The 141,293-nt window shown below is 45.1% G+C and overlaps 5 protein-coding genes across 18 annotated transcripts; 2 read left to right on the top strand and 3 right to left on the bottom strand.

Moving 5' to 3' along the window:
- Positions 1–6,922: 6,922 nt before the first annotated feature.
- On the bottom strand, positions 6,923–21,407 carry ADGRG4 (adhesion G protein-coupled receptor G4). The gene is made up of 16 exons (XM_065729437.1): positions 21,349–21,407; positions 20,489–20,621; positions 19,433–19,551; positions 18,397–18,607; positions 17,012–17,177; positions 16,750–16,899; positions 15,799–15,921; positions 14,052–14,097; positions 13,078–13,181; positions 11,618–11,739; positions 10,818–11,086; positions 9,973–10,066; positions 8,832–9,121; positions 8,194–8,295; positions 7,712–7,870; positions 6,923–7,095 (listed from the first exon to the last, which is right to left on the bottom strand). Exons 4-16 carry the CDS (start codon positions 18,546–18,548, stop codon positions 6,968–6,970), a joined length of 1,905 nt encoding a protein of 634 aa, XP_065585509.1. The 5' UTR covers positions 18,549–18,607; positions 19,433–19,551; positions 20,489–20,621; positions 21,349–21,407; the 3' UTR covers positions 6,923–6,967.
- Positions 21,408–51,030: 29,623 nt separating this feature from the next.
- Positions 51,031–87,128, top strand: MAP7D3 (MAP7 domain containing 3). 12 transcript variants are annotated; one of them, XM_065729440.1, is made up of 21 exons: positions 51,031–51,195; positions 59,886–59,987; positions 60,810–60,890; positions 62,486–62,649; positions 65,400–65,514; positions 66,480–66,512; positions 71,283–71,384; positions 73,179–73,280; positions 73,673–73,771; positions 74,876–75,001; positions 77,002–77,147; positions 77,510–77,640; positions 77,734–77,978; positions 79,241–79,376; positions 80,383–80,563; positions 81,622–81,726; positions 81,997–82,050; positions 82,727–82,820; positions 83,261–83,459; positions 84,513–84,808; positions 86,183–87,128. In XM_065729440.1, the coding sequence occupies exons 1-21, from the start codon at positions 51,108–51,110 to the stop codon at positions 86,188–86,190; spliced, it is 2,607 nt and encodes an 868-aa protein (XP_065585512.1). In that variant the 5' UTR covers positions 51,031–51,107; the 3' UTR covers positions 86,191–87,128. The 12 variants fall into 12 exon arrangements, with proteins under 12 accessions (XP_065585512.1, XP_065585514.1, XP_065585515.1 ...); XM_065729442.1 differs by lacking the exon at positions 86,183–87,128 and having other exon boundaries at positions 66,480–66,500; positions 84,513–85,740; XM_065729443.1 differs by lacking the exon at positions 86,183–87,128 and having other exon boundaries at positions 77,026–77,147; positions 84,513–85,740.
- A 1,212-nt stretch (positions 87,129–88,340) lies between these two features.
- On the bottom strand, positions 88,341–111,228 carry FHL1 (four and a half LIM domains 1). 3 transcript variants are annotated; one of them, XM_065729436.1, is made up of 6 exons: positions 111,160–111,228; positions 92,200–92,381; positions 91,401–91,578; positions 90,814–90,983; positions 90,031–90,217; positions 88,341–89,336 (listed from the first exon to the last, which is right to left on the bottom strand). In XM_065729436.1, exons 2-6 carry the CDS (start codon positions 92,353–92,355, stop codon positions 89,179–89,181), a joined length of 849 nt encoding a protein of 282 aa, XP_065585508.1. In that variant the 5' UTR covers positions 92,356–92,381; positions 111,160–111,228; the 3' UTR covers positions 88,341–89,178. The 3 variants fall into 3 exon arrangements, with proteins under 3 accessions (XP_065585508.1, XP_065585506.1, XP_065585507.1); XM_065729434.1 differs by lacking the exon at positions 111,160–111,228 and adding an exon at positions 97,478–97,572; XM_065729435.1 differs by lacking the exon at positions 111,160–111,228 and adding an exon at positions 97,478–97,572 and having other exon boundaries at positions 88,341–89,333.
- Positions 111,229–120,857: 9,629 nt separating this feature from the next.
- On the bottom strand, positions 120,858–137,407 carry SLC9A6 (solute carrier family 9 member A6). The gene is made up of 17 exons (XM_065729811.1): positions 137,338–137,407; positions 136,857–137,243; positions 133,909–134,108; positions 133,495–133,572; positions 132,803–132,879; positions 131,922–132,034; positions 130,146–130,251; positions 128,085–128,231; positions 127,777–127,877; positions 127,485–127,573; positions 127,181–127,294; positions 125,565–125,676; positions 125,220–125,373; positions 125,083–125,113; positions 124,044–124,123; positions 123,451–123,556; positions 120,858–123,026 (listed from the first exon to the last, which is right to left on the bottom strand). Exons 1-17 carry the CDS (start codon positions 137,405–137,407, stop codon positions 122,751–122,753), a joined length of 2,241 nt encoding a protein of 746 aa, XP_065585883.1. The 3' UTR covers positions 120,858–122,750.
- A 59-nt stretch (positions 137,408–137,466) lies between these two features.
- Positions 137,467–140,123, top strand: MMGT1 (membrane magnesium transporter 1). Its single transcript, XM_065729433.1, has 4 exons — positions 137,467–137,574; positions 137,738–137,790; positions 138,609–138,712; positions 139,816–140,123. The coding sequence occupies exons 1-4, from the start codon at positions 137,493–137,495 to the stop codon at positions 139,976–139,978; spliced, it is 402 nt and encodes a 133-aa protein (XP_065585505.1). The 5' UTR covers positions 137,467–137,492; the 3' UTR covers positions 139,979–140,123.
- The last annotated feature ends 1,170 nt before the right edge of the window (positions 140,124–141,293 follow it).

Raw genomic sequence — 141,293 nt, 5'->3', positions numbered from 1 at the left:
TGGGGGTTAAAGATTCCAACTATGTTTTACAAGTGCTTTCAGAAGAGGAGTTCTTGTCACGATCAACCATGATATGTCCCTTCATACAGGCATAGCACGTAGGTTGCTCACAGATTTAGGTGCCTTTGAAGATGTCTGATTATGTTGTCCACCCACACCAGCATAGTACTGTGCATTATATTTAATATGGAGTTCAGCAACTAAAGCAGATTGTGACAGGTTAGTGTCAGATACTTACATAAAATGTTTAGGTTTCCTGTGTAGGTGAAGCAGATTATCAGCAAACATTGGGAGCTAATTGCTATCCACCAAGTGTTGAGCTCTCAAGGGCAGCATCCAAGTGAAACATCAGGTGTTCAGCTAAAGCTGGGATTGAGCTGAAAGAAGCTCCTCACTCGCCTTGATTTGCACGAGGTGTTGGTTGGTGTAGGAAAGCTCAGTTGGCAGCATAGATCGCAGCCTCAGGCAGTCCCAGAGCTCTCAGAAGCATCAGATTTGGGCTGAAAACATCTGAGGCTCAGTTGAATCTGTCCTTTCATTTTGTACAGAAAAGCAGCCCCAGAAAGGAGCAAGGGCTTAAAGTCCTGCTTACTGCTGGAACTCTGTGCACTGTTTATCCAGAACTGGACCTGAACTAACTATATGAACCTGAAAGCTCCCTCTGAAGCTTCACACTGCATGAGCCTGCACTGAGAGCACATTTTCCTTCTTTCTCTTTATCAGTGCACAGTGCCTATTTCTTACCATCTCCACAGCAGTGGGGAATTCTGCTTGGCTTTCCTTTCTATTGAAAGATTGTATTTTCCCCAACTTATTGCCTTCTTGATGGAATATGGCAGACAGAAGCTCTTTCTCACAGTTCTTCCTACAGAGCTGATAGCACTGTGAGATTTTGCTGGGGCCAGGTTCTTTTTATAGAGCGTGAGATATTTCTTGGTCGATTGTTAGGAGGTGCAAAATATTATTTTGAAACACACACAAAATAGCTTTCTTTGCACTGAAGGAAATCCGGGAAAATGGGAGGGTGGGTAGTGAGCATCAAAGACGCAGTTTGTGATGGGAGAATTTCAGCGTCTCTGTCATGAATTTCTATGTGCTTTCGTCGGTCCCATGGGTGCAGGCAGGGGAAACACACTGCAGGTTTTGCCCAGATTCTGATGGCTTTCAGATTTGAATACCCATCTAAGAAGAAAGAGAATGGCATCGTTGTTACAGCAGTAAACTCTTAAGGTGTTTCTTTAGTGCTCTGTCTTCTGGAGTTAAGAGAAAAGCAATTTGGTTAATTCCGATTGCGGTTTAAAGTACCTTCACTGGAAAGGATCGCTCCTTCTGAACTCCGAACTGCAAAAATGTGCGAATAAAGCACTCGGGAACGTCTCATTCAGCTGTACTTTTTAATGCTAATTTTCTGTTTTAATGCAGTGTGACTGCTGACTTCAGTCATTACCATGTGCTGTGTAGTGTCACCCACTCAGAAAATTCTTTCAGAGTCGTTTGCTCTGCACCAACCTAAAATATGGAGAACATGAAATCTTAACTCCTATTAAATAAATTGATTTGCTAACGTTGTAATTATCTCGTGCAGCACGTTCTCATTATTTCAGTGTGCACTGGTCGTGCAGAGTTGATTGTTATTTACTCAAATATGTCAAACTGCTTTGTAGCTGGAGCAGGAAGAATTCAGAATTGATACAGAGGGGACTAAATTTCCATCAGACAGCCTCTTCTTCTGGGGCTTATTTTAACTCGTGTTTTATTTGTGTCACTGCTGCTTAGACCTATTTAATTGTCTTAATTTTTCTTTTCTGTCTCAAACACATTTTTGACCCTTGTTTTAATGGTCTCTCCCAGCAGTGTTGCCATCTGTTTATTGCTGGCTGACATATCTTGCTGCCTATCCATGGAGCAAACTGGTGTTTATATTCTTGGGCTGTTAAGAGGAGATACTGAACAGCTTGTCTGTCCTGCCAGGTGGGCCCAGTCTTCAGTTTTGGTAAGACTCTATTGTGGCAACCTTCTTTAAAAAGGTGGATCTCAGATTAAGAGCTCTGCTCCAGGTGAGCCCAATTGACAGCCACTCACCCATCCTTAGCAGTCTGCCCAGCTCCATCCAAATCTTTCCCTCCAGTACACTGACTCTCAATAGCCTTTCTTGTCACTTGCCTGCTGTTGACACAAAGGTGAAAGAGTGTTTTTGGCAGCAGCTCCAGCAATGAAGCAGAATCTGCAGCTCTAACTAGAGTTATCTGAAATTTTTCTTCCATTGTGTTTTGCTGTTGCTTTCACAGAGAACCATGTCTGTCCAGCTGAAGAGCACTGCAGTACTTTTGTGACCTTAACTCCTCATTCTCCTGTTTTTGAGCATGACCTTTGTGTTGTGAAAGGAGCACCTGCTATAGGAACAGCAGACTGTCAGGGATAGGAGTGTGCCATTACTTTGTTTCTGAGTTGAACTTTTTGTTATCTTCTCTTTAAACTGAAATTGCCAATAGCATGCCACATAATGGCAAGATGAGGGGACAAAGGGTCTCGCAGCTGAGGTCAATAGTGAGAATGAAGCTTTTACCCAATAGTTATTCACAGGCTGTGTGACATGTGCGACTGCTCCAAGCCATTTTCAGGAAGGAGAGTATTAAATGGGAAAGAGTGAATGCACACTCAGATGAGCTGTGATGTCAAGAGACAGTAGTCCATGTTCAAAGCAAATTACCAGCAAAGCCAGGGCTGTTTCCAGTTGTGCTCTGCCTGGAACGAATTTCTGTGTGCTGCTGCATCTGAATCTCTCCTTAAACAGAGAGAACATTTTCTCCCCATTTCTTCTTGATTTCTGAGCTTCCAAGCATCAGGAAGTGGGGAGGAAGGCTGCAGAGGGCACTGCCTATGCTGTTTTTCTTCAGTTGTGAGCACAGGAGCTTGGTTTCAGCATCTGTCAGTCTGACATTATTCACCAACATGTGGGTCGTTGGCTTGTTCAGAATCCAGCAGGTCCTACATGAAGGATTGGTGGAGCTGTGCAGCACCCAGCTGCATCCTGTTCTTTTGGAACAAAGGTGAGTTACCCACTTACACTTCCAAAAACCACAAGACTGACCAGCATAGCTAGGAGCAAAAACAATGCCATCTTGTCCTGCAGTGCTTTGAGGACGAGGTGGAAGGACAGTTCTGATGAGCTGTCAGAAGCACAGTGATATCTTGTGTGTGAAAACCTAAGAAAATAGCTTCCAATTCTGTTACAAAGTCCAAATCCAGAGTCTTCAGCACAGTTAGTTGGACACAGCCTGCCTGTGATGGGATCTCACTGGTCAATGGTTCCAAACACCTTTTGTCCCATTCTCTCCACTCTTGCATCCCATTCCAAGAGTTTCCTTGGACAGCCTCAATGTGAGAGTGGTTAGTGAAATACTTCTGCTATTTCTCAAAAAGAAAAGAGAGAAAAATAAGCATTCAGATGTATCCTTGAATTTCTTTTGTCATGGGAACAATTCAAGAATGAAATAATATCACAAGTGTAATTCTGTTAGGCATCCTTGAAACAGTGATACATGTGATTTAAGACCATCAGAGTGCCAGTACACATGGAATACTCTCTGATAGGTGAAAGCACAGAGTGTTATGCAATGGGTAATTATCTTCCTGGTATTTTGACTTCTAATCTCAGTTCCTTTCCCACAGTGACATTTCTTTCAGTGTCCTAATAATAATAACTACCTTCTAAATTTAGAAAGCATTTTACATTTTGAGCGTAAATGTGCCTACATTGCCAACCATTACTGTATGTAGATTCATAAACTGCCAGAAGAAAGCTTAAACAAGTTCACTGACCTTCAACTGTCACCCTATGTAATATTTATCTGTCTGGTGCTTATCAGCATGCTGTAAATACAATGAGGTAGAGGGCAGCTTTGGGCACCTGTCCTTGGCTGGGTTGTAGAGTGGTAGGGTTTGGGGTTGTCTAAGCAGCAGTAAGGCGGTGGGGAGGTTTCTGGGGGGAAGTTTTCTGTCATTTTTTGTTTGCTTTGCCCACAGCAGCATTGTCTAACCATTGTTAACAACCCACTGAGATCTGAGATCAAATAATTACCTTTGTGGATATATTCACTTTTAGATATCTTCCTTTCATCAGCTTAAAATAGAGCAGGCGTTTTGCATCTTCTGGTGTATGTGTGGCTCAAAATAAGCAATTCAGGAATAACTGAGAATGACTTAGAAATGAAAGGAGCTTTCAGATTGTTGCTTTCCCACATAGTGACCAGAGGCCATAATGTCAGAACAGTAACACAGAGCACATTGGTAGCTCTGCTCCCAGCCAGAGCTGTGGGAGCTGTGGACCTGGGATCCTCAGGATGTGAATCAAAAGAGCAGAGCAATTTCTTATCAGATTTGTCTTTGTGTGTGTCCTCTCCCTGCAAAGAACATCAGCACACAATTCTGTGACAGAATGTCAGCATCGATACGTTGGAGGAGAGCGAATGTAACGGTGACAGCGCAGAAGATATTATTCAGACCAGCGAAAATTATACATCTACATCCTGGCTGACAACCTAAACAATGCCATGCTTGAAACATAAATGATATACTGTTTAGCTGGAAAAGCTATCAGGCACATGATGGAGAGTGGAAGTGAGCTGACCGCCTTCCTAGAACAGACAGCGCTTTGCATTTCTCATGAGCGAGCTGACAGGTTTTTAAAACTGCACTTCCAGATTTCACTTTTCAGATAGAAAAGAAAAAATCAGTGGTGCCAGTTGAGCTGTGCTCCTCTTCCCACCGGCACAGCTCTGCAGCAGGAAGCCCCACCAGCATTCCCAGCAACGTCCCAAGGACCCCAGCCCTTGTTTAGCACAAGCTTTAGAAAATCAAGCTGTGTTTCACGTTTTATAGGAATGAAAGAAAGCAATCGCAGTTCTGCAGACGAGGCCAGGCTCACATCACTTTCACGTTGTTTCTCTTTGGCTGCCATTTTGTTTGAAGTCAGAATAGCTGAAAGAAGAGTTAGCAGGATGTTCAGCAGCTCTTCCAGTCCATCCTTTGCTCTGAGGCGAATTCAGCCTTGCTTTCACCAGCTCTGGCAGATACTTGTCTTAGGACTGTACTGTATGTGCTTTTAAGACCTGCAATGATGGCAATTTCATGTGCTCTCTAAACCACTTATCCTGGAGTTACTGGTCCTTAAAATTTGAAATTATTACCTAATGTCTCATCCAAATTTAAGCCTATTTTGTTCTGTCCTATGAAGTATACACAAAAAGAACTAACTGCACGAAGGAGAGCAGTGAGGGTGGTAGAGAAAGAAACAGGGCCAGGCTTGGGGATATCACTGCAGAGGCATGTTGATGTGTAGGAGCTCAGGGGAGGGCTGAAGCTTCTGTTCCCCTGAGGTCCTCCCACCACAACCTCTGTCCTCACCTCACTGGTGGCACATGCACTGTGATCAGCAGCAGGTTGTGGAACAAAGTTTGCAGAGGATTATAGTTCAGGTGACCAACATCCTCAACTGTATTTCATTCTAATCTTCTTATATTTTTTCCTCATTGAAAACAATTTCAAGTGACAAACAAGTGGGTGCTAGGTGGAACTTATCTGCCTGTTTTTAATGCCAGTGTTTCTCCAGAAAGTCGAGGATCTGAAGGTGGTCTGTCTGATTTCAAGTGGGTTGGCTGTAGCTACTGTACATTGAAATATTCATCTTTTCCACTAATTGCTGTGTGGGAGCTATTCAAAGAATGAAAGAACCTTTTGTTTTTGCTGTCATACACACCAGCTCTAAGATGTTGTTCCATTATGTTTTTTCTTCTCTGCTACTGGTACCTGTTAGTATTTTACTATATTAGCAATTAATTATAAAAAATAAAATCTTTACTTGAATGATACAGAAGGGCATTCAAAACTGAGACTAGGATTTGGTTATGCAGGAAGTTACTGCTTTAGGCACACTCATTGAAATAAAGACCTTCAGCAAGAGGAGGGAGCCAAGGCTCCCAGTCCTCGGGATGGTGTATTTCCTCTTTCTGCTGCTGTGGTCAAATTCCACCTTTCATGACCCCAGACCTGGTCCATCTCCCACTGCAGTTACTTAAGGGACTCTGCAGAGGTGTCACAAACAAAGGCAGAAGCCAATACCAGCAGTTTTGTTCCAACCTGCAGTGCTGTACCATTGCAGTGTTATGAAATGGACCTCACCTCCTGCTGGATTCACAGCGAAGTACACTACTGCACAGAGAGCACAGGGTTGTATCTGCTGTTGTCTGGATTTCTTTTTTGCAGGAGAGGTAATTGGATACTTTTATCATGCACGTGAATACCCATTACAGGTGGGATTTTCAGCTGTTCTCAATTCCACATTCCATTTGAAGGTACATGGCAATGCTGTCAAACCTTTAAGCAGGCATCTAATCATCTTTAAGAGTTCTAAATCCCAGGTGGCAGTGCCAGCACAGCTGAAAACAAAGACATACAGTTGACAGGAACATCTTGGAAAACCAAGTCCAATTTCTTAATGCGGAAGTTGATCAAAGTCCATTTTGAAAAAGTAGGGAAAGATACTGCTTGAGGAACCTAACCATCTGTTCCAGAGACAGCCAGCTAACAGGCTCAAAAATATGACTTGAAACTCAATCTTATGGGTATTAGGTTCTGAGGATGAGTGCCAGATGAAGGGAGAAGAGGGATGATAGGATTGTGTACAACATAATACAAGAGGACAGGCCAGGAGAAGTGATAATGATGAGTAAAAGGAAACTGTCAGTGTCTGTATGGTGATGGCTAATCTCAGAAGCACAGGGGAACCAAACTCTTATGCAGTGCATAGTGCCATGCCACTGAACCCTACACAGTTGGATCATGGGAAGGTTTAGCTCTATAAATGTGTTCCGAGTGATTAAAAGTACACACATTAAGAGTAATTATTTAAATCACTGTTTATTTCTATGTGCCACCATCAGATGATCAGAAGAAAACAAATTCAACATCAGTGAAAAAATCCTGCTTTCTGTGAACGGCGCAGCTCTGCTCCCACGGGTGATATTCTTTGTGAATAAGGATGTTGGGATTCATCATCTTCTGGAGTTATGGCACTTGGGTTGTAATGTACTTCAGCTAGGGAAAATAATGGGGGAAGTTTTTCAATGATGATAATTTGGTTTCACTTATTCAGAAATAAACCTGACTGTGCAAACTAAATGAACATGCCCCTGTTTTAACTTTAGGAAAGTAACAGAAATCAGCATGTTTCTAAAGAATGGGAATGTTTGTTGAAAAGAGCAGAATTCCTATAAGGGAACCCTGTGTTCAGAATCTGACTCTGCATCAATGTCTCCATCTTGGAAGGCAAAATCTTCTGTTGGGATCCTTCTGGACTAAATAGGCTCTGTAATCCCCAATATCTTTGTTCTTTTGGGAATGCATGAGACAGAATAGATTACAGTAACTCCCTAACTGGAAACAGGTGTCATGGCAACAACAGCTAGCTGGCATAGGGTAGAGCATCTCTTAGGTGCCTCAGTTGGAAGCTAAGCTGAGTGTTCCCCTCCTTTTGGAGAAAAGCCATGCCAGGATCTTATGGGCTTTCTGAGTTTCCTTCCATATAGCAAAAGGCATTACTGACCTCGAATTGAAGTCTGGCATACACAAAGCAGTATTCCCATTTATTTCCACTGGTTGGGATTTGACAGTCACCATATGAGAACTATGGCATTTTAGTCTGTTTTCTTACCGATCCTAAAATTCCTATCCAGAGAAGTCCCAGGGAGGGTATCTGAACTGAAAGTCGAGCTTGTTCCATTAGAATTTGTATTCCACAAAGCTGGGGAAGGGGATCTGTGGTTTAAAGGTCGTGGTGTAGATGTAGGAGTCGTACCTGACCCATTCCAGCCTGGAACGAGAGATTAGAAAGCACAGGAATAAAATTCTGTATGGGAAATTCTTCCTGGCGTGTTACATCTCAAACCGCCAGAGAGGAAGAAGTTCATCTTGTACCTTCCTTGTACATAATTAGTGACTACACTGAAATCTTTTTCAGAAATGTACATTTTCAAATGCATACTAACACACTGTGATCATATCATGTAAGCAGTTCATGGAAGAGTATCCAATGCAACGCAGAAATAGTGGAAAACTATTGCAGAGAATCCCATGCTCCTTACTGTAGAACATCTGTGACACAATTCAAGCTGAAGGAAACCACTTAATGCTTACCAGAATAATTATTCTGTTGAAATCTCCTACAGCAAAAGTGTATTCGGCACTGCTTCACTACATCTTCCTTCATTAGGCAGTGAAACACAAAAATAAAGAACCCTAAAGAAGAAAGGTGATTAATCACAGGTTTGGGGCTCAATTCTCCACCCTGCTCTCCCTTTTCTGATGTATTTATGTACCACTGAGTACCAGCAAGTACCAGCCAGTGCCAGTGTCATGTTGGTCCAGAGTTGCACTGAAAGTCATTGGTTGTATATGAAAGGGTATCAGGAAGAGCTTCCTGCAGATTTGGTCTAAGAATCATCTGATGATCACTGGAGATTCTCAACGAGCATTTTTATGCCCAGACAAAAAGGACTGTGCCAGCTCCTGAAAATATGTGCTTATTGGGACCCACGTTTCAAATGTGTGCCTTCGTGTACCTGATGGCCATATCTGTCATAGCAGTTCCATCTAAACTACACTATCATTTCACTTCAGTTGAGCTTTCCTACTGAAATAGCAAAACAGTGTAACTCAAAATCTGTATGACCTCTCCACTTCCCCCATACTTTAATAATGTGATACTACAAATGTATTTCTATTCCACAGTCCCAAACTGTTGCATTTATGGCTGTACTCCAATCAGGAATCACCTTGCAAAGTGTTAAAAATGCTGAAGAGATACAGGAAAAATATCCTCACTGCTCCCCAGGCAAAAAAGGCAAAGCTCCAAGTTAAGCCCAAGAGGAACATCAAGCTGAAAGCACTTTTGAGGTCCTGCAGAAATAAACGTTTCCAGAATCTGGGTTTCTTTTGCGTCCTTGATTTCACAGAGTGGATTTGGAGGAGAACAGTGATGAACATGGCTGTGTTGGTCAAAAACACCAGGAAGATATAGGCCACAACTGAGATGTAAAACACCACATTATCTTGAATCCAGCAACTGCAAGAAAGGGAAATGTGATGAGGAGTTCTGTGGGCAGCAAAGCTAAAGAAGCCTGCTTTCCAAAATATTGCTCCCATGTGGTTCTTCTGTACCCAGCGATGGCACTCCCTAACACCCGTTGCTTTCCCCAGTACTGACACCTGCAGAATCTCTTTTTTTTTCTTCCCCTTTTTCATGGGTGTTACAGAAATGTAATATCTTGGAGACTTCTGTCAGATTCAGATAAATCTGATAATTGTTTCACGAATGAACAGTGCACACACACAATGATACACTGCCTTAGGAAAATCAATTTAAATATGACTTAATTAGGAGTCTGATAAACAGTTTTCTTTCTGAGGTGTCATGAGTGTGATGTCTCTCTGATATTCTAATATTTCAGTTAATTTTCACCAACAAGTGATCAGACTGTGCTAAATAGGAAGCAGGGGGGGGAAACAAAACAACCAACAAAAACTAAGAGATGCATTCCTTGCTATAATATCATCTTAGAAAGGGTGAAAGAAAAGAGTGTTTTTCCACTGGAGAAGACAGAATGTGCAGGGAGCATATACTGATGTCATATCAAACTGAGTTGGTGTTGTGTAAAGGAAAATCCAAGGAGGAAAAGCAGAGATGACACACACAGAGGGAAAAGAATGTTGGGCACAAAGCTACTACTAAGTGATAGTTACTCCATGCAGTCGTCATATGGTCCAAAAGGACCCATTAAACCAGAACCATTGAAAGGAGAGAGTTGAGATAGGGAAGGAAAGACAAAAGAAGAAAGCAGTTGTTGCCTTCTCATTATTTCTCCTATCTTTAAAATACTCTGAAGACCATCAAAAAGCTTGAAGTGTTGTACTTACAAATTGCTGAATGGATTGTTCTCACTTTGTGATCCATTGCCATAGAAATCTTTATTTATAATGAGCACGATAATAATCACAATTGCTGGTATTCCTAATGTGGAAAGCAAGAAAAGAAGAGAGATTTCAGTAGAAAAGATAAAATGAAGACTATGGGAAGATGTCATAATTTCAGATGACTAATTACTGCAGACACGTACTTCTTGAGATCAAATTGTACTCCCAAAGCTCCTTCTGAAATGAGTGCAATTAAATGTGTGGCATAGCAGGATTAATCTCCTTATTTATGTAAATTACAAATGAGTAGGCATAAAATATCTGTGTTTGCAAAATGTTTGTGAATGTTCAAACATCTCCAGAAGGGATCCAATCTGGTAAAATAAAACCAACTGATTATTACAAAAAGCAGTGTGTCAAAAGAGAAGCAGACTGCAGCATTTTGCATTAGGATCTGACAGAGACAGACATTTTGCAGCCAGTGTTTGATCAGTCTTCCCTCCCATTAATTCCCTATTTGCTCTATTTCTTCTGGCTTTTCTGTTCAGAACAACTGCTGCCAGCAGTGCCATTACATATGGTTGCCTTTGAGAGCAATTATATGCAACATTAAATCTAAGGATGGAGATGATTACATACTGCACTCTATTCAAAGATGTTCAGAAAGTGCTTTGAAGCAGACTCTAATGGCTACAAAAACAATGCATGCCAAACTGTTCTCTGGGTCACCACCTCTGATAACACCTTCTGTAACAACTGAGCCATCACATGGGGATCTGTGTGCACCACATTCCTGCTAGCTCCATCTTAGAGAAGAACAGAAGTCAAAAGGAAGTTTGCTTACTTACCCCACCCAGCAATGCAGCATTTTAGGATGTATTTTGGGATGTAAATGTTGAAAACTTTGACGAGAGCCAAGTAGAGGTGGACAGACTCCATGCACATCCAGGTGAAAGCTGCCAGCAGGAAATAGTGCAGGAGTGCAGCCACGGCAATGCAGAGAGCAGGCAGGTTGTAGGAGGACAGCCAGGGGTTGACCAAGAAGATCACGTTCAACATCAGCAATGCAGCACAGAGGTTCAGCAGGATTTTTGCAGGATTGTCTCTCCGCAGCTTTCTAAATAGGAGTGGAAAGTAACAAGGATGTCATTGCACAGATGGTGCTGGGTCCATTCTGCAGTTTCCTAAGCCTGGAGCCTCATTGTGCCAGGAGCTACTGGTACATCCAGCATGAAACTAAACCCTTCTGACAGCACAAACGCACCGGAGTGACCGACAGCAAGAGATCAGGAACATAAGCATCTCTATTTTACTGTTCATAGCATCCAACATGCAGTTTATATAGAGGGAATATTCTGTATTCTTGGCATGAAATCTTACCCATATCTATGAAATAACCCATTTATGAAATGGAAAAAAACTGAAGAAATCAGAAGTTACTGAACAATTCGATGCATGTCTCAAAGTGTAAGGATTTGAATCCCGATTTCACCACAGTCACAGGTCAAAGTAAAGCAGTACTCCTTCAGATCTCACTCCTGCCCCTTGTGCATGACATCAACTAATATTAGCAAACATTCTGCTGGTTTCTGAAATGTTTTTGTTGCAAAAGCATTAAAAGGTGATAGAAACAAAGGATCAGACTTACTCAAGGGCTAGGTATGTCACCAGTGTTATACCCAAAAAAAGGGAAGAAGCACCACATCCTGCATAGCTTATCAGAGTTAACACACGATCATTTGTGGCATCTATCTCTGCCCGGGACAAGTCCTAGATAGAAAGTAAAGAATCACAGCTGTTTGCCAGATGAAGATAATTGCTTTCCACATTTTCACATTGGTAAGAAAAATAATTTCTATTTTCACATGTTTCTTACTGCACAACCCTGCAGAATATTCACACTAGTGTGGCCAGTTCAGCATTCAGCATTTCAGATATCCAGCACTTGGTTGTGAAGTGGGCAATGCCGTACTACGGAAATCACAAATTCAGCAAGGATCATACCAAGGGTATTCAACTGGGAGCCTGCTTTGTAGGAGAAGCTCCAGTTTTAATGTTTCAGCAGCAGCTGCCATCCTGGGAACTGCACAGATTTGCTAAATGTCTTGGAGTGCACATCCAAAGTCACCCTGCAAACACCATGCGGGAGGACGGGCCCTGCTTCTCCCAGCTGCTGCCAGGAATGAGGCAGATGGGATTTTGGTTGTTTCCTGCCATGTTTTCTCTGTCGTTTGGTGAAACATTGAACACCAAACTAGTAACCTACACCTCTGGCGTACAGTGGACTTAGCGGTGTCAACTCCTTGCACCTATGCTTGTATCTTAGTGGAAGCACAAAAGAAGAGAGATCTTAAAACGAGACAGAATTCCAACTGCTTGAATGGAAACTTCAGCAAGGCGTCTAAAACCTGTCAGGTCTTCATTCCTTCCTGCAGAAGTCCCATTTTTGCGACCGGAGAGAGATTTAATGCCTCTCCTTGAGCAGGGCAATGCTGACCCCTAGGGGAGGCTGGGCAAGACCTAGAGGGGAGGGACAGCCTTGTTCCTCAGTGGTTGAGTTCTACTAGCAGCAGACAGTTCTGAGTTCAGTTCTTGCCCATCTCATTGCATTTGTTGCAGCCCATTCTCAGACAGCTATCTCTGCACTCTCATTTTTTGAGATTTGACTTTTAGAGGCAGTTTTCTGTGTATTAAAACACTAAGTGCCTTTTCTGCCAGGAGCTGATAGTTAATGATAACTCCTGTGTTGAATCTTACCTTCCTGTTGGAATGTGGGCAAAACTGTCAGGAAGATATTGAATTATTAGTTGCCAACTGGCAAGTAATAAATTAAACAGAATATTTCCAAGTAGGAAAACGGCACACGAACATTGATTAAGTCGTGTTGTAAATTACATCTATAAAATGAATTTGTCTTGAAGCAAGGAACATTTAGATAACTTCATGCCATGACAGTTATTATAACTGCTTTGTTGCTATTGATTTTGGCAAAATGGCAGATGTCTAACAGCTGGGATGGATGTGAATCTCCCATCTCTCTCCAAAACTATGTGATGACTTTATCTGGTGCCATGGGACTCTTCTGGAGGTGATTCATGGCGTACTTACCAGCAAGACTCCAAAATGGGTAAGATGGTTACAAAAACAGATTGTGTAATTCATATCTGTATATTCCGTTTCACACCCTGTTGTATTCCAACCACCCAGTCCATCTGTGTAATATAGAAAAAGAGATTTTTAAGCAGAGTTAGTCATGCTCAGTCATTTATAGCTCTGCAGCATACAGAATGTGTGAATATGAGCTCAAGTTAGTACAGATTGCAGGGTCATTTAGCAGCATACAAATGATATTTCACACAGGAACACATCTTAAACAGTTGCCTGAGAACCTCAAAACTTGGACGAAAGCCTTTGGTGGAAGGAAGAAATATTTAAAGTCATTTCCATGCCTGCACTAAGAGAAAAAAGAAGGTAAAGAAGAGTCAGCTTGACAAGGCTGCACTGCAGGGTGTGGAAATACAGAAGGAAAGAAATATTTACAGGGCAGAGGGACTGTTTAGAGAGCATGTAGCACTGGACAAGCCAGATCATATTTTTGACCCTATTTATGTGGCATGTATGGCATATTCAGAAGCTATACTTCAAATTTAAAAATAAATAAATAGACAAATAAATAAGTGAAATCTAATGTTAACATTAGAGAGGCAATCTCTCCCACATGGCCTTAATTAACCCAACTCGTGGTTATCTTTCTGCATCCATTTACTCTCTGAGCCATATTCAAAGCCTGACCACAGCAGAGTCCCCACTGACTTCCCTGGGGCAACTCTGAGACATCATCTGATGCTCCCCTGCATTTCTGCCTTTTTTCTTTGACTAACTCTTCTTATCCATGTGGATGCACTGTTGCACATTGCCAGGCATGTATCCCCAGAAGTAGCACCAGTTACTGAGATATCAGTGCCAGTGGAAAGCAGCAGAGCAGAAGGGGACAGATGCAAGGAGGTGGACTCCAAATTTCAAACACGATCCAAAGGCTCTGGTGACAGAGTGAGCACAGCAGCTCTGTACATCACACTTACTGTTCTTCAGAAAGTCCCAAAAGACACAGTGCACTGCTGCATCACCCTAAAAGCAGAGAAACAAAAAGAAGCTGTGACATTCATTCAGTACATCTGTGCACTGGCTTGCATCCTGCTTATACTTGGGATTTACAGCTATGGCATTTTGATTTAACTCCCCCTGTTCTGGAATGAGGAATGAGGGGAGCTTGGTCTCTGTGATTTTTGGCATTTTATGGCACTGAGGGTCTATTGGTTCCTGAAGATGGGGACAGTGGGACTGTTGGTCACAGGAAACCATCCGGGATGGCACTGCACTCATCCATGGCACCACAGCCAGCAAAGAGTCCCCATTCTGCCTTTCCCATTACCAAGTGAAATCCTGGGAGTCAGTGGTTTTCCCAGTTTTCCCAATTTCTTCATCTTTTGTTGTCTGCTTAGGCAGAAAAGCTGACAAGTTTTCCAGCTCGGATTGATCCCTATGTCTGATCTCATTGGCTTCACATGATATCTGAAGTGTCCCACCAAATTACTGGTGAAATGCTCAACTTATGACTAAGATCTACCATGAAAACGTAGATTTCAAATGACAACAACAAAAAATTAGTAAATCTCGCAATAAGAAAACCTTTATTCCAGAATTTCATCGTTTCTGTTCTTTCTCTGAAACAAGGTGGAGAAGAAACCTAGGAGAAAATAGAGCTGGCAAGTGTGCTACAAGCAGCTGAACAAACTTAAATGAGTATTTAATGCAGCGTTTGCTCTGGGGGACACTCGAGTTTATTACTCATAATGCTGCAGCAAACTTTCCCAAGGCACGGATTCATTTTCTTTTATTATTAATAAAGTTTGATAAGGTGCAGAGTTTACAGGAAGCAACCTAGCAGATAAGCCGTTAAAGACTTGTGATCTGCAGACTGTCAAATATAATTAGGCAGAGAGCCAAAGCTGTAGGTTAGGAGGACAAATCATTAAATATTTAATTAGGATATTTTTTAAAGGTCGACATAAAAATCCGAGAGGTGCCAGATGGCCTCGTGGAGTAAAAATGACAGAAGAGAAAGGATATGTGGATGAAATTTCTGGTTGTGTGTTATTTGCTAGAATTCTATGTATAGTCCATATTGCTGTAAAAGTGGCATTTTGAAGCTGTCGTTAACTGCAACCTTCATCAAATTCATCTTATTGAATATTTTGGTTTTGCCCTCATTTTGCTATGTGTTTGTGTGGAGAGTGGGCCATCAACATTTGCAACACGAAGAGGTAATGTAACCCAGTGAACAGTGAGTCGGAGCTGTGCCCACTGAGCAGAAAATGTAAAATAGATTTCAGTTCTGAAACATCGTTTGGGAAGAACACAAACCAAAGTAATTTTGCAAATCCCTATGCAGTGTTTTTGCATTTCTTGAAATTTGCCCCTCAGCGACCGAAGCGATTTGCAGAATTAGAGGCAACCACGGATTGCTGCAGTTAAACCCAAGCTGCCATTGTTTCAGCAAATAAATGATTTACTGAAAGAAACTGAGTGGATCAACACAGGGAAATGAGGAAAATGCCCCTTGCTTCTAAGCATGGGTTTACAGTGGAACGTGAGCTTTCCTGACCTGCAGGAGTGGACCCAACCACTGTCAGTCCTTTGGTTGATAGATGTTGGAGAGCTCAGTCAGCAAAATGTTCCAAACTTATCTGTCCCCTTGTCAGCTTATTTGAAGTGTAGGTGAGATCATCTTTATTTCAACACGTCTCTGAGTAAATGTACATATCCTACCTTATTTTTGTTGATGTGCTGAAGTGTTACATTCACAGGTTCGTTAAGGTTCTGAATCAGTGAATTTTCAATGCTGGCACTCACGACATACGTGTTCAGGCTCTCCTTCTGTAAGCTGTCATCCTGCAGTGGGAAAGTGCACACATGCAAACAATTCCAAGTCATTTGAGTTCCCAGCAATCCTGCCCCTCACTGCTTTTTCAAATTGTCTTTCTTAGAAATTGCAATCACCTTAACGCCACAGGATGCCCGATGTAATTTAACTGCTTGCTACTCAATCAGAACATGCAGTTAGCAGCCAATTCGGGGACAGTCTCCACATCAGCAGAAGCAGAACAGCTTCAGCTGCATCATCTGGATTGAGAAATCTGCATATCAAAACATCCAGTTGCGTATCATTTAGCTCATTATGCAGCAGACACACTTGTGGATGTTTCTTCTGTGTGGAAATCATTGCTCAGCACACTGTATGCTCCGTCGTACCAAAGGAAATGCCCCTTTTTAAACTACACTCGTGTCCCAGAGTAAAGAAAACACAGCAAATACCAGAACAGTTCTAAATGCTGCGTGTTGGTGCTGCTGTTGTTTTAATGGAGACAGAAATCTTGAAATTATTTTCATGATTATTGAAATGCGTTGCAGACATTGTTTAAGCAAAAGCTTACATTCAGAGCAGGATGGGGCACATTATATTTTTACAGAACAAAAGCAGCAGATTAACATCAGCCATAGAAAAGGAAGAAAACGTCTGCAGTCTCCAGACTCCTCTCAGAGCAGTGTCACTGCTGAGAAGGTTTTGCTGCTTGGATGCATTTTCCCTGCAGATGTCTTAGTGCTCTGTCAGCCTGATGCTAAATGTGCCCAGAGCAGATCACGCTGCTGGGATTGTGGTTCTGTGCACATTAAGAATGACCGAAGCGATGGTTTGCATTTGTTAGGAATGATAGTTACCACAAAGAGAGAAGTCGTGCCAAAAAAATTAAACTGGATCTTTGAATACATGTCTGGGTCAGCATGGTTGTCCCCTAAGAATGTCTTCAGTGATTTAGGCAAACGCACTGAGGCCAGGGCATTTTCAAATGGGCTTTCTTGCACACTGATCTGTAGGAAAGAAACAACGTGCTCAGAGCTGCCTTCCCCAGGTCGCACACATACCAGCAGCAGGAAAGGCCTGGATTAGCCAGAGGTCCCCGAGGTGGCAGTTAGTTCTCACCTTGATATCCCCTCTTTGGTCATACGAGGTGACACCAAAGGCCACTCCTTCAAACACGCTGGGATCCGGGCGCATCACCAACAAAGCGAAGGACGTGGTTACGACTGACGTGTTCCTTTCTGTGTGAGACAGCTTATAGCCTATCTCCTCTGTTGTCTTCAGGATACTTCACCAACAGCAACAGCAAGAAAAAAAGATATATCTCTTGAAATGTTCTCCTGGCTTCATAATAGCAGTCGGGATCTAATCAGCTAAACGCCTGTGCTCTGGTTATGACCACAAAGAGCATTCCCTAGGGCAGAATGGACTATGTTTGGGATAGATGGCATTTTGTTGGGTGCAGGGTCAGGTGGCTTCAAGCAATTGGGTTAGTGTAGAGTCACAGAATCCTAGAACCATTAGATTTCAACCCCAACCCACCTCTGCCATGTCCATAACCATGACCCTCAGTGCCACGTACAGAGTATGGAGTACGGAGGGATGATCACCTCCTGCTCCTGCTGGCCACACTATTGCTTATAGAAGCCAGGATGCCACTGGCCTTCTTGGCCACCTGGGCCAAGAGCCAACCTGGGTTGTTCAATGCATGTGTATTAAAAGAGTCAGACTTCTTGTTGGGCCATCCATAAGGCCATTCAGCATTATGCAAGTAGGGATAACAGCCTACTGGAAATGTGTGAGACAGCTGGCTTTGACAGACTGAAGGAAAACCTTCCTGTCTTTCCCAGACACAGCAGGACCCCTGAATCCCCACAGGATCCTTTTGACCCCAGAGCTGCAAAGTCTGCAGTTAAATTATCAGAGTACCCGAGGTCTAGAGTTGCTACTGAGACCTTATAGAAGCAAAGTCAGCTCTTGTTGGATGTCATGCCTAGCACATGCCAGGTATCATCAGAGTACTCATTCATATACCCAATATTCTCCTGTAAAAATATTTTCATTTTCATTACAAACTTTATATACCAACTCCATCTCCATAATGGGTCAGGAGTCCAGGGTATATATTAGCATTAGAATGTCCTCCTTGTCCCTGAAAGCTTACAGTGCATGGGAAGGTATTTGGGAGTAATGGGTATTGCACTTGAAAGAAAAGAGTGTATTTGCGAAGGCAAAGGTGTTCAGCAGCCATCACAGCCCCCACTCCACACACTGCAGTGCAATAGACCTTGAAGAGAGAGAACACAGCCAAAAGGACCATGATGCTGCCCAAGGCTTTCTGTCCAGCAGATTTTCTAATCTATTTTTGTCTGCTGATTCTCTTGGACTTCTGAGTTTGGAAAGGCAATGAATGCAGAGTTCTCCAGTACAAACAGCTGAGCTGCTGCACTCTGTGCCCCACCTGGAGCCTAAGGGGAAATCTACTTTTGTGCAGCTGTGTTACTTACCTGTTGGTCATTTGTCTAACATTCTGATCCTCTATTTCTTGAAGTAAAATATAGTCCAGTAAAGTCAATATAGCCTCTGCAAGAGTCACACTAAAATCTACAAACTTCACGACATCAGAAATTATATTTCCAATAACTTCTAGTTCTTCCATATCCAATGTTGCCTCCGGCAAGAGATATAAAATATGCTGAATGACATCTTGTGCATTTTCTGGGAAAGGGGAAAAAAAAGGGAGTACAGGTGATTTGTGTGGCTTCACATCTAGATATATAGCTACATGTATGTACATTAACTAGACTGCGCCTCTCCTTTTTCTATGTGGGCTTAATGCTTCTGATCTATTATGACCCCAAAAGTCAATAAACCCTCAACACGCCAACAAAACTGGCAAAAACTTCAAAGTAAAATCTGGGTATTTCAGGTGGTATTTTAAAGAAGGAAAACAATGTAGTTTTCATAAGAATATAATCTCTTGCTTTTGGCTTATAAAGATTACCTGTAAATACTGTTTAACTTTGATCATTTGTGAGTTCAAAATTAAACAAGCCTCTCCCTCTGCCAAATGCTGCTTAATTGGCATAGCAGAAAAGCAAATTATGAATGATGTAGTTTAAAAATTTGGTATTTGCCATTCATCATCTCATCATTCTGCTATAATTTTTAATAGTAAGAGAGCTTTACTGCTCCAAGTCAGAGAGACTGTATGTAACTGCAGATATATTTCAACGAGATCTGCAGAACATTAACTCCTTTTGATGATAGTACAGGCAGGCAAAATCTGTCACATTGTTTTCTGGCTAGTCACTTAGTTCTACATCTAAGTGTTGGATATGAGACAGTTCTTCAGAGCAATAGCTAGAGAATTTGAATCAATCACAAAAACCATCTACATTAAAAATATTTCAAGATGACCAAGTGAGTAGGGTACATATAATACAATGCTACAGCTTTGGTTTTTCTGCAGTCCAACACACACACTGTCTAAGTATTACTTTACTTTCATTCACTGTATCATGGAAGAATCCACTGACTTACCCTCTGTTATGTCGACATTATGAAGATCCAGGATATTACTTGGAAGCTCCTCTAGTAATTTACATTCAGTCACATTTGGTTGACTCCAGAAAGATTGCTCAAGATCAGTATTAATTGCACTGAAAAATGAAATGTTTTTTTTTTAAGTTACATGAAAAAAATATATATTAATTTATGTTCCCCATATTTAACTAACTAAAATCATAGCATCATAGAATCATTAATTTTGAAAAGACCAATAAGGTCCTTTAGTGCAACCATCAACCAAGGTTGATACTAGGATAGTAGATTATCAAGTTGGATATTAAGAAGCGTTCTTTTATGATAAAGAGAGGTGAGGCACTGGCACAGGCTGCCCAGGGAGGTGGTGGCATCACTGTTCCTGGAGGTGTTTAGGGACAGGGTGGATGTAGTACTTTGGGACATGGGATAGTGAGCAATACTGGTGGTGGGTTGATGGTTGGACTTGATGATCTTAGCGGTCTTTTCCAACCTTAATGGTTCTATGATTCTATGACTCAGTGCCTGTGACCACTCTAGACCATATCACGCAGTGTGTCATCTGTCCTTTTCTTGAACACCTCCAGGAACCACCACCTCCCTGGGCAGCCTGTTCCAATACTTCACCAATTAACCTAATTTTGAAAATTGATTGCGAGTCAAACCTGACTTAGCACTCATTTAGCACAGTAGGAACAGAGTGCAAATGCCAGAGTGATTTGAAATGCACCTGGAAGGAGTGATATTCTGCCAATGGAGGGCACAGTGCCATGAGTGGATGGCACAAATGCTACAGTGCATCTGTTTCCCTTCCCAGCTCAAGCAGACAGTCAGCTTCCTGCTAGGCTGGCTTGCACTTGCTGCAGGTGATGGGTATGACACAGTACTCCCTTTTCCTGCAGCCTGTATTCAGCTAGCCATGTATGCTTCCCATCCTTCCTGGCACGGCACTGCTATGTGGCATTATAGACATCCATCCGGACTCCATCACACAAAGCTTCGTGCTCCCTCCTGTTTGTTATTCAAGAACCAAAATGAGATGTCCTGCTCACTCACCAGCTCCTCCGAGCAGACTGCAGAGGGTTTTTCTTGCAGCTGACCTCTGCTGTGCCAGCTGGACTTGTTTGTGGCCAGGAATAGCTGCCCTTGTATTTGGTCTGTGAAACACTTTCTGGGCAATCTATTAGTACTGAAGACAAAAGACATAAAAGATCTTTTAAAAGATTTTAGTAGTCAGAAAGCAGACTTCCCCACCCTGGACTTCCGCTTCTGCTGGCACTGAGCTGTTGTTTTTACATCTTTTGTGAGCTGGATGGGAGTATTTCACAAGCTTACTGACTGCAAGAAAGCATTTTCCCGAAGTAAAAGTAAGGCTGTGCTTCTGAAACCTTTTCCTTCTTTTGTTTGACAAGGTCAGTTCTCAGGTAAAGTGTCAGCTTCACAGCATCACAAATCATGATTTAACAGCAATACATCCTGCAGGATTCTCTCATCTATCTGAAGCTGCTTTCACACTGGCCCTTATTATCCTGTCAGTGTCTTTTCCTCCAACCTTGAAGTTTTGTACTTGACCTTTTAAGTCTTTGATACAAAACGTGTTATTGAATTTCAGGTGCAGTCTGTTATCTCTTATCTCTGGCTTGCTTCTGTGTTTTAAGGACTGATAAAGATTGTTACCAAACCAAAAAGATTACTTGCAGTTTGAGAGTCAATCCAATCAGCACTGGCATTAAAAGGATGCCTGCAATGGGTTGGGTTTCATTGCAAAGGTGTCTTTGCATTGCATTCTATAGCTTGTGCATCAGATGGAGTCTCGCAGGGATACCTGTAGGGATGTTTTCTAATCCTAACCTCTCCACAGAGTTTCAATTTGATAAAAAACCTGCAGTCAGAATGAGGTTTTAATGAAGTATCACCTATTGGCCTCACAGCCACATCTTCGGGTTCCACTTCTAATGACAGCGGTCCGTCTTCGTAAGTGTCACTCAGCAACTGTTTTATCTTGAGACTCAGCACTTCTTGTGTTTCATGTGATGTGACCTTTATGATGGCCTTACAAACATAGCTACAGATACAACATGCACACAATCAATGCCATGATATTAATATCACTTCATTGTTACACCTCACAATGTTACTGTCTGCAAAAACAGAGAGTAACACAGGGAATTATATTGAATTGAATAATTTATGTATGCATTTTATTCACCATAAGTGTAATCCTACAGTAAATGTCACCAAATACCACTTCTTATCTACAGGAGTGCCTTATCACTTGAAATGCATTATGAAGTACGAATTACTGGGAATGCAGGTACAAGAACCTATTTATAGTTTCATGGAATTGCCTCAAAAGGTTTCCTAATCCTGTTATCTTAGCAAAGGAAAATCTCTGTGAAAGTAAGCATTCTTCAACTGCGTTTTAAAGTTCAGAGTGAGCTAGTCACTAAACAATGAGGTCCTTCAGTACTCGATGTCCAGAGAGGCAGCAGACACCAAGGCTCCCCGGAAAGCACAGATTTAACCAACTGCTCTCCAGTGGATTACAGTGTTTTCTCTTCAAAACAACAACGTTTGCTGACTTAAGGAGGTTTGGAAAGACCAAACCTTTCTTTTGAGTGCTTCAGACATGGCAGAAAGAACAAAGGAGTGGGACCTTTCAAGTGTTTCCAACTCCTGTTTCTGCAGTTGTTTCCCACTCAGCACGGCCCTTGGGGTAACCATTTACAGCCCTTTGAAGCTGATGGGAACTCAGCTCCCTCTGCTCTCCTGGCCTGAAGTCAGAAGGCAATTAGGATTTCCTGCAGAAGAGGTGCAGGATTCATCCTGGCAGACTTCTTGGGCACGGCCCAGCGATGCAGTTTGCCACTTGCTGTTCTGGTTTTGGTGAGGGGCATTGCTGGCAGCCAACAGCACAGCACAAACCTCCCAGATCGCCAAGGAACTATGTCAAAACTCCCAGGATATGGGGTACACCAGGGAAACCTTGGATGCTCAGATACATTTCTCCGAGTTAAGCATTACTGTGATTCTGATTCTGCACGTTTTTCTGGTTTATGCAACTAAATGTTCCCCACTTACTCTGAAACTAAAATATCTGAGATGGAGTATTTGTGAGCAGGCTCATAGCAGGAAGCAGGATTTTCTTATTAAATAGCAGGAACTAGGAAAACATAGTTTATAACCACAGGTCTTACCTTTGTGACATCTGCTTTGTCTTCATCTTCAGTTCACATAGGACACAAAAAGTTAGAAGTGGTTACAATCAGCAGGTGCAAGGGTGATTGGAACAGTAGAAACCCCAGGTGTTCATTAAAATAGAACCTAATGGCTTTAAATGGCATCAGGACCTGTCTGTCTAGTGTAGCCTTTGTGTCAGAGTGCTTCTGGGATACGGAGACAAAACAGAAGCTCACAGTGCATGGATGCTATCTCATGTGGAGAGCAGAGGAGATCTGTGTCTGGCATTGCTCAGTCCCTGTGCTCACCCAAAGGCTTCTCCAAGGCACACTGTTCACAAGGAGTGCTGGGCATGTCCTGCCTTCATCTTACAAAGATTCCAATGTCTATTCAGACACAGTGGCTCTCCAGCCCAGTTATTTACATGGGGTACATTATATTTACTACTTTCTACAGAACACAGTAGTATTAGCATTTAGACCACGTAACTACAATATCCTCAATGCATAGATAAGAAAAAGTATGTTCTTAAATCAGAAAATAACCAGCTACATACACGAGTCCTCTTGTACACACTGCTTTGTGGAGAGTTACCCCTGCAACGGAATAGAATAATTATTTGATATTAAGCATATACATATTACATGTCCCATTCTGCTACTGCCCCAAAAGATCTTGTGACCACAAGGCAGACTTTGCAGCAGAGAAGTCATCTGGAATTCAGCACAGGTATACATGCATAAATCTCTAAGTGCTATGGCAGGTAGGGATTAAGACAGAAAGCTCTGGAGGGATCTGGTTCAAGATCCTGTTTCCTATTCTGTAAGTGATTTACATCCTCACACTTTAAAAACATTTTCTCTGTTAATTTCTTGGAGCTATTTAAACATCTTTGTTTCTATAAGGCAGTGAAGATGCACAGGTAGCTCCGCCTTTAGCTAGTCTGCATTTCATTTTCTGTTTCTCTTCTTACAGTTTTCAGAATGAGATTCACCTCATGTAAATAATGCCATGTATTACTGAATTACTGCTGTTTGTAAAGCAGGCAGTGATGGATGACATCAGAGAAGAAAGTAGGGAAGCTGAATATGCATTAAAATGATAAAACGCAAAGTCTGTGCAAGTGATGCTTTTATGAATTCAACAGTTGCTAAATATCCCTCTTAGTTGCTCACAGTTTGGATACAAATGCAGCTGGACTGGTTTCAAAGGCACAAAATAGGTGTCTTGGGAAAAATAACTGGCTCTGCCCATGGCAGGGGGTTGGAAGTGGATGATCTTTAAGGTCCCTTCCCACAAAAAACGTTCTGTGGTTCTGTCATTCTATGATTTTAACACCACTGTTTCTGAGCAGGGTCTTGGAACTGCAATACCCTTTTGTTAGATAGGATAAGAACCACTGTGTGCCTGCTTGTATGATCCAGGCAGCCCGCAGAGGTCTGCAGCACAGTTTGCAATTAATATGGCCAAAGATGATTTCTCCATTTGTCGGCAGATATTTTCTTTGTATTGGGCAAGATATTTATCTACAGGTGAAGTGAGCCCAGTAAACCAAACTTGGGTGCTCCAAATGAGCAGTTATATACATTAGGGGACTGGTTTACACTGTTGCCATGGGACTGGTCATTAGTGAAATGGGTTTTTGGAATCTGACTCCAACTTCTCTCAAAGGACATAGTGTCAAGGTGACATCAGAGTACTGCTTACCTGACTTTAAAGTTTGTCACAACTAATTCTTCACCTGCAAATATGACACTGAACTGGAAAGAAAACAGCAACACTTGTTGTTAACCAACGTTTACCAATGCTTGTTCTAGAACTGCTCACAAATTTAAAATTGTCACTGCAATTCTAAATCCCAATGAAAAGGGCTAAAAATATTTGCCAAATGTCAATGCTTTCCCCTTCTTTCTGAATTTAATTTTATCCCTTTAAAAATGCGTTGGATAACATGGTTATGAAACGCTGCAATATTGTTACATGGAGGCTTATTTCTGTGCTGTCCCATAAGTTTGCATTCTTTACCAGCTGTCCTCATCATCTGATACCTTCTAGAAATAAATAAGGAGAAAAGAGTGCCACTCACCCAGTTTGCTATAAGCTTCCTTGCATCGTAGTAATCAGGAGCTCTCTCAGTTGTGTAGAAAAGTGAAAAGTTCACCTCAACACTATAGAAGCTGACTGCAGGGAGAGAGCACAGGGAGATGCATCCTGTAGTTGGCACAGATGGGTACCTGAGCTCTGTCCTCATCCCTCTCCTTAGCCATGGCCGTGTTTCCCATTCCCATAGTCACAGAGGATCTGTGGGAAATTCCACCTTCCACACATCTAGATCCAGATTACTGCCTCGTACATCTGAGGGCCCAAAGCCACGGCCAAGTTATCACAGTTTAACAAGCAAAGGACAGTGGTGCACCAACTTTGTTTTTCCCATGTGCTGAGAACACGTAGGAAGAGATAGCAAGATCTCCTGACAAACAGCACCTTGCTAAGCACAACAGCTGAAACATGTGACTGTCATGTGCACGGTGTCAGTCGGTGCCACTGATAATCAGGGCAACGTGTAGGACAGTCTCCTTCAGAGAGGCACTTACGTGCAGTGGGGACATTGGTACTGCTGTTTGTAGATGGTGGCGGTGTAGGAGCTGCTGTGGATGATGGTTCACTTGAACCTGCTGAAAAACAATTGAAAGGTCTGAGAACCCACACAGCACATAGTTCATAGGAGAGAGACAGTCCCTCAGCAGAGGTCACTGCCACAAAGAGCTGTTGCTGTTCCACTCAGAACAGACCTCTGCAGAGTGAAGGCAAAGGGGGAAATTACATCTGTGTGTTTGTTTGTTTTCTTTCTCCATTGCTTATGTTGAAGAGCAATTATCTCTCTGTTCCCTTCTTGTTTGCACGATCTGTGCCACCCTTCAGGAAGAGCCATGTGGCAAGCACAGGATGGCCTACAGTAACAAATGGGAAGCAGTGATGTTCATTGACTCTGATTGGAGATAACCACTGTAAATGCTGTCCGTCCTGCCTGTCATTTGCGAAGTAAAACACTCTGAGGATTTGTTCTTAGCTAATCTTCCTCGAAGTGAATCACCTTGTCAAACCAGGTAGGGCTTTTGCTCTTCACATGCAATCTGCCACCTCCTCAGGCAGACAGGGACAGCACGGTGGTGCTTGCTGCCAGGCACTACAGGAAACTGCAGTGAACCGGATCACTGTATAACATTACAGCTTTGGTGATGGAAGAAGAGCATGATCACAACGTTTTGCATAGAGATACAGATATCTTGCCCTGCTGATGATCTGTGCTTTTTCTTCATTCACACGACTATCAGACTTGACATGCTCTGACTACGAGAAATAAACTTAACACATGAATGCAAAGCTCCATATCTATGAATAAGGAATGTGCTCAGAAATAGGCAGGATAAAGCCATGCTTTGTCAGCCACTGGTTTCTCTGCTGTAGTTTGATGTAAGAAGAGTCACCCGTAACTAAAATAATAACAAGCTCGTCTCTGACCAGTTTAAATCAATAGCAACACGTCCATGGACAATAACAGGAACAAGGACTGTTTAAAATGCGAAGAAAGTTTCCTATTTTTTATCCCAAATGGCTTCAGATTATTTAGAAAGATTTATATTGGATGCAAGGAAGAATTATTTTATGATAAGGGCAGTGAGGAACTGGCACAGGTTGCCCAAAGAGGTGGTGGTGCCCCATCCCTGCAGACACCCAAGGTCAGGCTGGATGGGCTCTGAGCTCCTGAAAGAGCTGTGGCTGTTCCTGTTCAGTGCAGAGAATTAGATCAGATGGCCTTCAAGGGTCCCTCCCAACTGCAATGATTCTGTGTTTCTGTGATTCTTTTTTTTGAAGTTGAAAGGACACCTGAAGTCAAAACATCCTTCTGAAGAGGCACAAGACACAAGCCATCTTTTCCCATGACCCTTGATGAATCGTAGATTATAATTTGGGCAGCTCTTCTCTTTACTCAGGCCTCTTCCTTCTGAGATAGCACTGTGTGTTGAAAATAGGAGGATTAGTTTACCTCCCTTCATTCTTCCACTACAACTCAAGCCACTCCAGAAGCAAGCTGCCACACTGCCATTTCAAACCAGCAGCTTGTGGTTGTTCAGGAAGCTGATCTGACACCGTGGCTATCTGCTGGTACTTTGTTTGCAAAGATCCATGGGCTCAAATCATTGAGCTGCAAGACAGCCCGAGGTACTCAGTGCACAGCACTCCTTCCGATGGACATTAACACTGTTTGGCACTTGCAGAAAGCAAGAAACCAGAAATGTGTTCTGAAGTAACAACAAAACCCTGGAGATGAAGAAAAACCAAGCTCCAGCACAAAAGCCAAGGACCTGAAGCTGAAAATGTGTGCTTTGCCCTTCAGTTCCCACACACCCAGACCCCACCCCTACCCCCAGAGCACAGCAGCCAGGATCTGACCCCTGGGGCTGTGCAGAGCCTGGTCCTGCAGCATCCCTCATCCCTTTAACCCCACGACATAAGCTTCTGGTGGAAACGTGTGCCTTCCCACGATGTGAAGCTGCAAGCACAGGCTCTCTGGGCCCTGCTATGACACCCTGCACAATGAATCCGTGGTTTCAAGCTGTCAGAAACAGTGGAAGAAAGTGCATGTTTTGTTAGAAGCTTTTGTAATAATTCCCATTCAAAAGAAAGCGGGATGAGAATGCAGAAGGGCCAGTGCTGTGCAGATATGCCTTGCCATTGGAACAAATTAGTTTTGCTTTCCTACCAGGAATATAGACATGATATTAGACTATGATTAGCCAAGCCATAAGTCAAGCAATTTGTAAGCCTGGGGCTCAGCCTGTCCTCCTGGTTCTCTGCAGATAGGAGTCTGCATGCAGCCGTGACTGCAGGCTCCACTCCCTTCTTGTTGTTACAGTACAATGTTTCAAAACCCATTGCCTCAGGGGCGATGTATGATATCACCCAGTGTCAGCCAGGATGAATCAGAAAAATCTGCCAGGCTAAAACATACAGAAATGGCTGAACAAAATCCAAACCCATTCTAATCGGGAGTGCAGTTTTCATCTCCTGGCAAATGAAGCATAATTACAACTTCACAGGTTCCGATTTCTTTCTTTCTCTCTCATTATCACCTGAAGAAAAAAAATCTGTTTATTCTCCCATGTCAGGGACTATTGTCAGCAGGCACGTGTGGGACCAGCCACCTGCATCCTGGGGCCTCATTAATTAATGTGCTGTAATTCCCTTCACGAAATGGGGGCTAAGAAGTGACAACAGGAGGAGAACTAGAGCTAGAAAAATACTGTACCATAACGTTTTTAAAGTCCTGAGTTTCAATTTGAGAACTTAATAGATGGTTTATTTGGCATCCTGCAAACATGCTTGATTTCCTTTAGAAGAAGTGGTAAAATTTAGATCAACTACTAAGCAAACTGTAATAAATGTATTGCTATATTACCAGCAGTCATTTTCATACATTGAATATTCATCTCTCTCCCAGATTATTTAAAATCAAGAAGAGAATTAGAAATCAGTGTGTGGGTGAGGCAGGTGGAGGAGGAGATGAAGGCTGAGTCAGAGGATGAGAACATACAATTTTACTTCGACACCTTTAGCGGAGGCTCAGTTGAGCTGGGAAAGCAAAGGATCACTATCAAGAACACCAAGAAAAAAAAGCAAAGGCTGAACAATGACCTTACTTCTCTACCAAGCAAAGCAGCACGATGGCTGGTGTAATTACAGCACTCACACCATTCAGCAAACCATCATAAGGATGCTTCCTTCTGGATTCGTGTGAGCAGTTTCACTTGCTTTGCGTAAGCAAGGCCCAAATTAATGTGGGATTTCCAAAACCAAGCAGGTCACACAACTTTCCAGCACAACTGCATCAACTGTGTACTGCTGTGGAGAACCAAACCCTGCAGACTGAAGCGGTGCCCAGGTACATAAACACAAGAAGCAAACCTTGCAGCTAGTAATTGTCATAGGGCATCAGTAATGAGTTGTGTCTGTAGCATCAAAATGACTCTTCACCGTGACTTCTCATTGTGTGGCAACACTTTGGCACAACTATTGTACGCTTATTTCAGATGTTCTGATGTAGACTTAATACATACGGCCCCACGAGGACAACAAAAGGAGATCCTGCCTCTGTCTGACACACAGGACTGGATCGTGGTGTGTGTCTTATCACACTTAGGGACATGGTGCCTAAGGACATGGTTTAGTGGGCAATGCTGGTGTCAGGTGGATGGTTGGACTAGGTGATCTTAGAGGACTTTCCAATCTTAATGATTCTACAATCACTCACTGCTGTCTGTACCACTCCCTGTTACTGACATCTAGTTTATTGCCATTTTCTCCCTGTGCAGTTAATTAAAGTAAGCAGTAGATTTACAGTAGAAGCAAAGGTCTTGCTAAGATCTGACACATACCTCATACCTGATTAAATTGTATGTACATGGGATGTCACTATAGTCATCTCAGCTACTGCTTTTGGGAAAAATTCAGATCCCTTGTCCAGATGGGAGATCTCTATGCAGTAGTTTGTGGCACCAAGGACTACTGCGGTGCCTCATAGCTTAGCTCATCCCTTGTGAGACATGCAGCCCCTTGTCAGTGAAACCAGAACTGCTGGTGAGGTGAGGAGCCAAGAGGCAGATGGGAAGGTGATCTGCAGGTGTTATTGATGCCTCCTATCTTTGCTGCAGAACAAAGGAGTGTGTAAGGGGAGAGGTGGGTGAAATCCCTGTGAGCAAAGGTCTCAGAAGCAGTTATTTGTTTTCTGTTGGTCTTTGAATTTCCTTGGCTCTCACTTTGATGAATTTGGAGCAGGAGAAGCAGAAGTGCATGAGGAGCGGAGGGATGGTCCTCATGTGCTGCACTTGACTGCACTGTTGGATGGAAAGCTCCTTGGGTTCTCAAACAGGCACCAACACTGAGCAATTCCTTACAGCTGTGCCTCTGCCCTCCCTGTGAAACCATCATCTCACAGAGGGAGAGGAACGATTCATATACTGCTATTGTGGAGCACTGAAATATCATGGCATGCCATTACCTCGATTAGTCAACCTGTCAACAGTCAAACTCTGTGTGCATGATCCCCAGCAATGCACAAGCTCAAAGGAGAGAAAATATCAGAGAGACTCACCGCAGCGGAGGTGATGGCCAGCAGTGGGACGGATGTTGCTCAAGTCCCAGTACTCTTCCCTCCAGCTAACAACATTGCCCATGAGGCAGCCCAGCAGCTCCTGCTGACTCAACACGTGGTCCCACATTTGGAAGTAGTACAGGCTGCCAATGAAGCTGTTGCTCACTCGTACAATAACGCCATCCTTTCTTTTATGCAGGTGACCCAGCACCAGACTTCCATTGGGCTTCAGGCACTCAGTGCTGTTTATGGCTTCACTGTACACCAGATTACCATTACAATAGACTTCCAGCAGTTGCTTGCTGGTGTCCCACAAGCAGCACACGCTATACCATGTTAAAAGTGCTAAATCAATCTCAATGTCTCGGCTGGTGCCAAAAAGATACACTCTCAAATGCTTGTTTTCTCCAGAGAGTCCAAGCTCTAAGTCATTTATTTCAGTGGAATTGTTGTCAGTGTCATAGGAAAATGCTGTCCAGGAGCTGAGGTTGACCTTTCGGTTCAGATCGATGCACATCGTGAACTGACATAGCTGGGGGATGCTGTGGTTGACCAGAGACACATACTTATCAGTCCTTCCCAGTAAATACAGTATTTTTCCCTGCAGAGAACGTGTTTCTGTAAGGAAGAAAAAAGGTATTAAGTGAAGGAAGAAGTGTTTATTTCAAAGAAAAAAACCTGCAATGTGACCTCATCCAGAGACTTCCTTGGAAGACAATAAAAACATTTAAAGCTTATTCTTTTTCTGGTTTCTGCTGCCTTTGAAATTAAATTCTGAGACCACCTACACTACTAGCAAAGAGAAGATGAGTTTGATTCCGCAAAGGAAACGTTGAAGCCCTCAGGACATGCCCAATAGGAACCAGTACAGAACTCAGGTCCAGAGTCCACCTAGTCCAATTTGTGTATGGGTGTTCAGTGCAAAGGTCTTGGTTCAGCTCTGGGAAGAGTTCTTTGTAGGTTTGGCTCCCAGAGGCAAATGTGAGCCTGAGCTTTAGTTTAGGGTTTCTGCTAATATTACAAACAAGAAGGGCTGTCTTTTTTTCGAGCTTTGTAAAGTTTCTTTGGCAGCTTCTTCCTTTCCACCAGCTCCATCTTCACCCCAGCCACGTCCTTCTGTAGGGGCTCCATGTGCAGCACCAGGGTGGGGAGATTTGATCATACTCTATAACTCAGATCACTCCTGTGCAGGAGATCCGTGTCTTCAACTTGTCACTATGCCAGCACATGGACACATGCTTCACTACTGTAGGATGTACTTCCTCTAGATAAGAACTGCCATTACATTGAGCCTCTTACAATTCTATCTATGGGTTGTTTTTACAGCACTTTCCCCAAATGAGCTTAAGTCATTCCCAAACATCCCTGCCTGCCATGCAAACCAGCTACTGTCACCCCTGGCCAATAAATCCCAGAGACTGCTTGCACTTCTAATAAAGGTTAGGCATGTCCTAGGCTGCCAAAGTAGCTGAAAGTGGGAAATGACCCACACACAGCCTAGGCACCTGTAGGTAGTTATAAGTTGTGTACAGCTGTCCTGGTGTACCCTTGTGCCCTCAAAGAATAAAGAGGACTTTTCTCCTTACGCATAATAACACTACTGTCTTTCACATTTTTCTTACTTCCAAAATCAGCTCCACTGAGTGCATCAGTGTTCAGATGGAGCACACACCACCACCACATCCTGGTCTTGCTTCCATCTCTGCAATGCCAATAAGCTCTCTTTGTTTGCAGCCCTGACACATGAACTCACAAAGCACATCACCACTGCTGAGACCATAGGAGACCCACAGCAGTGCCTCAGGGGGTGCAATGTGGTGGCAGGCAGCTCCTCAAGCACAGCTGAAGCACTGAGAAATTCACCTGGGCTCAAGAAAACACAGCAACAATCTTCAGCTGCACTTTCCAGCAGCTGCAGAGCCCCAGAGGTTGAGGAACCAGATCCCCTGGGTTTGCCCAAGAGAAGGGCATTGCTCTGGGGTGTGAGGTGGCAGAGCTGGCACCAACAACTGACCAGAGGACCGCTGTCCCCTGGCTGACAAGTCAGACTTCCAGGGGTCAGCCCTGCTTCTGTCTGATAGCAGACACAATAGCGGCCTCTCCCCAAAGCTGAAAGTGGCACCGTTTTGCTAGCCCTGAACATTAATCCAGCTCCATACTATGGAGGTTTTACTTGGAAAGCAGTCATCTGCTCTTCGACTGCACCTTGTGCTGGGAGTGACCCCGGGGCAACATTTCAGAGCCATGAATTATCTCTATGCCCCTTATAACTCTTCAGGAAAAGTCAAAGAAAGAAATACAAGAACCAATATGGAGCTGATTACTGGTTTTATCTATGGTGGAGTGAAAGGGCACTGAGTGAGTTCGTAAAGCACAGCTGACTGTGGTTGACTCGGCAGCTGAATTATTACTGGGGAAATAAAACCAAAAAAAGGAAAAAAAGGAAATAAAAAAGAAAAGAAAAAGAAAAAGAAGTATCTTATCTGTGTGTGCACCAAGCCAACACTGCTGGGCAGTGGGGTGTGCTCTGGGTGTGCAGTGGTGAGTCCTATGGGAATTACCTGCAAGGAGGAACAGTCCTGCAGCAACCACCAAGATGCAAAGAGCCTTCTCTGTGGGGGGCTCACCAGGGGCACGCGTGGACCTCTTCATTCTTTAGGCATGTTCTGAAAGAGAGATGTCAGCTCTCACTCATGTGCTTGGCTGAGACATTCAGGCTGCTTTCTGCAGGCTGCTTGCAGCACACGAGTCCAGGAGGTCACACTCACTGTGAGCGAGCTGAGTTACTGGAGCAATGCTCTGTGCAAACCCTCTGGTTTGTAAAAGAGATGAGTTAGTGATCCCCACTGAAATCACTGCGTCCAACCCCTGGCTCTGCACAGCACCACCCAAAATCAGACCATCCACTGGGGTCACCTGGCTTAGCACCAAGAGCATCCCTTGCCTGGGGCTTCCTGCTATGGGTTACACTGTCTGACCACTGTAAAATAAACATCAGAATAGGATTTTTATAAAACCCAAACAAACCAAACCTGAGTTAATAACAACTTTCTGATTTTCCTTTTGAGAGTGCACTTTACAACACTTAAAGTTAGGAAATTGCACCCAGCTCTCCATTTACTGCTGTCACAGCAGCTTTTACAATAATATTTAAGAAACAAATCACTGCTCCCAGCACTTCCACAGAAGTTCCTACACATTGCTGGAGCTTCATACCTTCTCCTTAAAAACATCACGGTCTTTAAAAGATGCTGCTCCAAAACTCACCTCCCCACGTGGCACAGAAATCCAGGAAGGTTTTGCCAAGTGCTCCACACAGCTTCTTCTGCCAGATGCCAAAGCACAGATGAAGAGGGAAATGCAGAGAAAATCAGGTGGGTTTGTGATGAGTTTGTGATGTTTTCTGTGGGTCAGGCAATGGAAAGCGAGAGAGATTTCTGTTCCAAAAGAGCATTTCTCAGGTACTGGAAAACTTGCTGTGACATCAGATCTTCCTTCCCGACATTCTCCTTTATTACTCCAGCAATGATTTGTTGACTTTTGCAATAACATTTAAGAAACAAATCATTCTGCTCCAGTCTGCAGTACGTCACGGGCTGTATTAAGTTTTCTTCAGAGCAAAGTCCAGAACATGTAGCACTATAAAACACAAACCAGAAAGAAGGGGCTGAAGGGCTGCCCTTGTTCCTCATTCCAAAGCAGCTGCAGTGAAGAGCATTTGTTTTTATTTTCCCACAGCAGCTGTCCAGCTGTAGTGGGTAACGCTGCAACGTAAAGATGATCTGTTCCCTTTTTCCTATTGCAACAGCATTAATCAGGCATGGCTTAGTTCAAAAAATGTGAAATACTGCTTGCTGCTGAGGGACATTGAGTGAGCTGGGACCGAGCAGGGAGAGGCACCAGGGCCATTTTGGGTCAGAAGTGACCTGGGATGCTTTAAAAGAGGACACATATGACTCAAAGCAGAAAAACATTCTGCTTTAGGAATACAGTGACACAAACAGAGGCAGAAAATGGCCATGACCACCAAATGTTGAGACTCATTGGGACTGTTAGGCTAAAAAGGAGTTTTACTTTGGATGTGTGAAGATTTTTGCCAGAAGGTTGCTATGGTGACTTTTCAGTTCTTCCAAACCTCTGCTTATTGTGATTACACTGCAAAGCCTGGGAGCTGGGGATCTATGATTCTCTGGGTGAGGAATGTGGGTGATTGACTCTTTGGGACGTGTTCAACCAGCCGTGTTTAGTATCAAGAAAGCAAAGATATTCATATTCTTGTGCCTTCAGCAACTGCTTACAGTTGCTGTTAAACATTCAGGTTGCATCAGCTGCCATTCTCCTGAGACCTTCTTGAATTGTCTTTACCTGAAAGGCTGCTTTTTCAGAGCACCCCATCGTGCACCAGCTGAGGTTGTTTAGAGGATCATAGAATTACAGAATTACTACAGTTGAAAAAGACTTTCAAGATCATCAATCCAAAGCCAACCCACCCCTGCCATGCCCATAGCCACGTTCCTCAGTGCAACACCCCTACCATCCTGGAACACCTGCAGGGTCGGTGATCCCACCACTCCCTGGGAGCCCGTGCTGGTTGATCACCACTCTTTCTGAGAAGTCTTTCCTAATACCCAACCTGAACCTCTCCTGGAGCAAATTAAAGCCATTACCTCTTGTCCTACCAGCTGGACTGAGCTTTCTTTGCAATGCTAGACATATATATTTAGTCCATATAGTACATATGCCAAAGTATTTTTGGATTTCCTCAGCTTTTGTCATTTGCTTCAGTTGCCACTGGCTGAATGCTGAAAGCACAGAGACTGTGCAGATATCCCCAACGTTTTACCATCAATAGTCCTCCCCACTTATCACAGAACCACGGAACCACTGAACCGAAGAACCACAGAATGATAGGATCATAGAACCAGAGACTCTCAGGACCGTGGTCTGGCCTCTGGGCACTGCCCTGCATGGCAACAGCAGGAACATGGGCTGTACATAACATGTTCCTCATAAACCGTAATCCTTCACATTTTATTGCAGAAGATTAGATTAGTTCACTAAGTGAGGGTGGGAAGGAAAAGATTAGCAATGTGTTTATCTTCTCTTTTAAAAACTTTCAGGGTTGTAAATATTGGTTTTAACAAAAAAAAAAAAGATTTTTTTTTTTATTTCTTTTTCAATTCAAAGCTCTAAGAAAAGCTTTTTGATTTACTGAGTCCCGTTGGAGGCATGTCAGAAATCCGGGTAAGATCTCCATGAATTTGTAGGTATTTTAGAGGTATGGCTGTATGAACACAACCAGAGTTTGGGAGCTATTTGGGCCCTTTGCTACAGGCTGATTTTAGAACTGCACACCGTTCTGGTTCTGTTGAAATACCCCAAGCAGGTGTTTTTAGAAGGAAAAATCCAAAGTTTCTAAGTTCGATCTTACATTTTTTTTTAAATTATACTTTTAAAATTCAAATTGGAACAAATACTTTGTATGTGAAATAGTGTGTTCTGAAGGACGTGTTCCTTTCTCTTCCTCAGTCATGTTTCCATCCAAGAAGTAGGAGGATTTTTACCGAAGTGGAAACCCCGCTCCTCCTGGAGCAGCAGCAGTGACAGAACAGCCAACATTCTGCACCCTGCTTCTTGCACGTTGTGCCATCACCTCACATCTCCTTTCTGCACAGCAGAAGCACGGGGTGAGCTTGCAGAACATGACACCCAACAGGTGTCAACAGCATAAAGCCCAAGGTGATTCCCTGCTTGCATGCAGCTCATTGCATGCAGTCGCTGTGATGCTACAAGCACCAGGTGCTACAGCTGAGCATGGGACACAGCTGCCTGTGTGGACTCTCCTGTACCCACACCTCAGAATCATCTGCTTGCACACTTTTAGAGGATTTTGCTGTCTGACTACAAAAGACACAGTGTAGGAAGGGCGTCTGGACATCACTTTGCAGCGCTAAGGACAGCACACTGGGTCTTGCTCCACCTCTGATATGCTCACAGATCCTGGAGCAGGGGATGGCCACTGGTGTCAGACAGTACTCGGGGATGCTGCTCTCTCTCCTGCCAACCTATTCCCATAAATTTGTCCCTGGAGGGTTTCAAGAAAAGGATAGATGTGTCACTGATGGACATGGCATAGAGGGCATGGTGTTGATGGTTGGGCTAGATGATCTTGGAGACCTTTTCCACCCTTAATGATACTGTGATTCTGAGAAGCTCTCAGCAGCACCTAACAGATGTTCCTTGATCCATCCCCCGCTTTTTCTGTTACAACCACAGCACATAATCTCTTAATGCTGGGATGGAAAATGCTGTGCCCACCTCTGCTCCACTCCCCAGCTTAATGGCACTGGAGTGACTGCAGCGTGGAGGCTTACATAAATGACAATGCTAATCTCAGAACTGATTTTATTAGTAGCACCGTCTCTTAGTCCTCTGCAGTCATGGATTACGAAAATTGCCTTGAAAGTAATTTGATATGATTAGACTTTGGAACAGGACCATTATGGCTTGAGTGGTTCATGCTTTAGAGTCACCTTGGAGGACATCTGTGCAGTGAAGGGAAGGAAAGCTGCAGTAGATGTGAGAGACTGTGGTGGGATTGCAAAAGAGAAAGGGACCTGTAGCATAAAACGTTACACAAAATGAAATAAAGAAATATATCACAGAAATAACCTGTTTAAGCCCATCCTGTCTCCCCACCTAGTCTGCTCTGAAAACAGCAACTCGGATGTCTGTCTCTGCATGAGCTGATTATCCACTAAAAAATCCCCAAACCCAAATTTAATTAAAATCATCCCAAGGTGCTGCAGAGCTCTGTGACTTTCCACTTTGGCTTGAGGAACACGAAGAGTGAGTCCTTATACTGAGGGTTCAGCCTCACTACAGCTCCCAGTGGGCGAGCACAGCAAACAGCCCACAAACAGCACTGCAGCACACAGCACAAAGGTAAGCAGGACGGCTACCAACACACCTTTAACTTTACTGGAGGAAATATTTTTATGGAATTTCGTTTCTATTTTATTCTGAACAAATTCTTGTCTTCCCTTTGCCACAGCCGCACTCGTGTCACAGCCACGGCAAGGCACAAAGGTCCGGGTGGTACTGGGTGCTGTCCTGGCTCTACAAAACCAGGGACAAACACCCACTTGGTCGAGAAGGACCCCGCTGATCACCGCTCGGCTGAACGATGCACGCCGTGAGCCGCCGCCGCTGGATGTCACTGTTGTCCCACTCAAGCTCTGATGCTCCTGGGCACACAGCAGGTGGGTCCTGCAAGGAAAACGCTGTCATCGAGGCAAAAGGAAAAGAACGAGGAGAAGAAAGCTGCTTAATTTTCCAAAGCAGCGTTCAAAAGGAAGAGCAGGATTGCAAGAAGCAGGGATGGAGTTTTGCCCTCGGTTCGTTGCTCCCTGAGAGTGATGTGGGCATGGCTCTTCGGGGCTCATGGCGGTATGATGCCAACAAAGTGCAGCAACAAAACCAACCACGAGTAACATCCAGAGGTTAATCATTTCCACTGGCATTCTTCTTTAGCCAGAAAGTAATCAGCTGGCATCACTTGGCCTCGGAAATCTCTTGAAGTTACCTTTAGAGTCATTTGTGTCAGTGGCATGAGATCAGCAAAATGACCAACCAGAGATCTGGCTTTTAACATTGTCCTCTTCCTCAGCCAAATCTCAGTGATGTTCATGGACATCTCATGAAATAGTGTCTCTCACCTGAACCAAGCACCACTAGACAGACAGAGCTCAGAAGGAGAGACCTCCACGGGAGTGGAGCAAAGGGAGCTTCCTTCAAGTTACCAAGATAAACATTTTGGCTCTTTCCTGCCTGGTGGCTGTGCTTTCAAGATCCCCTGCTCCTAATCTTGTATGGGACCATTTCTTTGGAAACACGTCCCAGACCCACTCACTGCTCCTTCCCATCTGCAACCCAAATCAGCGGTGATAACAGCCAAGATATCCCAGGCAGTCAGTGGGGCTGAGAATAGACACAAGGAACAGGAGGAGGAAACATTGCTCCAGAATGGTCCAGGGGATGTGTGGCTGCAGATGTGGAGGAGAGGAGAGCACATCCTGGGCACTGCTGCACCCAGCGGGAGCGGAGTGGCCGAGCTATGCCAGCTATTCTGTGAGGAGATGACACAGAAACTCAAATAGATAAGTGCCATAGCCAAGATTTTTTCCACAGCCCAAATTCAGTGTGTCAAATCATTGCTGTTTTTCTCATTCCTGCAGCTGGAGAATTTCTTAAAGTGATCATAACACACTCACTAGACATGAACCCAAACCCTGCAAAAGCTTAGAGATGAAGCATACGAGGGGGAGACTCATATCCCATGATATCAGTTCCTCCCTCTGCTTGCACATGGCCAGGATTTAGCCCTGAGTGTGCATTTAGGGACCCAACAAGAGGATATGGTACCAGCTGGCAGCACCACACTGTCCCAGCAACACTTGGCTTTCCCCAGACAGACTGAAAATGGAAAGGCCCATAACACACCTCACAAGCCATGATTTATTACTAGTTGTATGTTTTTTTTTTTTTTCTTGTATTCCTGAGCAATGCCAGGAGTCTTTTTACTTAGTCTCTTACCAAAGAGAAATGTGTTTTACCCATTAATTATGCACACTAAACGTGAGTAGGAGGAAAAGCAATTCTTTTCTCTCCATTCTAGGTAGTTAACTGCTTGCAGCTGGTGAAAAGGCAATAGCTTCCTGCAGAGGAAGAGCCTGATGGATGGAAACACGGCTCTAGGGCTGCCGTGAAGGAGCAGCCCTGCTCCGTCCCCCATGAGCACAGCCACACTCACATCAGTGCTTGCTGAGGATAAATCCAGGTTTGACCCATGGCTCTGCCTCTGTGTCTATGGTGACTGTCTGCTTTATCACTGCCAGGCAGGCAAACCTCAGGGAGTTTGGCAGTTTTATCTGGACCCATTTATTCTAAGAGCATCCTCGTGCCATCTGCAGAAAACTTTGATTGGGAATTTTGTAAGGCTCCCTTTAACTCTTTTAATTCCTCTGTAAATAAGCAATGGCCTTCACTTAGCAACAGCCTGACTCATTTCCTTTCCGAGCAATCCCCCGGGGTTCATTCTGCTTTACTTCCTCTTCACAATTTCTGCATCTTCTGATATTTCTTTCCTTTTTTAGCTGAGGCAAAGCAGTTAAAAATAATGACAGGATTGCAGTGCGTGTTTGTAAAATCAATACCACCCTACTTGAGATCTTCCCGATCCCCTTCTTCGATTAATTCCACTTTCTGGTGTGTAATTGCCATTAAGACTTGAGAAAGGACATGTTTTACTAGTCCTAAACATTTTCTTTATATACATATTAACTGCTTTGCTACAATTCAGATCTATGTTCTGAAATGTTCCTGAAATAACATTGGTGTTAACGGCCTTGTGAGATAGAAAAAGCCCACATGAGAGATGAAAGCTTTTTGCTGTCTTGCTCTTTTCACCAGATGCCTGAGGGATATATGGATTTTTGATGCACTCTTCTGAACTATCTAAATCTGTCCTAATACTCCCAACACAGAGTTATCTTTTGCTGTGCAAGGATACTGAAGTTCGAACACACAGAACCCCAAACCCCACACAGAAACGAGCCATGGCTTGAAGCAGTCTCAGCTCCTGGGCACATCTCAGCCCAGGTTTGAGTCCTGTAGGATGGATTTACTCCTGCAGAAGCCAAGCCTCCACCCCCCAGAACATTACATCTGTGCTGTTCAGGGAGTTTGGGAGCTGCAGTGAGCATTTAATTGTGCTCTCCCAGCTCACTGTTAATTGAACATCACTTTGGTGTTTGTACATGAGAATGAGAATGGAAGGGGACTCTTCCTGAGTCAGAAGTGTGCGTGTTGAGCTGATGTATGACAGGTGGGAACCAGGGTCTCACTGTGCTGTTCCCAGAAGGATGAAAACCCTGGTTAGATATTTACAACATTGCATAGTCTCATTTCCTTGAGCACAGTAGGAGAAAACCAAGCAGAGTTTTTCCTGTTGGATGTTTCCAAATCAGGGCCATTCACATGGCCCTGTCCCACAGCAGTCTGTCTTGCTGTATTTCATGACCCATCAGAGGACACTGATTCCCACAAACACCAGGCTTCTCTCAAACCCTCCAGCCTTTACATTTGCAGGTACAAGCTTTGACATGCAGACCACTGCTTTGGCTGGGAAACCAAAGAGAAACACTGTCTCTTAGCCATCATTACAGAAATAGGTGGTAACTGCTCTTTCCATTCAGCTTCAAAGAGCACAGCAGTAAGTGAACCACCAGTTTAATCACAGATGCAGTGCAAGCAACCTCCATCACAAGCAACATTCCTAATTCCCCATTTGTTCTGTTCTGCTACTGCTTGCCAGATATAAGTTCCTGATCAGATGCTTCAGAGCATCCTTCTGTGCTACATCTGTGCTCAGGTATCCACGTTGTTTCATTTTTTAGCATTAAAGCATGCAGGGCATTCAAGAGAATGGCAACTTCACAAGATCTATTGCATCAAACGCTTTGAAAGAAAGCAGTCCCGTGAAAGTAGGATGAAATCTGAATGCAGAGTACAGCTTTGTGCTTGTGCCACTTTTCTGTGGAAATGAACTGTCTGTCAGAAAACCAGTGAGCAGGCATGAGTAGTTCTCTCTTTATTACTGCAGGTGGCACCAGGCATTTAGTTCTGAGACATACTTTCTTTTTTAAATTGATTCTCAATATCTAAAAGCTGATCCCTATTCTATTCTCCCAGCCCTTACCATCTCAACCTGAATGCCAGAACAATTCACAGTGCAGGCAATGGAGTTTGATTTGATTCCCATCCGTCAGTCATGGTACCATCAGATACATCTCTCTGCTGCTTTTCTTCCACCAGCATCTGAGTGCAATCATAGCATTTCCAGGAATTTCCCCTCTGTCCTGACCACAGCACAAACCCAGGTCCTCCTGGGCACTACTTCTTTCAGCTAACCCCTCCCTCCTCCTTTCCCAGCATGAAGCCCCCAATCTTGTACTACTGGAAACGATGGGAATTTGTCTTTGGAGCCAACAGAAGGAAGACTGAGTCTCATCTCTTTGTTCTGCACCAAATCTAATGCCTACTTTAGGTGACTTTTACAACTTCATCTTGCTCATGCAGTTTTCCAAACTCTCATCTTTTTCTTAGTTCCAAGAGCTTTTCCCAGCCCTCATTCCTCCTCTTGCTGCTCTCTGGGAGAAGATGTCGCCAACCAGCCCTCCATCCCCAGCTCCATGTCCTACCCACACCTTGCACCATCCATCCACCTTGCTGGAGCACCCTCCCACCCTTTGCAGGGTCAGATTCTGCTTATATAATGCAGCTAGCCACCAAGACTGTGTCACCCAAGTAATGTCAGGGAAGAGGCAGTGGGACCACCTGGCCAAGCACTCGAGCATCCTGCTCCATGACAGCTCTGCCCCACCTACAGGGATCTGGTGAACCACTGAAAGAGCCAGCACTAAAAGAAGGCCCTGCTGAAGAAATGTAAACTAAGCATCCTCATTCCTAACCACTCATAGTCGCTGCAGTACTTCCGTGCCACGGTAACAGCTCTCAGATTTGCAAATTGTCAGCTCCCCCAGGGTTAGCCTGGGTGTTTTGAGTTTTCAGGGCTCAGCTGGGGATTAGCACTCTGTGCCAGTTCCCTTTTTGGGGATGGCCTGACTCACTGCATCAGGTCAGAGTTGGATTGCATTTCACTGCAGCCTTTTGGAGCTGTTACTCTATCTTCAGCCAAACATATCTGCCATACTCATGTGCAAAGGAGAGAAAGAAGGCTTAGGGGCCCGAGCCCCCAAATGTCATGACTCATTAATTTAGCAACACATTTTATTCACCGCTGATTGGTGATCAAAATAAGGAAGTCAACTTCATCCCTGACTCCTGCATTTGAAAATAAACAAACCCATACAGTACTGCACAGTCACACTCACAGAAACCATGAGCTCCAGGGCTGGAAATAATGGGAAATAAATGATGCTATGCCTGTCCTATCCTCCTCCTCACCGTGCTCCACAAAGCACACAGAACACAAAGACTGGCTGGCACGCTACATCCTTCACTGTCCCGTTTGGCAGCTACCTGTGTTACATGTGATTTCTTCATTGAGCTCTCCATGTACTCAAGGTACGTGGCACACAACCAATTTAAAACTAATGGAGATTTTCCCTTATTTCCTTGCACTTCAGGGGACACAAAGTTATGGATTATTTCATTCTCGGAGCATTTCTGGCCTACAGCAGTGTGCTTCTGTACTTGTACAATACGTTATAGAAACGTTATACTTAAAAGATAGATGGTATCTTATAGTCTCCAACCATGAACTAATTGAGGTTCGTGGCATCACTTTCAAGCAGATAAGGAACTACCACTGAAAAGTAAGTAGCAGCCAACACTTATTACACTGAGGTCTCGACTAGAGGAGTTATTTTTCCAGGCATGGGATGGCGAGATAACTGAGTTTGCTCAGATGTCACAGTGCAGTGATAGTGAGTAAATGTCAGTATTCAGATGGAAATTTCAAACTGAAACCTCCCACCCCCCACACACTGTTCCACCCCCATGCCAGCAAAATTTGCACAGCTCCAGTGCTGCTCATGCAGGGTTTGTCACAGTTTGTTTTCACAGCTACACAGCCTCAACACCGCAGGAGTCAGGGGGTGCAGACTGCCTGAAAGCCGTGCCCCTGGGATTCCCCTGGCAGCAGATGAGTCTGGAAACCTGGCGGGCTGAGCATGCTGCTATCATACCAAGAATAACCCATAGTGCTGGTGGATGGAAGCACCACACATGCTCGTGCTGAAGCATGAGGCATTGCTTTTATTTCCTGTAGCAGAGCAAACTTCAAAGGGCCTCTGTGTGAGCTGCCTGCTTTCATTCAGTGCTAAGAAGTACTGAAATTGGGTATTTCATATAACAAGGCAAGTACTGCATCACCACAACTTACAGCAGAGTCTTTAGGCCTTTTCAGACTTCTCTCCCTTTTTCTTCTTCGCTGGACAAATCATTCAGCCTCAACCACAGGCTTGCAGCAGAGTTCATACACACATGGGTATTATCACCCTGTGTTCACAGTAATTTACACCAGACCACTTACCACAGGACTACAATGGTGGGGCTCACCATTGTTGACTTGAACCAAACCTACACATGTGAAAGCAAAAGTCCTGGCCAACAAGCTAGGAGAAACATTATGAATGATGCCATGACTTGTGCTAATCACAGTCATACCAAAAGCCATTAACACCCAGAAGACAGGAGCCATAGAGTTTTGTGCTGGCAGGGAAAGTTTGCTCTTGCTCACTTCAGCATGTGTTGGACTGGTGTATGGAAACTTCTATTGGCTGCTGGGATTTCAGATGGTTGGTGGCTGTTGGGCAAAGGTGTGGAAGAGTGATGGTAATTCAGAGTGTTCTGTTTGAATTAATATCATTTGTATGGTCAACTATGAATATGAATCTAAAGGATTCACACATGCTATTCCTATGCCTCATTTATTTCAGAAACACAGAAGTGCATTGCTGGTTTGGCCCTTCCTGGAGGAAAGATATCTAGCTGTTTTTGGTAAAGATGTAACTGTAAAGTTGGACAGAGTGGATTTCTGTGGGAGCTACAATCCTCTTGTTGCTGAATCCATCGCCCACAGCATCTAGTCCCTAATCACTATGCACTTACCCATTACTCCACACTCACAGAACTGAGCCAGTGCTCATTACACAGCCACATTGGAGGCCTAATTGCAGAGTACATCACTGATTGCATTAGAGGGGGATGTAATAACTGATTGGCCGTGCATGCAAAATGTAACTGGCGTGCTCTCAGCATATGTCTAATTTGCAGCTCTTATTTAAAAAACTAGTTACTATAGACAGACCTCACACAGGCCACCTTCACACAGTCAAGGACATCTTGCTGCCTAACTGTTGAAAACTTATCATTTTATAGTTTCAATTTGTATTTATACATGTATATATGTATGTATGTATGTATGTATTTTTAGGTGGAGCATGTTATTCCTCCGTGGTGGAAAGCCTACTTCCACTGCAGCTCACAGCTGTATTTTGAAAATGAATTCTGCTAGGAAAACTCTGCAAGCACAACTCTCAACAACTTCCTGAGGGAGGAACATGTAGAGGGAGGTGCTGGGTTCTTCTCCCTGCATGGCAACAGCAGAGAGCTGCACCAGGCCAGGTTCAAACTGGGCATTAGGAAAAATATCCTCACCATGAGGTTTGTGTGACACTGGAATGGGCTTCCTGGAGAGACAGCTGACGTCCCAGGCCTGTCAGTGTTCAAGAGGCATTCAGATAATGCTCTTAGTACTATACTTTAATTTCTGGTCAGCACTGAAGAGGTCAGGGAGTTGGACATGATATTTGAAGGTCCCTTCCAACTATTTATTCTTCTCTTCTCTTCTCTTCTCTTCTCTTCTCTTCTCTTCTCTTCTCTTCTCTTCTCTTCTCTTCTCTTCTCTTCTCTTCTCTTCTCTTCTCTTCTCTTCTCTTCTCTTCTCTTCTCTTCTCTTCTCTTCTCTTCTCTTCTTTCTCTTCTCTTCCTCTTCTGTCCTGTTCCGTTCCGTTCCGTTCCATTCTATCCCATCCCATCCCATCCCATCCCATCCCATCCCATCCCATCCCATCCCATCCCATCCCATCCCATCCCATCCCATCCCATCCTGTTGTTCTGTTACATTGGGATCTGTTCTGTTGCAGTCTACTGTACTCTACTCTATTCATATTCTACAAAGTATCTTGTGCCGTTATTACTACAAAGTCAAAACACTTTATTTAAAGTTTAATGTCAAAAGACTTACAAAGTTGAAGTTAAAAACAGATGTGTGTGCAACAAGATCACAGAAGGGTTAGATTTTGGATAAAAGAGGATTAGAAAATCCACAAGGAGAAGCACATGGCCTTTCTCCTCCTGCTCCATGCCACCATTCAGAACTTTAAATGAAGAGCAATCCAAATGGGAAAGCATGAAGTCTGCTTATGACAGATGAAAATGATATGGCTATCTCTACAGTGCAGTCTACAGATGCAAAAGTAAATGCCACTGTAGTGATGAACTGTCTAAAGAGCCCTACTGGACAAGGAAATCAGCCACAGATGTGTTGATACTTGTGTTTGAAAGCTCCCAGATCCAAAAGCAGCCATTTATCACTCCTTGCTGAATGTGAGATCCTGACTTCCTCAGTAACACAGCACTCGTAGGGTATCTGTTTACCAAGTGCCATCTGATGGGTCCAAAACTGACTTTCAGATTACATTCAGGGGGAAAAGAAATATGTAAAAAGAGCATTTTGTTTGTATCAAATGAGCACAAATCTAATCAGAATCTGATCCTGTATCTCATTATGTGTGTATGGCCATGTGGGTGCAGGGAGGCAGAGGAAATATGTGATACAAGTCATAAAAGCTCCTAGATAATGCCTCTAAAGTATTTCTAAGCCAGTGCACAAGTAACAATATACAGAGACTTAAATTCAGACACAAGGGATCTATTTTACGTGGACAGAAGAATACGCGTGTGGAATACGCACACAAAGAAGCTTCTTAGGCAAAACAAACAAACAAACACTGGAGTCATTTATCTCCTTGCCCTCTTTTTGTGCTGGAATACAGGAGCTCCACAGTGTTACAGTGGAAGAGGCCTCCCTCTGTGCCTGCTGGGTTCGGCTGCAGAATCCCACTCCGGCCCATTCAGCTGAGTAAGGGCTGTAGGGCCATTTCATGCGAGGACAAGGTAGGGTCTATGGAAAAGCAGCCCATGAGATCAGGGTCTTTCAAATCCATGTAAGGAACCAGTGGGAATTGCCAAAGCAGCATTCTCCAAGCCAAAACAGGAAAGAAAACCATAGATGTCAGTAACAGCTATGCTGCCGCAGTCTCTTCTCTAAATATTTTCCTTACAAAAAGGAACTACCCTCTGTCTGCCCAAGTGTTATTTCAGAATGAAAATGGTCTTTGAAAGCTGAGGAAAGTAAACAAAGAACTAAAATCTTTCTTGCTACAGCTGAATAGGACCCGTAGCTTTTACTCCACATTGAACTTGGTACATTTGGATTAATTAAACGGGGAAAGGCAGATTCAGCAGCAGAGCTGACAGATTGCAACTCCCATAAAATAGATGGAGCTACAGCTTCTTGACTCTGCAAATACAGGCAGTATCTGTTTGTGCCAGGCACACAGTGTATTTGTGTAGCAGTGTCCTTCTCACACCAAAAACATCTTTGGCCTCTGATAGAAAGTACACTGCATACAGACATCCTTAAATATAAATTACTAGTGAGTTGTGGAAGGGACCCCTTACAGCCTGCTTGAAACTGCAGCTAGATGGCACTGGGACAAAGGAGGCCTTTCAAGGACATAAATCCCAAAATACCACAGGAAGTTGAATTTTATTCACCTTTTTTTCATCAGTTTGAAAGCTGATCTTTGTGAAGAAGCCACCTTTGCAACAACAGAGTAACATCTGGGCAGCACTGGGTTACTGAGAGATACTTTCATACTTTGCCATCTCAAATTCCCCTAAGTACTCAGTTTGAGGTAGGGGACAATCAGGAGGATCTTCAGATCATTACAGAGATTTGAGGAGTCATGTAAGAGTCCTCAGAAAATGTCCTCTCAGTCAGATGCACAGCACTATTATCACGGTACTGTAACTCTCCACAGTGGTGTTTTATCTCAGCACCCCTTGGAATAATACACTGCTCATTAAAAAAAAAAAGCCACTGCTGGAATATATTATCTCATCAGTACATGATGATAAGATTAAATTGTTTGGTATTAGAAGTGATAAGGATTACCATATCAGTGTTTAGCTTGCTGGATTTGTATTACTTAGTGCAATTGACAGTAATCACATCAAAATTCTGGATAATTTAACAATGATTCAGTAATAATTGCCAGATTGGGCTGTAAGGCAAAGGAAAGCAGTGCAGCATTTGTACAACAACTCAGTGATGGGATTTGTACCTAAAGAAAACTGATTTTGCTATTCACCTTAATCTTTTTAGGGGGGGGATGCATGACTTCTGCAGGACATGGCAGAAGCAAATATAAGAACATTTCTATCAGAACGGCTTGGCTACTCTGCAAGTCCTGCCACAAATTCTGGCCAAGATTTTGTCCCTGTGAGGCAGCAGCTCACTGCAGCTCAGCTGCTATTACTGCAGGCTCCTGGGCAGGGTAACACACAGCTGGTGATGACAGCATCAGGTGCTTATTAACACAGTGAGCAGATGAATGCATCTCCATTTAGATGAACAGATGCAGCTTTTACACATGCTGTTTGTGCAGTCACTTCAGCGAATTTAGCCCAACAGTTTGACTTTTGTCATTTACTATCTTCACTATTTTGTTTTCTGTCTTCAGTGCACTCAACCCACCAAATGTGTGTATATAAAAATGCAGGAGCAAACTCGGAGAGCTCTGCTTGAAGGAAAGCCAGGGAACAAATAAATAGACGTACAAATGCCAGAAAGACAAGAGATGGTGAGAATGGGCTTTCACATCCCTGTTTTGACTCCAGTAATAACAAAAACGTGGATGTCGTGGGGAATATAAGTGCTAAGGCAACAGCTGGGTGTTACCCTGTTAAACGAGACCCGGTGGGCATGCACAGCATTACAAACAGGAAAGGAGTGGACCTGTTTCCACATGTGTCATAATGCACATATCAGATGCCTAGTGCTTGTTCATTCTCTCTTTATTCCTGTTTGCCCATATTGGATTCCTGTCTTTACAAAACTATGATATAGCAAAGAATGATCTAAGATCATTCTGAATGAATCATGAGACCACTTCTGCTGGTTACCCCAGGCAGAGATACACGTTCACACTGCCTTCCCTTGAACTCATTTAGCTTTTGCTGAGCTGAGCGGAGGTGCTACTCTGTGTCCAAGAGGCCGTGCTTCTGCCCATGCTTTCAGGGAGGGTGCTTCCCTTTTCACAACACTGTGACATTGTTGACTCATGCTTAGCTTGTGACATCCCAGATTGTTTTTTCTGTTCTCTTTGCTACTGACCAAGCTGTCCTCTATCTCATCCTCCTGCAGTGAATTATTCCTGTTCAAATGTTTCCCCTTGCACTGGTCCCTATTTCTTTGCATTTTCTTTCTTTTTCAGGTGTTCCATTAATAACTTGCCAAGATCATTCTGAATTCTAGGCTCGCCCTCTAGCATATCAGCAGTGCTTACAAATCTAATAGGAATAATTTCCATTCTATCACTCAGGTAATTAATAAACACACTAGACCAAGAACAAAGGGCCTGATTCTGTACCCCTTACATTAAGGAATATTGTCTGCTAACTTTACACCCAAGGAACAATTCACACATATAAACAGAAGTCAGTTTGAGCCCAGTCTGAAAAAGGAGGTCCTTAGAGGGCAGATGTATTGGTAACATAGACGGTTGCAGGTACTTGTCCCAGCAGGAGAGCAATAAACAAGAACATGCACTTAAAGTCCATTTGGAGAGAACCTCCAATGGATATAGCAGTTTTCATGCCACTGATTTTCTTTCAATCAGCCCCAGCAGTTACATTCACCACAGGAGACTTACTATCATCTGTAACAATATATGCCTTATTTCGGATTTAGAACATTAGGAAACACTTTCCTATTTTTTTAAACCCTGTACACAAATATAGGGATGCACCTACTTTCCCTGCTCTCTTGATTTAGCCCTTATGCAGTGAGACTCCTACACGAGTGAAGCTGAATAACAAGAACGTTTTACTATTAGAAACCTCAACAAACAAAGCAGCTAGAATCTGCAGGCTTACAGCAGATCTGGGGGCTGCTTTGAACTAGAATACAAAACCTGTTATACCATCTCTCCAAATGACATCCAGTCAGGCACAGCACCCAATAGTGTGTAACACCACATGCATGGCAAAAAAGGCTCAGAAGTTGGTCGTGGGTGGGCGCTTCTTCTAACACCTTCCCCACATCTAACAGTGGCCTAGGCATTTTCTGAGCTGGCACTTCTTAGCACCTGGGTCATCATCTGTGCAAGCTTCCACTCCAATAATTTCAACTAGTATTATTTTGACTAATTTCAGTATTGCTTAAATTGAAAGGGAGAGCAATAAACCCCTAGAATCCCAAACTGTATAGAGTGCTACAGCTCTGTCGATTTTCATCTCATAATGCCAATGTGCTCCAATCAACAATTTGACCTAAAACATTTTGGAAAGAATCGTTACATTAAATTATTCACTTTTCCACAGGGATAGTGGATAAAAAAGACAGTCTTTAAAGGATGAGAATAAATCAGCTACCACAGTCAAATCTGCAAATGCTGCAAAATTGGAAGATGATTGGCAGAGCTGCTGAAGCCAACGCAAGGTCAAAATTTTAATGTTCTCCTAAAAACGCATAAGCAGTAATTGCATGATTGAACTGAAAAGCTGCGAAACAAGGTTAAACAGGAAATTAAGATGGAAGGCGTAGCTCTGATTGCTAAAACATCAGCTCAGATGTTTATAAGCTCCTCATCAGAGAAAAAGATATTATAATACATTTTCCATATTGGGGCAGATTTTCTCAGATCGGTCCCTGTGTGTCTGAAGATGAAAGATATGCATGTCATCAGCGTGTATATGAATGAAAATCAGGAAGGAATAATGCCTCACTTCTACCTCAAGAGCTCTTTTATCACTCATGAATTTGAATGTGCTTGGCCTTTTAAATTCACAGCTTCTGTTGTCCTACCACAAACACACTGTAAAACATACATACTACTGCATCAGGTAGTCTGCCCACTCTTCATACTGTGTCTGTTGTAGTTGAGGCTGTACAGAACCTAAGCCACTATGGAGATATTTTAAAATAGCTACTGATGAACAGAATACAGAAAAGACAAGGATAAAGATCCTTAACAATCTGTAACAGAACCGGAGACTTTGATTTCTGTGACTCGGTTTTCTTACCTGTAACATAAGGATAACACATCGACATGTTTCTAACACATCTACATGAAATTCAATTCAGCATGTGTATAATGCTCATTTGGATTGCCAAGCAGCAAGTGCTATATAAATGCAAGGTATTATTACCATACATTGTAAACACAAACCTGGGAAGATTGACACAATGTGGGTTTTTTTCCTCTTTTGCTGCCCTTTTGTTTGAAAAACAATAATCATTGGCATTCTAAAACTGAGAGGAAACAACAGACACAGTGCTGTCTGTACACACATGCTGAAGTGGGGGAAGCCAATACAACACACAAAGCACAGGGCCAGGCTGTAGCCTGAGCCTTTATGTTACCACAGAGCCCTGCTCTGCATTTCTGTAAGGTTCCTTTTTTGAAATACCACAATACACGATGATCTTACTGCTGCTTTTTCCATTTACAGGATGATTCTACGTCCCTCTGGCAGGACAACCTTCCTTTGGGATTGCAAAGGGAGCTCCAGCACCAGGTTCAAGGAACCCTTCACGAAGCCACCTATGCTCACCCAACCCGGAGCATAAATGTAGAAGCAAAACGAGAAGAAACTGTTCTGAAATTCATCGATAACCAAGTAAGGCAGCAAAATAATGAGAAAAAATGATCACGAAACGCTAGTATCTGTGGATTTATTCAACAGCTTTTGAGCACCCTTTTTTTTCCTCAGCAGCTTGGGCCCTCATTCTGTTGGGTACATGCGGAACTCGGGACTCCATCCCCGCCGCCAGCTGTGGGTGTAACCCAGCTCATTATTTGTGGCTCTGTACTTTTGAGCTCAGTGAACCTGAATTTCCACGGGACCGATGGATCCCAAGACATGCTTCACGGCGGGACAGCCGAGCCTGTGGCCTTCAAGCCACGACAGCCCCTGCGAGCTCGTCCAGTTGTGCGGGACAAGCGAGTTCACAGACGAAGCATTTCAATGTCCAACCGCGGATATCCGCCCGGACTTCTCTCTTTCAGAACTCGCTATGTGAGGGCAGTTCATGGCAGTTAACAGCAGCATCACGCTTTGCAGTCTTTGCGGTACCACTAAGTCCGGAGCGAGCCACGATGGCAGCGCGGGGCGAGTCGCCGAGCCCCCACTCCCGGCGGAGGGGAGCGGCCATTTCTGCCCGCGGCGCGGTCTCCCCCATCGCTGGAGGCCGCGGGGAAAGCCCCGCCCGCCGCCACCGTGCCCCGGTGAGCGAGGGCCGTGAGGGGACGGCGCCGCGCAGCCGCTGCAGCCCTGCCCGCCCGGCCCGCCCTCCCCTGCCCACCCCCGCGGCGGCGCTGCCGGGCGGTGCGGAGCGTGCGCACTGCTCTCCCGCGTCCCCCTTGAGCCCGGCCGGCGGAGCCGCGCGTCCCGGCGGCGTTGAAGATGGCGGAGGGCGGCGGAGGCGCGGTCCCTCCCTCCTGCTCTTCCTCCTCTTCCTCCTCCTCCTTGAAGGGGCTGCGGGAGCAGATGGGTGAGAGGGGAAGGATGAGGAGGTGGGGGCTGGGGCGCAGCGCGTGCTTTGTGAGGGGCCGAGGCCGGGGAGCCGCTCCCGTCCTGCCGTGCCGTGCCGTGCCGTGCTGTGTTGTGTTGTGTGTGCCTCCCGCTGTTCGGCCGTCCCGGAGAGCCGGAGCTTGTTCGCTTCGCAGCTCCCGCAACGCGTTGTCCCGGCGGTGCGCCCTGGGGCCGCTCCGAAGCGCGGGAGGAGGGGACAGGATGTGGCATCGCTGAGCTGAGATGCGAGAATGTTTTGTCTTGTTTCCTTTCTTTCTCCCCTTCTTTGTGCTGAAGGTGCTCTGCACTGCTTCGGTGTGTTCCCCCCCCCTCCTTAACGTGTCTGTATTTAAGACCTCAGATACTCTGCAGCATGCCCGATGTGTGTGCCGAGCGCGGTTCTGTGGCACTGCTGCACAGGCTTCGTGTGCGTGCTGGTGTAGAAAGGAAACAGTTCCTCACACTGATTTACAAAGGAAAAAAAAAAAAGGATAATAAGGGAATAGCGGATTTTGATTTCTGGATTTGATCTAAACTGATGTGGGCTCCGTGCAGGGGCTGCCGTGGCAGCCTGCTGTGGGAGTGTTGGTAGAAAGTCCTCAGTTCATATCGAGCACTCTTCCACCCTGTGGTCTGTGTCAGAAGTATTACCTCAATACTTTTTATTTCCCTTCCAAAATTAAGGCAAAGTAAGCCAAGTGCTTGAGCAACGTAGCAACTTGCCAGAAATAGTGCCCTTTGTTGCACAGGCCATATCTGTTTGACCCTTATCCTCTCTGTTGGGACTCAAGAGTTGTGCATGGGGTGCTCTGGTGCAGCATTTCTGCAGAGGCCCTCAGGAAGAGGACACACGTGTTTGCTCATAGCTGTTGTGGCCACATGTAGTCCTGAAACCAGAGGTGAAATGTTCCTTGAACCAGGCTCCTTAGAGATATATATATATATATGCACATTATAGTGTGCCCATCATGTTTAAAACATAAAAATCCCTCACTAGACCCTAGAAAGAATAGACTTTGATTTATTTTCTCCCTTCAGGGGGGCTCTAGGAGTTATTGAACCAGAACCTAAAGCTCAGCTTAGACAGAATGCATTTGTACCACTTAGTGCTGTGGAAGATGAAGTCAGTGCTAATGTGAGCTGAAGCAGTGCTGCTGTGAGCATACACTGCTGCTGTGCTGTCCCTGATTTCTCCCTGGCTATCTAGGGAGAGCAGAATGTTTAGAAATCGTCCTCACAATCCGGTGGCTGACAGTGGAATTTGCAAAGATAATTGCTGCTGTGTTTGCTACTCTTTTGCAGAGTTGTGAGCAGCTTACCATAATGCTTACAGCCAGCCTGTGCTGCTCTGTGGGCAGTTGTGTACTTGGCTGTGTCATCTGGAGAACAAATGTCTGTACAAACAGATGTAGTGCTGCAGCTCTGGTTGGGCATCTCATGTCCAAGGCCAGTAAATACAAACAGGTAGCACTGTACTGAGAAGCCATGGCTCCCAGGTGGGACAAGAACCAGAGTTTGCTTTTACTGCTAGAAACTAGTTAGCATCACAGGCAGCTTCTGTTAGTATGAATTGTGATTACACGCTGTGAAACAGTAGCCTGTAAATGCCACTTTGTTACCCTGTTTTTGTGATGCAAGCTATTGTTAACAGTCAGGGACAAAGAAAGTTTAGTCAGATTCTAATAGCATAAGTGCTGAGCTTGTAAAGATAGAAAAAAGGGAGAGGGTCGGTTAGCTGTGGGTTAGCTGGTAGGTGAGGTTTTTGTGAGTGGTGCAGGTCATCATTTAAGCTGATGTAACCTAGGTGTATTTTATTGTTTTATATTTGTTTTCACTGGAATCCTGAGATTTCTCGTCTTGTCGTTTGCGGTATCGGTGATGAGGGTCAAGTGTTTGCTTTTGCCAGAGCTTGGCAGCATGGATGCTGGGATATTACTTGTATGCTGAGTCATTATAATGCAGGTGGTTCAAAGCATACCTATTTAGTATATTAAAATGCTTTATGCAAAGGTTCACTTCCTAGACCTACTCAGTCTTTTGGAAAGCCTGTCTGAAGACTTGGAATGAAAACAAAGCGCCGTTCTCCACTTGTCCTTTCTACAAACCTTAAGTGGAGGTGTAATTCCCATTGCCCGGTCTGGTTGGAAGCTGTCTGCTGCAATAACAGCTCCTGTCGGTCTGATTGGTTGCTTTTCCCTGTCTCAGTGATGCTCTGGCTTTGTCCATCTTGCCAGAAACGCAGCTCCTGGTGATATTTTCATCAGATACATACAGAATGAGCAGTAGAAGAATTTTAGTGGAAAATGAATAGTGAAAATTACTTCCTCAAGCAAACAGAGAGGAACACTTGCAGAGATGTCTGGTCTCCAGGTAAAAGTTACCTGATAAAATGTGCCTTCAGTGCACAGCATTCATACCAACAGCCATGACAGTACTGGAGGACTCTTTGGCAGAGTCCTCGTGGCAGAGTTTCACAGGTGTTAGTGAACAGATCGCTGGTTGGTATTCAGAGATAATGCTTTGGGACCCAGCAGCACCCATCAGACAAGTGGTCGGAGTGGTGGGCTGATCTCTGCATCAGAGCTTCGTGTTGGAGGAGAGAAAGAGTGAGCTTTCAGATGCAGATCCTCAAAAGCTTTTGGCTTTTATAGGAGAGTTGTGACTTAAAGGTGCTTTTCAGTACTGTAAGGCAAGGAAAATTGTCAGGTTCCCAATGGTGTGGGGATGCTACAGGGAAGGGCACCTTCAGCATTCCGTTTTCTGTCTTGCTGCAGTCTGTACACATGGCTCAGGTTTTAGTCTAAAACTTTGGAATTATTCAGATTTCTCCAAATACATTAAAAAATAAAATCCTTCTTTCTGTAAAGTTTGAAAAGAATCTTTAAAACAGAGGCACATGGAAAATATTTTGGGAGACAGCGTTCCTTTCTCCGCGTGCTTTATGCATTAACATTACAAAAGATGCATTCGGATTCCAGCTTCCATTTAGATAGAGGTGTTACACAAAAAATGGCTTGCAAGGATCATAGCTGAAATGGTGAAATAGATACTGTGGTTTCTGCCGTCCCTCCGTACTTAAAATGTGACTAGAACTAAGGTCTGCTTTCTCTTTAGGCATTTGTCGTTTTAAGTAAGAAAATGGATAGGATCGTTTAAATTACTGATACACTGTTAGTAATTTTCAATTCTTAAAAGTGTTGCAATAATTAAGAAGACAAGTGAGAGAAGTGGAAGTCGTGCTCTGAGGCAGTCATACAACTGTAGGATTATTTTAAGTAGAAGATAGGTCCTGTTGGGAAAAGATGCCCTGGCAAAGGAAGTTCTGAGCGTGCAATTCTAAGGACCTCTGAACGTGATATATCAGCTGACTTGCTACACTTCCACAACAAACTCTGGACTTCAAATTCCTGGTCTACCACTAATGAATTATTTAGCTTCTAATTATGCAGCTTACAACCACGTAGACCTTAACTGATGATATGCTTTTGATACATTTGTGCCTACCTGTCTGATAATTAATCACCATCATCTATTATAGTTTTAGCTTGTTACCACTGGCAGTGTTCAGAGTAGCTCTTCCTTTCTTCATAGTGTTTTTCTGCCTTTGTAATTCACAGGGTTTGTTTGGAGTTGGTTGTGACGTGCAGCACTAGGCTGTGCTCTGGTGGCATTACTGGGGTGGGAGATTTAGGCAGTGGGCAGGCAGCAAATAGAGCAGAAGCATTTATCTGGAAGGAGATGCTTTGAGCAAGCAAAAGCAGCCAGGCTGCTCAGGGAAGGGGGAAGTAGAGGATAGGAGAAGTGAAGGCAGTGTGAAAGAAATAAAATAGATGTACAAGAACATTTTTTCTGTGTCTGTTAAACCCATCTCTCATTCTGTCAGGTTTGTGTACACCTATATGTAAGCATGTAACTTTGTGTAGCTCTTCTACTTCACAGTGAATCCACTTGAATCCACACGTAAGGGCATTTATTGTATGATGTTAGAATAATAGTGTATTGTAATTTCCACTATGCAATAATAGGTGCATAGTGATTTCTGCTACACTTGTGGAGGCTCACAAGAGGTTTCCAGTCGTGGCTGATGTCTCATCACTAAAGCTGTGTCTAACAGCTCTTTTAAAGGCAGTCTCACCAGGTGGATGAAAGCAGTTTCTGTTTGTTTAGCAGCTAGTGAAAGGAGTTCATTGGTGCCCACCCACAGAAACTTTGTGCTGAAATACTCTTTACATTCAGTATGTGACTGTAATGTGTTGTGCTGCAGAACTTTACTGAGAGTACAAATATTTTGGTGCCCAGCTCTTTCACTGAGAAACATTATGAGCATTCCAAACTTTCCAATCTCTGGCTTCTGTGTCTAGACAGCAAGGAACCAAGAGCAGTGCGTGGCTGCTTGCTTCAAAGTGCAGGTGGGATTGTAATGCTTCTGTATCCTTTATGTTGGAAGTGTCAGGTCCAAAGAAAGGGCACTGAGCAAATAAGCTTGGTAAGCACAGTGCAATAAACAGATTAATAACTAATGCCAGGTGGAGCAGGGCAGTGATTGGAGTCATGTTAAACCTTGCAGAGAGTGGGGAATATGTGAACAGTAGAAGCATTTCCCTTTGGAGTGCCTTCTTGTGCAAGTCGTATCATAGCAAAAGATATAGCTGAAAAGGTGAAGTCATGGTGAATGCAGAGCCTTTTCACTTGTCTCTGCGGAGGTGAGACAGAACTGTGGCAGAACAGAGTGGCAAAGGAGAAATTAAAGAGAAATTAACTGAGAATAGAGTATCTACTGTGACTCAGCTTCACCTCTTTCAAGAGGTGAGCACTAGCATACCTGGCCAGCAGCCCCAGACTGCATAGCCTGGTCTGTCCTCTGGAGCATGGGGTAGATGTGGCTTGTCAGCCCTGTGCAAATCCTCTGTGCACATGGACCACCTCACCATGGCTCCTTGAGTTTTGCTGACATTTCTGCCCCTTTAAGCCTTGTGCAGGCAGTTGCTTTCCCTGTTAATTAGAAGCATAACTCTGAGCTGAGGCCTGTGAGCAAGGTTAGAGCATCAATGTGAGAGACAGCAGGACTCTCCATAAGAGGCATGTTCAGTGAATATCAATAGCACTGTAGTGAGGGATGATGCTCAGCTGATGCTGTTTTCAGGCAGTGCTGTAGCACTTCTGACCACAGAATGCTTTTGTAAGCAGCTGGTTATTATTTTAAGAACAAATTTTGATTCCTTGGCCTGTGCTTTTATTCAGGTTCAGTTTAGGTTGTGTTTTTCCTTAGGGAAATACCTACAGAGATCAGTCCACAAATGCAGCAGCAGCCTTCCTGGTGCCTTGCTGGGCTCAACAAGTGTGGTGATGTGTCCTTGAGGTTGCTTCAGCCATATCTTTGTAGATTTCCTCGTAGGAAGTAAGTAGTGTTTTGTTAAATGTGTGGATTCTTTTCATCTTTCCAGCTCTTAATCTGAGTAAGGATAAGTCAAAATTTACATTCTTGCAAATGTCTCAAGTATATCTATTTATTTATTTATTTTAGAGCTACTAATTCACTTGCTAAGGAGTGCTTCAGTCAAGCAGTTTTCCAGTGGGATCAGTATTCGTAGTGAACCTGTAAATGAACCGAAGAAGTCATCCTAAGCTGCCTTGAGCATTGGCAAGAAAACCAGATTGTAGCAGAGAATTAGGTGTAGAAATGGGCTTAAATACTGCAATGACAAATGCTGTGGGGGAGAAAAAGCACATAGAAGTCATAAATTAGATATCCCACATAGGGAATAAATATAAGAAGAAAGCCTGCAGATAAAATAAGGGCAAGGCAGCCAGCAGCTCTCTGGCCTGCTGAGGCTGAGAGGCAGCAGTGCTGTTTTCAGGAGATCCATGAGCTCCCTTCCCATCTGCTGGCTGTCCAGACAGGACAGAGGGCCATCTGCCTGCCAGCTGCTGCTGTGGAGTAACGTCCCTGCAGCTCCAGGTGGGATGGAACTGGGGACACAAACAGCTTGGAGGGAGAGGGGACCACTCTGCCCTTGTTTTGCTGAGGGGTGGTGTCCCAGTGCTAAGGAGTAATAGCCTAAAAGCAGAACCTGGTTGTTTAAACTGCTCAATGTATGGTCTTGCCTCTGTTTGGCTTAACCTGTGTTAATTAATGAATGGAAATCAGCTTAAAGTGAAATGCACAGAAATCTCAGCCTCGAATCCTAACTTCCTCTTCTGTTCCTGAAAGCACGTGGGGAAGTCATGAACAGAATCGGGATCTGAGGAGTGGTACTGAGAAGGATCTCTAGGAGGTAGGAAAGAGACAGTTGGGACGTGGTGATCTTTAAGGTCCCTGCCAACCTCAGCCGTTCTATGGTGAGAGTCCCTGCAGGACACAAGTGGAATCTTGCAGATTTGATGCAGTCCACTGTAAAATCAGAGGTGTTTGCTGAGAGGTCCACGTTCATTCTGCTCTGTGCATTGCTTATTGGCTTCTTGGTGCCTGCTTTAAACTTTTGGATATGTGTTTAGACTCATAATGCTGCTTAACTTTGAGGAGATCCGGACGAATGCAGAGGCGGTACTGACGAGGTGTGCTAAGAACAGCAGTACCCCCTGTGGCCTTCAGAGCTGTGGCAGCGGCCAGGAGTATTAACTGGATGCAAGGATGGAAATAGAAACGATGCTGTATTTTTAGCAACAGTCTCCTCGGGACATATTGGAAACTTAATCAGTGAGGGAAGTTGCACTGTGCTGTGAGCGGGTATGCGGGGTGGGCTGGGAGCTGCCCACCTGCCCTGTGGCCCTGGGTAGCACCGGGTCTGGGCACTGCACTTGCTTTCTGTCATACAAGATGCTGTCCTGCATAACAAACACTGTAACTGCCACACAGAATGCTTTGTTTAAGCACTTCTAGGCTGTCCTTCCCCCCCTCTGTGTCCTTTGCAAGCTGTACTGTTTCTATAACCCACTGTTCTGTAGAATCTCCAGTAATTTCTGCAACCTTAATTGTATTTTTAAGGTGAACTGATTTCCTTGCACATATGACACATGTTTAAAAGGTGCCTTTAAATTACGGTCTGCTTCTTCCTATACAGAAATTTGCATGTTTAAAGTTTTGGGGAGTACAATAAAATCCCTATGTTGGTCCTCACTAGAACTTAGTTGCTAGAAACAGCCTCAGAGATGCGTTGGGTGCAACTGAGGAAGACTTTTGTTTGGGGCTGCAGTGAAAAATTCATTCAAGACATGACAGCAGCTGCAGGTGACAGTCTAGAGTTGCTGAATAAGCACTGTAATCAGCATTTATCGCTGACATCACATGGGATTAAACACTTGGAGGTGATTGTTCTTGGCCATGACCTTAGGAGGGATTATTACTGTGGCAGAACAAGTTGTCATGGCAATACATGGAGGGAGAGAGGCTCTTCCTTCCTCCTTTGCTGTCTGTCCTCTATTAAAGGAGGAAAGCCTGAGATCCTTGGTGAAGTTTTGTTTTTTATTTATCATTTTTAGTATAACACCAAATTCTACTGTTCATTCTTCATGTTATGTTAAATTACAGTTATTTTTGTGGATTCTATGATGATGAGCTTGTCACTGGAATCAAAGAACAGCTCAGGTTGGAAGGAACTCCAGGGATCACCAGTTCCAGCCCCCTGCCACAGGCAGGGCTGCCAGCCACTAGATGAAGCACTAGATGAGGCAGCCCATGCCCCCAGCCAACCTGGTCTCAGTACCTGTGGGGATGAGGCATCCACAGCCTATTCCAGTACCTCACTGCCCTCTCAGTGAAAAGCTTCCCCCTGACATCTAATCTCAATCACCCCTCTTCTTGTTTGAAACCATTCCCCATTGTCCTATTGCTATCTACCCTACCACTGTCTATTGTCGTACTGGTTTAAGGGCTTTCCCTGCAGCATTTCACCTTCGTACCCTGAACAGGGACAAGGTGAAAGCTGGATACCGAAATAAAGCAAATCTGTGAAAAGTGATACAGCAAAAAGTCTCCCTGACTTTCTGATGGCTTTTGTTATTTAGTGAAACTGATATGGCCAGCATTTCATTTCTGTGTGATTATGCAGGAGCCGTAGTGCTGCAGTTCTCTGTACACACCTTAGTAACACGGAGAAGGTGAATTGGTCTCTCCACAATTGCTCAAATTACGGTTTTGGAGTCTAATTTATAATTAAAATTTATTTTTGAGGACTCAATTTCAGTTGTATTCCTTAATAACTTACTTAATACAGCTAACCTGCTTTCTGTTTTGCATCATGATATGATGAAAGATGCTCAGAAAACTTGCTCTGCTTGGGTCTCATCAAAATGTTACTCTACCATTGCCAACAGTCTGTCACATATTAGTAAGCTGAAACACATATATAAGTGGTAGGAAAGAGTTTGTATTAAGTCAGACTTGTGACTCTACTAAATATTTTTCTTATAAAAATTCACTATCAAGTAAGTTAGATTTTCTTGAAACTGCTTTTTCTACACATTATAAATGTAAGCTTTTGTCTCTGTTGCTCTTGTAAATAAAAGCTGTGCCCCTTCTGAAATCTCTTTGGAAAAGTTGTTTCAGAGATCAGTGTAGTTATTAAATAAGAGGATCTGCAGCCTCAAATAGGATTTGATGCATTTACTTTGTGTACTTAATGAGTCTTGGTTTTAGAGTTTGTCTTAATGTGGAATGGTTCTTTCCCACAGTTGCTGCAGCCCAAGCCATAGCAGATGAAAGGAGAAGCCAAAGTGGTGTCAGTCCTATTGCAGTCCAGACCTCAATAAACATAAGGACAGCAACTAAACCAGGTATAATTATTGCTTATTGTTCCTAATGAAGTATTGGGCTCACAGGGAGAGTTACTGTGGGGGAGAAGGGCAGGAACACAAAACTTATTTAAAAGAAGTTTGATTCTGTTTCCTTGAATGATCAGAGCATAATGTCCCTTGTTAGATGGGTCCCAGTCACTGGAGGTATGGTTCTGATGACAGCTTTTGGTTTATGGCTCTCAGAGTTCGACTGGTGAAGTTGCGTATCGTTCCAGCAGGGTGTCACAGTGAAGATGAATGCATTCCTGGTGTTCTGGGATACTTACCAGTTCACTTCTGGCTCAAATTCAAGTGTTTGTAACTACAAAGACCGGGGCAGTCTTGGTTCTGCTTAGCTTGCAAAGTAGCTGTCCTGCAGCACTTGGAAGTTGGCATGATGCCCAGATAGAATTTTCCTAGATTCTTATATTGCTTGATTGTAGGAATTAATATGTTCAGGAGTAAGGATCAGAGCTGAATTTGGAGTAAGTATATGTTCTCACAGCATGTCTGGTGTCTGTTCAGGCCTTCTATTGACTGTACACAGTGGTCTTTTAATCTGCTGTCTATTTTTTGCTGCACTCATTAAAAATGTAGGATTGACTGGAGTAAGGGAATGGAAAGAGGGAAAGGGAAGGGTATTCAGCTTTCTAAATTTTCCATTTGAGCACTTTAATCTCTGTATGGAGTGTGCATTGCTTTGCTGGTGAGTATCTGTCTGAGAACGTTCCATAAACCTTCAGTAGGAAAGGCTCAGAATACTTTAGATTTCGTTGTTCAAAATAACTGACAATTACATGTCTTCAATTTTTCTTTTGACAGTGATAGATGGTTCCACTCTAAGAACAGAAGAAAGGCAAAGACTGGCCAGGGAGCGCAGAGAGGAGCGGGAAAAGCAAAATGGTATTTTTGCCTACAGCCTTAAATATAATTTCTGAAAATCTTGGTTGATAAATAATAGTTTCTTCTCTTACTCTGTGTTCAGTCACTTTTTTTTTCAGCTTGCTAGGGATAATGTCTACCTATGGTATTGCTTCAGTCACCATCTGTGAACCTGAACAGAGAAGTATTACGAGTTGAGAGGAAAATATTCCACAGATTTTTGACTTCTTGAAGCTGCATGTCATTTTTAACATTCAGTTTTCTAGAGACCACCAAGCAAAATTAGCTGCCTTCTTATTGATAGTGTTAACAAAAAGTTAACACTTCTGAAATAATAACTCTTAGCTTAGAACCACTACCTGGAAACTGAAGGTTGGGAAACACTGATTCAGAGAAAACCAGAAAGAATATAACTAATTGAATGGCTTGATTGCTTTGAACACTGCTGCTCTTGTTTCCTAGCACACTGAAAAGATTCCTGGATTGAAGTGTCAGCAGTCTGCTTTATCTCAGCTAAGAAAATGAGACTTAGAATAGAAAACTCTCACCCGGCTTTATACTAATTTTGATGTGAATCTCAGTTTATATATATGTGCAGCGAGTGATAAAGGGTTCCCAGTGCATCCTGCACTCCTTACTCTCAGTCTCCCAACTGCTGAGGAGCAGTCTTTTTCTGACCTGCATTTCTGTGTTGCTTAATGTATGTGCAGAGACATGTAGAAGTGGAGAGAGAATTGGACTAGGGCATACATAAATGTAGTAGTAGTTTGGGAGCCTTGTATGTAGATAGTGTGAGTGCACTGTTAATGTAATTCTCGTTTCTCAGCTCATTTCATCTGTCTAGCCAAAGAAAATACCTCAGTTGTGTATTCAACCACTGTCTTTTTGTCCCAGGAGCTGAAGTTTCGTGTTAAACTGCACAGCTGTTTCAAGGTGGAGGCTGTGGGGAATAGCTATATTATTATTTTGACCTCAGATACAATATATCTGCAGAGTTTTCCTATTTTGTCACTCAACACTTTACTTTTTTTTCATTCTATCTTATTTAAAAAGGAAAAAACGAGAATTGCAAAATACAAAATTCCACCCTTTGATACTCAATTACTAGTTACTTATTAAGATTTCACTGTTATGATGGCAAGAAAGGTGTGTATATAATACAGGTTATATACATATCCTGACTTTCCTGTCTGGACAGTGAAGTGTAATGGCAGAAAATGTTCAAATTCATTGCCATCCTGCAGACAGAATTAAAGGCATCCCTGTCATCATGTGCATTGTCATCCAGCACTGCTAGCTAATCTTGGCATATATTTTTACTTTAAGGGGTGATAATTTTGTTTGGTGGTAGTTTTGCTTCGTAGTCTCTTGCCTGTAATCCATGTTGTAGTATCAATGAGTAATTAAGTTTGATTTGAAATTACATGCGTGGCACGCTGCCCAGGGGGGCTGTGGAGTCTCCTTCTCTGGAGATATTCAAGACCTGCCTGGATGCCTTCCTGTGTGACCTGGTGTAGGGAACCTGCTTTGGCAGGGGGGTTGGACTCGATGGTCTCTCAAGGTCCCTTCCAACTCCTACGAATCTGTGATTGTGTGATTCATTTTTTTTTTTACAGCTGCCAGAGAGACCCAAATCCTTGAAAAGGAGAGAAAAGCAAAACTCCAGTATGAAAAACAGTTAGAAGAAAGGCAGAGAAAGCTAAAAGAACAAAAGCAGAAAGAGGAACAACGGAGGGCAGCTGTAGAAGAGAAGAGAAAACAAAAAATAGAAGAGGAAAAGGTATTATGCACTGAAGTTCTTTAGTTTTACAGAAGCTCCTACATTGTGTTCTTACCATGCTCTGAAGTACAGAAGAATAGAAAGTCATGGGAATGCTGTGTGTTACAACATAAAAATGTTTTACACACCTGTACACTCGGCCATATCCTTCATCTCTGTCCTTGTCTAGTTTAACTATACCTGTGGAGCTCTGGACTTCAGGGAGCTGTGGTTGCTGTTTGCTCTCTGATTATTTTTCACATACACAAAAAGATATTTCACACTACTCCCAGATGTGTGGCTTTTTTTTTTGGTGCACTTCATAGATCCTTTTTGTAAATTAGCATGTGTAATAGGTTTTAGACTTTTTTCTGCTCTTGTTTTTACTTTCTGGGAGTCCAGCTGTGGCCTAAGAGGCTCAGATTCTCTCAGTTCTTCTGTAATTTGTTAATATTCCTGTGTACAACATAACACTGTCAGTGATAATGATACTGTTGCTGCTTCAAACTGGTATCAGCTGTTGTTACTTGATTTTGTCTTTGTCTTTGCTCTGGTTATGCATGGACCAGCAGAGCAGTGTTGGAGCTGAGGAGCTCATTACTGGTTTAATAGAAGCTGAAAACAGAAGTAAATACACCGCAGTGTGCTTTCCCCTTTGATGGGTAGGTCTGCTGGTTCGTGTGAAATGTGATGTAGTTATGACAGGGTTGATCACCAGTAGCATTGTGTCAGCAAAAAAGATACACACACGTGCTTTTATGAGCCAGCTGTGAGAACTTGCAGAAGAAAAGGGTATAAGCCTGACTGGGTGTCCTCTGGGAGTCCAGCTGTTATACTGTTCTAGGAACTGGGTTGGTTTTTTTTGGTTGTTTTTTTTTTGTCTGGCAGTGTTTTTACTGATGTTTCATTCCCTGTAATCAGCTTCTGGGTGTATTCAGATTGATATTCCTTTTGGCCTTCATGGAATAGTTTGTTGTTGAAGAACAAGCAGCAATGTTTGGGGTGGGCCTTGATTGCAGCCCAGTGTGGTATTTATCTTTTCAGGCAACTGCTTTAAGCATAAAACATCCGTTATGCTTCATGAGGTATGCTTCAAGCTCACAGTACATTTATTCATGACGTTTAGAGGATGGTGGGTGTATTTTAAATAGGCATGGTGATAAGCAATGGCAGGACTAGCTGATGAGTGCTTGTTTGGGTTAACCTTGTCTTGTACTTGGTTCCTGGAAGGTCTTGTACACGGTTGGACATCTGGCAGATAAAGAAGGTAGCATGCACTTGACCTGTAAACCTCTTTTCAACTAAAAAGTAAAAACAGATCTTGACATATGGACTCTTGACATTAGAAAATAATGATTTTTAAAGAAGCTGTCTTAAGGCAGTATTTGTCAGCAAGATATCATCTACACTTGTAATTTAACAGGTAGAAGGGCATCAGAAAAAAAAGCAGTCTGGCACGTTGTTGTTGGATACTTTAACCAAGTCTCATTTAGTTAGTCACCTTCCTTAGATTATACAGAGGAAGGAAGCACAATAGCAAACAGTGTGGAAAAATAAGTAGTTCTGTCTCAGCCAGACTTGAAGACAATTAGGCATGGCTAGAATTGAGATACCTGTCTTGTAACAATTACTTAATTATTCTGTACAGATGTGCAACTGATTACATTGATATCTTGAGGTGATAACTGCTTTTCTTTTGTTCATAAAGCAAAGCTTTTGTCTTTAATTCCAATTTGCAAGAATTACTGCACAGCAGATATCTCATGGAAATATAATCTACAGGTTACATAAAGATTACATAAAGGCTGGGTGGTTTGGCAAGGAAAAAGCCTTTTACATTTATATTTTGTCTGTATGGAGTGTGTCCTTCCTTCTAAGCTTTGTGTTGCACAGTGACTGTGTCAGTCTGTTGTTAAATGATGAGAGAAGGTGGAAGTCTTAGGTCCTCAGGAGGTAGAAACTTTTTGATAATGAGTCTCCTTGGCATCTTATTGAGTGCATCAGCAGTAAATACTGCTTCAAAAGATCACTTGGGATATGACTGTTCCAGCGCAGTAATCTGTTGTTGACACTTGTATAGAAAGTTAGCTGTTAGTGGAGAATTAAATGGTCCAGCAGGGTTACGGTGTGTTTATGCACAAGAGCTGAAATTCCCACACTAGCACTTATTGTCCTGGAGGCCGGAGAGCTGTGCTTGGTACTCTGTCCTGTCAGCAGTGATTGCTGTGGGCTGCAGCTGATCAGTGTTTTATGCAGTTTTCCCTTCATATCTTGCCGTTTCTGTTTTCACTGTATTTGTTACAGTGTCAGTATCTGTTAGTACTTGGGTCAGTGTTTGGTGTCATTTTCTGAAAATACGAATAACCTTATGCTTAGACCTGGTATTTTATACTGGAGAGTTTTCAGCACCTTTTAGAAATAACTGCAGAATATAGGTTTAAAGTATAAGCAATTATTTTTGTTCAGTTTGGACTTCATCCAGATTCGGAAAGTAAATAGAGTTGTTTACTGAATAGGAAATCTGGTGGCTATTTTAAGTAAAGAGTAGTATAGATCATCTGTGCTTTAGCTCAGCCTAATCACATTTACAGTTTTGAAACCGTTAATTGCCATTAACGTTTTTAGTGTGATAGTTTTTGCAACAAAAAATAAGAAACAGAAACAACAGATTGCAAATCTTGCTGAGGAAAGAAAAAAGATATGTTTTGTCTTCTGGCATGTGTGCTTCATATGTACATAGATAGCTTCATAGAGGTGTTGTTTGATAACAGGAAAGACACGAAGCAGCTCTGCATCGTACCTTGGAACGGAGTCAGCGTCTGGAAACACGACAGAAGAGATGGTCATGGGGAGGATCTGTAACTCCAGATTCAGAGAGCAAAACGGGTAAGTAGCACCTTTCCTAGCATAGCGGTAATTTTCATTCAAATTCAACCAGTACATTGAGTAATATGGATGTAAGGCAGGTGTAGCTGCTCGTAGAGACCTGAGGATCCTTTCCTGTCTTGGATTTTATAACAGGATCCATGAGTACATTCTTATTTGTACTTGTCCTGAAATGCTGCTGAGATGTGGAGCTGGTTTTGACTTTGGAAAGGGCTAAAAGGAAATTGCATGGGAAATACTATACCTGGCATTGTTGCATTGGTAGTCCCTAAGCATCAGATAAAGGAATTGTAATGTATCATTTTGAAATAGCTGTGTCCTTCAGTTGCAATATGTGTCATGGTATGCTAAGAGTGATGATAAATGTGGCCCCAAAATACCTTACCGTAGTATTCCATCTAAAATGTTTCGAACACAACCTCATCCATCACAGGATGCAAACTGATTATTTGAATGACCCGTAATGGGCAAGGAGGTGCAGTGTAGGTGTCTGAGCTCCCTAGAGAATAGGTTCTGTCCTAGATTAGGTGATGGATTTTAGCAGTTTTTAATTGAAGCTCAGATGGATGCATGCTTCTCACAAGTAACTGTTTCTGCTCGTAAACCTTCTGAAATCAAAGCAGCCAACCAAGATTGCATTGGGAGGGACCTTTTCATGTACTGCTTTGCTGGAAGGCAATAAGTAACTTAAAAATCTGTTATTATCCAGGAGTAAAATAAAGCCATAAACTCTTCTGTTTAGCCTATCTTCTGAATTGGTGCAATTGAACTGTATGTTTCAGCTTTTGCTTTAGTACTGTTGTTTTCTGTCAGCTTGAGTGTTGATTTTTGAGTGTTTGCGTGTAGTTTGAAAGTACTTGTGACAGGAGTTATCATTGTGATGCCCCACTTCCCCATTCTTAGTTGCCTTATACTGTTTACTTTTGTACCCTGTGACTAAGCTTATGAACCTTCTTCTTCCACAGAGCAACAGACCACAGATGAAGGTGAAACTGGTGGTATTGATTTTCAAAACGTTCTTTTTCTGTTGTCTTACATTCACTGCTAACCTTTCAAACTTGAGTTCTTGTTTCTCTGAAACTAAAGAAAACCATCTTCATGTAGAACTTTTCCTGGATCTTGGCCAGCTGTACAACAAATGTGATCCCTAAGTGGAAACCAGTCCTCTATGTTTTTAACTATCCCTCCCAGCTAATTAAATGACAGCTTAAGTCATGGCATCCTGAGGGAATTTTGAAGGAGAGGGTATGAGCATTTGAGTTTTTAAAGATGATGTGGGGAAGGGAGGAGAAATTCTCAGCGGCGTGTTTGACCATAAATTAACTGAGTGGTTTAAGCTTTCCTTTTAAAATGGGAAAATTTGAGTCCTTTTATTGTTTCCTAATTTTAAAAAAGTGGGGGTTGGTTTAATTTTTGTTTGTGTGATGTTTCTTTCTTGTTTTTGTTTATTTTTCACCAGCAATTGAAGTAATGGTTGTAAAAGCAGATGGTTTTTTTGCTAAAACATTGTGAAAGAGGATGGGTCCTGTGTGAAGTTTCTTTTTCCATGAAGGGTTTTGCAAGCCAGATATATCCTATTGTCTAAACAGAAGTCTATATAGTAAATGTATTTTCTTCATATCCTATGTTTGCCAGTGTATAGACTGAGCCATTCATAGCACCCTTTGGAACAGTAATGTGTTTGTGAAGTCTGCATGTTTAATATGCAAAGCTATTTCATGTAGCTAGTCAAAAGTAACAGCTCTCAGCTGAGATCCAGCTAAATCTGAATCCTGAAAATCTGTGCATGCTCACAGCATTACTAATTCAATGCAGCTGTCTCATAATGCTGACAATATGAGACTTGAAAATGCAATGAAAGTCTGAGTGAGTATGATTTAACTACCGTGGCTTATTCTGGCAGCACAGGAGAAGCATGTGCATTTTATTTAACTTCTCTCATCCCTTTCTCTGCACAGCAGGAATCCTTCATTTTCTCCAGAATTAGTCACTGTTGCTGTACTGGTTTACCTGTTAAACATATGTTCTTTGGATATATGTATATAAATGCAATTACTGTATTTCACATTACCAAATGTCACTGAACTTAGAAAGCAGGATATCACATTTGTCTTGCATTTTAGGAAAGCACTTTTTTTTTCTCCTGTGTTCTTTTCTGTCTTTAATTTTAAAACTGGACTAATTTTAAAGCTAAACTTTGTATCAAACTTAAAATAACGCCCTTTGCTCTCTCCTGATTGATGTGAGGAAACGAGTCCTGTCTGTCCTTTCTTCGTGGAGGAAGACTTGATCCACAGAGCTGCTGTAGCACAATAAAAATAGTGTCTTCCAACAAACATGCTCCTAATGTGAAGATAAACACTTAAGCTGTGCCTTACGTGTCATGAAGTAAAGACAGGAAGAGCATCTGTGTTCTGTTACATGCGACCAATTTGAATAATTTGGCACTGATTTTGAAAAATTTGACTGTGGAGATGAACAGCACAGTATTTGACTGAGTCACTTTCATGCCTCCACAAGGTTTAAAGCTTGTGTTAGTTTTTAGATTGAGGTTTCCAACATACAGCTGTCTTTCCTGGGCTGGAAAATCATGACTGGATTCATTCTTTTCATATTTATTCCTGTTTTAGGTTTAGCCTTGACTTCTTAACTTTCTGGGAGCTTGTTGCTTAATGGTTAAAAATCTACACAAAAAAACCCCACACGTGGGATACATAAATATAGCAAGATTTCTAAGAAAAGTCTTCGTGATTTCTTTCACCTTCTGCTTGTTTAATTGCTGGAAAGAAAACAATTACTTGTGGATTTGGGGAAAATGACACAATATGAGCTCTTCTGCATTACGTCATCATGGCTGAGTAATGCACCTGCTCCAGCAGCACATCTAGAGCAAATTTCAGCATGGTATTTTTCCATCATCAGTTGCTGTGCGTATGGAATTAAAGACTCCATCTCCATTCCTAAAAATGAAAAACACCAGGGGGCAGATTTCAAATGTTCTTTATTTCATGTGCTATGTAAGTCTTTCTTGTCTTTTGTACCGCTGTGGAAAAAAAAGTTTTATATATACAAATATAAATAATCTAATTTTATAAATTTATAGCTATAAAATTAGATGTGTCCTTCCATGAACCAGCAATGCCATCAGTAATACGCAGGAATGTTGACTGGTAAAGCAGCATTTGTGGGTGATGGAGGTGGTGTGCTCTGGAAAGTAAACCCCATGTAATTGAGCCATCACCAGCCATCAGCTGCTCTGTATTATGTACAGAATGTGATTCACTCAGACTGTACCAAATACACCACTGATGGCCTGAAATTTAAAGATTGATGAAAGCCCCAGAGTCAAATGCTGCATTAATGACATTGCTGTCAGTGCTGAGATGAAACATGCTGGGTGTGGGTCTGCCAAGAGAAGTGGCAAGGCTGTATAATAAAGCATGTTTAATGACAGGAGCCCTTATAAATGAGGGAGGTTTTATGATGACTGCTGAGCAAAACTTGACATTCGGGTACACCTGGAGACTTGTGCTATTAAAATAGAAATTAGGCTGCCACATTCTCACTTCTCTAAGTAAAGAGATTCCTTGTCATTGTAGAACTAAGAGACAGATAATCTGATTTTGTTTAGCCTTATTTTATGCACCTCAAATAGGCGGTGTCCTTACTGAGTGAAGCTCTGTGAAAAGTTAGGGGTGAGAGATGCCCCCTCTCATAGTGATGTATTTAAGATTTTGCTTTTCACAGCTCCTTACCCATTTACCAATTCTTTCTTTGGCTTAGTTGCCACAATTAGTTTTTTCCCTTACATTATGTAAGAGCAGCTGTTTAGTACCATATGCAGTGATGCTATATGGTTCTTCCAGTCATAAGGTCTAAAGATCTCACACAATTAATGCAAAATTCCTGGAAAAGAAAAATGTGAACTCCAATCTCAGCGTGAATTATACACTTGACCAATTTTTTTTCAGTAGAGTCATGAATTGGGGTATTTTTTTTTAATCTGAACGGTCACATATAGTCTATACCTTTTTTCCTTCGAGTCTCACAGCAGCAGTTTCATCACTTGTCTCTGCTAAACAGTGCTGTCCCCCTTCAGGAATTGTGAACTTGCTGAAAAAGAGATACTTGTCTTAGTGTAAGTTTTCTGAAGTCAAGATTTTAGTTTCTGGGTCTCATAGCCCAAAGCTCAGATTTCATGCAAGTTCTGAAGTCCAAATTTAAACTAAGAGACGTTTATGAAGCGTCTCCATGATGTTTGGAGGCATTTGACTCCCACATGCTTAAATTAACGCTGGAGATGTGCTTTTTTTTTCCTTTTTCCTTTTTCCTTTTCCTTTTCTTTTTTTTTTTTGAAGCAGCCACTAGAGGGGAGTGTTTCTCTTTGAAAAGACCCTGATGAAAGCATTATGAGTTCCCAATTTATTGCATATAAAACCTTTCAAGGCCATTAGTTATCAGAGTATTCAGGCTTCATTCACTCAGTATGATTTTTGTTGCATTAGGGAAATACCATCTAAGCTCAGATTTTAGTTTCTTAACTTGAATGACACAGGATTCACCTTTCTCCCTCTCACTTTATTCACTATCATAAGTGCTTTCCATTTCTTCAGCTTCAACCTCAGAATGTGCTTTTTCCCTTCACGTGGCTCTGTTGCTTTATGAGGGAGCCCCATAGCTCCTGGTGTTTCAGGAAGTCTGGGTTGGATATGTGAACCACAAGTACAAGCAGAGGCAGGGATGTCCATAGGGACCCTGTGCTCTTGCTGCAGGGAGCTGCTGTAGGCTTGCTAGCCGAAGGGAAAAGAAGCTGCCTCTGGAGTAGTGCTGCTTTTTCCTTTGACATTGCTTACGCACTAATGAGTTCACATTAATCATCTCTGCAGTTCAGTATTCCAGCTAAATCAATTCTTTCTGTTCGATGTATGGAATTTCTCACGTTTATTATGCTGTTCTTCACTGCTTTGTGTGCACTACTGTTTTCTACGTAGTGAGTGTCCATAGCAATAGATATATGCTTTCCCAGGGTTTTCATGCTCTGGAGTAGTTTGAAATTAAAAAGCAGGTCTCTATCAGGCTTGTTGTGAACCTGATGGCTTTGCAGTGTGAGATGTGATACTATACATGTCTGTGTATGTGCTTGTATGCACAAATAAATTAATGCTTCCCAGTACAATTGTTTCAGAGGAGTTGGAAGGCTGCTAGGAAACATGGGCTTAAGGAATAGCTTTGTTAAAAATAAGATTTCTAAAATGAAGCAGCTCTTGAGAGGTAGTTGGAAATAAGAATGATTTCTTGCCTTTCTTCAGGACTTGCCTTCATCCTTCAGAAGCATTTGTTTTGTTTTGTTAACTAGAGATTGAATAACTGATCTGACACAACCTGAATGGGCTTAGGAAGGAAGAAGTCACTGTTGTTCAGGGTGTGATGTGATGTTCCTTTCCCTGTCTTGCAGTCTGGTTAACAGCATCTAGGCCTCAGTAGTCCTTGTCTTTGTGTTAGGAGCACAGGGCTTCAAGTCTACTGTTTGCATACGTGTACTTAAAACCTTGGCTCTATTTCAGTGAAACTAAATGTCTTTTGTGTGTGTTACAACTGATGCTAATTGTATCATGTACCTTCAGTGGAAGAAAAAAACAAACATCTCTGTTTCTCATTAACCAAAACCTAAAATAGGGTATAATGCTTCCAAAGTTGCCTCAGGAAAGTGTGAAAGGTTCTTCCTTAGGTATGGAGATGAATTCTAAAGTAACCACTTCTTTACACAGCCAGCAAGCGCTCCACCTCCACAGCAAACCTCAAACCAACAGAAGCTGCCATGAATAAACGTTTGTCATCATCTGCAGCGCTTTTAAATTCTTCTGATCGAAGTAAGTGTTTGGGTTTCTGTTGGTAGCAGGTGTACTGCTTACCTGTCACTGGGGAGGAGATAGGAGGAGAAATGGTGCTCCTCTTCCTCTCTTGCTGTGTAACTCACTTCCTATGTTCATCTCAAACGTATTTCATGCAATTTGTTAATCCAGCCTGACTGTTCAGGGGTTTCACCCAGTTGATGTGACCTCTGTTTAGAGGAGAAGAATGACGGTAAAGATTGCTGTGGTTTGTTTTTTTTTTTTACATAGTAAATTATTTCTGTAATCATGTTATTGAATCTAATCGTGGTGAATGATAATTCCCAAATCATTTCACATAATTTTAGAGGGTTGCATGCCTTAAATTGCATCCTAAATTTTCAGCAAACTAAAAATAGCACAAAGAATAGTTTGACTTGTTCTATTAGCTCCAGTCATTTGATTGCCTGTGTGGAGGGAAAAATCAAATTAGTTTTGGGATCTATCTTTCGTGCAGGTCCTGCACTTTATAAACACATGCCTTCTTTTTAATCTTAGAATTCTGTGTTTAACAAATAGAAAAGAATGCATGAAATGGGATTTTTTTGGGTGGGAGTATGTTGGTTTGTTGTGACCTGGAGTTGTAGTGTGGTTATAGCCAGGTAGATATACCTTACTGTACCAATATCAAGTAGTAGAAGTGGACAGCAAGCAGTATTCCTTTTATTTTATTTTTTAAAGGATATCTGAGGGTATTTAAGAGGTCTGCTACAATTTCTGTGGATTCCAATTACGTTGGAAAAAGCTTGCTGTGGATATGCAAGCTGGCTGTGCTAGAAAAACCAATACCAAGGGCCCAGCTAGCAGTATTTCTGCTGGTTCAGGTTGGAAGTTGATGCAGCAGAAAAGACTTGCAATCATATGCTCTTTGCCTGGTGTGGAGACTGGTGAATATATCCATAGTGATAGAGCTGCAGGGGCACTATCTGAGTCACTGGGGACTGCTTGCTACCTGAAGTGATTTTTGTATATAATGTCTGCAGGGCTCAGCTCTGGGTGTAAATCAGAAACAGCCGTAGAGTACAAATTAAGCACATAACAAAGGAACCCAGTAATTATCAGCTAAATGGAATTGCTTTCAAACTTACAGTCTACCTTGAAATCCTTTGTGAATCTTTGTTTGCTTTGGAGAGAATAATCTCAGGTGGTTTGAAAGGGAAAAAATGTGTAGGGAACTTCTGAGCACTTGAATCAGCTGGGTATAGAGGGTGACAGACTGACAGATTTAGATGACAGCAATTCTGTACACTTGGTCTGGTGCTTGGGAAAAAGTGTTTGCTGAATGATAACTAAATTCAAATGACAGAGGAAAATACAGCTGCAAAATTGACCAGATTGCTTCTGCCACGTGTGGAAAGGTGGAGGGACAAAATGCAGAATTGAGAGATGAGCTTGTCCCTGGATCAGTGGAGGATTTCCTCAGTCATATTCTGTTTATGTGCTGAGCTGAGCACTTTTTCTCACTCTTACACCAAATGTGAGCAGCAACTTTTTTTCAATTATTTGTTCACAGAGGCATACAAGGATGACCTTAATAGGTCAAACATGAAGTCTGTATGATTGGCCTCCTGTCTCTACGATAAGCAAAGAACAGGAATATAAGAAATAATGCTAATGTGGAGTAAATCTTCCCTGATCCAATTTTTCTGCTTCTGAAGGATCTATACTATGAAGTGACTTAATAGTACTTCGGTATCTTAGGGTGCTGGGGCTGGTGTTGGAGGGGACTTCTCAGCTTTCCTATAAAATTAATCAGTGCACTTTCACTTCCAGGTACCACAAAGCGAAGCGCCTCACTAAACAGACTGAATAACAAAGTCCCTCTACACTCCTCTCAGCAGTCAGCACTCAAAGGTTCACAGGTGGAACAGAAAGGTGCTAGAAATGACTTGGTCTGGAGAATTGGGAGGCATATATGGGATATTTGAAGTTGACTTTAAGCCATGCCCCAGTTTCACTGTACCTGTTTTTTACTCACGCTTTCATTGCTGCAATGCACTGTGGCATAACAGATTAGTTATGAGCATTCCAGTGCCAGATACTGGGTAACCTCCTATAAATCACTACATCTCTTAAGAACTGGAAGAGTGGAGACACAATAGATAACTGGTAGCCAAACCATTTAGCCTATGAGAAGCTACTTCTTCATAATGATAGATCAGTGTTTTGTAGTCAATTTCTTGGCAAAAGCAAAGCATGGGAATGGCTGCTTAGAAAATTATATGTGTATCTTGTTAAAAATAATGTTCCTTGCGCTTGGTCTCTAGGAGGAGCAGAAAAGAAGAGGAGCACATCTTTGAATAGAATGAGTAGTAAACCCCATTCTTCTCCTGAACTAGAAAAAGTGAAAAAGGAAGAAAAACCAGGTGGTTGTTTCATAAAGCTGAATACTACCTTTAAAACCCATTCCCAGTAAAGTTTGGTTAGACCTGCTTTCACTAGTTTCCTTTTGTTCTGAAACCTTCAGGACATTTTAAGGGCTTTTTAGTTGCCCAATGGTAAAGATAAAGTAATAAAGATAGAATTTCTTCCTTGGACAAAAAAAAAAAAAAAACTTGTGAGAAGGACTTAATTGGATTGGGCTCTAAGTAGATTGTGAATTGTCTCTCTGCTGAGAAGAGAGATGTGTATTTGAAAACTACTAGGACTCAGCTATAGTAAACATCAGTGATGCGTTCACTTCTTAGTTATGTCATGGTTTTATGATTTTTGGTACTGGTATTCCACATCATAACATCATGTAGTGCATATCTTACTTCTGATATTTAAGCTCTCTTTCATTGTTCAGTTTAACAGCATTTTCTCTGGTCCTGCTGCTGGTCTAAACTCTGTGCATGTGAATGACCAAGGAAACCTGTTACCACTTCACTCTTTCATTGTCAGTATTCTCACTGTTAAAATTTCTCTTTTCTAGTACCTCATCCTAAAGCAGAAGACTAGAAAGTTGTCTAACACTGCTTTTCCTTTTGAGTTAACAGTTCTGAAACTTTCCATTTTAGCAGCTGTTGCCAGCAGTGGGAACATTACTGTTTCAGAATCTTTCCTGTATGGGAAAATGCTGGGTGCTATGTGAATTTGTCTGTGCAAGTGTTGCCTGGTGATAACCATTGGCTTTGCATTGCAAACCTTTGTATCGTGTCAGAACAGCTTTCCTGCAGTCCAGGGTGTATAGCTCTGAAGTGCTGGTCAAAAACTTTTTCTATTTTAACTCTTACATATGCATGTCTACTCTACTCACTTCAATTTAATCATTATTAAGCAAACCAAGGACAAGTGCAGCATAAGAGATTGCAGTGTTTAACCTTTCTGAGCTTTTAGTTTTGATTTCCCTCTCCATGACTTCAGTATTTTTCTTCCAAAACTGTTATGGTTCACAATGATGCTTACAAACTTCCTTTGCTTTGTACTGCTTGTCTTTTTCATTATATGATTTCATGTTGGATCCTTTTTGATTTGTTCCCATCGTTTAGCTCGTCGCTCCCAGGTCAGTCCTCTGGACAGTAGCGTAATCAGTCGCCTCCTCGCCCCCACTCAGGCCTCCTTAGCTAGGAGTAAAAGTGCTGCTACATTGTCGGCTGATGGACAGGATCCCTCAGGTAACAGGAGGGCAGCAAGCCTGAAAGGTTTTTGCAATTGTTCTTCAAGCAAGAACATAACATACCAGTAACTAACTGTGCTACCCTTCAGTGTGAATCAGATACTTGATACATGGTTATGTATGATATTACTTATCCAGTGTTTTCTTTGGTCAGTAACAACCAATTCGTATGCTTTGTTGCATGTTTGTTTTGCGAAACCAGAGAGAATAATACTGGCTTTTAAACTGAGGTGCCAGTTTACTTGTTTGTTTGGGGTTTTGTTGTTGTTCATAGCTGACTGAGAGATCTGCATTTGGGTGTACGCTCAAATGAATCTGAGATGTACTGGTCAGACAACAGTAGCAGGAGATTAAACAGAAGGGGGATAAAACAATGAATCATCCCAAAGGAGGCTGAAAGAATAAGTGTGAGGCCGAGATTTTTTTATTGGGAGAAACTCTTGTACAAACATGGGAAAGAAATGGCCTTACCATAAGTGCTGGGAGCCCTGAGCTGGCTTCACTCTGACTGACTGTAGGAGTAGAGGCACACCAGCAGGAGCACGTACTGGAGCAACCGTGGCTGGCTCAAGCAATTTTACTTTGGTCCAGATGGAGCTGGTAAGCTCACACAGTGGCTCAGTTCAGTCCTAGCACCGAAATTTCTACATCATGCTCAGCTGCAAGCCCTAGCTGCATCCCACATGCCTTATAACCATTACTGGTGTTGAGAATACCCCAGTAAATACATATGTGGAACCAATGCAGATTCTTCTTTCCTCTCTTACCTTATAACTTGCGTTCTCAGTTTTGCTTATTTTCTCTTTAGTAGATTCTTCCATCTTTTTTTTTTTTATCTTATGCCACTTAACTTGATCCTTGTTGGTGATAGTAACATTTCTGCACTGCTCCCTTTGTATAAAACTCAGGTTTTTGGTTCGTAGTGGTCACATTTTTGCACACCTACCAATGTGCCACTTTTATTTTACCATAAATATTTCAGTTCATGTCACGTGGGGAAATGCCACCTTTTCACTATTGCTGACAGCATGTGACTTAACTCACTATTGCTGAGTTAAAGATAACTTACTGTCTTATCAATTTACTTAGGAGTACATTAGCACAAGCTAAACACAAACAAAATGCAGTTCTCCTTATGCAAATGCTTTAAATATAAAAATAAAATGTATTTTCCATAAAGTGACAAAACTAATTGCTGTATCTGTCACAATTTTTTCGTACTACAGATAACTCACATCTAGTTTCAGATTTTTACATGTATGTATGCTTGTCCATCTGTGATTATTTTAGTGAAAAAAGTAATTAGAAGATACAGTATTGAGAGAAACTGTATTATTTGTGAAGTGATTGACAGTTACCATATGAAAGCTATTTTAGTTTTCTCTTGATACAATTCTTTTACTCTGCTTATTTTGATTTGGTAATGTGGATAAAGAGGTACAAATGTTTTGTAATAAAGGACTCACAGAGGCAAAGTAGAATAAAATAATGTTGCATAAATGCTTATTTCACAAGAAAAGTTGGTGAAGTAATGCTCAGATTCCTAATGTAATGCAGCTTTGAAACTCCTAGAAAAGGAAGATCTTATGAGTGTGTGGGGAACACACTTAAAATTTGAACCAGTCGTAAAGAGTCGTGATAAGCCTTTAGAACTGTTGTGAAGCATTTGTAATAAGATGCAGCTTGACTGGAATCAAAGTAACACTAGTGTATTGCAGATTTTGGCATTGTTTGGAAAAGCATTTTATTTTTATCTACGTCAGATTGCTGCTTTCACAGTGGTTTTGTTCTTAGTGCTGTTGCTTCCAAAGTACTAATCGTGTGGTGGCAGTGTCTGTGTCCATGACCCATTGCAATGTGCACTTCCTGTGGTGTTCTTCTGTACAGTTTCTAACACACACAATCTTTCTTTTTCTCTTTTTCCCTCTTCCTTTTCTCCTATTCTTACGCTGTGCACTTGGTTCTTGTTTTGTCTTGTCAAATTCCTAACTTTTATAGAATCTCACCTCTGTCCTCGTTCAGCTTCAGCCAGTTCCATCAATTCCCCAGTCCCAACTCCTAAAGTGCCCGTGCGCAGTCGTAGCATCGACAGATTGAAGTCCTCTGTATCTTCATCTGATGCAAGTTCACCAGATCCAGCCCAGGTTTGTTGAAATTCCAGAGGAATTAAGTTTCTATTGATTTGGGGGTTTGGAAGAGCTCAGGATGGGATCCTGGTTCAGCAGGGTTCTTCCTTATTGAGATGTCCTATATATCACATGCTTCAGAAGTACAGTATTGAAATTGCATTGGAATTTTTATGGTCCTTGATCTCTGGTATTTTAAATGCAAGCTGTTTGCTGCTTGTGGTTCCTAAAGGATAATTTAGATAACATATTGGCCATGTCTATGTTTTGGAATATAAAGCAGTATACGTTGTTGAAAATTTGTGTGCTTATGGCAGCAGCTACTCTGTCTTTAATGTATCCTGGAGCGAGCGTTTTCTTATTTTTATCTATCTCCTTAGAAATCAGAGACTGAGAAACCATCCCCAGGTTCTGGGTTGCATCGCCCTTCCTCTCCATCTGTGTCTGCCCGGAGACGATCCCCTTCTCCTGCTAATTTGGTGAAGCGTCCTCCGTCGCCATCTACAGTTAGGTATGTGTCCTGTGTCCTGGCTAAATGCCTTGGCTCCATCGTGTACATGAGATTTTCAGCGTTAACCCTGACAGATATTTTTTCCTTTTGCAGACAGAGGACTCGCCCACCTTCACCTACCATATCAAAACAGAGGCCGCCGTCTCCTACTCCAGTTTCTAAACCGCCACCGATCCAACGCCCACCTCTTACACCAGGAGTTATCAACATTACCAAAAAGAAAACCGAAGCGGAGAGCAAACCAAAGGATAAGAGCACAGAAGGAACAGGTCCTGAGCAGGGCACCACACCAGCCTTGGACAGGGATGCAGTAGCAGCTAGCACAAAGACCAAAGAAGGTGAGCACCTTTCTGTGGCTGAGACTCTTATTCCAGATATGTGCAGTGTGTGCTGGAGCTGGTGGCTGCTGTCTGTCAGTTCTGGAATCCTTTCACTGGGACTGCAAGAGCAACTCTGATGCACAAAACACAAGCCTGATTCAGCTGCTGAGTGTATACTGGTGAAATTAGGCTTTGTAGCTGCAGGCAGTGGTTACGTATCCATGGGACTTAAACAGATTTTTAGGTGTTAGTGCCTAATGATGGCATTGTTTTGAATGTTTTGTCTTTAGATCAGAAGCAAAATAACTGTTCATTAAAATGACCTCAGCTGGAAGGCTTTATAAATGTTAAGCAGACATGTATGTGCTAATCTGTGAAATAGTGAAAAAAGAAAGGCACTCCTCACCAATAGTCTCCTGCTGTTGCTTTGCTTGACACCAAGAGCTAATCCTGTGAATATGTAGGTGACCTATTGTCATGGAAAAAATAATATTTATAGAGTGTGAATAACTGATAACAATCAGAGCTCTTTAAATATTTATTGAGTGTAACTGGCTGACATGATTTTTTTTTTAATGTTAATTTATAATAGTGTCTCTGAGGTTCAGACATGGTAACACCAGGCAGGGCATGAGCAGCCATAAACAGCAGGGCTATGTAAAAACCTGCTAACCTGGTGGCTGGAGCTGTTCTCGTCTCCATGTAAACTGGAAAATGATTTGTTGTTAACACATGATATCACTGAAGTAATTAGTATGAGCCTTCAAGGCCCTCTATTATAAAGATACCCTATAAATACAAAGGCGTTAATATTAATGTTATGAAAGAAGACATATTTAAAACTTAATATTTCTTCATAATCAAGAGCATGCATTCTGTGTGATTCGAGGGTAATTTAATGTATTTCCTGAAGCAGGGTTTTTGGTTTTTTTTTCAGTTTTCTTTAAATGCTTGTAATTGTTCTAGAATGATTATATCTCTTAGAAATGTGTTATAAAGTACTATGGTAATTGGAGAATATAATTAACCATATTGTCTGCAACATGGCTGGAACTGTGGTTAAAATGAGTCTTTTCAGCATCAGTGCACACCCCTTCAGGACCACCCTTTGGCTCCTGTGGGTCTCTCTATGCAGAAATGCTTGCTGCTCAGTGATGGGGACTGATCTAAATGTTAGTGGGATAGTAGGCAAAAAAGAGCTGTCATCCTACAGTGATAATGTCTTCCTTAATTTTAAGTTACTGGGGCTTTTTAACAGCAGTTTCTTTTCCACTTTGCAGAGTCAGGTAGCAAAGCAGCAGCAGGGACCACCACAGCTGAAGAAGCTGCTAAAATCTTGGCAGAAAAACGGCGTTTAGCACGGGAGCAGAGGGAGCGGGAAGACCAAGAGAGAATTCAGCGACAGGAAGAGGAAAGGTAACTGCAGGAGAAGGAAGCCATGCTTCCTACAGTGGTTGTGGTTGATGCAGACACAGCTGTGTGTTTCCCTAAGTGTTAAATTTGAAATGGGACAAGTTGCTATGTATATTGTTAGGCTGTACCTCAGTATATATGTGATGCATGGTCACAGTGCACATCATTGCTTCCTTTTCCTAAGTCACCCTTGCTGCTTTTTTTTTTTTAATCTAGAGTGTACTTTTTACACTCTTTGCTTTGTTGTCTTGAAACATTCAGCCTTTCTGTACAAAGCTTTTCTCTGATGAATTCAGGCAGTAACTACATTAAACATTCTAGTGGTGACCTTCATCAGGATCGGAAATGTTGCAGTCAAATAATTCAAGGCAACCAATAGAATATCTTTGGTTCACCACGTAGAAGTTGTTAAAAATAACAGCTATGTGCTAACTTTACTCCAGATCAGGGGTTACTTCTCTATACGTATCTGAACTTTGGAGTATCAGATTTTGTGTGTTTTCCACTCAAGGGTATAAAGGTGACATAGACTTAAATGCTGATATTGATGTTTTGTCAGAAATATGTCATGTTCTTACTGGATCTTACTGGATGTGTATGACTGTGTCACACCTCCAGTATATCACTGAACTGCAACTATAGAAGAAAAAGTCTTTTATAAAATCTGACTAGATTTGATTGACACTGAAAGTTGCATTCATATCAGGGGTGCAGTGACTTCTGTTCAGTTGTTATCTTGTAATACATGTCTCAGTCGAACATTCCATTACTGAAACAATTGGACTTGGACTTGTCTTAATCAGCAAAGAGTATCTAGGTGCACATAGTTTCCTCCAAGTGTTTCTGCATTTCCTTGGACTTGTCTGGATGGTGATACCTGTGGATCTACAGTACAGACTGTCCTTATGCAGTTACTCTGTGATTGGCTGAATTAGAAATTCTTGCTTTCCTCATCTGTCTTGCATGCATGCATGCTTACAAACACAAATTTATATCTTGGCAACACTAGAATCAGAGAAGAAGAAATGACCAAAAGAGCAGTTGAAGAAAAAGCACGACGGGAAGAGGAGCTCCGCAAGCAGGAGGAAGAGAAGAGACAAGTTTATGAGGAACAACAGAGACAAGCTGAAGAGGAGAGAGTCCGCCGAGAACAGGAAGAGCAGGAAAAGCTCGCAGAGCTTCAGCACCAGGTTTGCTTATCTGTCAGCTTTCAACTGGGGTTGATTGGAGAACGTTCTGAGGTCCTTTCCTTGCCCTAGTCTGTGTGATTTCTGTCAACTTCTGATAGGTTCAGGTGTGGGACAGAAGCACACATTTTCAAGTTTGGGTTTTTTTTAGCTATCTAGGATGTTATTTTGCATATGTAAAAGTACCTGTGTTAACTGTTTTACCAACATACTGGTGTGAGTTATAAGAAAGTGGTTGGTCTGCCTGGAAAGTCATGTGACATCCTCTGTTCCCAGATGAGCAAAAAGAAAGATCAGTAGTGCTTGCAAGTCTGCTCTTCTAATTGATAAATAGTCTTCCACAGCCAATACCCGTGTGCCTTTATAACGGCATCTTTCTAAGTGAAGGAAACTCTGTTTTGAAGGAAGTGGACTTTTTTTGAATGAGATTGATTTAGAAAATCAAAGCAGCTTTACAGTGAGATGGTTTGTGTTTAGGGAGCTGTCTTACAGATAGCATTGATGTGTGTCTAAACATTTCTTTAAAAGCTTGCTTAGATTTATAACATTTATGTAGTGCTGACTGTACTTATTTCCTTTTCAGTCATAGTGAAAAAGATTTTTCTAGCGTAGAAAGAGCAGATGATGCTCAGCACAGAGTTCCTTTTAATAATAATGCTTGGCTGGCAAAATTTTTAACTTTAAGTGTTTGACGTACAGGATTCACTTCCTGTTCTGCTGCTTCATAAACTGTTCTTCGAAAAACTTTTGTCATGAGGTTTGAACCCTAAGTAGCCCAACAACATCCAGAACATTTGCATAATGATAATACAGCCTCATGTGCTATTTTTCTTTTTCTGTCAGTTTTTGAATGTCATAGTAATTAATGTCATAGTAATATCATAGTAATGTCATCAGTTTCACATCAGTAGCTGTGTAGTTGGCCTTCAGCTGCAGTGCGTGCTTCTGTTAAATAGTGATTGCCTGCTGTTCCTGTCTGTGTTACTCCAGAATCTCCGTAACAGGTTTACTTTTAATTCTTGGAGATGAGTTGTTCACTGAATGCTTTTCTTTATTTTCAGAAGGAAGAAGCTGAAGCAAAAGCTCAAGAAGAGGCTGAAAGACAGCGGCTGGAAAGAGAGAGAATTATGCAGCAAAATATGCAGGAAAGGCTTGAAAGAAAAAAGGTATGCTGTTTTGAAAGCAGAGAAGTCCCACACCCTAGAACAGTGGTTGAAGTGTTAGCATTAAAAGAAACTGAGCAAGCAGTCTGTCTCAGATTCATTTAAATAGTACATTTTTTTAAAAGCCAGCTGTGACTTGTGAGCTTTAAAAACAGTGAGTAAACTATTAAGTGTACGAAATAAGGCAAAGGTATGATGATTGATGAAAATATAAATCAGGGTGCTGAGAAATAAAACTCTTTGTCATTGCAAATATTTTCCACTTTTTAACAGAGAATTGAAGAAATAATGAAAAGAACACGAAAATCCGATCAAAACGAATCCAAGGTACTTATTTGCTTAGATCTGTGTAATGACCCTTCCAAAGAAGGGTTTGTCTTGTAACCTTTGTTTTTCAGTTACTCTCAATCTGGCATCCATGTAAAGGACCAAGTTCTAGTGCACCAGAATAATTCTCAGTAGGTTTTATGCATTGTACACGTCCTTTTGCATTGCTGTTTCAGAAGTCTTTGATGCATTCTGTTCAAGGCATACAGAAACAATGTGATCTGGCATTACCACTTGCTGACCAGGTCCAAAAAACAGTGGCTAGTAGTGGATTTTATTTTTTAAACAGTCATCCTTCTCTGACTGTTCAAAATGCCATCTTATTTTGATCCCATGTGGCTGAAAACCAATAAATATTTATTGCACGCCTTGGAAAAATGAGGGGAAAGGGAATTCAGGAGTACGTCCTAGGTAGGAGATGGAAGTGACTCTCTCACATGTTTACAGACTCTGGCTCAGCAGATCTGCTTGTTCCTGAGTGGCCTGAAAGCTCAGCTCCAGCAGCCCTCTCAGTTCACTCCCTGTCCCAGCCATGGATGCAGATTGTCTGTTAGCCTCTAGATTAGTGTGACCTTACTGCTTCATGCAGAACAGTCCTGTGTGGGAGCTGTGACTGCATCATTTGTGAAAAGCTTCATGGTAGTGAGCTGCTGTGAGTAACACTATGGGAATTCAGTTGCAGAATGAGGGAAAGTCTGCCTGCGAGGTCATGGAGGGAGAGGATATTGAAGAGGAGGAAGAGCTGGGAATTGAGAAGACTGATCAACCAGGTAAGGAAATGTGATGAGTCAGATCTAAGTCACTGTCAGTGTCTCCGTGATGCTGAAGTTATGTTAAAGATGTCAAATCAATTAATGGCATCAGTTGTGATTAACTGAGACACAAGTCACAGAGGTGCTGCAGAGTCTTTTTACTTAAACTCTTTCTACTTAAACCCAGTTCCATACCACAGAAGGCATCCAAAGTGATGAAATGCAAAACAGTTTGTGTGTGAAGACAGCATGCTTTCTCTTCATGAGTGTATTTTTAAAGATGGAGAACAAACATGTTGTTATAGGCAGCTTGCTCTATGGATTGATTTCTCTGTTGAAACAGAGTGCCTCAGATTTTTGGCAAGGAAAGGTCATTTCAACGCTTGTATTTTATTCATTTAGAATTACAGCTCTGTTCCTGAAGCTCTGTTGTGTTTTTCTTTCCCCCGCACCTTCAGGAAAGCTAAATGGCATTGACTTATCCCAGGAGGATAAAGGGGAGACAGAGGGTTGTGTACAGACTGCACATAGCTTGATCTCTGCAGAATCTGGGCAACATGCTGTGACAGAGATGAAGGCCAGTGAAGTATTTATGAATGGCAGTGATTTGAAAAGTGATGAGGGGTCTCTACTTTTTACTGAATTAAAGGATTCCAGGTGAGTCTGTGTTTTTGAGCTGTTCTTTGTCACACAAGAAATCCCCTTTTTTAAAAAAATAGTAGTTTTAGTACTGTATTTACCATTGGGTCAGATTCTGTACCCCACTAGTTTGGTGTATTTCTCTGCATGTGGTATGTGACTGCTGTCAGTTTACTGGCTCATGGAGAGGCAGTTCCAGATAATTGATGGCTTAGATGGCACATGTTGACATTACTGCTTTGCTAAGTGACACACACAGCCAGCAACATGGCAGTGTTACTTGTAAGGAAGGATATTGGCTTGAAATCTTTTCCCTCTAAGTAGCTTTCCATTAACAAAACATTAAAGCAGGAGGAGGGGGACAAAAGAGAGAAGAATAACCTGCAGAAAGCTGTAGAACAATGTCAGTGGTGCTGAAACACCAGATAAAAGGAGGCTTTTGTGTTCTATGGATATTGTTGTGTTCCAAAATTTATCTTTTTTAAACATAAAATATTTGCATTTACTACTGGAAAATTTGTCCTCTGATGCTAGTTCCATTTGCTTAGATGAACTGATTTAGAAATGTCATTGTGAACTCTTCTCAAAGTGCTGATAACTGAATTCCTCTAGTGGTGAACTATGAAGACGTTTTCATTCACTTCTGAAAAATGAATGAAAATTGATCTCTTGGGCTTTGAATCTCTTTAAATATACACAGTCTTCTGAGGATCAATTCTGTATTTAAAAAGTGTAACTGGAGGGGAAACAAAAGGAGAAATGTGGATTACTAAAATAGAATTTTAACAGAGCAAGTCTTTAAACTTGCTGGTTCCTAATATCAGTTGTGGAACCAGACCTTACCTGAGAGATATTAGTATAGTAAAAAGTGGTTATATGTTGGGGAGTGGTTTCCTCTGCACTGGTTCTTGGAAGGGAGATCCCACGTGGCAGCTGCAGGAGCTTGTCTAAGATTGCCCTTCAGGATATGCAGTGCTTTGCAAGGTGTGCAGGCTAATTGACTGGCCTGTAATGAATCTAGAGGTTAAAAATCCAGAAACTGTAATTCAAATACCTGTTTGCTTTTTGTAGCCATCCTGCAAAAGAAATGGTTATTGATGACTCAGCGAAGTTGGGTGTTCATGAAGCTGATCGTACAAGTGGACTTATTCAGAATCTTAATGGAAGATCTGATCCATGGACTTCTGAGGAATTAATTGACATTGGAGTACATTCCAAGTCAACCAAACTGAGTTCGGACAGCATCTCTGCTGGTAACTGTAATCAAAACTTGAATGATGCTGCTACAATACCTTCTAGTCTCAAACTGACTTATGAGGAAGATGATGCAGTGAATTCTTTGACCAAACATATAGATTCTTCATCAGGTAATTCAAGCTGATTTCCCTATCTCCTCTTCTAGCTAGGTAATTAACTGTTGCATTTTTACTCTCCTTGCCTTAACTTCAGCTTCTTATTTTCAAGGCACTTTTTCTCCAATGTGTAGACTGGAGGGAAAGCTCTTTCTTTAGTGCTTGTTACTTGCATATGTCAAAAGAAGTCACCAGTTGATGCCTTGTTATTAGGGATTTGCTCTATGCAGCAGCTAAGGCCTGACATGAAGGCTATTCCAAAGACAAAGCCAAGCTCCTATTTAGCTCCTGCATACCCTGTCAGCACTCAAGCCCATCTGATGTATTCTTTTATTCTGATTTCTTCTAAGATGTCTTAAATGGCACATGCTACTTTGGAAGATACTAACAGTTCAATAAGTGTCTGATGTAACTCTACAGACAAGATCCAGCTACTTTCCCCTTTCCACTCCAAGGCATGTTCTGTAACTTCTTGATGCTGACCTGCATGGTCTTAAAAGGCCTCTTCAGGCTCTGGCAAGGAACCTGCCCTCTGTACTTACTGCAGAATAGGCTTTTGCTTCACTGAAGGGGAGTGACACCAACCTCAAATTCCACAAATAATTGTGTTATGTGTTAGGAGGAGTAATAAAGCTACACACACAATATTCAGAACTTTCTGGAAGAAATCAGACTGCATCTGAAGCTCATGTACTTGAGAACCCAGACCCTGATGCAGTGTAGTGTCAGAGAGGCCTTGGTGTGCTAGTTCTCTTAAGATTAAACTGCTCAGTTGTTGAAGCTAACCCCCAAGTGAACACACTCACAGCAGAAGATCTGTCCATGAGATAAATGACTGTGTGAACAGATGAAGTAAATGGCAGTGGGAAGAAACAAGACTTGGTATCCACAGTTTCTTTCAGTGATGTGTAGCACTTTTTTTTATTAAAGTGTAGCACTTTTCTAGACTGAACTGTTTGCTGAGTCTCCTCTGTCACTCTGCGTCTTGTGAATTTTGGTCTGATGGACACAGAGACACTCAGACTTTCCTTTGGGCCACCCCTAAGCAGTATGTGGGAACAGAAGGATGTACTGTGATACTGCTGATCACACTTTGTTGTGATCAAAGTCGTTCATTTCTTAGGGAAGGAAGCGTTGCCTTTTAATTCTGAACTTGAATGTGTTTAGAGACAGTATGCTTTAAGAATTACTGTGGAAACACCACTTTGGAAATGAATACTCATATACTTCTTTTTGAAAGAAAAGCTACTGTGCTGCTGTTGCACTGTAAGTTACCAGGTGGCTGTGTGCTTACCCTCCTGGATGCAGATGCTGACAGTGTCAACAGATTTATGTAGTGTACACACAGTGTGATGGTTAAACTCTTTCTTTTCTTTGCTCTTTGGACAGAACTGTGAACACTTGAGTCCTGGAAATAATCTGATTGCACTTCAGTAATCCAGTGTTTTATCAAGTATGAAGGCCTTGTTTTGACAAGCTGCTTGTTTACCTTTATCCATCTTCGAGTTTGCAAAAAATAAATAACACCAGAGAGGGCTGACAAACTTCTAGATTTGCACCTTGAAAAACTTCAGGGAGACCATTGTGCTGATGTTCCTTTTCCATTTGTTTAGTTTAGCTGTTAGAGAGGATCTCCTTGTTCAAGTAATGCTTGTTTCCCTCTTACAGACTTGACACTAACCTGTTTGAGTCTTGTTTTCCTGTCAGTGTAATGCACAGCAGTGTGCCACTGGGGACTTCCCAGTTAGCTACTGGGCAGCTTTTGCATATTCCTAAAACAGCACTTGAAGACTTAATTGGCATGTGCTAAAGCTGAGCACCAGTGGTAATGTTCTGGAGAAAGCCATGTGCTTGTTGGTTCACGTGCTATTTAAAAATGCAAAGCTGAGTCTCTTCAGCTTTGAATTGAGAAGGAGAATGTCTTACTTTCTAAAGTAAAAAATACTGGTGATTTCAAAATGCAGTGTTGTGTCATCACTAATGTGTTTTAATCTGTTGGAAAACCTGAAAACATTTTACAGCCTGTGCACTAATATACTGCAGAACTGTTGAATACCTGGATATGTTTGTCATAGTGCAGTTTAACGTGTCATGCTTTTAAAAATGTTTTCCTTCTGAATTATTTATCTACACTTGTGTAAGTATTATTTTATTGTGTACATAACAGTATTAGACCACTGAAGTCATATTTTGTTCATGTTAATTAGTCCAAGTATTCCTGTTCTAGCCTTATAATAGTGACTGCAAGCTGCATTATATATTTCCCTTCCCCTAAAGCCTTCATTAAGTAATCTGTTTAACCTGAACTTGCCTGCTGTTACAGCATGAAGCGATTAACCAACTCTACTAGAAGTAATAATGCAGTCTTGTTCTTACATCTCCTGTAAAAGAGATACTGATTGACTGATTAATTTAAAGGAAGAGCTGTCTCAAATCCTGCTATAAACTTCAGATAAACCATCCGTGTGGCAGCTGCATATTCAGTGGTTCATGAAAATGGTTTTGCTGGAACTAAAACTTTACTTTCCCCAGCGGTGACAATAGGAAACCCTCAGCCTTCTTACTCAAGTTTGCTTTTCAGGACATGGTAGTACTGTTTTAGACTTTAGAGCAGTGCCTTAGGTGAGAGGAAAGATGTATTTTTGTACGATAAGCTGTTTCATTCTGGCAGAGACAATCATTCTAACAGAAGATGCGGTTATTTTTTCTGTGCTGATCCTATTTGTCCAGCAGTCTGTTACAGCTCTGTGTAAATACGTGCGCACTGTTAAATAAACTTTGCAGTTGAACAATGCTTTATTTCTGTAATGCTAAACATTGCCTTACTAGGAGGCTCCAGGCCCTTGCCATGCTGACCTGCTTTGAGATGCCCTCTGGTGCTGCTCCTCACTGCAGAGTCCCAGTTGTAGGTACCTTCGTGAGGTTGGAAGGGGATTTGTACTGACAAACACCTTCAGCTGTTGCTGTGTTTATATGTTCCTATGAGTTCTCATAACTTGAATTCCTTAACTTGCTTTTCACTGCAAACCTTTGCCTTCTACTTGTGGCACCAGCACCTTGTTCAAAGGGTAAGTCTAGCAGTGCTCTGTGGCCATTGTGGAGCTGCCCTGTGTTGGTCCAGAGAGGTATCCCTATTTCTGGTAGGTTCTTGTGTATGAAGGGGAGTGACTAAAGCAGCACCCAGTTTCTGGATGTCATCAGCCACCGTGATGAGAGGGGGAAAAAAACAAAAGCAAAAAAAGACCCTTCAAACTATTATGTAGGATAATACAAAGTAATAGAGGTGAAGGGACAGTGGCTGATTGTGCCTTCTCCAAAGGGATTTTTTCACAGAGGTTGGTTTTGGTAGATGGTCTGCCATCAGTTGTTATGTACTTTTCATTAGTTTATATACATTGCTGCTCTTGTCTTCCAGTATCTAAGGACTGGCAGAACAGCTCTTTCCTGTATCAAGGTATCAAACTCAATTCCAGTAGCTCAGCCATAAGAGATGTCTATCATATAAGATAGCAACATGAAAGTAAAACAATCTTCTAGACTGTAGGAGTCCAAGCAGGCACTATGTTCATTTTTATTAAATCATAAAACGTACACTGACATGATAGGAGAGCTGTGGGCATCAGGGCTGTGTTTTAAGGCACTTCTAAATGCACGTGCATTCTGCAGTAGTTTAAAGAACTGCTTATTAGTGGATTAATAATTGGATGTAAACAGCCTTATTTAAACGTCATGTAAAAAAAGCTGGTGAGCAAAACTTTGGGGCAAACCATGCAGAAATAAAAACCAGAACGAGTTGATGGAAACTTAACTAGTGCTAAATTGTACTGCCAAAATGTTGTTATATGTAAGATAAAGCCACTCCATACACTTGTTACAATTTGGCATGGCAGAATAAGCAATGGTACTTCTTATTGAGCTGCTGTTCATGGTGTGATACGTGTAATGTACTTGTACTTGCAAAAGCATAATAATGGATCTCTCTTCTGGGCTCCACGTTTGCATCTCCCTTTCTGAGGCGCATGCCTCGTCAGAACCACTTAGTGTAAGCACCAAGCTTAAACCTGTACTGGACAAGTTTAAAACTAGCTTTGTCTTAGTTTAAACCACACAGATTATGGGAGTATTTGGATTTTCTAATGCTAAATGTCATTTCAAGCCTTTAAACTAGTAGTTACTTGAAGGCAAGGTTAGCTTTTTGCAGCAGTACATGCTTTCCTGCTGCAGGAGCTTCAAAACTCAAACCCAGTATATTCAAGCTAGTTTAGTTTTTTTATACTAAAATTGAAAAAGGTAAAACTCTCAACATGCAAAACCTGCACCTTTACCAGGACTATTTTGAAAAGCAGGGCTTTAAAATCCATTTTAACTCAGCTGCTGTCTGTTCCTTACAGTCGTTTGGGACACTCAGCACAGTAAATTTTTCCATTATGGCAAACAAAGCGCTTGTTGGCCAGAGCACGGGCACACTTTGTGCATTTGAAACAGTAATCATGCCAGGATTCATCTTCGTAGTTAACCACACTGGTTCCTCTTCCAAATCCTGCTAGGAGAGAACACAATTATAGGACGACGATAGTAGCTTTTCCCGTGGCTGGGTTAGTCCCATGTGCAGCACATCCCATTCTTACTGCCTCTCACCCTTCTAGTCCTGCAGACCATAGTAAAACGTCTAAACTACCAGCCCCAAAGTGCAGCTGAACTGTATTGTTTGCTGCTCTGTAGTAATGCTTTGTCCCTTGGATTCCTTCTCCAGGAAGCAATCAATGGGAGGGAAAGATGAAGACATGGACCAAAGGAAGGGTCAGGCTGAACAACCTACATTGTTCTTACAGATCCATGCAAGACTTGTGAGACAGACAGGATCACACCCAGCTCTGCGCTGAGCTTTGTGGGGTTTTCACATCCACTCACTCATGGGGACGTGTACAATATGTGAAAAATACAGCAGATGTCCCTTCAGGACAATAAAAAAGCATGTCCCTATTTAGACCTGTCAGACTAAAATGGATGTGTGACTAGTCCCAGCTGGTGGAGGTACACTGAGGAGTGCAAAAGGTAAAGAAGCACGTGGGTTGCAGTTGGATCACCTGTAAACTGCTGCGATAAGCCTTGGGATATTACAATATCAATACCAATCCTGCTTCCAGGGTTGGTGGCCTCTGAGCTGCACGTCTTTGGGGATCAGAGTTCTGACCTTAAGCACCCCATGGTCTCAAGCTGCATCAAATCCAGCATACCTGTAATGGGATTCTTGCAGCCAGCACACTTCTTGGCAACACATTCCTTGTAGCACTCAACACAGTAGAACTGATCCTCCACAGCTGTGAAGCGCTTCCCTCCCAATTGCTTCTTGCAGTTGGAGCAGATGAAACACTCTGAATGCCAGGGCTGTTCCTGGTAAGTGAGACCTCCAGAAGTGATGGGCTAGGAGGAAAAGGGCAGGAAAGACATTTCAGAAGCAGAACCGAAGAAGAGAGGTGGTTACAGACATGAGGTGTTGTGAAAGAGAGCTTTGTCACAGTGAAGGTCACTTAAACATTTTTATTAAACTAAGATTGTGCAACACTCGAGCTCCTCCAGCCTGGAATTTTGCATGCCTGGAGCTATCAACAATAGTTTATCTTACTTGCAATTACACTGCAGTTCTGCTTTAATCAATTGTAAGATAGTACAGCAGCTGTTTTACAAAACATTGTTTTATGGCTTGAATACACAGTACATACTGGAGAACTGAGTCACCTTAGCCATGCTTTCCCTAAAGCAAGTACAAGGCTGGTGCACATTTCATTTGCAACAGATTTGCCCTCAGCAAACCCTGCAGGCCCTGCTGAAGGCTGTTGTGCCAAAACTCGTCTCACATTCTTACACTGCTAGCTGCAGCACCGGTATCTTCAGAAAGAAAACCTAGCAGTAGTACAACTATAAGATGATCTGCCTACTGCTTTACTCTCTAGCTTCTACTACACACGCTACAGGCCAGTTCTGGCAGCTGCAGTGGCAAAGTGGAAGGACTTACTTACATTCTTGCATTTAGCACAGGTCTTGGCAAATTTGTGCTCATGACAGGAGACACAGTAGAATTCATCACCCTTCGGGAAGAAGCTCCCAGAGCCAATCACTTGCTTGCACTGGCTGCAAGTAAAGCAGTCCTTATGCCAGACCATCTTCTTGTATTCAACATTTTGGTCTCCTGCAACAGAAAGAAATAACACAGTAGATGGGATTTCAGGCCTGTGACAAGCATGCAGTGACCTCACACAGCGTAACAGCTGCAGGCAAGATCTGTCCATACAGCCTTATAACAGCTCTTCACAACTGATTTCTGTAGCCAGCTTTAGTAAGGATCTTCCAGATTTTCTTAGACTCAAGTCTGCCAAGTGCCATAGCAAAGCTTTCGACAGAAATTCTTCAACACTGACTACTACAGCCCACATGAGGGTTAACCCTTGTGTAGAATGGACAGGTGAGAGCAGCAGTAAAAACCTGCACCATTTTATGATCCTCCAGACTCACTACTATGCCATACTCCTAACTGCTGCTCAGTTAGCCCCTGGTTTTGCCCTAGAGCACAGCCGAGTTGTCACATCAATACTGCCAGCGCCGGTACCTGCAATGATAGGCTTGAAGCAGCCCTTACACCTGGGTGCATCCTCAGCAGCAGTGCAGTTACTACACCAGACCTTGTTGTTCTCCCTCAGCATGAAGGGCTCGTTGACCAAGGACGTGTAGCACTTGAAGCAGCGGAAGCAGCTGTCATGCCAGTAACGGTTCTTGAAATGCAGCTCCTGGAACAAACAATCAGTAAGCAGTAAGCCCTTCTCTTGCTGAGCAGCACTAAAACCAAGCTACTGTCTCAGTGGTAATTACCATCCCATAAAAAGCTATATCTACAAAGAGCTGAGGTGCACTTTGGGATTTCGGGGTAGCAGAAGGTGCTTCAAGACAACAACTTTTGAGATGTGATGCTCTCTAAGCAAGGGCTAGTCTGGTCATCCTGCTCCTTCCAGTTCAGCTGTATGTTATTACTGCCATGAACAGGGGGCAGCAAACATTTACAAACTGATTAAAATAAATTCATCAAATCGAGTGTTCCCAAGTTCTCTGCCCAGACGATGAGTTTTCTGAGAGACCTACAAAAGCTGCATTAACTGCCTGCTGGGGCAGTTCAGCATTTGCAGCAGTTCACTTGGCTGTATCTAGATCCTGAATCCAAGCCCTGTGCAAAGGCAGCCTGACCACAGTGCCCCACGGCCTCCAGCTCTTCACCCAAGCAGCACTGCACGGCCCAACAGCCAGAGTACTTGGAAGAGACCTCCGCACAGAAGCTTGCAAAAAGGGGAAACAAGGAAAGGACCAAGCATCTGCCTGCCTTGCTCTCACTGCCTCTGTGAGCACAGAGCAGTTACCTTGGAGTCGGCACCGATGGGTTTCTTGCACTCGATGCAGGTGTTGGCGCAGATCTTCTCGAAGCACTTGACGCAGCAGTGGCGGCCCTCCTTCTGCACGTACTTCTTGCCTTGCAGCGAGTCACGGCAGTAGTGGCAGTCGAAGCGCTCCGACATGGTGCCCACGCTGTAACTGCTGGGCCCTGCAGGAGGGAGGAGGGGGAGCTTACAACACTGAAGCACTCATAACTGCTCCGGCATCAGGAGGAGCAAACGGCTCAGCCACGAGCGTGTGGTGGTGCCTCGAGGGCTCAGTGCTAAAGAAAGCAGATTCTGGAACAGCAAAAGTTACCCCAACAGATCTATCTGCTCAGTGGTTTAAAACAAGCCAGCTCTGCCAACTGCACTAACCCTAGTGCTTTCCAGGTGTTCCCAGGTTAGGCTAACACACCACTGGGCTCAGGGTCCAGCTGCAGTACAGCACTGGAGATTGGTTACAGCAATCACAAACCACGTCCCTTGGCACACAGGGAGTGCAGTACCATGAAATGAAGAAGAAATGGGCCATAGGGTGAGGCTGTGCAGAGTGGGTCGTGGCCAGGGGCCGCCCAGCCTCCTGGAAGCACTGTGCTTGCAGTTAGCACAAGCAATGTTTTAGTAACACAAATATTTTTCATGCCCTTAATAGCCATCCAAGATACGAATGCTAGATTTCTGCCTACAAAGAGGCAGGATGGGCTGTGGCCAAACGCAAAAATGCAGCTCTTGGCCTGGAGAACAGACTGCTGTTCACCCAATGATTCACCTCATGTTCACACAGCCTTTCCCCATCACCTTCAGAGGAAGAATACCAGACTGCTTTATTTGTATCGTTCATGTCAAGCAGGGATAATGGTACCTAATCACTCAGAACTACTCGGGTCATCATGGCAGACCTGCTGCAGGCCTGGTGAGATCCCAGCCAAGGATTTGTGTGCAGAAATCGCAGCCAACCAAGAGCAGAGCAGGATAGTTTCAGTGTTTCCAGCCCAAGCCTGCAGCCAGCTGCAGCCCACCGAGGCCTTTTGTGCTAGTTACTTGTGCAGCTTCCAGTTGCCTCTATCACTGGGCTTTCATGTACAAAGTCATGAGGAACTAAAAACAAAAAAACAAAACAAGAAAAGATCTCTCTATGCTTAAAGAAGTGCAGCTGCTCCATGCCTTTCCCTGTGCCCTTAGAGGAAGCCCACAGAGCTCAGGCTGGGCTCAGTACCCGGATGGGGCCACAGCAGTGGCAATTGTACACCAAGAGGAAGTTCAATTATTCTTTTCTTGATAGAGCTGAAGGAAGGAAGGGGTCAGGCTTTGGGGTGGCTGTCATCCCTGGAATAGCTGTGGGACACCCATCACTTGCCTGCTATGCCACGTTATGGCATGAGGACCCACTTACACAACAGCTTCTTGGGCACCTGCCCACCCCAGTAATTCAAGAATTACCATCAACCGCATAGCCCGGCCCGCCAACAGAATCACTGCTAAGCCCCTGCTTATCAAATGTGAGCACCCATCAAACCGAGCAGGCCCTGACCCGGGCACAGCCACACCAACACCAGTGTGAGCTGCAGGTCGAACTGGAGCTTTTCTGCCCCAGAAACCAGGACTAATGATCCCATAGAGAGAAACATAGCACAAGGAGGCCGTGACACAGGCTGGGGGCAGGTTCACTCCCTTTCCCCTTCTCTTGAACTAAGTGAAAGGGGCCAGAGGCCGAGCTGGCCAGCACTGCACTCTGTGGGGGCCGGGGCTGGAACTGCTGCTTGGCCAAGGTCAGGAGACAGCCACGTCCTGCTGACAGCCACGCCAAGGGCTGTGTTTGTACTGCCTCAAGGAAATGAAACAAACAAACAGCTGGGAAACATGGAAACTATGCGAGCCACCTCCAGCCCTGCAGAGCTTCATCAAGCAAGCGGGGTTTATTTAGAAGAAATGCAATGGCACAGAGTCCAGGGCAAATGGTATCTTAAAGTTCCTCATCTCAGGTTTAGGGTTGTTTTCAACACGTAATTGTGAACATATGGCTCAAGGAGTAACACAACCCCATGTTCCCATGTAACGTGCCCTGTGCTAACATGGGACATATTTATCACAGCAGCTCTGAGCCCCACAGACAGTTAACACAGGGCCTGGCAGCCCCAGGAGCTTCTGCCCTCCAGAGCCACCTGAGAGCCCAAAAGCTGGGGTCATAAACCAGGCAACAGGACCACAGTGGTGATTTAGGAAATGAAGGAAAAGTACAGACTCGAACAATCTCCAGCCTGGGGTGATGTCTTCACGTGGAGGATGCTCTGCTGGAGAGGAGCAGGTGAGAAAGTGCAAGGTTCTGGGGAAAGGGTAAGTGCAGTACATGCCTATCCTTACACAGCCTTAAGGACCCCCAGTAAAGGGTTTAAGAAAAGTCCGGCAATCCTTGAATCCTCTTCCTGTTCTTACCCAACAACAGCTCAGCCTTCCCAGACAGAAGCATCACTGATTTCCCAGAAGCTTCTCCAGCACTGTCTGTTCCAGCATGGTGTCCCTCTCGCACCAGCCCTGGCAGAGTGCTGTCTAAATGTAGCTCCCTGATGAGTTTGGCTACAGCTAAAGGGCAGATCGCCAGACCAGTGGCCTTCTCAAGTATCGGGGTATTTGGCACAAAGACCCACTGGAATTCAACACTAACGTTCACCTGAATGCAGAAGTACAACTTAGCTACTTGTCCCAAAAGCAGCAGCCCCTCAGCCCTCGGACAGCCCTACATCTTTCAAAGGTCTCCAATGCGTGGGCCCCAGGGCTGCCTACAGCAGCCAGAGCACAGGATGTGTGCTAACAATGTGTTCAAATGTGATAAACCACCAAGGAAGAACTAAAAGCGTGATCTCTAAAACCAACCAGGGAAACTGAACTTAAACCTTAAGGACTTGATGCATTTACCCTGGTGCCACATAGGAAGGGAGAGGACAAAGCTGTTGACCCTCTGCTGGGGTACTGGATACACTGGGAAAGAGCAGTTGCCTTTTGATTCTCCATCAGCTCTGTTTTTCTCAGCAGACAGCCCCTGTGCCACCTGGTGGTGACAGCCTCTGCCTGTCCGGGCTCAGGTCCTGGCACTTGCTGATGTGTCACCTGAGTGACTGTACTCAGCATTCTTCCAGACAGTGTTGTGTGGCTCGCTATAAACACCAGGGAATACCCTTAAAAGAAGGGTCCTGTAAATCAGAAAGGAAAAGAGGTGCTCAGGACTGCATCTCGAGGTCACTGGCACAGAGCCTGGGCATATTTATTCCTTTCCTTTGGCTCTGTATATCCCTTGCAGGTCATTTTTGCTGGGAGAGTTGGCAGTAAAGAGCAAAGATCTGCACTCTCCAGCTGCCAGGCTGGGGCACGTGCAGGTCTCATACTCTATAATTCAAAAATTAGCCTGCTGATAGAAGAGAATCTTCTTTATTTAGAACAAGAACGGCTCCAAGTTCCTCAGTCCATTGCCAAAATCATCCCCTAAGGCCCTATTGCCATCATGTCTGAGCACATCCCTATCATTATTAAATCTTGTCCATTTCCCAGGGGAGTAGGACTGTGCTGTTAAAAACACACACACTTCTACACTAAATACAGAGCTCAGCTAAGCCTAACAAAGCTCCTGGCGTACGCAGCACCACTGCCCAGAGCAGGGCTGAGCATTTAGGCAGTCTAAGTTGAAGCTTTTCAAAATGACCTACATCAGTTAAAGGAAAAAGTTCAGTTTGGCACCTCACTGTGGCTGTCTCCTCCTTTATGTTCTCTGCTGCACCTCCCCATGCCTGGTGTCCCCAGGGGCTAGACACAAGGCTTTCTCCTGCTGCACGGTTCATGCCCCTTGCAGGCACAGCACCACTGCATGGGGGATGCCCTTTCTTGCTGGTCCAGGAACAGATGCTGAGTTAAAACTCGGTGGTGTCAGCACATGCTCAGCACTAGCATTTTATTTCACAGCTTGCACTGGCAGGGCAGACCCTGCCCTTGGGTCAGGAGATGCTGCCACATCCACCTGGCTGACAGGATGGGCAGGGGGGTCAGACCGAGGCACCTTGCTCAGCTCTGAAGGATGGGGAACTTCTGCACCCTCTGATAGGAGCTCAAGGCTTCAGGTATCACTGTCATCACTGCTTCACCTGCACAGCACAGTTTGCATGCTGGCTACTCCAGCTTGTGCTGATTATCGAGGAGCTAGAGCGTGCAGTGCTTTTGTGAGCAGCCCTGGTTACACATCCAAGGGATTTGGTAAAACAAGAACAGGGGTGCAGCTCTCTCTCATCTCAGTGTGGTGCCTGAACCATCCCCAACCCACAAGAAACACGTGTAATAAGGATAGTGTCAATGCTGCATGCATGCTTGTAGCACTTGGACTAAAACCACACCAATGTCAAACAAAGCCCAGTCCTCACACCAGAGAACATCCACCCTGAGGAAGGTGACACAGAAAAAGATATCTGGAAGTATTATCAATTGATGCTGTAGTATCTAGCAATGCTTCAGCCCTGCACCCCTGGGCATATCTGCCCCTGGGCTACATCTCATCATGGGGTACAATAGCACTGCAATTGCATGTTGCAGTTCAGGCCTGTGAGTACATGCTGGACACACAGGAACTTAGCTTCTAAGACTCAGATAAGCTTTTCAAAACCCCAAAGAGCTTTCAATGGCTCAGTACTTGGAGAGCTAAAGGGGAACAGTCACAGGTAGGAAGACACAACATATCACCGTGCAAAGGGGACATGCTAAATGCCCTCCTCAATGTTCCCATCTGTTAATGGAAGGAAAAACTAGGTTTGCTTATTACTGGTGATCTACAAGATAAACAGAGAGAGAGGAGAGCAACCACAAACCTCCCCTGGAGCCGAGCAAACCAGCTGCATTTACCCACTGAGCTTCTGCTGGGAGTTCCCCTGCTCAGGGCAGCAGTACCACAACAAACTCACTGTGCACAGAATTGCCATCCCCCATTCTCACCTCAAACAACAGCTGAACCCCAGCCCTCCCACAGCAGCAAACAAAGCACTTGTCATCCAACACACGTTGCAAATAGATGAAGCCACTGCCACCTGTGCCCCTCACTGCCCTGCTCCCAGCACTGCTCCTGCATGCTGCTACCATTAGTCCCATTTGCCACCATTAGTTAAAGCTGCAGATTGGAGAGACTTAACACCACGTTCAAAAGAAATGTTCTTCTAGTGTCAGACACCATTAGCAAAATTTTCCTCCCCATTTACCAGGCAGTGCACACACAGCAGCATGTCCACGTTACCTGTGTGCCTGTGGAAAGCCATGATCACCAGCTCAAAGGCACAGGCAAAAGAGTGCACGGTCTCTTGGCCGATCAGAAGCTGCCCCGTTTGATAACATACATTTAAACGAAGGCTATTAATACGGACAGGACTCCTACCAGATGTCCACTCCCCTCCCCAGAGATCACAACCTTAATCCCCCTTGAAAATTCTTACCATTTTAGGTGATCTGAGGGAGAAGAATAGGATCCAGAGACCTCTGTAGGCAACATGTAAATACCTGCCCTGCTACTCAGCACCCAAATTAGTCCCAAAGGCAGAGAGTGCCTCAGGAACTTGACCCCATGCTAGTACTATTTGGCCTTGGCTTTAGAGCTAGATTGTGTCTCATATCAGTCCTGAGCTAAATAACAGTCCCAGCATTAATTCTGACCACTGTTGCCCAAGGGAAGAGAATCACAGCCCCCAGGGCCAGCAGGGCTGCAGCGTAAGGACACATCCCCTACGTGTGGTCTGGGGCTGGTCCCTGGCTGTAGGGCCCAGAGCAGCCACAGGTTGTACCTCTGGGGATACAGCTAAGAGCCTGGGAAGCACCAAAATGTACATTCATGGGAGCTGGACTTGTCTTCAAGGTGAGGGGCAAGCTGAGGTCTTAGTGCCAGTAAAACCACCATGCCTGGTCCTCCTCCAGCTCTCTCCCCTGCAGAATTACACAGCCCAGGCTTGTGTCTCTGCCCTCTTTGCTCACGTGCCCCCAAAGCTCTGCAGTACGATTTAAATCCACATGACCCACTTCCACCTGAGCCACGGCAGGGAGCAGAGGGAGCTCTGCTTCAGGGCTCTCCTGCATGGAGGTCTGAGAAAGCAGAGGCAGCTCCAGGGCCCCGTGCTCCAGGTCATGCAGCCAGCAGCATCGCGTGCACTCGGGGCTGTGGCCAGGGCCGCCCAGCTGCTAATCCTGCTTCAACACTGACTCACTGCACGGCCGTGGGAAAGGCAGTTAACCTCCTGACAGCCGATGTTTATCGTTCACAGGCCAATGCAGTGCTGTCTGGCCTCTGAGCAGCCACGCACTGGTGCAGCTCTGCTCCCCACTGGAGGTGCCACGGGCCCCTCACCATAGGGCAGGGTACACACAGCCTTCAGCCCAGCACCAGGTCATACAGGTGTCATGCAGTACATGTGCGAGGTCAGCATCATCCCATCATTCTCAAGTTTTCAGTACTGTCTGGAAAAATCACACTTGCCACTGTGCCCTCCCAGAACAGTCCAGCGTGGACCCCCTCGTGTAGCAGTTTGAGGCTGGGAAACGTGCTTAAAGACAAGCACACCAAAATCCCTTGGCTAGGAAAAGCCTTACATTACTCTGCCCCAGCTCACCTATAAACTCACACAAATTGTTGGCATAATTCAGACAGTAACAGGAACCCTAGCAACTGGTATTTTCCTGTGCTAATCTTACAGTGCACATTGTAATGCTTACAGACATGAGTTCACTTTTGGCAGTGCACATTGAGTTTGCACCATTAACCACTCTCACTCCTTTCTAGTTCCCTACACAAAGAGCTTCCCACGTGGCTGTCATTTCCAGCTTCCCCAGGACACCCTCTGTTTCCAATCTCAAACAGCAACCTTTGCTCCCCATCCTGAACCTCAGCACAGCACTGCCACATCCCATCATCCAGCTGCAGAGAGGCAGCATCTCAGACACTTGGCCAACAAAATGCTTCACATGCACAAATGCACATGTGTTTGCAGCAACAACAGGCACAGGCTGGAGGAGGTGGCAGGGAGGAATCTTGACCAAGCAACAGGAGCAGGACACAGGAACTGCTGCCCGTGAAGCCTCACCATGAACCTTCCTGTAGCAGGATTTCATTGCACAGCTTAGTCTGGCAATTCCCCAAAAGCATTCTGCAATAACAAGGTTGTTTTGCTTGAATTTGTGGCCTCCTGGGCCAGTGCAGCAGGCTGGGAACAAGCCCTACTGTCAGGACAGGGCTGCTCTTGTATATTTTGGCTATTTTAGCTGTGTGACCTTGAGCAGTTCCCATCTCCCCTCACAGTCTAATACATCCCTGCAAGCCCAGCTCCCTCTGAATGCAATTAAGCACACCAGTGGTGCAGGACAATCACCAAGGAGGGACATTGTCACCCTGTGGATCATGGCATGGAGCTGAAGCCACCAGAAAGGAGCACATGCCCTAGAGAAAGGAGGGAAGTCCCTGCAGACAACACATGCTGCTCCCAGGCACGCAGCACAGAACTGTGCAGCATCATCACGAGGTCCCAGCTCCCACCACATCCATGCCACCACACTGCCAGAGCTGGGCAGAGAGGAAAGAGTGCTGTAAGCCCACAGCTTGGGTTTTCAGGTCTTCAGCATCAAGCATGTCCTGTGGGTTTTCAGCACAGCAGGATCTGGACACAGTGATCCCACGACACGGGTTTAACTGCAGAGCAGCGTGGCTGGCACATAGTGTCATCTGCTCAGATAGATAAATGATTCACATTGTGCTTTCCAGATTATTTTCTTGCCTTAACAATCCTGCCAGAAAAGGTCTGGGTGTCTCAGCTTGCCCACACATCCTACTGTCACTCAACAGGCTGCAAGTCCTAAATAGAGCCAGTGGAACCCAGGCATTGATGAACTATTAGTCACCATCATCAAAGAAAGAAGCAGGCAGCAGTAAATACAAGCAGAAAGGGGGCACCTGTCCACCTCTTGGGTAACACTTCACCTTCTGCTTCCATCAGCTCGACTTAGCAATACACAGTAAACCTGCACAGAAAAGCACAGTGGCAATTCAGCTGCTCCCCACAAAAGCAAAGCAAGAGCCCAGGCTGCTCCCAGCCTTTCCACGGGACCAGCAGACTGAGGCTGCTGCAATAGCACCACACTGGGCACAGTCCCTTTGCACACACATTCCCTTCTTTTCCAGTAACAGCAGATTCAGGGTTGCTTCATTTCTTCTTCAAATCCACTCACAGCTGGCACACAGCATGCATTCTCCCTCAGCAATGAACCCTCCTTCTGTCCAAACCATTGCAGATCTTAAACTTCCCTTGGCTCTTCTGGAGCAAAAACTAAACAAATTCTACAAAAAGAGCAGACACTCCACTCTCCAACCCCCTCATTTTTTTTCCTCCTTTTTCTTTCACTAAAAGCAAAGCTCACAGGAAGCCAGCAATAAAGGAGTTGGGCCCAGTGACACGAGCACCAGCAGGGTTAGGATGGAGGACTGATGCAGCTCTCCAAGCACATGGCATCCCATGTGCTTCCTGCTCCCAGCACTGGTTTTGTGCTGGTGCAAGGACCACAGAGCAGTATTTGCACTGGGAGGGCTATAGGCAGGCAGCCCCAAAAGGAGAGGGCACTGGGATGATTTCCTTCCTTCTGTGCTGCCCTCCAGCCCACAGACTGGAGTCCTACCCACGTGTCTGGGTCCTTCCAGCCAAGGGAAGCTTTTAGGGTCAGCAATGGAGATGTGGCACAGAGGGAGCAGGAATAAGTTGATAAGAAAGCAGGCACAAGCTAGCTAACCCTCCATGAACTCAGATATCAGATATAACGTGAGTAGAAACAAAGGGGGGAAAAGAAGGAATGATAAGAGGGAAAAAAAAGTAAGATGTAGTAACAGACAGGAAGGAATGGCACAGTGATAACAGAGCTGGAAACAGAGGGATCTGAAAAACAGCAAAACTAGGAAGATATAAGCCAGGTTTTTCCCATCTGCCTCCATCCACGGGCTGGACTGCTTCCAGCACTATTCCCATGGCAGCTCCAAGTTTATTTCCCTGCTGCCATCTGCTCTGCAGCTCCCCTCCTCTCACACTCCGACTGGCACTTGTTCCCATCACCTGTTGCTGACATGGCAGCCCTCTGGTGGCTGCTGAAAGCCAAGTGACACTAAGGCTCGAGGAGAGCATCTGTGTATAAATCAAGAGCTGCTTTGTAGAGACAAGCTCTCTCCTTGCCTGCACCAGGGATGGAGAACAGAACCACGGGGACCTGCAGCAAATGGGCAGAGCACCCGGCCAGGCAGCACAGCAGTATTCTCCAAAAGAAATGCACACTCACAATGGTATAATCTCACTGTACCCACAAAATTTGTTTTGTGTAATGAATCTGTAATGAAATGAATCTGTAATGAAACCCACTTGTGTTTGGGGTTTCATTAAGCCATTAGCGAGCCATCACTGAAATAATATTTCCGTTATTTATCTGTTATGGAACAGAAATGCTTCCCAGCCTACACTGCATGAGCATCCTGCATTCATTCAGCACGTGGGGAACACTGAGGATGAACAGCTCCAGCTGAGGTGGTCACAAACAATGCTCTCAGTCATACGGTCTGATTTTGGGCAGTCCTGCATGGAGCCAGGAGTTGGACTCCGTAATCCTGTGGGTCCCTCCCAGCTTGGGATGTTCTGTGATTTTTTGAGATGGGCTAAGCAGATTCTTCTCAGAAGGCGACCAGGCACCAGCACACTGCCCAGCCACGGGTGAAGACAGCCACCATTCTGACGAGAAGGACATGTCCTTCCCAGCCCTGGCATGCTGGTTGGGAAGACACCCGGGTATCCAGCACAACATCAAAGCACTGCCCGAACTTGGCACAGGTGCCAAGGCCACGTCCTGAGCTCTGATTTCAATCTGGCAGGAGCCAACCCTGGCATATGGGTTTAGCAGAGCAATCAGCCCTTCTCTGTGAGCACGGGACAGCTGCCTCCAGCAAGATTAGCATTTGGCTATCTGCACTTCCAGTTGTTAGATGGCACTGGTGGCTGAAGGGACCAAATCACCCTTGTTACATGGTCATTTTTAAAAATAACCATTCCCAAAGCCCCACAGTGCATAACCCGGTGTCCATCTCAGCCAGAGGAGATCAGCTTGCAGGGCTGATGGGGTATTTTTGGGCACTCTGACTAATTGTCAGGACATATGCTGTGTATTCTTTACAAGGAAAAACAAAGCTGCAAAGTCCCCTCTGGTAAGGCCTATGGAGTTGAGTGAGTCACAGAAGTTATTCTCAGTGACCCGGGCTTTGAGGCGGTTTGGTTCTGTGTCTGGCTCCAAAGAAGCGTGTATGAAAACGGAGGAAGGGTCCACTTCCTTGCAGCCTGACACCAACAACAAAGGCTGAGCCACGCTGCATCACAAGGGCAGAAGTGAAAACCCTTCGTGCCTTGGAGTAGCTCCAAAGCCGCAGCTGCTTTTTTCAGCACCACCTCACATAGGCACTCCCTGGATGTGCCAGGGGATGTGCTCCAGAGCAAGAGGAGGAGATGCATTCATTGAGGGGGCCCACACCCCTGTAAGAGCCTCCTGAGACCTCAACAGCCCTTCACCCTTCAACCCACCCCCTGCCTGCTGGCACACACTCCTCTGCTTTCCCCCTTCTCCCACTCTTTTTGTTCAGCAGAAGCACTGCGCTGAAAGTGTGTGCATCTCAAGGTGACCAGAGCTCTCTGTGTCCGCCAATGCCTTCCGTGCATCTTCCCCTTAAGCTGCACAGCAGTTTCCACCGAGCATAAGTGTTGTCAATTCAATTTCTAATAGTGGCATTAAAATGTATGAGCCATTTCTCTAGAGTCAGGGATAATATTCTCAAAGTGCCTGTGTGATACAGGAATGTAAATCTCCTATTTCATAAAGCAATAAGGATCTCAGGTCTCCCTGGAAATCATGTCAGATGTCCCCTCTCCTCTCTTGTGTTCCCTGCACAGTTCTCATAGCAGCAGTGTTACTATCAGCACTCTCAGAGCAAGAGGCGATGCCTGTGGGCTGCTGCATTTCTCAGGCAGAAACTTTAAGAAAAATAAGATACTTAGAAACGTGCTTGAATTTAAACACAGAAATTAACTGGAGTTGGTACAACCACTTAAGTGTTTCATTAAGCCATCCTCTGCTCTGCGGCTGGATCTGGGCCCAAAAATGGTTTTGTTTTCTTTCTCAAGTAGCAGCGAGACAATAAATTGAGGCACAATGAGTAACACGGTCTGCAAAGGGAAGCAGCCCTTCTCAGCACAATTGCTTCTGGCTGTCAAACAACTGTCCAAATCAAACCAATACAGGGTCGGCTCCACATGATCAAAAAGCAGTGTTAATCGTGCACGAGTGCCAGAGAAAACCCATCAAAAACCCAAAGCAGATGTGAAACAGTGGCTCACTTTCTTTCAAAACCAGTTTATGCAGCAGCACTGCACGAGGGCCTGCAAGCACCCACGTCCTGCTGTGAGCAGTGCAGGGCAATGGGGAAAGCGTGAGGTTTCCCAATCCCTGAGGATAACAAGGCACGGGGTGGGACTCCAGCATCACCTTGCTGTTGGACTGTTCCCTTGGTAAAAATCATCTTCTTTCAAATGCTAACCTGCTCCGAACACTGGAGTTCCACAAAGCCCTTCCCTGACACTGTCCACAGTGCCAAGAGGCTGAGCTGTGTCCCCAGCACGTTTCCCACGTGGCTCCAGAGAGCAGCTAGCAAAATCCACCCCCAGGCCTGGATGGAACTTGAAAGAACACAGAGACCTGACACTCAGCGCCTATAAAATTATAATAAAAGGCTTCCAGAACATAAAAATACCCTGCTGAAACCAATGTGCTTTTTATAGACACAGCCTTCGTCCCTTGCTCCAGAACACGTTTGGATAAGTGAAGCCGTTAATCCAAGAACAGATTGTGTTTTTGCATCGTGTGAGTACGTTCGAGGATTATGTTTCAGTTGCTCAGCTTCTGTCTGTACTGGTGCTGTTAATAATTACTATCTGCTTTTAACCTCCAGTACCTTAAAGGATGTGGTGAACTGGGTCTCTGGGAGGAGGTTTGTGCATGGCTTCAGACCCACGTGGGACACTGCAGGGACAGGCAGACACAGAAAGCTGTCGTAATGACATCATAGCATCACAGCATGGCTTCAGTTGGAAGGGACCCCAAGGATCATCAAGTCCCAACCCCCCCCTACCACAGCCTGGCCCACCAACCTCCAGATCCAGTACTAGACCAGGTTGCCCAGGGCCCAATCCAACCTGGCCTTGAACACTTCCAGAGACAGAGCATCCTCAGCCTCTCTGAGCAGCCTGTGCCAGCACCTCACCACACTTTCTGTAAGGAACTTCCCCCTGACATACAATCTAAACCATCATCCCTTGAGCTTGCAGCGATCCACTGCCACTAACCTCAAGTTAACCACCAGTCCTGGTCTTGGTGCTGCCCTGGTTACTCAGCCTGGGAAAACTTCAGGGTGCAATAATAGCAGAATTTGTGTTTTCAAGGCCTCAACCCAAGGTGTGCTGCCGAAATTGGGTCAGGTTTTACCAATACAAGACAGGGGATACAGGGAGGAAGCAGCTGCTAACCCCTCGGGGCTCTCTGACCCACGGCCCCACCAGGAACACCACTGTGCATTTCCAGGAATTGTGAAGGCCTGGGCTCAGCCACAGCCCCACACACCATCTCCTGCACGAGCTCATTTGCAAGGCAAAAGCTGTCTGGCAAAGCAGCACACACAGCATCCAAATGTCAGCCTAGCAGACAGCATTCCTGGCTCTGGCTCCCTTTCCATCCGGCTGCTCCAGCTCAGGCACCGGCATTGCTCAGAGGATGAGCTCATCGCTATTTCAGGTTGCATTTGCACTTGGCAATCTCCCTGGTAACCAAAACAAATTACTCACTGGTTTATAGCAGATTTATTGGTTGTTTGCTTCAGCTTCAAGTGAAGTGCGCAGAGAGAGTCACTACACCGTGTCCAAAAGCGTGAAGGACAGTATTTACAGCCATTGCTATGGAGATGAGCTGTGTTAGCACGGGAGGTCAGAGGGAAAGCAGACTGTGAGCTTGGCCCCAGTGACATGAAATGGCAAAAAAGCGGATGTGTGGCATCATGTGAGCTCAGGTGCTGCTGCACGGCAGCCTCAGGCTATCCCAGACAGCAGGCAGGTGTCAGCCACCACCAACACAGCAAAACAAGCAGAGAGGCTGCTCACAACTCTCCCCAGACAGAAATCAAGAAATCCCTCCTGAAACAGGTATCTGACCCTTTCAACTCCTCTAACACCAGCTCTCCATTTCACAAGTCAGAACCATGAAGACACAAGCCAGTTATAGGATCCACTGCCTGCTTATACTCTTGGAGAAGAATTTTCCCCCCATTCATCATCACAGGCACCAGCACAAAGGGCAGGGAGAAGCCAGGGAAGCAGGACCAACCTCACACTATATTTGCCTGCAGAGTACTAGAAAGAAATCAGCTGTGCCCATTTCTCTGTCACACCCAAACCCGAGCCAAGATACAGTTCAGAATTTGCCCAAATTGCCTCACACACTTCATGAAGGGTTTGGGCTTCTGGTTGTTTTACTGATTTTTTTTAATTTTTTTATTTTTTGCAAGAAAGACTCACAGAATTGTAGGGGTTGGAAGGGACCTCTAGAAATCATCTAGTTTAACCCAACTCTACCTAGATGGGTTCAGTCCAGCAAGATAAAACATTTGAAAACCCTGAATTTAGGCAACACACAGCTGCGCTTCCAGACCCATTTTACCTAACAGAAGCAGGAGGTTGTGCCCCCTTCCTGGGAAAGGGGCATCCCACCTCACAGGCAGATCCAGTGTCAAGTTTGTCACCATAGTGTTTTTTGGTTACAGGTGGAATTGTATAAAGGAGAAGGGAAGGTGGGTGACATGCTCATGTATTAGAAAATTAGGACAAAATAAGAGCCTTCACCCCTTGCCAAGCAATTTTGTGCCTCCCCGACATGAGCATGGGCTGAGTTCTGGTCCTGCTCCCATCCTGCTCGTGTGCCACTTCCAGAGGCAGCACTGACATGCTTTATCCATCTTTATCCATCAAGCAGCATCTACCTGGCAGGCTGTTCCAGGGTGGAAGCATGACTGGCTTTCAGTCAGCAGAGCAGGGGTAGTCAGGAAACAGCGTTTCCACGTGTTGAGTGAGAAATATAGCTCTGTGTATTTTTAAAGTGAGATGAGACCAGAGAGAGGGAGGGATTCTTGCACTCTCAGCTGCTCATTACTGCCTCGCCTGTGGTACTGTCGGAAGCACAACCAGGCCAAGACAACGCCTAGAGATCATCAGGGAATTCTGAAGTGGAAGCAAGTGAATACGATTGCACATACATCTGCATCAGGGCTGAATTAGAACCACACAACCCTGTGCTTCTGGAGGTGCTGCCTGCATTGCATTCCCTCGAACCACCAACAGTGCTGTGATAAACGCTGTACAGAAGAGCAGGACGTACTGCCAAGCCCCTGGATGCTGACAGGATCCTAACAGAGCCCCTGCGGGTCGTTCATCTGAGCAGACAACAGCCAGATGGCTCACGTGGCACATCACCAAATTGGGTAAGTCATGCTGAATAACGCAGGGGCCAGCAGGACTGCACACAGCTGTCCCAGGGCAGCCCATCCTGTGGGATGTAGGTAGTCCTGAGGTTGGCACAAGTGGGATGTTTAAAAAAACCTCTCTGATATGCAAACAGGATGGGGGGGCGAACCAAGGGGTGCAGAATGAAATGGAAAAGGCTCAAGGGTCCAAAACCGAGATGATAAGACAAGCTGGAAAGGCAGTGCCTCAGAAGTGACTAATTCCATGCCTTCACTCCAGCTTTTATTATAGAAAAGAAGAGATAAGAAAGGCAGCTAGTGCTAACAACTGCCAGGGGCAGCCAATCCCAAGCTGAACAAATAGCAAATGCAGTGTAATCAGCCTGCCAACTCAGAATGGTTCCCACAGCTTGGGGCATTTCTTTAGAATAAATACATTACCTTCTCCCACCCACCTCACACCCTATCAGCAATGGGGAAGCTGTGTTTTGAGTGGTTTCATGGCTACTCTTGGGGGGGACTGTGGCCAGGGACAACTAGAAGCCCATGAAAACTGAATATTCCACACTGAAGGCATTAAGGAGGAGCTGGGAGCCAAATCCCAGCACAAAACCCAACTAGGAACCCATGTGGGACAGAGCAGCTGTGGGCTCAGTGTGTTGATCATTACTTTTTTAGCAAGGGAAGAAAGGCACAACCAGCACACTACATAATACAGTCCCAGAGAATTGAGTGTTTGTTGGTGTTGGTGGGTGGTTGTTTTTTTTTTTTTTGCTGCTTCTGTCCAAACAAAACAACTCTGCCAGGCAGCCTCCCATAAGGCAGATTTTTGCCTCCTCTCATCCACGAGTGGAAAGATGCTAGTAACAAGGAAGCGGAAGAGCTGCCCCACTGTGTCTATTCCAGCAGGAATGGCCTTTTCCTGTTCTTCACTGGAGGTCTGGGAGACAACACACAATCCCAGCAGAACATAAATGCACCCATCACTTTAATCCCTCTGAGTTAGCAGCTGCTCGCTGTGCACTCGTTTGCCAAGCAGGCAGCTCTGCCAGGCAGGGGACAGCAGAAGTTTCCATCTCCAGCTCTTTCCCACCACACAGGAGAGAGCCATCCTCAAGTGCACCAAGCACGAGGCCCAGCTCAAGCAGGCACAACCCCAGAGGGCACAGACCTTCCAAAAATGCTGTTCTGTCCAAGCAATCTGAAGTTGCAAGGTTTCGAATTTCCTAGTTGCAAAAACAACGCAGTTCTGCAATACCATTCCAACCAAAATTGTAACTTTGCCTTAAAATTTCCAGTCAGGCACGCAGCAAAATACCATCGTGTCCACCCTGGGCTGCAGCTCCTGCACTGTCAGGAGCCCTGAGCAGCCTCACCCAGGACCTCTTCAATTCTGCCTTCTTCTAAAAGTACTTTCCCAGAATATGTTTCATCTCACTCCAGCATGCCTACAGTGCAAGCCTCACCCTGCTTCTGAAGAGCTCCTAAGCCCTAAAAGACATTTCAACCTTGTCCTGCCATAGGACGTGGTGTCCCTGGGGCTGGCTCCATGCTGCCAGCCTCCAGCAGCCCCAGAGCATGCAGGAGGGAGCTGGAGCACACTGGGATGTATCCCATGTCTGACCAGTGCCCTAGCTCCTACGCACTGCCAAGTGCTGCAGACAGTTTCACCAGAGCCCAGGGATTAAAGTACTGAAGCCAGAAGATATGGCACAGTTCTCCTAAAACTATGCTGTAGCAGTGGAAACAAAGCATTTATCTAAATAGCATTTAATCCTTTTGAGTCCTCTTGTCTCAAGAGCCATCTGGTTAAAATTCCTCTCCAAATCAGGGTATCTAAATGAAACGAAGTCTCTTTCTTCCTCCCACACTCCTGCTGCCAAAATCAGACACAAAATATCTGAGGTCGGACGCTTTAACTCTGTTATCATCCCTGTCTGAGTTTTCCATGATAGAGAAATGAAGGAAAAAAAAAGTCACAATGAAGAAAGCTGAAGCATTTTGACTGTAAAGTTTACAATGTGTTTTTTTTATATAAAAGGAAGTGACAGGTTGGGTCTGGAAGTTTCTTATATAGACATTATTTCCGTTACCTTTTCAAGCAAAGTAATTCTACATAACTAAAGTTACAGAGCTGTATCCAAAAATCTCAGCATCGCTATCTAAATTACCCAGCATTGTCCCCGTAGTGGGACTGAGCTCAAAAGGGCATCACTCACATAGGTTTCTGCTGAGGAGAGGATAGTATTCCTGGCTCACATCATCATTATCTCCACTGAAGCACATGCCCCAGCTCCAGCGTGCTAGGAGCTGTGTGCTCTCAGCACTGGCAGCAAATATAAGTTTCCAAGACAGAGATAGAGAGGGCCATTGCTCAGCCATGGTACCTGGGAACCACAGCATATCATGCAACAATCCTGTTTTCATGAGGTATTACACTGAAAGGAATACAATCTTACTCCAGGACAAGAAACAAGGTATTTAAAGCTTGTGTTATACACTAGTGCAGCAGACAGATGTACGACATAGGAGCCTAGATCAGGGCTAAAGCACATCCTATAGCATCCTTCCCTCGTTCATAAGCACAGACCCAACAGTGCTCCGTCAGCTGCCCCGTGCCATACGTCTCCATTTTCCATTCATGGTGCAGTTCGATGGAGAGGCTGCTTCCGAAACAGAGGCCAGCCAAGATGGGCTGGAGTGTGTTTATACTCAAGTGTTCGAGTACCATAAACACTGCCTCCTTTTGAACAGCTGCCTTTATTTACATCCAGGCAGAGATTTGTACCAGTGTAGGTGGAGGCCAGCCATCATTCACAGAGGGGAATGACTTCTGTTAGAAGTGCTCCAAGAGCCCAATCCAACAGATGTCTCTGTGAGAACTGCCCCTAAGAGCAGCTCAGCTCAGACAGCAGCTGGAAGCCCCAGCCCTGAAAGGGTCCCTCCAAGCTCCAGTCCCAGACCTGAGCACTTGGATTTCTGCTGCGCTGAGCTCTTGGTTTTAGCACTTGCAGTGCTAGCTCTGAAGCACCTCCATTATTCCAGCAGGTATTACTCAGTAAGGAATTCATCCTGGGCTCTTTAAGAAGAAATTAGGAACTGTTTTGTATTCAAGAATCAAGTAAAAAAAATGAATTAGGATGTTGTCACTGCAATGAAGTATGTGGGTGCTTTTATCATTAACATTTAAACTTCCTTTTTTAAAGCCATATTTGGTTGCTTGATCAGCTTTTGCTTCATACATCATAGCTTAAGAATTGAAGGAGTTTCCTTCGTGAAGTTTTTAAACAAAAAGCACTTCCTCTCAAAACAAGGTAGAATTCACTAGTAGATGGATTGTTCTAATCATTTTTTTTCCTGCCCAGGGCTAGAGTTCAGTGATTTACAAAGCAGCCGCATCCATATCTAAGCCACAGAGCAGCTCCTGCTTACACAGTGCGAGCTGAACAGAATCTCATGCATGAACTTATCTTGGGAGCAGTTGCTGAAGATTGATGACAGAAACACCCGTCTTGCAAACACATCAGTGAATAGCTTCACTCACCCAAGTGATTCCACAAATACAGATAGACACGAGGGCGCAGTGTTTGGTAAAGATAAAGGTGTTTGCATTCAGGCAGGGACAGCTGTGAGTGCCACTCATTAGAAAACCTGCAATTGTTGATACTCCATAATAAAGCAAGCAAGCAGTGACAGCTAACAGCTGAAAGCCAGCGTTTCACACTCCCCAGCTCTGTCCCAACCAGCATTCCCCCTCAGTGCAGTGGGTATAACTCCTGTCTTTCCAAGAACACCGCATCACCTGAGCTGCTGACAGAACAGCTGCTGACTCGCTTATTTCCTCCCCAGCTGTTATTGGCACTTCAAGCAGGCACAACATCCCTTGCCCCAGAGAGCCCAGCCCTGCTGACAGCTCACGCACTGCTCTGTACCACTGCAAACACTCTCAAACACCCACTCGGCTGGGAAGCAGAGAGAAAAGCTCTATTTATACCCCAGTGGCTCTCAAAGCCATCACCTTCCTGAGTGGGAGGAATACACACATCAGAGAAGGAAGATGCAAGACAAATCAGAAGCAAGAATTTCAATAAATCCCCCAACCAAAACACCCCTAAAGCAGAGGCAGTCTCCTGTGAGGAAACTGCTAAAAACAGTGCTTTAGAAGTACTTTCCGCACTCGCAGATTCCCACTTTGTCCCAGCCCTGCTCACAAGCTTTCCCCAGCCGAGCAGCCTCAAGGCAGAGAGAGGAACCAGCACAAGCCCTGAAACCCGAAGACCTGCAGAACGTGGGATGCTGAAACGCTCCCTCTGCTCAGCGAGAGGATGCTCGAGAAGAGTGAGACAGAGGAATGTGCTTACTGGCAGCTGGAGAGCCCGGAGCAGGGAAGGGATGGAGCGCGCTCCCTGTGCAGCTGTGCTGTGGCTGTGGGCAGGACGTGGGAGAGCTTCGGTCCAGGGCTGAGCCTCCAGCCCCTGCCTGGACAGCCGCTGCTTTGACACTTATAGCAGGGAGGCGCGTTGCAAAAAAAATTAATCCAGCCAATAGCACCGGTCCTGCCTGGGGAGCGGCTGGAGGTGGGGGGGAACAGCCTGCTCCTCCCAGGACCTCTGCACCAGCACTTTGGGGGGGAAATACTCAGCCAGCAATGGCACCTTGCCAGCATCACTCCCCTGTAGCAGCGAAGAGTGCTTGTTGCTGGGACCCCAGTGCTCCCCCAGCTACCCCACAGTGCTCCCAAAGCACTTGATGCACAAAAAAAAAAAATGCAGCACCAAATCTTTGCCCGGGGGGTGATTTGTTGTCAGTCTCCCATTCTGTCTAAGTGACCTTCTCCCAAATCTAAAATGCCTCCTGCATACCATCAGGTTCATGGGTGGAGATCCAGGGCAGAAAACAAACAGGATGGATGTACACCAAGACAGCAGCCTGCAGGGAGGGGAGGAACACAGCCAGAGAGAGCACGGCTCAAGTGATGCCAAAAGATGATTATTTTCTTTAAAGACGTGAGAAAAAGAACTATCAGGTAGCAAATCATTCCTGCATTTAAACACATTCACCTGTTGGAACTGTACCAGGCAAATCTGGCAGCATTCCTTCTATTTTCTTTCTGCCCTAATTTCTCCATCCCTTATCCCATATGTTTTCTGCTCACAGCTTCCAACTTTCCACTTTCCTCCATGCTCCTATTGGATACATAGTCCAGCAAGGTCACTTCCCACAGGAGGTGCTTACATTGCACCTTTTGCCTTACATTTAGGTTTTATGTGGTGCCTTAGAGAACCACAGTGCTCCTGAGTAAGGATGGGAAAGGCAGTACACCCTTGTGGGTGTACTAGAGAGACCACAGGTATCCCTGGAAAGCACAGCATGATGCTTGGTCTGAGAGATTTCTGTTTCCTTAGCAAAAAGAAAACACTGTGCGAGAGCAAACACACCCTTTACAAAAGCATTCACATTTTTGTGCACTGCTTTTTCCATGCTAATAGGTGAATCTCACGCTCCTCCAATATCCCCATGGCCCACCTAAACAATGTTGCTTGCAGGTTGTCACCACTTAACCAAGAACTTCAGGCTTACATAAAAGACCAACACGATACACTGATATTATTCATCATTACAGACTGAAGCTTAGATTTGTTTTTCCATCAGAATCTAGTGAAATTTTAGATGCTATCCACAAACAGCACAAACTGGAGGTTTCACTGCCAAATCCCACACACCAGCAACCACCAAAAACAGCTTGAAGGTACAGTGCCTGTGGCCTGATGGAGTAGCAGCTAAATAATCAAACAGCACAACAGCATTTGCAGAATGAGACCTTAAATCTACAGATTTAAAGCAACCAGTATACCTGACATAGACAGACTTAAGCACTCTTAACCTCACGCGCATCAAAATAGCAGCCTAATTCTGTTTGGAAATTAAACAGAAGATGATTTAGAGAGCATAGAGAGCACATAACTAAAGCAAGGAAAAAAAGCACTCGGGCTGGTATTGCAGATGATACAATATAGCACTATAAAAGCCTCTGCCAAAGTGCTCCACTGAACAAGAACGCACTGCAAAAATGACAATTCATTTCACACAGTTGAGACAACTCTGAGTGCTATCACCACTGCCTGGTGAGGAACATCACTGGTTATTGGGCACTCAGATTTTTGGCAAACACAGTAAAACATCAAAAAAAAAAAAAAAAAAGATTCCAACATATCCGTGACTAGTTATCCAAACAAAATGAACTATGAAGCACTTAAAACTGAGGCAGCTGAATTACTCACCCAAAAGCTAACTGCTGGGAAACTTTATTTGGAAATAGTGGAGCTCATAAAGCTGCTTCAGGGCAGAGCAGTGCTGGAAGGAGCCCCAAGGGGCAGGAGACCACACCAAGGCCACAGCAAAGGGCTTACCTGAGAGAAGGGAGCTCACCTGCACCACGAAGAAACAGATGCTGTAGATCTCAGATGCTCTGGATCTCCAGCCTGCTTTAATTCAATCACTCAGCAGCTGCAGAGCAAGGAGCTTTCTGTGCAAAGTCATTTTTACATGCATCTGTACAGAACACAGGTCCTGCACCCCAAGGCCAGGGCTAGCAGCAGCAGCAGCCACTCCATCCAAAGGGACAGGGCCACCACTAACACCTGTTCTCTGTGGGACCACACCAAGCCAGAGCAGCTCTCCAGGCCATCAGGGATGGCCTGTCCCCACAGCACACAAAGACCTAGCAGCCATAGCCCAGACAGCACCTAGCCCTCTCCTGCCTCTTTCTTCCCCTCCCAGCTCCTTCACTCCAGGTGGGGGTAATTACCAGTTCCCCTTATTAACTCTCTCCAGGCAAACACCCTGTCTCACAAGCAGCATTATTCATTATTCTTTTCCCCAAAACAGCCCAGAAGTGCCCTTTTCCCCTTGCAACATTGCAGCCTAAGGGAGGGCAGCCATATGAGGGCTTGGCACAAACACAGCCCCCTCATCTTGCCAGTGCCTGAGAGCAGGAAACATTCCTCCAGTGGAAAAAGAGAAGGAACAAAGCAGGGGAGGAGGCACAGTGGTCTTTCTTGCTATTTTGTGGCCCTGGGGACAGCTCTGGCTAAGCTGGGTCCATGCCCACAGCAGCTGGGCCTCACCTGCAGGCAGCCCTCAGCAAAATGTCCCTAGGCAGGAGAGGTAATGGAAAAGCTGAAGCGTTTCAGAGTCATTCCTCTTGGGGAGTAAGGAAGGGTGGGGCTTTGGGAGTTTTATAACGGTGTGGTTAAAGCATCAGTGATGTAAACCCTTTTTCCATGGAGTGTAATGCGGAGACTGCTGAGCTGTCAGGCTGTGTGCCAGGTGCACCTCTGCAAAGCACAAACATCGGTCAAGCAGGGGCCGAGGAGCAGCATTCAGCCCTCTGTGCAGCCAGCAAACCTCAGCAAGGGGCAAGCACTGTGTATTTCCACCTCCCTGGGGTGGACTGTCAGCCCAGCAAAGGGCTGTGCATGTGCTCATCTTCAAAGAAAACATTACTTGACCACAGCCTTGCTAGCTGGAGAAGGTGCTAGAGCAACACACTGCTGGCATGAAACCCATCCAGGTGCGGCTTGGGTTTGTTTCATTTTCCTCAGCAGGTGACAAATAAACTAATAAAAGGGCACCACTTTTTCTGCAGTAAAACCTGTTTTTCCACACAATCTAATTCTTCCTGTTGGTATGGTTTGGACATCATACATATGCACTCACTAGAGAGAGGAGGCATCAGTGGACCCTTTTCCATCAGCAGCTGTGCCACCAGCCAAGTATGCAGGAGGAGGATCTGAGTGCAGCAGGCAGACAGTAAGACAACAGGAGGGCTGTGGCTGCTGCTACTATACTCAAAATAAATCCGACGCACAGCCCTGCAGTGCCATCAGCAAACCTGCATCAGCAGCTCAAAAGAGATCTTCAAAAGCTGGAAAATCACCTGCTGAAAGGCTGCTGTCAGACAAGCCTGAGAGCAGCTACAGTGACCGTGTTATTCGAGGCATCACCACTCAGATTTTCCTGAGTGACACCAGAACCTGCACTTTGAGAGAGGATCTCAATAGGGATCGTTCCCACCTTCAAAAAGCAGCTGTGGGGAGGGCTCAGCTGTCAGGTTAAGAAGGGTGGCTGTGTCAGCCTGCACGCTGGCCTTTGGCAGAAGCCAAAATGCTGCTCCTGCACGTGGAAAATCATGAAGGTGACTCCCATTTATAAAGGATGATGCACCAGAGCCCCACAGAAATGGACCTATCTGCTGGCTCGCTGGCTGCACTTTGAAAAGGCAATGCTGACAGAGGTTTCCACCTCTCTTTCCAGCAACAATATAAGTTTTCAAGGAATGCTGGCAGCGTAGGCAGGCATTTCTCTGCAGCCTGTGGGGGGCTGCTTAGCACGCCAGGTTTTGAGCACACAGGGCTCAAGGCTTTGTGCTGTGCGGTCGTTTGGAGCTCAGCATTTCCAGCCATGTTCACGTGCTGTGCCTTGTTTGCTGTGCTGCTGGATGTGGGAGCCCAGGGGCAGCACCACAGAGCTGTGCTCCAGCTGGGCAGGCACCTCTGGGATGCACTACTGCTGCAAATGGGCACACTGCTGTTTCCCCCCCATCCCATGCTGAGGCCTCCTCTGGTCTCGGGGCTTGTGCAAACCTTGCGTGACCCTTGCAGTCTGCAGCACGGGGAATAGTCTGGGCAAAGAAATAACTTTCCTCAAGCAGAACTACTGCTGTGACTAAAATTTTTCAGCCACCCTCCACCGAATCCAAGTCATTTTCCATTGACTTCCACAGCTGCTGGGTCACCGTTTGCTTAAGTGTTTCCAGACTTTGGCCCTGCAGCAAACACCTTCAGTTGATATCCCTCGAATATTTTAGTGTTTGCATAAGCAAACCAGTTAACATCAGTGACAAGGTTTGTTTCTTCTGGGTCTTTATCTGTTACCGGTTCTGGGTGGATACATATCCATCATATATCAAACAGATACCTTGTGTGAAGGGTCCTAGTAGCAATGAGGTAAACCAATAGCAATGTAAGGTTTTACTTTTAACCTAGCAATGGGATTTGCCACCTCAAACATCTTTAGTTTTGTCTTGCTGTCCATGTCAACCCTAACTGTGTTCTTTCTGCATGGTGTCAGGCTGCATGTGAGCTTCATGTTCCCAATCTGAGTATCAGATTTGGATATCAGATCAAAATTAAATCCCTTCCTTAATTTGAGCTTTATATCTTATAATAATAATAATAACAACAATAACAACAATAATAATTCAAGGATCCCACAGGCTAACATCAGTAAAGTAAGTGTTTAAGTGGCAGAGGGGTTTTTCAAAGCATGACATTTCATTTTGCTTTAGTCTGCAGCTAAAATCAAATCGATTAGCAAGCTGAAATCCATGAGAAAACGTGCACAATTGGGTCAAATCATGGAGATTCCCCTGCAAAATGATAGTGTGGGCTGGGGTTTACAGCTCAGGGAACCCAAGTGGAATCCCTCACCCTGCTACAAGTGCCTGGCTCCATTTTGGCTGCCAGGTACCCTCTGTCCCCTGGGTGCTGCCTGCCTGGCTCTGGTACAAGCAGACCCAGCTTTGCAGCTGCCTTCATCCAGCCTGCATGAGCATTTTTACCTTTTCTCTCAGTTCAATCTCCCATTTCCTGAAGAAGCTTTTATTAAAGCTGTATGGCTATTTACAGAAGTTATAATCCCTAATATTAAGGTTCCTTGAGGTCTTTATTCCCTACCTCAAACAAGCAGGCAGTGTTCCCCTAAACTGCGTGCTTCATAGTCAGGAAAAAGTCAATCTGCAAGTGCTTCACAAAGGCTTTGTTTTGCAAGCAACAAAAAAAGAAATAGTCATGGGAAAATTACAAACTCCTTGGCACTAAGGAAATTATGAATGCAATTTCCTGAGCTCCATGTGCTGGAGGAGCTGCAGCAGATAGCGGTCAGGCAGCTTTCTCTACTGAAAGGTTCTGGCCACCACACCAAGCTATGGAGATCTGTGCTGGACTTAAGCTTTCCTTCCATTTCAGAAGGGATTTTCAGCTGGTTCAGATCACAAAGGGAGCATGGGTGTGTTTTCTGTGGTTTCAAACCAAGTTTTCTGGGAATCAGCTTTTATGCGAAAATGAGAGCTCTCTTTTTTAGCTGAATGCTGCTGAAGAAAAGTGAATTCAGAGATGGTTTGAAGTCAAAGCTGAAAAAGACCCAGGAGAAAGAGCTCAGATATATGCATGGAAATAGAGAAACAGTCTTCCTGCTACTTTCATACTGAAATAAATACCGTCAATAAAAACACATTGTGATGTTTCCCCCCAGAGTCTGGGGGAAAAATTCTGCCAGAACAACATTTAGGGACTCATCGGTGCCTCGTGTCACCCTTTCCCAGGGCTTCTGGTGCTTGGTGGGTGCAGGGGTGGTGGTGGGATGCAGCCCTGCAGCTGGAGCCAGCCCATGCCCTGTGCTCTGCCACCTCAGAGCAGCACTGCAGCAATGCCCTGGATCCTGCAGAGAGGTTTATGCCCCTTGAGCAAAGCTGCAAGTGTCCCTGGCAACTCAGAGCCGCAAACATTGGGTGGTCAGAGCCAAGAGGGACCAGCCAAACTTGAAACCTGGTAACTGCGGTGTAAATATTTACACACTGTGCCTTGGCTTGACTCATTCTGCTACGTCAGGAGCACGGCCAGCCACAGAAGTCCAGGTATTAACTGTCCCATTTGTTGTGGTCCAGGACTTCCAGCCGGACCATGATCCCACCGCCTCCGTGTCTCACATCAGCCCCGGAAAGCTACAGGTGCTCCTCATGCTTCTCTTCCCAAGCCGAGGGTGCTCCAGTCTTGGCATATCCACAGCATTTGATTTGCCCCACTGCTCCCCACGTGAGCCAAGCCTTGCAGCCCAGCCTGCTCTGTGCTGCTGCTAGCACAGCTACTCCAGTACCATTGGAAGCACTGCTGGCTAGGGAAGCTCTGGGATGGTTATCTTTTTCCAGGGAATCTTTTACTCAACCCCTACACCCTTGTCACGAGTGCCATCAGTCTATTATCAGCCCTGTCATCACAGCACAGGCTGATTCCAGTTGAAGCTTCACGTCGCTGAGTTTAGGCGTGTGACTGTGCCAAACAGTGCTGGCATCTCACTAGTGGGACAATAGCACTGAGCCCTTTAAGGCAGCTGGCCCAGAGCTAAGGCATTTTATTGACAGCAAATATCTCTGCAACAAAGCTCCAGCTGGCAAATCAGTCCAGGAAAAGCAGGAACCAAGTCACGGGGGGAAATCATTTGCCTTTTGTAACAACTGGGGCATTCTCATGTGAGCAGCAAGCACAACTCAGATCCCAGGGTGGAAAACGTGACCTTGTACACTTGCAGTACTGTATCCCTTTACCTGCTGGTCACACCTGCTCTGTCACAGTGATTCAGGCTCCAGCACTGCCTCGGTGTTGCACCTTGAAAATAAACAGCAATGCAAATAGTGACCTCAGGCCACTCAACCAGACATACCTCAGCTAAACGACATTTGCATTTACTCCGAAGCTAAAAAAACACAGTGAGTCTGTGCTTCCCCTTGTAGCTGGGGGAGCAGATTTAGCCATCCATCATCACAGAGCACAGAGGAGCTGCTTCAGGATGCTGCAGAGGACAAAGGTGCTGCGGGGAAGTGGGGGACACACTACACTCAGCTGTCCTTGGGGTTATGCCTACAGAGCTGCTAAGAAGAAAGGATTCATTCTGGGACAGACCGTAGCACTGGAGGGGCAAGGGAGGTGCTGCAGATGTGTTCCAGGTGGAGAACATGCCTACATGGGGGGAGGAGTGGCTGCCCCCTAATTGTCTCTAATTAGCCCATCCTAAATCAGAGCCAGCTGCCTGGTACCTGCAGCTGTGGTTTAGGCGTGCTCAGAGAAGGGCGAGGGGAAGCATTCCTGCTGCGTTCTCAGCCTGGGCACATTTACACTGCGAGGTGCTTTGCTGCTCAGTGGTTGGTATCCTCCTGCTCACAAAGCATCCTTTGCACTGCGATGCCTCCCCAGCTCTGTTGGAGGGCCCTAACCTTGCTGCTGGGAGGAGGGCGGGCACCCTACAGAAAGCTGATGGCTTTCATTTACACACTTTTTATCTTTGCCTGCATTCCTGGCAGCTTATGCATAGAGGAAAGGGAGTGACATTCACACGTACCCTTAGAAGTATCTATGACCAAACACACAGGGTTAGGGATCCAAGCCATATATGGGCTGCTTGGGGCCAGAGCACCCCTGGCACCTCTCGTGGGAGGACAGACGGTGTAAGGCCAAATAAGATCAAATCTTTTTGTATTTCTCTGTGGCTTAATGTTTGACAACAAATCCAGAACTCTAGTACGTGGGAGTCCTAAACCTTAGAGACTTTCCTTAGGGAGCTGACTGCCCCCACTTCTTCATTTCCTCATCACTTGCTTTGTTTGTCTGCCTGCTGCTCTCTGATCACAGTCACGGGTGGCTGGGGGATGCTACGGCTCAGAACTGGAGGAGCAGACAGTGCAGGTCCGTGAGCCTCGGGATGCTGGAGATGGACAGCTGCTGTCCTCGGCAATATTGCCACCTAGAGGGCCCAGCGAGGACAGGAGATCCTCGCATGCCACCATGAGGTTAAGGATAAGGAGGTGCCAAAAGGCATTTGTTGGATCGCTATCCTGCGCTCTTGCTTTTGTTAGTGCTCAGGTACAAGCCAGGGCTGGGTGTGAGCACAGCAGGAGTGCTGCTGCTTGCTGTGGCTGCTGCGATTTGGAGGAGTGAGAGTGCACGGTGAACTCAGCACCCTCTCTCAGTATGAAGATAACACGTGGCTCCTGTCCTGCTCCAGGTGGACATTCCTGGGTCAGCCACTGTGCTGGGGACACCAACGGAAGGAAAAGCTGTCGTGTCATTACAAAAAAAAACTGCTTTGAAGCAAAACATCACGGCTGGATTTACAGCAAGCATAGCTGTTTGCCATCAGGAGGGTTCCTCTGTTTTGCTGGCACAGCTGAGCAGCCTTGCTGTCTTTTACATGAGCTGGGATGGCTCAACATAGGCTTGGAGCAGTGTACATCCACAAAGAGGCCCAAGAAGGTAAAGCAGCACCTCTTCTCTTTGCTACAGGTTTATTTCCATGTGAATTAAGGAAACAGTACACACAGTTCCAGAAAAAAAAAAAAAAAAGATATTTTATAGGCCCGGAATCCTTCTTTCACAGTACAACGCAACAGTAAAGGATTTAGTCAGTGTAAACAGAAGGTCCAATAGTGATCATCAGCTATCACAGATCAGCTGCACAAACACCACAGCTACAGGGTTAATGCCATTACCACACAAATCGACAGTACTAGTACAAACCATAACTTTACCTACAGTGCTTTTTCCTGTGCAAAAACCATGACTGTTCAATTTACAGAAGGAGGGCACCTTCCCTAAATTTTTGTGAGATGTAAACTTCCTCCTCAGAGTTCTCCTATTTAACAAAGGGTCTCAGGGCTCAGGACACCACTTCCCAGCCCTTGCAGCACACGGAGCAGCACAGCTCCGCATCCCAACCCGGCTCTCATGGGCTCTGTGCTGCAGAACAGAGAAGGGAATTGGCTGAGGATCAGATGAGTCACGTACTGAATCACCCCTGAACAGCAGCTTACATTCATTCTTTCAAAGTTTTGGTGAAATAGTGCTGGTTATACAATACATGGATACCCCAAAAAATCATCATTTGCTAAATCACTTCTTTTGATGTACAAATTGAGAAGTCACTGCCCTCAAAAGCTGAGGCTTACAGCAATCTGTTGGCAAGCTTGAAGAAAGTGGATAAACGATTGAAGTGGGAGGGTCAGAGAAAGGGAGGGATGCCACCAGGGCTGCAGCAAGGCACAGGCTGCAGCTCTGCACCTCGTGCTTCTGCTGCACGGAGCCCAGCACCAGCACTGGCAGCTGAACTCACAGTCTGACCACACAGGAAAAAGCAAGAGGTGGTTATTCATCATACCTCTTCCAAAAGGCGAAACAAACAAAAAGGATGGAGGAGTGACGTAGTAGACCTAAAGTCAACACGTACCTACTTTTTTTAATTATTATTATTATTTTAATTATTTACGTTTTCAAACACATGGAGTTCAGTTACAGATGCCATATAAAATGCACACTTTATGGGATTCCTGCATAGCAGGAAACAAAGAGGCTAGTGCTAACCCAACAGCTACGTTACCAGCGGGACGGCCGTTTATGGTGCAAGGAAGATTCCCTACCTAAACAGAAACAAAGCACACTCCCCTTTGTAGAGGAGCCCTATGGCAACACATAAACATTTTGTTCAGAAGGAAAAAAAAAAGCATTTCCTTGGGGATAAACTGCCAAAATAATTAGTTTCGCATCCATAAATTTAAGGCAATGTTACTTAGACCTGAGAAAATGAAAAAAAAAAAAAGTTAAATTTATTTTCTCACACATAAATATACACTCAAGAGTTTCAGTATCTCCTTTCTCCTCCAACTCTTAGGTGCTTCTGGGGAAAACAGCTGTAGGGAAACTGCTCTAAGGTCTCAGGGTCAGATGCTATGAGCTGCAGAGTCCATTCCAAGGAAAGCTGCTCGGAGGGCTGACCCTCCCCTGGCTCTTTGTCAAATGCTCTCTCTTTAAACACCTCTGTCTGAACTTCTGGAGTGGGTTAACTCCGGAACAGGCTACAGTGCACCAGTAACCCTGACAGGTTTGTATAGCAAAACTGCAGCTAAAACAGACAATAAAATTACAGACAGTGAATTTCGGTGCTTTCCTCCTTTGAGGAAGGAAAAGAAGGATGTCAGGGGTAACGATTTCACTGCACCTTTACAGCCTTTCCTGTAACCTCAGATCAAATCCTGTCACACTAGTGTGAAATCACAAATTGTTCTGCGCTCTTCCTTGGGAAAAAAATAAGAAAATAAGAAGAAGAAAACCAACTGGCAATCATTACTCATTACATGGTAAAAGACGTGAGAGAGATCAGGTGGGGATTACAGACACACAGCATGCTAATGCTAAGGAGTTATTAAACAAAGTGCAATGATTTTGACCATACAGAAGGACGGACAGATGGACAACACCCTTCGGTACTACCCAGGTGCTGAGTGCCCCTGGGAAGCCTGGAGGCACCGTGGCAGCCTGCAGCCATCAGGGCTGGCCGTGCTCGGGTCCACCACATCCACAGCTTCAGCAGAGATTCACTTGCACAAGGACACAGTTGCTTCCCAGATGTGAAATTTGGTCGCCAATTCAGGGTTTGTTGGCTGCTTCTAGAAAGCTGCTGAAAGGCAGAGTCGGCCCTAAAATCTGTGCATGCCCTGTGTAGCTTCTGCGGGACCAGCTCCTTCTCCAGCACATCCCTCCCCTCCATCAGGCTGCTCGCTGCTGGATAACAGCCTGGGGGGGTCTGCCATCAGCCTGCTACAGCAGCAGCCTGGGCAGAGCTGTTGGGTCAATAAAACCAGAAAATCTCCAGATCTCTGCTCAGGTTCCCACACAGCCAACGTGAGTCTGCAGTCTGGCATTCTGCTGACATATCAAACTCAACTATCCAAAGACCAGAGGCAAAAACTAACCCTCATCTGAGCAGAAAGCAACTCTCGCTGCTGGCCAGCACCTCCCGTGTTCAGAGGAGGGGCAGGGAGCCAGCTCCTTTACTTACCTACCTGGGAACAAAACCCTTCATCAAATCACACATTACAGAAGCTCACTGTGTGCAAAAGACTCAACGCTAAAACGGTTCCACCCTACACAGTGCAGTCGACACAGTTTTTAACTTAAAATTGCAGCTTGTTCTTTACAAGTGCTTGGCAGAGAATATTTATATTCTTCTGACACCATATAAATAATATTTATACAGCTTAAACATTTTGAGACATGCATTAGACTTTAGGTAGTACACATTTCTTGATCATATATGCAAATGTTACTGTCAATTAAACCACGCAGCCTTACGCCGGACCGTGCCTCGCGCTATCCAGGACGCTCGACGGCGGCTCCGAATCGTCCATGGGAAGGACCAGACGTGTCCCCCGGATCACAAGTTCATGGTCCCCAAAAGCCAGCTCCCGATCGAGCGCGTCCTCGGAGCTGTTCCCCACGAAGCGCCGCGGAGCGCTGCTGGATGTGACCGAGTCGGTGTTGACGGTGGAGTCGCCGTAGGTCAGGCTGATGTCCCCATCGTTCAAAATGAGGTCAGAGTCGTCGTCTTTCAGCTGCTCCTGGTTCTGGGTAACAGAGGGAAAGTGCTGTTTAATGTTTCCCAAGCAGTCATCTGAAATTACATAGGATACCCCGAGTTGGAAGGGGCACATGAGGATCACTGAGTCCAACTCCAATGGGATCACCCGAACGTAACGGTGCTGAATGAGCACAGGTGCTGCACTGCGGCCTCTCCCACACTGTGGCCCCACAGAGTTGGCAAACACTTGCACTTCCCTGCTGGGAAGACCTGAGAAAGGACACCCACACTTCACAGAACCAGCACCAAGGGAACTGCCACCCGTACACCACGTGTCCCTCCACAGCCAAACAGCCAGCTGAAAAAGCAACGTGCCCACGGGACTCAGCCCGTGTGTCTGACTTCCTCCGTGGCACCCGAGGGCTGCACAGGAACACAAGCACATCAAACCCCGACACCACCGGACTCACCTCGTAGGCCTGAGGGCTCGTCAGGCAGCGGGCTATGGGCCCACAGCAGCCTGGCAGTGTGGTGGTGAGGGGAGGGCCGCTGTGTGTCAGCAGAGGCTTCAGGTAGCTGCAAGGAGGGGTAAGGAAGAACGAGGAACACAAGAGGAGCACGGCTGTGTCAGAGTCAGGCAGGGTGTCTGGGGGATATCACAGCAAGGGAAGAAACACCTGGAACCACAAAACTGAAAGGGATAAGCAACCTGAGTGCAACCAGCAAGAGGGATACAAGCAGATCGGAGCACTGCAGGAAGAGGGTTCACAGCATCCCCTGTCCCATCACCCTGCACCTCTCAGTCTGGCAAACATTAGCATTTGAGAGGGAAAAGAGATGCTGATCCAGCAGGAGGGCTGTAAAAGGGAACGTCCCTCTGCCTCCCTGCCCTCCTGACCCTGGAAATGGGTACTGGAGACCTCTGGGGACCTTCTGGGTTTCCAGGCTGGGAATACAGCTTTGCACTGAGCTAAATGACCACAGGACAGGGAAGTGAGTGCTGGTTCATCTGCAAAGCTGGCATGGGGGATTTGGCACAGCCCAGAGTTCAGCTCAAGGATACTTGTGATCAAAGTTGTACCACATGCGGAACAGCCAGGCGCTTTCTGCCTTCGTGCTCCTCCTCTCACTCTCTGGTACACCCTGTGAAAGAGAAAATGTTATCAGTAGCAGAGCAAAGTACTGAGACTCCAGGGAATGCAGGAGAACAGCTTTCCCACTGCCCCCCCAGCAGAGAGCTTTGGGCGCAGCGAGCACGTGGACATCACTCCCAGCCTCAGGGAGCTTTTCTGCTGGGCCCTTCCAGCTTCTGGCCCCAAGGCTTGGTGCCTCATGGCCAGCAATGTGCCCAGCCATCACTCTTAATAGCAGCTGACAGGGCCATCCTCTTTCCAATCTCCCTTGAGGTTTAATATGCAAATAATCATATGCCATGGGCACCCAGTGCTTTCCTTTTATTGGAGAAAAATACAAAACTGTTCAGAAGGATCTGTGAATACCATTACGCGTTTCATAAGCTATTTGGCTTTCAGATTCCAGCTGCCTGTCTCTCTGGGAGGTGACAACCCAGCCAAAGGCTCGGAACAAAATGAGCCCCTGGGATGCAGAACCCACCCTGGAATCAGCCAGAGGCACAGCCACAGCACAGCCAGGATGCAGCACTCATCTCACTGCCACCAGAGGTCCCTGCTCGGCTGTGTGGCTGCTCCCAGCACACAGAGGCACCACAAGACTGGAGATGCTACATGAAATGGGGCAATGAATGGCACTTCTGTCCTGCATGGGATGCTGGGATGGCAAAGAGCCTCTGTGTCATGCACATTTTGATGTTAACTCCAAAGAAAGAGACAAAATGTACTGCAGCAATAAGACGGTCTGTCTAAACACAGCAACGAAACACTTCTGAGGCTTTCTTTGAAACTGAAGAAAGCCACATTTGTAACTCCAGAGGGCACAGAAAAGCGATGACTCCTACTGACTGCAAACTGCTGAAAATCCTTCCACAGGGAGAAGGGAGCAGAGCAGAGAGGAGCATTCCCAGGCTCCCAGACACAACCCCCTGCACCAAGGAGCGCGGTGCAGAGACAGAAAGCTGCACTCACCACGTTCTCCTGATCTGCATCCACACCAACCCTGTGGAGGAAAAAACAAGCACAGGGTGAGCAGGCAATGCCAGATGGGTGTGCCTGTCATGGGGGAGCTCCCGTGCCCACACAGCCACGGTGGGGGCCATACTCACCGGATGTTCAGGCAGGACAGCATGGCCGTGGTGCCCCCACCAAAAACCCACACCGTGAAGAACACGATGAGCAGCGTGGTGCTGAACATCATCTGCCGGGCGTAGGTGGCCGTGTCACGGATGGCAAGGGCAAATGCCATGGCTCCTCGCAGCCCTGCGAGGGGAAGGGACAGTGGAACAGCCATATGGGACAGGGGTCCACATCTGCTGTGGGTTTCCCAGTGTAGTAACAACATCCCATCGCCCAGATTCCCCTGCTCCACCCAGGGAGTCCCACAGAGCCCTGTCCTGCCCAGGTGGGAAATGATGTGCAATGTGTTTGGAGGCAAGGATGCAACAACGTACCAGCAAACATCATCATATGCTGCAGATTTGTTCCAATCTTATTTCTCCTCCCCAAATTCAGTAAAAATGACAGTGGGTAAATATTGGCAGCTCTTCCTAGGAAGATAGCAAGCTGTGTTTGTACTCGTTAAGGAAACTCTTCTCTCTGTGTCTCCCATCATACCCCACCTCTGCACACAGAACCAATTCCTGCTGCCAAGCAGCAACACAAGGAGCTCTGTAAACACCAGTCCTGTGGATGCAAAGACAACAACCCAGCTCAGTGTGGGAAGAGCATGCTATGCTTCACCAAACTGGAGAGTCACACAGAGACAAACACAAACAAACAAGGGAAATGATGAGAGGGTAAGTTTGACAAGAGAGAATAGAGGAAAACCACCATTTCCCACTGTGGGTTCTCCTGTGCTGTGCTCCTTTTCCACCAAAGCACAACTTGTCCTTTACAAAGCTCAAGTTTTCAGAGCTTCCACAACCCCTGACATTCCTCAGCACACCACACAGCTCAGCTTGAAGCTATAAGCAAGGCCTCATTCCCAAAGATTATTCAGCAAAATGAAAGCAGCAGCAGTTGACAAGGAAAAAAAAACCCTAATGCTCTGTTTCCACAGCCTGTGAGATACAAGAGTGAGCAGCCCCTTAATACTGCTTCTCTCTTTGTAGCTGTGTCTTTTAATACCAGTGCTCAGATGGCAAAACTAATCTTGCAGCCTCCAGTATTTAGTGCAGCCTTGAATAATGCTCCCAGCTTTTATGGTTTTTTTCCTGAACATCATGAATTTGCATAAGAGACGTATTTCATGTTCCTTCTCGTGAATGAGCTACTTCGTCAGCGTGCCAGTCAGTTCCTGCTGAAAAGACTGAGCACATCATTTCAATCCAAGCACCCAAGTGCAGTTCTGTGATCTTGGCTCCCTTTACCCCACTGCAACCTTGCCAAAGGTAAGTGGGGAAATTCAGCAAACCCCGCTGGAAACTCACAGGTCAGCACTAGTGAAGATAACATTTACTCATCTGTACAAACATGCTGCAGTGCAGGCAAAGGGTGAAAATAATTCTGCACATCTGGAACGGCTTCCCTGTGATCTGAACAAAATTCTTTCAGATCCTCACTTTTCTGAGATGTACCAGGGCTGGTAGCGTGGTCTCCACTAGCATCAGCCAGCAGAAGGGAAAATCATTTCTCATTCCATCACTCAGAAGCATCTCCTATAGCTTTACTATGCTATTTTGACTAAAAAGTGCTTTTTTTTCAGAGTTAAATGGAATAGCATAGAAAGAGGAAAGAAACTGCTACATCACGAGGTGACTGTCTGCAAAGCCACTCCTGTGCCACACTGCCACATGATGAGGCATCACGTTCACATCTGAGTCCCTGCAGCAGCCAATGGATGGCCCCTGGAAGCAGACAAGGCAGCAAGAAAGAAGGAAAGCTGGAAAAACATTGTCATAAAATAAACAGCAACAACGTCACTACACAGGACAAATCCTCTTTGAAAAATAAAGCTAGGCTGAGTGGTAAAAAAAAAAAAGGCATTTGTATGAAAAACCACAAACTAGGAATGAGGAACTTCTCCTTTTCTTTTCTTGTTCATAAAAAAAAAGGCTCTAAAGGATACAAAAGCCCCCACCACGAAGGTTGGGTTAAAGATGTGGTTCTGGAAGGTGAACAGTGCAAGTCCCATGTAGGAGAAGATGAAGTTTTCTGCCAAGAAATTCAGAAGTTCGAACAACTGGAAGAGGAAAACAAATTAAAAGTGAGTTAAACATAGATTTAACAAGAACATTAGCCCATCCATCACAGATTAAACACTTCTGCAGAAGCAACCCTAGCAAAATGCAGCTGCAGACTGACAGATGCACTTCATTCTGGATAGAGAGAAGGAGAGAATACTGAACTGCAGATTCAAAGGGGGCTCTCACCTGCTTAGTTCTGTGCTGGGACTCTGTAGATAAGTTGTTATAGGTGTAATGGGCCTGCGTGATCCCACAGAAGAGTACAGCCACCACACCTGGGGAGCACAGCATCGTGTTAGACTCCTGGCCACAAAAAAGAAGCTAAGCTGCATCCCAGCAGCACGGGGTTCAATGCAATGACCCTAAAGCCCAGAGCAACTAAACTTATGGAAACAAAGGGAGAGCCCTCTGTGAGAAGCAAAACCCAACAGCACCACCATCTGTGCACACTTCTATCCCACGTGGAGCTGGAGCTTGCCTGTAAAGCCACACGCTTCGGCCAGCAGGAAGGTGCTCCAGGACATCAAGAAGAACAGGCCAGTCTCCAGCAATGGGAACTCCCGTAGCTTGGTGAACTTGGTGACGTTGCAGATGGTTAAGGACAATTTGGAGAGCAACCGTAGGTGAAGGGGTGTGCAAGCTGTGTGTCACAGCAGCACTGTCCCCACGAAGGCCATGGTGCTGCCTTTCATTCATTCAGGCATACAATCACAAAGAGCAGCACAGCAGAAAAGGAATTGGTTAGGAAAAAGCATGGGGGGAAAAAAGAACAATAACAAAGAAAAGGATATTAAAGCTGTCACGACTCCAGTAGCTGCTCCCATTGCAAAAGATCCACTGAAAATCCCCAGGAAGATCCCGATGGACTTGAACATGGCCGTGACATCAAACGTGTGGCTGTTGTCACCTGCTGGCTGGTATGCAACAATTGAACTGAAAGAGGGGAGAAAAGCACACACAAGAACAGAACACTCCTTAGTCTGCTTTGCAGAATGCTGTGACCACTGCAATCTGTGAGCATGAGAAAACAGAGCAGCGGGGAGGGAGCAAAATGCCCCTGGCTCCCAGCCCCACTCCTGCAGCACAGCCACCCTAGGAAGGCTCTGCATTTGCTCCTTCCAGAGGAAAGGGAGCATGAGACCAAAGCTCACCTCTTGCACATCCCCTGCAATTGCATTTGCTAGACAACAGTTCATCACTTGTGGGGGCCTGGCATCATCTCTTCATAAAGCCAGGCCCTCTGGGAACACAGAGCATTTAAAGGGGAACCTGTACTTCTCTGTTGACATCACAGAGGTGGCTGATACAAATGTCCCCTGGAGAACTGCAAGTTCCTCAGTTTTACTGCATTTAACATGCACTACACTTATACTGCACCGTTCTGGGCTCTGAAGTGCAATCTTGCAGGGCAGCACAGTGGATGGCACAGGGCTGGTTCACAACCAGCTTTCTTTGAGGTACACGTGCTGAGAACATTAACTCCTGCTTGGCCATCCCTTGGCTGCCTCTCGGACTGACCTTTGGACAGCTGCTGTTTAACCTCCTGAGTTACACTGGAATGGAAAGTTACCATCGCCCACACTTCCTTCAGCTCTCCCCCTAATAACAGACCAACATTTTTCTGCAATAAAAGTGATAAACCAACCCTTTCCAACTTGTAGTGGGTCCCTTCCCTTGCTATATTCCCTTGCTTTCATAGATATTAATTAATATAATCTTTTTACACTGCAATCACAGGTTTCATTTCTTTCGTCCACCTTCTGCTTCCCATTCACCACCATGGTCTCGTTCTGTGGCTTTGCTGTTTGTTTAGTGTGGGTTTTTCTTTTTTAATCCCAAATTGGTTTCCCTGTTTGGATGCTGGTTGGGCACTTGACCCTCCTGCAGCCTTCCTCCTGCTTTTGCTTTTTGCCCCCTAACAAAACACCACTCCCTGTGCCCTTTGGAAGCCACATTTCAGCCACTGTGAAATCTCCTTTGGGAGAAGCAAGCTGAAGCCCAGCCCCACTCTGCACACCATTTTTCAGTTCTGGGTTCAGTTCCCCTTTTACAGCCAGGTTCCCTGCCACCAACTCTGTCACAAAGCTCCTCCTTGCGGGACAGGAGCGATGTGAACAGTTCCAGAGGTGCTCAATTTAGTAAATGCAACCCAGTACAGAGCTCACAGTGCTGCCTCCACGTCAGTAAAACCCACGCAAGCAGCATGACAAGTATTCCAGAAATATTTTCTGCATTAGTCGTAGCTATAAGTTAACCTGTCACTACTGCAGACATGGTATATTTCCAGATCAGCTCCCATGATGACAACACAAAGGCAACGTGGATAAAATATGCCCCACATGCAGAGGACATAAAATATTAAAGAATATTATAAAACACTCTTCGGCAAGGCAGACACTTTCTAGTGTGGGTGCTCTGCACAGGATACCAGCTCCACAAATCCCCTCTTCTTGAAGGACAGACAGTGGGCAGAGAAAGCAGACAGCTGCTTTTAGCAGCTATTCCCATCCACACCAATGCAACGTGTGTGGGTGGGGGGCAGGCAGGAGCAGACAATGAGCAAGGGACTTCAGTGGGATCCTGTGGCTGGAATACAGATGCAGTGCTTTTGGTTTGTCAGGGAGGCTGGGTCAGCAGGTCATCAGAAAGCACAACACTGAAACTCCAACCCTCACTCCCCAGCAGTGTCTTCAAGGAGAGTGATCAGAAGGTCACTACAGCTTCTGACACTGCATGGGGAATTCTGGTCTGGCCAACACTGAGTTCCTGAGCGAGGCCAGGTAGCTCCCCCACAGTGCCCAGCACGTAACGTACAAAGCAATTAAAGTAAAAACAGAACACACTTACGAAGACAGCACTATGGCAACGGCATCATTGAGAACGCTTTCGCCAAAGAGAAGGGCATAGAGCTCAACATCAACCTGGAGTTCATGGAATATGGCAAGAACAGTCACTGACAAATAGAAAAATAGAGAGACATTCAAAAAGGTGCCATCAGTTTGCTGTCATCGAAGACAAAAAGTCCCTGTTAGAAAGCTGCCTTCCTGTACTTCCAGTGGCTCCAGCTGACACACTGTGCTCTTCCTGTCTTCCTTCTGATCTTCAAGACACAGATCTGTTTTATGACTGACCTTCTCATCCTTTTAGGAAGATGCATCCTGGGCATCAGGTCTGTATCCCAACACAGCGAGCAGTCTGCTGCTAACTCCAGCCAGCTTCCTCGAGTGTCCTTTCCAACAGTATTCTCAGGGTGTCCTTTCCCTCTTGCACACTGATGGTTTAACCCATATACTGTGCTTTCAGCCATAAAATCTTGCTCCTATTCTCAAGCTTGAAGGAGGGATGTGACACCAACTGCTCTGCATCATCTCAAAGCATTACCCACAGCGGCTGCCTGACCTCTGCCCATCTGCCTTCAGGTTCCCCACACACCCATAGGGTGCTCTTCCCATTGCAAGGACTCCAACCACCAACACCAGTGCTGCAGGGAAACCACAGAGAGGAGGTTCAGCCTCAGGGGGACATGCTTGGAAATCACATCAGCTTGATTTGTTTTAAGGTCTGAGGGTTTTTTTTTTAATAAAAATATCAGGAGTAATAACTACACCAATATCTGGCATACCCTAGGGAAACATAAAAAAATACACTATTAAAAACCCATGAGGAACACACATCTTGCTTTTCTTATTTTGCACCTTGCAGACAGACACAGCTGCTCTGCAGGGTTAGATTCTGCAGCATTGTTATTGAGGCATGCACATACACAGTGCTCCTTAATTTGTCTTCAAAAATGGAAATGAATGATGAGATAAGCAACTAAGAGCCAAATTCATCACAAGTGACAGCCAGTGACACCTGTTTCAGAAGGGCAGAAGATTTGGCTTACCCAGGCATGCAACCCTTCCCTCCCATGCAAAACTGACCAGTGTCTGCATTTACAGAGCTCCCAGAGCTACTGCGACTCCACCACACCCTCCCCAGGTGCAGCAGCCAGGCTGCAAAGAAAGAAACTCCAGAACTGGTCAACAAAGGACAGGAGGAAGGAGAGGCATTTTCGTGGCCCTGTGCTTTTAGGGGAAATTGGAATGTGCAAATAAACAGCTACCATTAAAAGCAACTGTCAAGCAAGTGAAAAGCAGATGGATGAGGTGTGGTTTTCTTAGTTTTCATTTACAAAGTACTTCAGCAGACCAAGTTGTCACTACTGCCCTCAGTACTACTCATTAAGATCAATTTTCTGTTAGATTAGCCCCCTCTGAAATCCCATCCAAATGGAGGCATTTGGTTTTACTGAGGGTGAACTAAAACCTCCAACACAGCACATCTCATTCTGCATTCACCACTTGTGCAGGATGTCAGAAGCAGACGACAGACCTGTTTCAATGGACCCAGAAAAGGCAAAAGAGAAACAAGACCTCACAGCAGACCAAGACTTAGAAAAGCAGAAGTTTGGAAAGTAGATTACACATCACTGGAAGGAAACTAAGGGGAAGAAAGCTGAGAATGATGCAAATAGATTAAACTTAAAAATACAGAAAATGGGAAACTGCACAAGTTTCAGATCTCTCCTTTCTTCCCCTTTTCCCCAAACGCAAAACAAAGGAAGAAGGACATCTAACATACCTGGGTCAGTAGCTGATACAATGGCCCCAAAGAGGAGGCAGTCAGTGAAGTAGAAGTCTCCCCCGAGCTGCCCAGTGACCTTCATCAGCGCGACACAGCCGTACATGACTGAGCTGCAGAAGCAGAAGAGGCCACTGCTCAGATGTGCAAACAGTTCCCCAGAATCTGCCAAAGTAGCCCCCAAAAGTTGTCCAAGTGCAGGAACATCGAAGAGCTGTGTCACATGAACCCAGCATGACACAACACTGGGGTCCCAAAGCAGAGTGCAGGACTGTGGAATCCACAGCACTGAAGTACAGCACCAAGAGGGGATGGTACTGAAACTCCTCTGCCAACAACACAGCCAAGAAGAGCAGCAGCCAGGGATGTGGGACAGGCCACAGCAACACCTCTGTGCTGCTTCACAGGCTTCATGCCAACATGTTTCAGTGGGACAGCCTTGGCCTCACTACAAAACGTCCCAAACTTCCAGCTGGGAAGAGATAAAGCATGCACTGAGCTTGGCTGAATCCCTGCATCTCCAGTGGAAAATGCCATACAGCCACAGGCTGCTATTCAGAATGGGAATTATCTAGCTCCCTCTGTGCACACAAATAGTTTGAAACACAATCTGTGTTTGCCAGGCATCTGTTTCCAGCAAGTAAGGGCAGGACACGTGTTTATGATCCTGCTCTTCACTCATGTGTCTCATGCTTGCTAGGACTGTGCTCTCAATAACTTCAAGTTAGTGCCTGTTTTTTCCACCTGCCTGGCTGCATGGGGAGATGTTCTGTATGAGATACAGAGGGAGCACTGCATACAGAGAAGCCCCAGGAGCCTCCCAGCCCCAATCCACATGCAGCTCTCAGCCTCCCGAGCACTGCCCAGCCTCAGCTGCTCACCCAATCACCAGGCAGGAAATGGCAGTGCCAAGAAAAGCGTATGCCAGGATCGATCCCAAGTTCCTGAAGAAGTGCCTCTAGAAGATATATATATAAAAAAAAAAAGAAAAATGAATTACACTTCACTAACAATTTATTTCAAGCTGTGCCAATGGATACCCGCAGCAACCTGTGCCCAGTGCGAACGCTATGAGCTGTGTGAGCACAGCAGCACGGTGTGCAGGCAGAGCAGCACAGCTAGTGCAGTGTTAATAAACATGAGAGTATTTTCCTGTACTGGTGTATTTAATAAGGTGCTGCTCTGAGCCTTGGGAACTGATTTCCTAATGCACATGAGTCCGCCTTCCTTCTCCTGCAAGCTAAACAGGATCGTTTCCCTCCTCGTTTCAGAGCTGCTGCTTTCTAAATCCTTCCCACCTCCCCAAGTGTTTCAAAAGTTGGGATGGCTGGAACGGCCCAGCTGACATCCAAACCCCTGCACAACCCCATGCTGCCAATGGCTGAAATCACCAACTCTTCCTGGAGCAAGGACGAGACCCACAACCCTGCTTCCCCACCCTCCTGCGTGTGCTGGGAACGCTGTACTCAATTCCACAGCTGTGGCTGCTAAGCAAGCATCAACACACTCTCAAATCTTATACATACTCTGGGAGCAGAGGAACTGAAAATGCGGGCACTGTAAAGGCACGTACCCTTTTTAAGCTGTAGCCTGCATAAAATATAATTGGAGGAAGCAAAATGTTGAAGAACACCTCAGGATCAAAAGTCACCTGTAAAACAAACCAACAAAAAAGCAGAACAGTTTGTTAAGGTTTTGCAAGATGAAACAGAAGGAAGAATGAGGTATGAGATACCCTGTACACCACCAGGTGAGCACGGAGGTGTCATGGCTCTCTCAGACCCATAGCCCAAAGTCTAAAGCAGCTCAGGTTAAGATCAGTTGCAACCAGAGCTTCATTACATTGCACTTCAGCTAACAATGTATAGAACCAAAGCAGAAACCGATTTCAAAAAATCACTTAATCCAACAGATACAGGGCTGCTGTATTTGCACACACCCACTGGAGCTGGTGGGGAACACCCCATCCCTTTGCCAGTACCCTTACCTTCCTCAGCATCTCGTTGTCCTGGACATTGTTGAGCTCCTGGGCACTGATTTCTCCCTTCAGAGTATACTCGTAGAACTTCCCGCTGACGTTCACCAGCAGGGTGGCAGGGCTGGTCTGCACCTGGCAGCTCAGTGTCACGTTGTTCACGTCGCTGGGGACGTGGATGCCATAGCGCAGGACCACACCAACCAGGACACCTGGGGAGAGATGCACAAAGGGCCAGGATGGTCACTGTGAGACCCGATAGGACTGTGTATTACCAGCAGAGAAATGCTTTCTGGCAGGGGATTAAAAAAGGTACCAGAAGCTGTCATGAGGACAATGAGCATCTTTCCGGCCCAGGCCGGAGCGAAGGGATGCGCACAAGCACTGCTTAGCACAGCAGAGATAGTTTGGGGTCACTTTTTATGCCATCAATTACCACGCTCTGACCCAGCAGAGCTATTCTATGCACCTCTACTCCTTCCATGAAGCAACAGGAATATCTCCCTTCTTCCCCAGACAGCAAGAACCTATGTGCCAGGCAGTGAAGCCACACAGCCACCTCCCGACCAGGGAGCTTCCCAGCAGCAATCCCTGCTGCATCAACTCCAGTAGCATTGAGTGCCAACCACTGTGCTCTGCTCTGTGCCCTGATAGCTCCACCTCTGAACCACCAGCACCAGCCTGAGGGTGAGCCAGCACTGCTCGCTGAGGTCCAGCAGGGTGGATTTGCAACTCAGCAATTTGTATGTCACTCCTTGTTTGCAGCACAGCTCGTTAGCTGCACGCTGAGGTCTTCCATCCTGATGATGGCATTCACCTGCATGAGCTCCTCCAGCTCCCTCTGTCCTGCATGGTGCACTGAGTGCTTTCCCAGCATTGCCTCCTGACAGCTGCGAGGATGGGATGTCCCACGGACCTTTCCTATTTGGCCTTCTGCACAAAAGAGTTTGGAAACTCCACGATTCAAGCACTGCTGAGCCACAGAAATCCTTGAGCCAGAAACTCCCACGGCAGCTGTGTGTCTTCTCAGCTGGAATCCCACCCAGGGACTCCAGGACTCACCACTCTGAAATGAGATGCCCTGCTCAGGGGGAAGGAGGGAGAGGTTTCAGTGGTGGCTGGGAATTCAGGAAGGATCCTGACTCACCCACCTCTTGCCTCTTAATCCCTGTCCCATAGAGGGGCTACATCTGATAGCAGTGCTCATCCTCACCCGCTTGCTTACTCACACAGCTGTTCCCAGCCCTGCATGCCAGCCAAATCCCTGCTCCAGCCAGGAACAGGAGAAGGAAGGGGATGGGAACGCTCTGGAGCTGACCTTTCCTGCTCACCTCCCATGTAAGGGAGCTGCCCAGAGGCTCCTGGCACAAACCTGACCCAGACAGCCCGACTTGTCAGACACCAGCACCAGCCCCAGGCTAAGCAGACCAAGCCCAGCACGTCCTCCTCTTTCTGATGGTCTCTTAGGAAACAGCTCAAGATCCTCTGGCATTTGAAGGGCTGTCCTAGCAGCAAGCTGTGAGCCGCCCACCGGTTTCAAAGTTGTACCAAAGTGAGAACTGAGAGGGAGCTGAGCAGGGAAACCTGACACCAGGAAGCTGTGAGCAGCTACAGGCAAGGCCAGAGAATCCACAGAGCTCCTCTATGCAAAGTGCAAGATTACTTTCATTGCATTTATCCCAACTTCATTAAAAAGAATGAAAGCCCATGGGCATTTGTTTTTTCAGGTGCTAAGATTTAAAGCGAAGACTTACAACAGCAGCACAAGGAAGCCAATGGCACATGTTAATCTGGGCACCAAAAGTTAAGAACAATGCAGTGAGCACCTAAAAGCAGAATGCCAACACCCAGCTGGGATAAGTCCAGGGGCCAAGTGGGAACCAGTACAAGGAAGCTGAACTTCTGGAGAAGCTCTGGCACATCCCTGCCAGCCCCCGAGCCGAAATAAAACGAGACTGCTCATTTAATTGGCTTAAATGCTGAGTACCTGGGGTGTGGGAACCTAATTTTAAACACTGAAATGAAGCCCAGGGGCTGCTGAGCACCTATTGTCTATCCCAGCAAAATAACTCCAGCTCCTGAACATCAGCCTTGAGCCAACAGTGTAATTTGTAAGGCATAAATCCACCCGAAGCAACAGCTTATAACTCAGGGTGAGAACACAGACACCAGGGAGCTGTGAAGCATGTCAGCAGGAGGAGATGCGTTCAGAAGTTCTCAGTTCTTGGCGTGGTTTCCTTTTTCAAGGCGAAAAAGACAAGCTTTTACAACCTGCTCCCCCGCCCAGATGCGAGGGGCTGTTGTGCAGCCCATGTGCTGCAGCACCTCCACATCTTCCATCCGCTTCCCCTGGGCTGAAAGCATCACAGGGGCCAAGCTGAAGCAGCACTGACTCTGTTCCCGGCAGCGGGAGGGGACAACCGTGCCCCCGCAGGGCTTGCAGGGAGGGCTGAGCGCAGGCACCGCGTGCTCCTGAGCTGCCCCAGCCCCTTCTGAAGGCCACTTCCAGCTGAACCGTGGGACAACAGGAGGCGAGGAGAGCAGCGAGCCACTGCCCCCAGAGCCGGGCTTCCCCCTGCAGCTCGGCCACGTCCCCGCCGCGCAACAGCCGGGGTGGGCAGCACGGACCGGGGCGGACTCCAGCACCCATCAGAAGGCGCCTTTATGTACGGATAACGCTCAGCGTTAATCATTCCCCAACACAACGCCCGGCCCCGCGCTGCTCGGCCTCACCGCGTGACCCCGGCCCGGCCACGCTCCACGACCACGATAAGCAACCGGAGCCGCAGCACGGGCCGCTTCTGCGGAGCTCAGCACGGGGTCCCCAGCACCGCCCGCAGCGCTCGGAGCGGGGACGGGAGGAGAGAAGGAGCGGAGCGGGGAACCACTCCCGGGGGAGTGGGGGGGAATGGGGGGGAGGGGGTGGGCCGGGTGGGGACAGCCGCGCCCGCCGCCCTCACCGTAGATCATGGCGAGCCCGGTCTCGTGGAGGAAGCGGGCGCGGCGGTGTTTGAAGAGCCAGATGGTGAGGATGGTGAGGGTGAGCAGCAGGATGAAGACCAGCAGGTTGGCGCTGTCCTGCCGGTGGCTTTCCTCCGCCGCTTTCTCCGACACGATCTCCTCCTCCAGAGCACCGGGTCGCCCCGACGCGGCCGCCATCCCCACCCACAGCCCCGCCGCCAGCACCGGCCCCGAGCCCGGCCACCGCCGCGGCCCCGCCATCGCCCCGCCAGCAGGAAGCGGCGCCGGGCGCACGCGCGGGGCGGGGACGGCGGCGCCGGGAGCCCGGATAGGGGCGGGGAACGCGGGGATGCGGCGGTGCGCGGGAGGGGGGATGTACAGAGCGGCTCGCGAGATGCCCACGAGGACGGCGAAAGGGGAAAAAGCCCTCAACCGGGGCCGCGAGTTCCGCGTGGGGCCGCGGCCCCGCGGCTGCGCGACCGCCCCACGTGGGCGGGCGGTGGCCTGGCCACGCCCACAACGCCGCGGGCCGTCCCGCCCGTGACGTCATGACCCCGCGCCCCCGGAGCGGGGCGGGGGGGGCGCCGTCTCGTGACGTCATCACCCCGCGCCCGGAGCGGGGCGCCGCGGGCACGATGGCGGCCGCCTCGCTGTGGAAGGGGCTGGTGGGGCTCGGCCTCTTCGCTTTGGCCCACGCGGCTTTCTCGGCGGCGCAGCGTGAGTGTGGTGGGAGCGGAGCCGCGCGGGGGTGGCGGGGCACCGTCAGAGCGGCGGGCAGCTCGGGGCCGGGCCGCGGGGCGGAGGGGCCGTGTCCGCGGCGGACGGAGCGGGCCGGGATCCTCGCGCGCGGTGTTGAACGCTCCGCGTTTGTGTGTTGCAGATCGCTCGTACATGCGGCTGACGGAGAAGGAGGACGAGACGCTGCCCATAGATGTAAGTCGGGGTCGCGCGGGTGCTGCGGCTCTCGGTTGCTCCCTTGTGCCGATGCGGTGGGCAGGAGTCCGCGGTGGAGCAGCTTTGAGCTTTCATTCGAGTTTCTTCTGTCGAAAACGTGATTCATCCTGAAGCTGTGTCTGTCAGAAACCAGCATCCCGGCCCAGGCCTCCCTCTGCTCTGCCCCTGTTCTGACACCTCTCAGCTAGGCCGTTCCTGAGCACGGCCCAAGCTCCAGAGAGCTGCTGCACTCATCTGCTCTGCAGCAGAAACGTCCTCCTCCCTCTGGCTCCTGTTGGCTGACGTTTGTTCATCTAGCATGGCTCTGTGCCCTCTTGGTGCCAGCACAACCTCCTTTTGGAAGGCCCTTCTGTATTTTATTCGTTTCCTTTTTAAAATTCCACTTCAGGTCTCTGTTTCTTAACCTGAAAAGTGAGGAGGTGCTTATCCCCCTAAGCAGGACAGGCAGGGCAGCACCTGTCCCCTCTGCACAGTTACTATTTTCCACTGGCACACTTCTCAGATAGAGCATTAGATCCTTCAGTGCACAAGAACAGCATGTAATTCTGCAGATCTCTCCGTGGAGCTGCATGAATCAGTGCTGTTCATGCAGCACGGGCTGTCAGGTGCTGTGAGCTATTCTCATCTCTGCTGTTGAGCAGTCCTGTGCCTCAGTTTCCCCACTGCTGAGCTGGAAGGCACTTTCTGTTGCTGGATGAAGAGTGTAAGAGATGCTGTTTGAAAGACGAGATTTTTTTTTTTGGTACCACTAACAACATTTAGTAATTGGTGTGTTGTGTTGTTCCCCTCTCTTACAGATAGTCCTTCAGACTCTGTTAGCCTTTGCAGTTACCTGCTATGGGATAGTACATATCGCAGGAGAATTTAAAGACATGGATGCCACTTCAGAGCTAAAAAATAAGTATGTTTTATTTCTTCTCATAAACACACGTGTCCGTTAGGCTCCGTGCAAACTGAGTGTGTGAAGTGGCAGCACCAGGCCTGGCCTCTCTTCACTCAGCTCTTTCACACGCAGGAACAATCACATCTGGGGAAGGCAATAATGTGTGGAAGTAAAGACAGAGTTAGATAATGGAACAAATTAAATACATTTCCCCATTGCTTTTCCTGTTCCAGAATCCTTCTGTGCAGACTTGTTAGGGGAATTAGATGTTTGCCTGGGAAGTAAGGGCTCGACAGTCACAGAGCACTGTTGTGAGATGCTCTCACAGATTGCAAGGCCCTGTGCCTGTCACACCCTCTGTTACCTATGGCTTCTTCACAGCAAAAGCCTGTGTTATTTGAATCCCATGGTGAAATATTCAGGGCAGAATGGCAGATTTCTGAGGATTTCAAGAAAATAAGGAATTTTGAATTGAGGTTTTTGAAAAGGATATGAAGTTGGGGTGGTAGAGGTGGCCTTTCTGGCCATTCCCATAAACCTAGGAGAATATAGAAACTAAACAAGTTGGCATTGCTATACTTCATAGCACATACCTAAAAGCCTGAACTTCAGGCTTAGAAGGGAATGGGAAACTGACAGTGTTACAAGTCACAAGGCTGTCACATGTGGCAAGCATGCAAATAACCATCCACTGATCTGCCCCTAAGCTCAAGGAAGGAAAGTGAGGTTTGATAGCAGTATGGACAGCCTCTGTGTGTCAAACAAGCAGAATTTGTCGGGCACCTCGGCTTTGTATTTCATGGGATGCCATCAGCTGGCTGCCCAGGGCCCCATCCAACCCACCCCGAACACCTCCAGGGTTGGGGCACCCACAGCTTTGGGCAGCAGTGCAGAGCCTCACCACCCTTGGAGTAAACAATTTCTTCCTGACATCTAACCTAAGTGTCCCCTGCTGGTCTGAAGCCATTCCCCCTAGTCTCGTGTAAAAACTTGTGAAGTGAGCGTGGCCTTGCTGAGTTTAGCTTTCAAAACTCGTATTTCTTTGTCTGTAAAAGCTGGAATACCCTAGACTGACTCTTCTAAAACAGTATTAACGCTGACTTTCTGCCTTTATTTCGAAGGACATTTGACACGTTAAGGAACCATCCGTCTTTTTACGTATTTAATCATCGTGGTAGAGTATTGTTCCAGTCCCCAGACACAGTGAATTCTTCTTCAAACCAAGATGCTTTGTCATCCAGCTCATCACTGAAATTTCGAAAACTTGAACCTCTGCGCCGCTAAGACTTTTACAGATTCCAATCATAACCCGGGACACTGAGGTGTAATATTGAAGTCGGGGATGTAAACACTTTTTTTAATTTCTGGAGCAGTATTTATATTGATCTTCCAGACTTTATAAAGTATATATATATATATATATAAAAAACTAAGGACCTTCTTTGTACGCTGTTAATGCAAATGAATTGGCAATGCAGTGTAAATTATTCTACAGTTGTGCTGTGAAACACATCTTCAAAATCTCATATACTAAAAGTTGCAGCTAACCTGACTTCGGCCAAAACAGAAAAGCAGCTCATTTTTACCACCATCACTGTTCTTTGAAAAGAGTGCTATTTATTTCCTCAGTTTGCTTGCACTACAGTTTATAGAACTCCTTCAGAAATACTGTGTGCACTGCATCACTCAGCAGCAAAAAAAAAAAGGGCAGAGTTTCCTGTTCCTACAGTGCCACAGAGAACTGTGTGGTGTAGGCACAGGAAGTCAAAATGGTCACATTGGTTTTTACTATTATTTTTTAACATACTGGATAATGGTTTTGTGAAGGGTTCTGGTTTACTTTCTCCTTAATTCTTCACGATCATGTTATCTCCTTGTTGCCCTCCTTTCCTTAAAAGCAGACTGTGTGAGGCTGCCTGGGAGGTGGCTGTGAGGTGGTGCCTGCGTGGGGAGGCAGCTCACTGCTGATCACATCGATAATCTGTGCTCGGTTTGTTCGCCCACTGCATCTTTGTTCTTTGGTTGTGACTGCAGCTGCTGCACGGTGTGTTAGTACCTCAGAATGGCACCAGACACTAGTTCCCATTTTCTGTCAGATGTATTTGTCAGTAAGCAATGTCCCTTCTGTAAAGGTTACAAGGGTAAGGTCCAGCAGCCGTACCTGTTTACTGGCATTAATACAGCACAGCTATTCAGCTAATTATAGTACAGTCCCCCCTTTTCTGTCTACAGAGCCATTAAAATTGATTTCTTTTTCTAGCTGAGCCCTTTGGTGATTTAAAATGACTGTCTTGATTGCGTTTATTAGGACAGATGATACAGTCCTTAACTACTGACTTCTAAATTCTGATCTCCTCTGAGGGGCTGAATCAGTGCTAACGTTTTCTCTTGGTCTGGCATTTCAGTCCAGCAACGGAATGCTCTTCCCCCACCTGCCTGCCACAGCAAAGGGAGGGCAGTGCGAGATACTGATGGGGCCAACTAGAATTTTGCATGGGGTGAGGATGACGTCTCACTGCCTCTGTTCCAATTCAGCCTTTAGTCCTAGCACCTGTTTTTTAAACTGCTAACAACTGTCAAAGGCAAAAAGCAAAACTAC

The sequence above is a fragment of the Cyrtonyx montezumae genome, unplaced genomic scaffold (genome assembly GCF_038088225.1).
Source record: "Cyrtonyx montezumae isolate F1298 unplaced genomic scaffold, pur_monq_1.0 scaffold_11, whole genome shotgun sequence".
NCBI classification, from domain to species: Eukaryota; Metazoa; Chordata; class Aves; order Galliformes; family Odontophoridae; genus Cyrtonyx; species Cyrtonyx montezumae.
The sequence above is the reverse complement of the archived record's forward strand: the minus strand, read 5'-3'. Positions and strand labels throughout refer to the sequence as shown.

Bases quoted from the DNA above. Each gene is read 5' to 3' on its own strand.
- ADGRG4 (XM_065729437.1), bottom strand. From the start codon at position 18,548: ATGGAAGAACTAGAAGTTATTGGAAATATAATTTCTGATGTCGTGAAG. The intron at 17,178-18,396 runs GTAAGTAACACA...CTGTTGGTGAAG, and splicing joins GTTAGACAAATGACCAACAG to TATCCTGAAGACAACAGAGG. The intron at 10,067-10,817 runs GTAAGTAAGCAA...TTTCCACATTAG, and splicing joins ATGCTGCATTGCTGGGTGGG to GAATACCAGCAATTGTGATT.
- MAP7D3 (XM_065729439.1), top strand. From the start codon at position 51,108: ATGGCGGAGGGCGGCGGAGGCGCGGTCCCTCCCTCCTGCTCTTCCTCC. The intron at 73,281-73,672 runs GTGCTAGAAATG...CTTGGTCTCTAG, and splicing joins TTCACAGGTGGAACAGAAAG to GAGGAGCAGAAAAGAAGAGG. The intron at 77,148-77,509 runs GTTTGTTGAAAT...CTATCTCCTTAG, and splicing joins GTTCACCAGATCCAGCCCAG to AAATCAGAGACTGAGAAACC.
- FHL1 (XM_065729434.1), bottom strand. From the start codon at position 97,499: ATGGCTTTCCACAGGCACACAG. The intron at 91,579-92,199 runs GTAACTGCTCTG...TGTTTGTTCCAG, and splicing joins CCATCGGTGCCGACTCCAAG to GAGCTGCATTTCAAGAACCG. The intron at 90,218-90,813 runs GTAAGTAAGTCC...TTTTCCTCCTAG, and splicing joins CCTGTGCTAAATGCAAGAAT to CCCATCACTTCTGGAGGTCT.
- SLC9A6 (XM_065729811.1), bottom strand. From the start codon at position 137,407: ATGACGTCACGGGCGGGACGGCCCGCGGCGTTGTGGGCGTGGCCAGGC. The intron at 132,880-133,494 runs GTACGTGCCTTT...TATATCTTCTAG, and splicing joins CAGGCTACAGCTTAAAAAGG to AGGCACTTCTTCAGGAACTT. The intron at 130,252-131,921 runs GTATGTTAGATG...TCTATTTGTCAG, and splicing joins TGTATCAGCTACTGACCCAG to TGACTGTTCTTGCCATATTC.
- MMGT1 (XM_065729433.1), top strand. From the start codon at position 137,493: ATGGCGGCCGCCTCGCTGTGGAAGGGGCTGGTGGGGCTCGGCCTCTTC. The intron at 137,575-137,737 runs GTGAGTGTGGTG...TGTGTGTTGCAG, and splicing joins GGCTTTCTCGGCGGCGCAGC to ATCGCTCGTACATGCGGCTG. The intron at 137,791-138,608 runs GTAAGTCGGGGT...CCTCTCTTACAG, and splicing joins ACGAGACGCTGCCCATAGAT to ATAGTCCTTCAGACTCTGTT.